Below are 144,179 nucleotides of genomic sequence, written 5' to 3' on the forward strand. Positions count from 1 at the left end.
TGGGACACGCTGTACAGCCCCAGTGAGGGGAGGGGGGGGGGGGGAGGGAGGGGGCTTATTTAGAATTTTGCTTCATTCAAGCTTGATTCAAATATGAGTGCTTGGTTTAACACTGGCCATAAAGTAAATTATCCTTCTCTTGCGTAGTATTCCTCCTGACATTATGTTTTAGATTAACAGGCTGTTACTTTTTGGCACACAACAAGCAAATATAACTTTGTAAAACATTTCAAAATAAAACATGGCACTCCTGCGGCATTGGTTATCTGGATAGCTTTTTAGAATATGTCACATACCTGAAACAAGTGTCTGTAAGATCATTTCATATTCTTTTGCCTTTTTCAGAATGTTCACCTGCAAGTAACCATCAGAAATATCCAGATTACTTGTATCCCTTCTTTGCACAATGACTGTCATCTACTATTCTGCAAACCATCATCAAATTCAATCTTTCCCAGAACAGGCCTATCCTTTCACCAGAGTCTGAAGATGACAGAAAATGATGAAATATTGCACAAAATCTTGGAAGCCATCAACTCTTCACAGTTCTAGGATGTATCTCCAGCACTTGGATCTCTTTTCTTCTCAACAGCTGTCACAGACACTTTGCCATCTTCTCTGAGGACCGCTTCAATTCCCAAGTCGGAGATAGCTTTGTTGCCAGCCACACCTTGATTCTCCATGGATGCGATGACGGCTTGGTTCTCCACATTGTTCTCACACAGATTACGAATGCACAGTACCGCCCACTCTCGGATGTCTGCAAAAAAGTGCTGTGTTAAGGAACCATGTGACCCGCTCATCAAAACTAACCTATACGAACCACATTGGGACAGGGTTTATGTGACTGCAGAACTTTTTCATTACATCCAGTGCCTATTATAAATGATAAATACCCCACATAAAAGATTGACAAGCATAAAATACCAGGTGATTAAAATAATTCAAATCACTTCATTTCTTATATCTGTCCAAATGGAGAAAATGTAAGATGGATAACACATGCATCGATATTCTACTACATGTACTTAGCTGTCTCGTACTGATAACATGACTAAATGTAATACCTCATGAGGAAGTCAGATGTAAAGTCTTTATGTGTGATTGGCCCTGTCAACATCACTTGAATGCATAGGTTACAGTCTACAAGCTTGGTTTGCCATGCCAGAATCCCACTTTTTCTGTCAGATTTGGCTGGCCAGTCGAGAAAATATTTATCTTACCAGGGCGCATACTAAGGAAGCCTTTAGCTTAATATTTGTTGACTGCTGCCTCCTTCCTCAAATTGGCAGTTTCCCATTTCACCCCAGTGCCCGACAGTGTTTTCTCTTCACTACATCTCATATCCTTCCTTGTAGCAAGTCACACAGAGTTCACACAAATAACCAGCTTCAATATTAAAGGGAGTAGTTACCAATTGCAAATCAATGTGGTGGAACTTTCAACTGTGCTCATTTGCAACCTGATATTTCTAAGGCAACTGTATCAGTAGGCATGCTCTTAAAGGGCAACACTCACCAAACTGCCCAGAGTACTACCACAGTTAAATAGCAAGTAAAATAGCAACAGTTGATTTTTAAGTACTAACATATATTATATACCTCATAAGTGAGATTCGTATCACTGATTGGTCAAAAGTATATCACGTGACAAGGTGTAGTCCCGTCTATCTTGCCTTAGGGTTTTCATGTAAGCGATAGAAAGGCAAAACCCTCGTGATAGAATTTGTAAACCCTCCGCGACTTTTGTACACATAACAAGTACACTAGACTTCGCGCGCGGTGTCCGCAACCCCTCCACCGTACCCAAGGACGTTCACTACGCGCATCGTATAAACACATGCAAAATCATCGCACTAGTAGCACACAGCAGGCATGTTTCAACGTGGCATGGTGATCGAGCGCTCCTCCGTGATTTGAAGCGAGCTGGATCAAAGATGGTACACTTTGCAATTAGAATTTCTTAGGATCCCGAAGCAGAGACAAATCTCAGCATGTTGGAAATATCGAATTAAAACACGAGCGACGGGAAACTGGATGTATACTGTAATCTTCTGCCAAGATTTTGTGCAGGAGCTCGCTGAAGGCCGTGTGAGTGAGTACAATGTACCGTGCGTACTGGGTAGTCTACGAAATGCACGAAAACCATGCAAGCAAGCGCAGGCTGTGGCTTGATTTTAGGGCTAACGTTTAGGTCTAACAGTTAGAATTTACTTCGTATTTGCCTAGCCCTAGATCTTGGTTAAGTCTTAAACGATGAGGTATATAAAACAAATATTAACTGCTCTGTATTCGGATGGTGGTGGAAATTATCACTCCCTCGGTGCTTTTCATACCGACCCTTCCATCACCCCTCGGCTAACGCCTCGGGGTGATAGAAGGGTCGGTATGAAAAGCACCTCGGGAATTATAATTTCCACCATCATCCTCATGAGCAGTCAATATTTGTATACTGTACATGGATATAATGAAGCATGGAATGATAATCACTCAGGAAAGTACCAATAATGTCGATACACACTATAATGACCACCTACACTTGCATAACACTTGTCAAAAACATGCATAACTGCAAATAAAACGTTTTTCTAAGCGCTCATAGAGATTTTTCCTGTCTTACACTGTTTCCTCCCACCTAACTGGACAGCTAACAATCTAATGTTAAATTGCTCCCAGAAATGGGAAAACTAAGAGACCCGGGGGTCTCGCGCTCACCTGAGTATCGCAAGTTCCCCTTCCATGCATCCTTGCATTTACCTGAGAACATTAGAAACTTGTGGTGGGGTAGCTTTGAGAGCTCGTGGCATGGTGTCCATTTGCATATTCCATCACACTGGTAAAAATACCTGCAAAGGTACACTGTACTTTATAGAATGTTGGACTATGCAGTTTTGAAAAAACAAACAAACTTGGAACTACAGTCATCAATGTACAAACTCAAAGTAACTTTGCTTTATTATCAAGTCTGGTTCTAGAGAAGAATTGTAAATATTGCTTAATGGTTTTTTTTTTTTGGTTTTTTTTTTTTTTTTTTTTTGGTTTTTCTTTTTTTTTTTTTGGGGGGGGGGGGGGGGAGGATTAGGCCCCATCAGGTCTCCAAAGGGGAAAATGGTGCCCTGTTGAACAAATTGAGATCTTAACCCCCTGGCATGCTACCTGTCAGGTTTGGTGAATATTCATCAAGGGGGTTTCAACGATTATGAACATGTACAATTTACATCCCCATTTGGACCCATTCCACCCACTCCCTTGGGTCCCAAGGGGGGGGGGGGGCACCCCTGATTCTGCCATGAACAAAATTGAAACAACAGCCATCAATATACTGACTCATTGTATTAACTTAGCCCAATCACTTCTGGTTCTAGAGAAAATCTTTAAAGATTCCTTACTGGGGGGGCCCAGGTGAAGCATGGTGCCCATTTGATGGAATTGAGATTCTATCCCCCTAGGAGTGCTACCTGCCAAGTTTGGTGAAAATTCATCATGGGGTTTTCAAGAAAAAGATGAAAATTTGCAATTTAGGCCCCAATTTAGGCCCCCTGGGTGCCCCCACCCCCACCCCAGGTGGGGCATGGTACCCATATGATGGGAATGAGATTCTATCCCCCTAGGGATGCTACTTGCCAAGTTTGGTGAAAATTCATTGCGGCATTTTCAAGAAAAAGATAAAAATTTACAATTTGGGCCCCATTAGGTCCATTAACAAACTTGAAACTACAGTCATTGATATACTAACTCATAGTATTAACATAGCTCTATCACTTCTGGTTCTAGAGAAGAAGATTTTTAAAGATTCCTTTATTTTGGGGGGGTTTGGGCCCCTCTAAGAGCCCCCAAGGTGCGGCATGGTGCCCATTTGAACAAATTGAGATCCTATCCCCCTAGGGATGCTACCTGCCAAGTTTGGTGAAAATCGGTCATGGGGTTCTCAAGAAGAAGATGAAAATGTAAAAAGTTTACGCGCGACACACGACGGACGACGGACGAAGAGCGATCGCAATAGCTCACTTGAGCCTTTGGCTCTGGTGAGCTAAAAACTAAAGCATGGTGCAATACCAAAACTGTAGTTCATGCCTTTATCAATCATCCTCATGTCCTAATAAATGGACTTCTCATAGGTTTACAAGCGCATGACATCCTATTTCATTTCTTTGTTATATTTCTATAAACTGAAAATGAGGTGAGCAAATAAAGCAATAGGACGCCACAAAAATAATGGAATTTGTTCATCACACACACACACACACACAAACAAACAAACAAAAGCCCGACCAAACAACTGCATTCCATTCATATATCAAATTTGGATTCAACAGGAGGAAACATGAATTTGAAATCAGGGGATTTTTGCATCTGGGCCCCTTTTCAGAAGCTGTGCCCAATTACAAATTTGATATCACTCATGTTGAAACACATTGGCTAACTGTGTACGTCATAATTAAAAACCTATTATCATTTGCAACTCTTTGTAACCTCTGGCTACAGTAACATCACTCCATCAGTGAAGTTGATTTTGACAAAAGGATACAAGGGTTTCTGGTATCTATGTTACATTGCTGAAGTATAAGTGGTATTCCATTCAGTTCCCTGACCTGGAAGAAAATAGAAATACATTACCGGTAATAATTTCTGAAAATGAAGGCTGCATCATGAAATTATGCACATACTGTACAGGCCACATATTTAGCAAGTCTAAATTTTTGGAATCAGGACTTTCAGATGATTTTGTGAGTAGTTAAATTTGCAATCGTGGGGTATAGTACTGAACAGAGAAATGTATACCTGCGCGTTACATTCACATTGGGATCAGAGTCAATATTTTCATGTGTCTTTAAATTCGCGAATAGCACCTGACTCCCAAAATTCGCAAATATAAAATCTTGTGAACCTTGCAAAATATTTGGCGTATACAGTATCTGTAATCTGAGTAACTGCACCATGTTGTACATCTTAGCTTTTGCCTTATTATCAAACTTCAATCATATTTTGCAAAAATGTCATAAATCAACTAGAAAAGCACTTTGGGAGCACAGACCTCCGCCAAGCAGGTTTTTTTCACCAACGATCTTGTTAGATTAGTGATTTCCACTCATATGCATGCTGAAAATAGCCCATCCTCCCAATCTTAAGCCTTTTGTCATGTCATCAACCCTCAGCTGCAGCGGGGCGTGCCTCGCCCTGGCAGAAACTAGAGCACGCACTTTAGTGTGTGCATGCAAACCTCAAATACAGGCTGTATGCGCAGCTTGAACTCCCAAGTTCATTGACCCTACTTGCCAAAATATTGAAAATCCTTCATAAATCCATACAAATTCCTGGATCACTACCAAAATATAACCATCTGTTCCTTGTATCATTCTCAACCTTTCCTGCAAGTTTCATCCAAACCCGTTCGCAACTTTTTGAGTTATTTTGCGCACGGACAAACAAACAAACAAACCAACGGTAATGAAAACATAGCCTCCTCCCTTGTATTGTCATATTGTCATACTATAGTACACCCATAGCATGTTTAGTATTCTTACAAACTTTTCAAGACAGTGTATATATTCATTTCTGTAAAATCATCACTTTGACAAAGACATACACTAGACAATAAAGTAATCATCTTCATGAATAATACAGTGTAACCAAGTTGTAATGAACAGTTTCTTTATACAAAACTCTTGCTTAAAGTGAGGTAGTCCTCACGAATTTTAAAAAAATATGTTGTTGTTGGTACCTCCAATGAATTACTTTCACCAAAAACAAACTTTCAAATCACCAAATAAGCTTGTAAATTTTGGTTGAAAAAGTGTGAATCTGCACGGTGAATATGCTAATGAGCAAGTCTTGGCGGAGAGTCAGACGTCACCGAGGCACAACTCTTCCCACCCGTGTTCTGCTCATTAGACGGAGTACTGTGTACATTAGTATGGTAAGAATTCGCGCGCGAGAGTGGTTTGTCCGCAAAGTAGTATGCAACACGGACGGAAGCTATAAAAAGACCGTGCCTATTTGATGTCAAGTACATGGTATATTTGATTTTAAAACATACATGAATTTATGTTTACAATATTAAAGGGTGTGTACAGTTCTGGTCGAGTTATAGATCTAGCTTTTAACATTTTGCGAGATATTCAGATACCACTCTATGAGCTGTCAAAGAGCATGCAGTTCTAAGGGGTATCAAAAGTTTATTCGATGAAAATCGGTTTTGAAATGGCTGAGATATCCAAAAACAAGGTGAAACAAAGAGATCCTAATAAAGTTGGGGCATGTCGCCTTTTATTATTAGCACTTTTTTTGATATCTCAGCCATTTAAAAAGCAATTTTCATCAAATAAACGTTGAATCCTTCTTAAAATTACATGCTCTTTCATATTTCGTAAGAGGCTTTTCATTATCTCACTTAGGAATGTTCAAAACATGAATCCCTACCTAAACCAGTACTGTACAGCCCCTTTAATGTACATGAATTATACATAACTAAGCTTGAAATTTTTTGTTTAAAATGATAAAATCACATACTTTCACATTTTATGATAAAATTACAACCGATCATTTTGAACACTTAAATTGGATTTTAGAGGCATGGTTGTCAACTTTGAGTAGGGCATGAATGACGTAGTATCTTTTTGCAGGCTCTTACACGATCGCTTGCACGAATTATTTTTCAAAAATCGCGTATGGAGACAGTTTTTAATTTCCACACGTATAAACTGGTGAAAGGTTATATTTTTTACTCTTCTTAATTATCGGTACAGTGAAAATCTCAGGACTGCCTCTCTTTAACAAAACTGAAAATTTAGATCCCAAAATTGTTGTTTATATTATCTTTATATATTTCGTCATTTTGCTATTTCAAAATCTTGATACAATGAAAAAAAAAAAAAAAAAAAAAACTACCAGTCTCAAACACATTGCTATAACAGGAGTCACCTGTAATTGCATTTAATACAGAATGGCCATTATTGCTCCTTCACAGTAAAATTGATAGAATTATGACAAATGATGCAGACAATGAATTCAAGATGAGCCATTGATACTCTTGTCAAACTTGCCAGCTGGAAATAGCCGGAACAATCCAAAGACATATATCATTTCATATATCACATTCAAATTTGAAAGTCCTTTTTACTTTACAAGTAAGTTTCATAGTGAGGCCTGTTGCTGCATTTAAAGGTGCATGGTCCCGGTGTTTTAGTCAAATGCGTACGAAGGCGCACGGCGCAAGTTTCCTATAGAGACCTACGCTATCGACTCCTCTTTAGCGCTTAAGCTTTGGCCCACTTCCCCGAGTCCGAAGAAGTCCGATTCACTGTAGTCAGTGGTCCGATCACAGTTCGGCTAATGATTCGGCTGAGGGGGATGACAGCTTTAGTGAACTTCTTTTGTGATGTTATGATAACAAGCACATATGCACGCACCCTGGCATTACTACAGACTGCGCGATGCGCAGAGAAGGCAACGAAGGCAACGTTACTTAGCAACACCTACGCACTTTACTCTTGATGACAGCTCACCTTCGGTAATCTTTGTATCAATGCTAACGGTTATAGGCAGTATCATCAACAGTGCCCTTTACACTACCGGGACTATTCACCTTTAACATATCAGAAGCTTGAAAATCCATTTATCTTGATATGAAAACACTATCATGCAAGATCTTTCTGATTTCCCAACTCTGGTTTGCTTGAAGTACCAACGGCACATGCCTCTTGGGTGAGAGGGCCTTTGTTCATGCATGACCATAGATTTGGGATGAACTAATCTTATGTGTTGATTTAAAGTTTGCATGGGGATGTAAATGAGGGAGAGAGGTTTGTTGTAGCACCATGAGTATGTAATCCTTGAAAGGACTGCTGCTTGGCAAAAGAAGAGCCTAGAGAGAGGACAGTGGATGAGGGAAGTGACATTACACAAATAGTGAATGGTCACGAGTGTGATGGTACAAGATTTTGCATGAGGTGAAAGATAGAGGCGCTCTATTTAACAAGGCAAAGCCGAGTTGAATAGTGCGCCTCATCTTTCATAGAGTGCGAATTTTTGTTCCATTGCACAAGTAAAGACCATACACTATTTGTTTTATACAACACCTCGGACGTCAACAGATGTGGTCCACACAGAATCTTGAATTTGGCACAGAAGTGGCTGGGAACTGGGAACAGGGACAGTTGTAAGGAAGGATAGAGTGAGAAACAGGTAAAGGATTCAGAAATTTGGTGGAGGGAGAAAGATGAACTAGAAAGGGGGAGGAGAAGGTTGGAGACTCATGGAGATAAGAGACAAGAGACCCGGGGGTCACACGCTCACCTGAGTATCGCAAGTTCACCTTCTATGCATTCTTGCAGACTCTTACCTGAGAACATTGGAAACTTGTGGTGGGGGCAGCTTTGAGAATAGGGGCATGGTGTCCATTCACATATTCCATCACACTGGTAACAAGAGACCCGCGGGTCTAGCGCTCACCTGAGTATCGCAAGTTCACCTTTCACGCAGTCACTAATCTAAATCATTCACAGCTCTACCAAAATTTGACCAGGCATTCTCAAGTAGAAGATGAAAATGTACAATATCAAGGGCCCATTTTTTAAAGATTCCTTAATTTGGGGGGATTGGGGCCCCCTGGGGCCCTCTGGGTGGGGCATGGTGCCCATTTTGATAAATTGAGATATTGACCCCTAGGGATGCTACCTGCCAAGTTTGACAAAAATCCATCATGAGGTTTTCAGGAAGAAGATGAAAATGTACAATTCAGGCCCCCATTTGGACCCTTCCAACCACCCCCCCCCCTCCCCCCTCCCCCCTCCCCCCCCCCCTACCCAAGAGGGGCACCCCTGGATCTCCTATGAACAAACTTGTAGTATTATCTCAGCTCTATAACTTTTGATTCTAGAGAAGATTTATAAAGATTCCTTCATTTGGGGGGTTTGGGACCCCTGGGGGCCCCCTGGGTGTGGCATGGTGCCCATTTTAACAAATTGAGATCCTAACCCCCTAGGGATGCTACCTGCCAAGTTTGGTGAAAATGGGTCATGGGGTTCTCAAGAAGAAGATAAAAATGTACAATTTAGGCCCCATTAGGACCCCTCCTCACCCCCTCCCCTGGGTCCCAAGGGGGCACCCCTGATTCTGCCATGAACAAACTTGAAACTACAGTCATCAATGTACTAACTCATAGTATTAACTTAGCTCTATCACTTCTGGTTCTAGAGAAGAAGATTTTTGCGGATTCCTTCATTTTGGGGGGTTTGGGCCCCCCTGGGGCCCCCTGGGTGGGGCATGGTGCCCATTTTAACAAATTGAGTTCTTAACCCCCTAGGGATGCTACCTGCCAAGTTTTGTGAAAATGGGTCATGGGGTTCTCAAGAAGAAGATGAAAATGTACAATTTAGGCCCCATTAGAACCCTTCCCCACCCCCCTCCCCTGGGTCCCAAAGGGGGGCACCCCTGATTCTGCCATGAACAAACTTGAAACTACAGTCATCAATGTACTAACTCATAGTATTAACTTAGCTCTATCACTTCTGGTTCTAGAGAAGAAGATTTTTGCGGATTCCTTCATTTTGGGGGGTTTGGGCCCCCCTGGGGCCCCCTGGGTGGGGCATGGTGCCCATTTTAACAAATTGAGTTCTTAACCCCCTAGGGATGCTACCTGCCAAGTTTTGTGAAAATGGGTCATGGGGTTCTCAAGAAGAAGATGAAAATGTACAATTTAGGCCCCATTAGAACCCTTCCCCACCCCCCTCCCCTGGGTCCCAAAGGGGGGCACCCCTGATTCTGCCATGAACAAACTTGAAACTAAAGTCATCAATGTACTAACTCATAGTATTAACTTAGCTCTATCACTTCTGGTTCTAGAGAAGAAGATTTTTACAGATTCCTTAATTTTGGGGGGTTTGGGCCCCCCTGGGGGCCCCCTGGGTGGGGCATGGTGCCCATTTAAACAAATTGAGTTCCTAACCCCCTAGGGATGCTACCTGCCAAGTTTGATGAAAATCGGTCCTGGGGTTTTCAAGAAGAAGATGAAAATGTAAAAAGTTTACGCACGACGCACGACGGACGCCGGACGACGGACGACGGACGACGCACGACGGACGCCGGACGAAGGGCGATCGCAATAGCTCACTTGAGCCTTTGGCTCAGGTGAGCTAAAAATACCTGCCAAGCACACTGTACTTTATAGAATGTTGGATTATGCAGCTTGGGAAAAAAAGACTTAAAGCCCTATCACTTTTGATTAGAACTAGAGAAAAATATTATTTAATATTCATTAATTTAGGAGGTTTTTTTTTTTGGGGGGGGGCACCCCTGATTCTCCCATGAACAAACTTGAAACAACAGTCATCAATACACTGACTCACTGTATTAACTTAGCTCAATCTATAGAGAAAATCTGTAAAGATTCCTTACAGGAGGGGGGAAGGGTGGGACCCCTGGGGCCCCCAGGTGGGGCATGGTGCCCATTTGATGGAATTGAGATTCTATCCCCCTAGGGATGCTGCCTGCCAAGTTTGGTAAAAATTGGTGATAGGGTTTTCAAGAAAAAGATGAAAATATACAATTTCGGTTCAAATTTAGGCCCCCTGGGGCCCCCCAGGTGGGGCATGGTGCCCATTTGATGGGAATGAGATTCTTTCCCCCTAGGATTGCTACCTGCCAACTTTGGTGAAAATTCATAATGGCATTACCAAGAAAGAGATGAAAATGTACAATTTGGGCCCCATTAGGACCCCTCCCCACCCCCTCCCCTGGGTCCCAAGGGGGGCACCCCTGATTCTGCCATGAACAAACTTGAAACTACAGTCATCAATGTACGAATTCATAGTATCAACTCAGCTCTATGACTTCTGGTTCTAGAGAAGAAGATTTTTTAAGATTCCTTAATTTTGGGGGGTTTGGGCCCCTCTGGGGGCCCCCCAGGAGGAGTATGGTGCCCACTTGAACAAATTGAGATCCTATCCCCCTAGGGATGCTACCTGCCAAGTCTGGTGAAAATCGGTCAAGGGGTTCTGAAGAAGAAGATGAAAATGTACAAGTTTACGCACGACGGACGACGGACGACGCACGACGGACGCCGGACGCCGGACGCCGGACGACGGACGCCGGACGCCGGACGCCGGACGCCGGACGCCGGAAGAAGGGCGATCGCAATAGCTCACTTGAGCCTTCGGCTCAGGTGAGCTAAAAAGGGAAAGGTGATGAAGACATGGATTTTGAACAATGTAGCATGAAATGAAGCGGGAGGAAACAAAGTTGGTAAGTGGACAAGAACGCAGAATCAAAAACTATGAAAAGTACAAAGGGGGATCCGAAGGAGGACTCCTGTGGGGAAAGTTATGTGAAAGAAAGACTGATTAACTAATCTTAGCCCATGGAGGAGGAGCTGATTTTGCCCTAACATGCCTTTCTCATAGACTCCTGCCTGAGTATACTTGGGACTAGCCTTCAATGGGTTACATGTTTCATACTTGCATTCTTGGTCAAGTGTGCTTGTGTGTAGATTCACTCTCTCACTGTCTGTCACACTTTTCTTTTATAGCTGTGTGTAGAGATGATTTCTCACTGAGCCTTGAGCATCTTTAATACTAGAAACTCACCCTGTCCTGAAAAGCACGACACTGGAAACACATGTTCCCTACCAGTTGAATCAGCTTCCCTTTGAAGCCATGTGCTGCTGATGGCTGTTCTGCGTCTGAAGCCGGCTCTTTAAATTCTTGGCTGCTGCTGAATGCATTCTCACTAGTCTGACCAACTCTCTCCAGTATATCTAGCAACTCTGACAGACATAATAACATAAAGAGGGGAAAAACAGATCATTTCCTCTGGCTTTCACCATTAGCTATACCCACTGGTAATAATATGCACATCACAAGGGTACTAATGTGCAGATGAAAGCAAGCTCCTGTCATATAGTGATGCAATCTTACTTTTAAAACATCATACAAGATTCTATCAGGCTTACAATACAGCGTACTCCCATTATAATGAACATGGTTACAACAAAATTCCTGCTACAAAGAAGTAACGAGACATGAAAACTCGTCACATTGAGGACGAGTTAGGTGATACGCTTGTGGTCATCAGATGACAGTCGTCTGTGATCGACAAAGAAAAGAATGTGATATAGGCACCTTGAAGTTATATTGAGCGTGCATGCGAAACCGTTTCTGTAACCACTCGGCCACGGGTCATCCACGGAAATGGTAAGACAAAAAAAAAACCAATGTATAGATATAACAGGGGGAAAGTGAATGCCCACTCAACCAACGTGGCCGTGTGAACATCTATTGCATTGCTAGACGGAAAAGCGGCCTTGTAACGACTGAGGTCGCTATGCCATTTCTGGCAACTTGGGAAAAATACGTCCCGCAGACATAAAACCTATAATCGGCTGGTTTTGATACCTTGCCTTTAATCACAATTTTCAGTGTAATGACGTCATCAAATTACAAAACAATGACATCGTCTTGAAAGACAATTGTTCAAAGTACAACACCTCAGTCGTCGTCATTACATACTATGATCGGTTTGACAAAGTCAACCTGCAAAATTTTGCTGCAGTCGAAGCAATGTGGTCTCCAACACACAAAAAAAGAGGGATATGGCGCGTGTGTGTGTGTCTGTGTGTGTGTATAGGTGCGTTTATATACGTACGTGATTTCTACATGGACGAATATGTAATACAAAATTGAAGAAAAAAAAGTAAAATAGCTAAGTATTTTGTTTCGTGATCTTGTGGGGTTCGAACCCGCAACCTTACGTCTCTGAGACGTCGCCTTTATCCACTCGGCCATACGTCTTGACGAGAAAATATGGGGAACGTAAACTTATGTATGTGAAAGATACATGAGGAATCGTTTTGTCCACATTCCATTTTCATTTTCAGTTTTAAACTGCAAAATTGTCAATCTGATGAGGAGATTTCAAAGAATAAAATGCATGATTACTGCAGCTTATTGTCTCAGCTACAACATACTAAAGTTTCAGAGGAAATGAAGCAAAATCAGCTGAGATAGAGGTGCTTAAACGTTGTCAAGTCAATGCATGGTTTTAAAAAAAAATCACCTCCCATAGACATAACACGTAAACTTGTCCGATTTTGTGTCTTTACTTTTATCACAATTTAAAGTATGATGACGTCATCAAACTAGAAAACATCGATATGGATTTGAAAGACACTTGTTTAATGTATAATATATTAATCGTACGTTGTCAGTTTGCTATTGACATGACGATCGATCATACGAATATGAGGCAGCTATTAGTACCTGTATGAAGTTATTATAGGCATGGTTATCAAATTCCCTTAAAATTTCCTTATTATTGCTTTATTTTTACACACAGTTAAGCTATCTCTTTAAACTCGTCACAGTTTAATGAGAATCATGAACATCATACATTAGTACCATATTCAGTTCCATAGCTGATCGCGTTTGCTAATTAATTAAGATTTATTGTCTAGAATGTGCCATATGGCCAACCTGTATACACACGTGGACACACAAACACAATGCTAAATGTATGTATCAAACCTCTGTAACACAACTTTGAACTAACTGTAGAAAGTATCGCTGCACTTATCATACATACTTTTTATCATTATCTGAAACTCCACAAAAACCACTAATTGACAAATAATCATCAATACAGAAGACTGACTTAAAGGAACAATTCAAATACCTTTTTTTACAATGTATAGCTTCTTACATGTATAAAATCAGCACAAAGTAACCACGACTACATTGTGTTACTGAATTGATATGAACAAATTTCATTTTGTTACAATATACCATGATCAGCTTGAAAAGCCCAGCCTGCAATATTTTGCAGCAGTCGAAGCAATGCAGTCTCCAACGATAAACAAAGGGATACTGTGTGAGTGTGTGCGTATAGGTGTGTTTACATGCGAACGTGACTTCTACATGGACGAAGGTGTAGTACTCCATTGAAGAAAAAAAGTTTTAAAAAAATTATTATTTTCTTTCGTGCTCTTGTGAGGTTCGAACCCGTACGTGTGCAACCTCACGTTTCTGTGACGACACCTCTAACCACTCGGCCATACGTCTCGACGAGAAAATTAGAGGAACGTAAACTTATGTACGTGAAAGATGAATCAGGAATCGTTTCGTCCGCATTCCATTCTCATTTTCAGTTTTAAATTGCAAAATTGTCAACCTGATGAGGAGATTTCAAAGAATAAAATGCATGATTACTGCAGCTTATTGTCACAGCTACAACATACTTAATTTGCAGAGGAAATGAAGGAAAATCATCTGAGATAAAGGTGCTTAAACGTTGTCAAGTCAATGTATGGTTTTTAAAAAAAATCACCTCCCATAGACATAACACGTAAACTTGTCCGATTTTGCGTCTTTACCTTTAATCACAATTTAAAGTATGATGACGTCATCAAATTTCAAAACCATGACATGGACTTGAAAGGCGTATGTTCAAAGTAAAACATATCTGAATTTGGGGTGATATTAAGCTTAAACAATAGAGATACGAGTAAATGAATGTCAGAAAGAGTACCTCAAAAAAATTAATTCCACTTTTTTGATTTCAGATGATGATATGATGACGTCATGAGTTTTCCTGGCAATATTGGTACTTGAAACGTTATTTCCAATTCATATGCTTTTGTAATATGCAATAGAAATATAGGGTCAATGGACGATTTAAAGAGCTATGGCGACATAAACAAAAACATGTTTTTTCACTATATTTGCAGAAAGACGCGCGCGCGGAATTTCAACTTTGACGCCAGTGCATTCCTTTGTTATAGGTCAAAATCGATCGGAACTCAATGGATATTGTTACTCAAAGTATCAGAAATCCAAATCAGTCAAAAAAATTGCATTTTCATGTTGGTTACGCCCTCTGCGCGCGAAATTGCGCGGACGGACGTGCACGCGAGAAAATGTTTGAAACGCTTAGAATTGTCTGAAACTTCGAGATTTCCCATTGGGAAGTCGTTTTGAGCCTTTTAAAATTTTGACGCGCGCAAACGCGCGCGTAATGATGACCTTGGTAACTAGCGTTAAAACGTAAGATAGAGCCTGACCTGAACTTTATGTCCACCGAAAATGATACAGAAATGATATCTAGTTATGAAGTTATGATCGATCATGTGACAAGGTCCGAAAATCACAAAATGGCGCCTAGATGACGTCATAGATATGTTACTGTCATGAAAACCTTATTGTGGCTAGATATTGTTATGAGACATGTTGACTGAAAATGTTATGTTATTCCGTAATGTCATTGTTGAGATATTGACGACACAAAATGTGGCAGAAAGAAAGAAGAATAAAAAAAAAGAGAAATTTTGACAATCACAATAGGTGATACGCTGATAGCGTATCACCTAACAAGGCAAGTGCCAAAATGTGTCTCGCCCATTCGCATAGAAGAAATTAATGTTTTTCTAACTCCCGGAAGTTCATTGACCCCGCCTATGAACTTTGACCTTGTGGTGACCTTCAACTCCCCAAGGGACATTCACCAGCCAAGTTTGGTCACAAACGGACATAGGGATCAAAAGTTATGAGCCATAATCGAAACACGCCGTAAAAACTTAACATTGGGCCCTAAAAGTTTGTTGACCCCTTTCTGTGACCTTTGACCATGTGATGACTTTCAACCCCCAAAGGCAGGCCTCGAATTAACCGACGGCCACCGACGGCCATGGCCGTCGGTGCCCCTCTCGTTGGCCGCAATGCCTTTTGTTTTTTGATCAGAGTTACGGCCCAAAAAAATGTGCCCTTTTTCTTGGGGCCGTGGTGCCCTTTTAGAATGAAAGTTATTATTTATGACGTATGATATGCCCTTTCTCAAAGTCTCTTTAATAAGCTTGAACAACTTTCCTGATCTCAAATATCATACCTTCAGTTCACTCGCGTCCCGATATATCTGATTCAAACTCAAAGTATCTTTCCGAAATACGAGACGACGTGTGTACGTACATGTACGCCCGACCGGCTTTTACCGTCCCGACTGCCTCCGCAGCGCAGCGGCCGCGAGTATGTACTAGCTAGGCAGCGCATATTCAGATAGAGTAGTAAAGAGTGAACTCCAAGTTCACCAAGAAAAAAGAAAAATCCCACGATGTGTGCCAGACTGGGGAATGGGGAGGGGTGGAGAGAGAGAGAGACCAATCAACAGAAGAAACCGCGCGTACTGGCGCATTCTTGGAGGTCATGAACTGTCTGTCACAGACTAATCATAGCAATCTACACGCGCACGCAAATTCCTTTGCCTTGTGGTTTTGCCAGCCAGCTGTCGGAATGTGCTTTGAAGTTTCGTGGCAGCCTGGCCTGGCTGGCCTGAAAGGGTGTCGAGTTTCAATCAATACCTATAACTGTTGTTTTATTCCTGTTTTAAAAAAATGTTGTTTCACCGGATAGAAACGCGGAGATCGGGAATGTGTTACAGCTGTAGGGAAGAGGTTTTTGTTGTGTGTTGCACTTTGTGTGTGTGTGTGTGTGTGTGTGTGTGTGTGTGTGTGTTTGTTTGTTTTTCTCGGTTTGTTTTTCTTCTTTCTTTTTTCATAAACACCAAACATGCCCTTTCCAATGTGGCCTTGGTGCCCCTCTGACTGACTTAAGTGCCCTGGCCTCTTGGAAAAAGTGCCCTTTTCTAAATGGCCTTGCCCCTCCAAAATCCTATTTCGAGGCCTGCCAAGGGATATCTACCATCCAAGTTTGGTCACAAACGGACATATGCATCAAAAGTTATGAGCCATAATCGAAACGCGCCATAAAAACTTAACATTGGGCCCTAAAGTTCATTGACCCCTGCCTGTGACCTTTGACCTTGAGGTGACCTTCATGTTTTAGGTAAAATGTGTAACTTTGTATAACCACTCTTCCCTCCAAGTTTGATTGAAATTGAAGTCCTCAGTAGAGAGTTTTTAAAGTTTTTGTAGTGTTACGGACGGACAACGGACAGACGACGGACGGACAGACGCCGCAGGCGATCCCTTAGTCTCCCCGCATCTCCGGTGGCCTCGACAAAAATTCAGGATGCAACATTATCTGTTTTATGCTTTTTATTGTTTATTGCTCGGTTATAACGAAATTTCAATATAATAAAAGAAAACTGCCAGTCCCACGGACTTTGTTACAATGGGAGTCCACTGTAATGCCACTCTTTGTACAGCATTTACTTTAATACTCACCAGGTTTTGTTATGATCACAATAATTCTTTGTATAGCATGGTATTAATCCTGATCCATTTCCTTACCAACACCTGCATCAAGCAGGAACTCCATCTGATTAAACGTATGACGGAAAGTGGAGTGAGCACTTGCTGAACACAATATCTCCAGGAGGTCACAAATGACTTGGGGTTTCTGAGCCAGAAAAGGAATAAAGAGCAAAATACATCACAAAAACTCTTGTTTTTGTAAGTCATGTAATCATGACCAGTAGGATGTTAACGATGGATTCAGTCCAAGGGGTAGCACACTTGTGGTTTCCATTGATGATGTGTTTTTTGTCTTAAAAATGTATGTCAGAGTGTTTCTCTTTTTGGGCACAAACAGATGTGCAAATCACAAAACAAATAATTTTCTTTCACATGACTGCAAATTTCATCCATTTAATCACTCATAACCTGTAACTGAGAGAAGCATTACTTTCACAGGGCAAAAACATGGAATAAGAAGATAAAGTGTAACAAGATCCTGGTTGTTGCTAGGAATACACAGCAATTTAAAAACAGAGGGACATTCAGCTGGTTTAGTGTTGCTTGAAGCACAAAAGTTTTCATTACCTTCAATACCCAGGAATGTGGGGATTCATGGGTGGCCCAATTCATTCACTGCACACGAAAGGTACACTAAAAAACCAGGGATATCAACAGTCAGCGAATATGGACATCAAAGCATACACTCATTGGTAACAGTCCACTCCAGTTGAGATTCTGAACAGCTGTGTGTGTACTTACACAGAGATCAGTGATAAGGCTACATACAATTTGTTATGGAGATTCTTGAATATATCCAAATCAGGCATCTCACTTCATGGTATCGTCACACTACCGGGTCTTTAAAGGCACATGCACACCCGGTGGTTTAGTCGAATGTGTACGCGGGCGCATTGCGCAAGTTTTCTACGGAGACCTGCGCTATCGACTCCTCTTTAGCGCTTACGCTTTGACCCATTTCCATGAGTCCGAAGAAGTCCGATACACTGTAGTCAGTGGTCCGATCACAGTTTGGCTCATGATTTGGCTGATGATGACAGCTTTTGCATACTTCTTTTGTGACGTCATACTAAGAAGCACGCACCCTGGCAACACTATACTGCGTGATGCGCAGAGAAGACAACGAAGGGAACTTTACCTAGCAACACCTACGCGCTTTACTCTTGATGACAGCTCAACTTCGGCAATCTTCGTATCAATGCTTGAACGGTGATCGGCACTATAATCCAACAGTGCCCCCGCAACTACCAGGTCTACGCACCTTTAAGACAGTATCTCAGAATATCAGTGTTTTGACTTTTCCCTCTCCACTCTTCCTTATCATTTCATTAGGAAACAGAAGTCCTTACCTTGCTATTTTCTGGATCATCTGCGGCTAAGGCCAGAATGTGATGAGCCATGCTCCTGAAGCTGTCTGCAAAACAGATTAATGTTGAATCTGAGATGCTAAAATGATGGCGGGTTCCATCTCTGTTTAGCTGCTGCTCGGAGTCTGCCTCTAGACAACTTTTGGCTATTTGGAGGAGGGTCAGTTGACATGATGGGTCCAGATGCTCAAAGACTTGTGCCATGATGTCTGGAAGTTGTAATGTCAACTGGACAAGGAGCAAACTAGATGACATAAAGAGACATACAACAACAATTAGTCTTGTTTGCCATATTGGGTGGTTTCACCACATAAGAATACAAAATGAATGCATATCATTTGTGCCCTTCATTTGTCACTTTTCAACATATAAATAGACATCATGTAAACAATACATAATCAATGTACAAACAAAAACAAATAGAAGTGCTTTACATCTAGCAGTGATGCCTGTAATATACTAAAAGGAGCAAGCCAAATCAACTCTTCATTCACCATAGTCTATCATACATTTTTCATTACTTACAAGTGGATTTCAGCATCAGTTTAGCATTGGTTGGCAATTGCCACAGAGTAACACCATGACAGTGAAAATTTATCATTTGTGACCAGCGACAACGGTTTCAGACAAAAGTCAGGAATTTTGAAAATTCATTTTTTTCACTGAATCACACTGCCCATTTCCTTAGCTTTGCATTGATATAAAACACTTGTATTCTCCGGCACCATAAGTGGGCATAGAAAGCGAAATATAATGCACTTTTTAAGTTGTTAGCCTGACAAAACTGCGAGAAAACGGGCTTTGAAGATTCACCTCTTTCTCAAAGACAATGTCAGAGCGGCGATGCAAGGTGAGAATCACCCATCCGTACGATGGTGCCAATCAATATTAAGCTCCGCCTCTAGCAACTACAGCACCTTCTGATTGGCTCATTGAGAGAGTCAAATTTGCCGGGCACCTTCCTCGGAACTCAGCGTATGGAGCCGAAAAACAATGCGTTTCGCTCGGGTTTGTTTACCAGTGCATCTTTCAACATGACGGATACGATCATTGCAAGCTTGATGGTGTAGGTGTGTATGGTGCACACATTACCCAATGGGATCCACACGCTATGCCCTTGTGTACACGCAACAGGAACGGGTGGCGAATCCGCATATTTACAAATCGCGTTTTCATTGTGGTTGATTTGTCTTTATATCATTGGGGACCCTATTGCAGGCAGAAAATTTCTAGAGCTGGCAAGGGTCACACTTCCTGTTTTGTTTTGTTTTTACAAGTCATGCATATGTCGCTTTGTGCGGTGGTATTTCTTATATAAAAACAAACAAACAAACAAACAAACACACAAACACGACTAGTTAGTTTGGCGCAATCTTGACGTGTAGTATTTGAATATTGGTCATATATGACCGCTCCTTTCCTCTCGTCTACTGTCCTTTAAGTAAACCTGCTGTCAGTATATTTACGAGTAGACATATTCGAGAATATTGTAAGTTTTCTTTTCACATGACTATGTCATACTGCAAGTGACAGGTGAGTTTCTGATCGCATGTTGCACGATTTGTGTAGTGATTTGCGACTCTGATAAGATCAAACCATGTTCCCCATGTATCTGTTTACACGTTGGAGGTTAGCGCTGTTGTTCACTTTTTGTTTTACTTCTGTTGTCAGACATTGCAGTAGAATAGCTCGAATAGAAAGCCAAACGAAATGCACACACTACAGAGCGAGCGTATCTATTGTCACAACAGCAATGGAGCATGTAATCGTGCACGTGTGGACAAAATAGACGTGTTTCTGAAAGCCGAACTATATTAATGTGTGCGACGCACCAGACAATTGCATGCGAGACCCCGCGCCGTAGCAACACTGAGCATATTGGTGCCGCATTCGAATAAAGCTTGAAACTGACAAGTGCGATCCAACATAGGGTGTTTAATATTCCATTTTCGATAGGAAAACTTAGTCTAATGCTATGAAATTTAGTGTAGATGTAGAAAACATATCAAAGATTCGATTTCTGCAAAAAAAAAACAAAATCGACAAATAAATGGTCAAAATCTTTGTACCCCGCCTTGGAGGGAATTTGCTCTTGCGACTTTTACCTGAAACCGTTGTTGCGGGTCACATTTCCAGTTTGACCGTGTGGCCTGGACATCACCCATTTCGTCATGAAACCACCTGCAATTAAATTGATGTGGGTAATGAGGAATGTAACGTAAGTCACCTTCGACACCTCACCTAAAATCATGATCATTTTCCTCACAGCACAGCAACAGCACGTCATTCATGAGGCACACGCTGCCAGGACTGTCCCGAAACAAGGCACAGCATGCAGGATTCTGTAGACATGTGTGCATGAGCATACAGCTGTACTCAGACGCTTTCTTATCCCGCATTCTCAGAATAGCTCTGCAAATTAAAGGGATGGAACAGTATTGGGGGAGATGAGAATTGGGCATTTAACTTTTTGTGAGATACCAAGAAAACAGTTATGAAATAGTACAGAGCATACTATTTTAAGAGGAATTCAAAGTTTATTTGATGAAAATCGGGTTTGGAATGATTGAAACATCCAAAAACAAAGTAAAATAAAGCGATTGTAATAAAAGGTGGGTCCCACACTTTATTAGAATCGCTCTGTTTAGGATATCTCAGCCATTTCAAAACCAATCTTCATCAAATAAACGTAGAATTCCTCATGGAATTACAATGTACATGCTCTTTCATATTTCATGAGAGGTTTCTCATTATCTCACCAAAAATGTTAGAAACCTGAAATTAGGTCTCAACCAAATCTATACGATCCCTTTAAAAGGAATGTCTCATGATGGCATTGCAGAAATCTCTCCTACCACAATCAAACTCTTCTCTGCTTTACCTAAACAGAACTTCACTAAAACAATTACTATAGTGGTTCACAAAACAAAACTAAAATTGTGAATTTGATCACCTTTAGATCAAGGATGTTTGTAAATTATGTAATGTGATTTTTGAATATTGTGTTTAAAGCTTGCTGACAAGACAATTACTGATCTGTGAAGTGTCCCAGGTAGAACATGGAAAAAACGGATCTACTTTTTACATTTGCCATGTTACAATTAATGCAAAATAAATTGCAGTTCAGACATTTTCATGAAATTTGCCCTGATATAGTGTGAAGAATCATAACATGTGAATATTTTAGGAAATATCAAGTTATGTGGAAATGTACTCTCATTGACAAAATTGTCAATGACCAAAGCTAACTGAAAGTGGGAACAGCGTGATGAATTACTCGGAGAAAGTTTCTAATGTAACATTATGAGAAGAAAGACACATCAAAGAGGGTAGAGTAGTGTGAATATGATACTGATCACTTACTGCAACATGGATGGGAAGAGTAACTTCCACACTTGCATCTGGGCTGCTTCATGACTGACAGTCAAGTTGTTGAGGAGTTGAATGGAGCACCTGAGAAGGACCAAGGCAGGTTCGTCTGCTTCAGGACATGATGTAAAAATTTTCAGCAGCCCCAGGACTGCCTGCATAGCACCAGAGGACCTGTGCATAAAACCATATAGGGTCTTTGCATCATTTTCACACAGCACACTTCATAGATGGATGAATTGCTCTGGATATATTACATAGATATTTATATGAAGCACTCAAACTTCATCCCTCTGCTTTGAGTAGTGATGATAGAAAATTAGTCTCGGACTCTTGATATTCAAGTCAAAATATTACCGTATTTACTTCAGAGCATAGAAATTATTGTCATGATATTTCACTTCATTTGATCCCTGTATATGAAGAAAGATATGGTCTTTACTGAGATAAAATAGTATGGAACTGACATAAATGTTTAGATCAGTGATCACTAATCCTTTTAACCTACAATAGTATTGATTGAATATTCATTTAAACTTGATTTGTTTCATAATGAAAGACATATATGTAAGAGATGATTCAATAATGTCTGCTGTGCAACTATCTCTCACATGTTTTACATCTCGCTCAAGCTCATTGTCACTTTGTCATTTCATTATTTATGTGGCACTGTCAGGGTTTACACCAGCGCAAATGATTTTATTTCAGATGGCAGTCTAGGAGATCCCAAAAATTTCAACATGAACAGTGACTACTATGGCAGGTTATGCCATTTGATAACACTTTGTTTTTTTCTCTAAGGTTTCTGTTATCCTTCACATCAAAACATGTCTTGCATTCATCCAAAATGTCATGACTTCATGAATGATGGCATTGACTTCAAATCGTACATTACAAGGGCACATGTTTGGAAAGTGAGTCGCTCCCTGTTCAAACTTGGAGCCAATGTACTCCTGCCTGCCCTGTCACAACTTTTAGTAATATCACTTTGATCAATACTTCCTATGGCCACTAACTTGATATGTCTCCCAAATTTTTACTCATTCTAAGGAGACGTACAGTATTTACACCATAAATATAAATTTCCTAGTTAAGATGTCTTCAAAAATGTGGTACATAAGTCACATTACCAACTGAGAAATAACGTATCCAAAGTTTCCCTCCCAAAGCCAAACACAAATTTCAAGAGAAACAGCACATTGTATGTAGCGTCAAAAGTTTATAACAGCCTCCCAATTAATCTCAGATGTGAAACCCAGTTGAATAGATTTGTGTCAAACATTAATTGTACCATTTTCCAAACTCCGTTTTGTCTTCAAAAATGTGGTACATAAAGTCACATTACCAACTGAGAAATAACATATCCAAAGTTTCCCTCCCAAAGCCAAACACAAATTTCAAGAGAAACAGCACATTGTATGTAGCGTCAAGTTTATAACAGCCTCCCGATTAATCTCAGATGTGAAACCCAGTTGAATAGATTTGTGTCAAACATTAATTGTACCATTTTCCAAACTCCGTTTTGTCTTCAAAAATGTGGTACATAAAGTCACATTACCAACTGAGAAATAACATATCCAAAGTTTCCCTCCCAAAGCCAAACACAAATTTCAAGAGAAACAGCGCATTGTATGTAGCGTCAAAAGTTTATAACAGCCTCCCAATTAATCTCAGATGTGAAACCCAGTTGAATAGATTTGTGTCAAACATTAATTGTACCATTTTCCAAACTCCGTTTTGTCTTCAAAAATGTGGTACATAAAGTCACATTACCAACTGAGAAATAACATATCCAAAGTTTCCCTCCCAAAGCCAAACACAAATTTCAAGAGAAACAGCACATTGTATGTAGCGTCAAGTTTATAACAGCCTCCCGATTAATCTCAGATGTGAAACCCAGTTGAATAGATTGGTGTCAAACATTAATTGTACCATTTTCAAAACTCCGTTTTAATATGGTAATTTTCAGATTTGTATTTTTTTTTTGTCTAGACTATTTTTTCCCTTTGTTTTTTGTATCTACATTTTTTTTTAACCCTTATCAAACTTTGTTACTGTATTTTTGTTTTGTCAATATGTTTCTTGTCGTGTTTGTGAATGCAATTTTTGTTTTGTATTTTACTTTTGTTGTTTTATACCATGTATGTTGATATATACGGACTCACTGAAAAACAGCCCTGAGGCTGATAGTGGGTTTTTTAAAACCGTATTGAAATAAATAAAACAAACAAACAAACAAGACACTTTTGAAGAAGGGTGTTAAAAGTTTGACATGCAGGAGTGCATCATGTGATGAGTTTTACTGAAGGCAAAACGAAAGTGTTGCCAACTTACAAAATGGCATCTTGATTGATTGCACTCTGTGCACAGGAATTACGGAAGATGCGAATACACTCCACACAAGGCTGCAGTGATGGCAATGATTTAAATCGCTGCTCGTCTTCATCATGTCCCTCAGTGACAGTCTCTGCATGTTGTATGAACAGGTTGGCTAGCTGCTGAATATTTTCCTTGGAAATGTGATTTCTGTAAAAGGAATAAAACATAGGCCAGGATGAGAATAACAGGCCTAATCATGAAATATGTCACCTCTCACCCCTTGGGTGTCTCTCTAGTGTGTACAAAGTTTATGAAGCTGCGGAGAGCAAGAAATGTCATGTTGGTAAGCTGCATGCACCGACAAAATGAATGGCAATTGCGGGAGCTTTACACCTTTAGAATTGAAATTTAATGATATGATGCACATTATTTAGTGGAAAATTTGGAAAATTGTCAATCCAAAGATGAGTCCATGATGAGTTACTAGATAATGTGACACTTGGTTTTCATCAGGTTTAAAGAAAATTTGTTTGACCTTATCCAATAAAGCAGTTTTTGTTTTTTTATAGTTCAGAATATAAGGTATCGATCAAAGTATGACAATCTGGATGCAAAAGAAAGCTTTTGAGTCTGCAGACAGTCAGTAGAAAAGATAAAATATTGGAAAAATATTTTTTATTATGTCATTAATGTAACGTTACATAAAGTAATAAATGAGAGAGGTCCCAGTAAACTGCCACGAGGAACACTGCAATTAACAGATTGCTTGCAAGAGTTCCGATCAAATAAAGAAACATATTGTTTGTGATTGGCAAGGCAGCTCCAAAACCATTCCAAGGCCTGTGCTGTGAGCACCAAAGCCCTTGGAACTTCTACCCCCCCCCCCCCCCCCCCCCGAGCAAATTTATGAAGCGCACTGCGCATACTTTAATTGTAAGTGCCTGTAGGACGTGGATCGGTGTATACTGGGTTTCGAAGTCCACACAAATTAGGGCCAAACTTGAAAATTTAACTGTCAGACAGGATTAACACTGTTTTCCCCTCTTTCCACCTTTTTCCTCATTCTTTCCACCTTTTTCCTCATTCTCTCCTTGCATTTCTCTCTGATTATAACAAATCTGTAGGCACTCTAGACCCCATATTTTCTGTGAAAAAAACATATATTATCTGAATAATTCTGATTATCATTTCAGAGTCTACTAAAGTAGAAATAAATACTGTCATGTAATATCACCATTACCGGTTTGCTACCTGTCTATTTTACATCTTAAATTCCTGTTCTCTGTTGACCACTGCCAGGTAAGGGCTGACATCAGCTTCATGCAGGTGCTCCACTTATTGACCAACTTCCCGAGTGATCCCATTACTATTCCGATTACCAAGTCCATGTGAATCCACCTGGCTGGATCCACCGCCATGGTGCATGGTGGTGCTACCCGCCACTACCAAGCCCACGTACGGGTAAGTACGAGACGTCCACCCCGCCTTGAGCTAGCCGTCGTGGCCCCCAGCGCGTGCCGCTGGTGACAGCTGCACGTGCATTCTCCAGTCCAACCTCCATGGCATGGGCCCCAGCCACCGCCGCGAGTATGACACACTCATGGCTCACCTGAATGACGGGTCTTTACTGCAAGTCACAAGTTGCTGCAATATGACCAGGACCGTGTCTTCCAGTGGTTCCCCAACAAGAGAAACGAACAAGCAACTCATGGCTTCCTTATCCATAACTGATAATACACACTAATTTGTATAACGGCTTTCAGCTCAAACCACAGCACGTCAAGGCTCTTGCCATCACACATACATGAATCATATCATATGCATGCACAACATAAAACATCACACATGTGTTTACGTTTATGCACAATCCGCAATCAACGTTGAGGGCAGCACACACAACCTTTTCACAGAGCCCTCCCAATTTCACAATGCCTTTTCAAAAATTACTGCTCTACACTCCAAATAATACACCATCCTAATGTATGTAATCAGCTTGATATATTAACCTAGTAAGGAAATCCTCTCCAAAATTGTATCGATTTCACAACAGAAAAAAAATTTCCTGCAGAAAAGTGCAAAAATTATCAAAATCGGATAAGAAATAGGCCTAAGGAAGTTATGATTTTTTGAAAAAAAAACACTTCTTGACCAATCGTTATGAAGTTGATATCATGCTCTCACAATTTATTAATTTCATGTACAGAAATAAAAAAAATTCATATTTCAGCTGTATACCGGTAAATGTAAAACTTGCCTAAAAACCACCCAAATTAATAAAAGAACAATGTTAACTCGGATATATTTTGGTATGGTAATATTCTTTTACCTGTATCACTAGTAGCTATAAAAATAACAATTCTTTTCCCGAATTTCATGTATAAAATACTTAAAAAACTGTCTGTCATGCTTCTTTTCTCCCCTTAATCATTGTCTTTCTGTCCTTTGCAACCTAATAACTGCATTTATTAGAACCTCATGCATTCATATGAGGAAAATCACTTCACGCCATTTTTATATCACATTTGTAATTGACGGCAAAAAAAAAAGAGAGAGTAGATAAATAGAAAATGCAGGAATGCCATACTTGTAAACAGTATTACAGTATTCTGAGGGCTGAAAAATGCATTTGTGTATTTGTATGTATGTGTGTGTGTGTGTGTGTGTGTAAAAATAGTGTTTTTACTTTTCCTGCAATAAATATGTTTAGTAATACAGTTTGAGGAAAACAGTAATTTTCCATGAAACCTACAGTATTTTTGGCAAAAAAACAAACAAGCAAACAAACAAACAACACATAACTGCAAATAACAGTTTTCTTCACTGCATATACATTCCCCAGTTACACAAACCAGACTACTATGACACAACAGATATGTGGAATAATGAAGAGTAAAATTGAATGTAAAAGATGATGTTTATTGTATGGTACACAAAGTCAACTCATACAGTAAGGTGAACTCTGAAATGATACTTCAGTATCAAGACTTGTTAGAGACAAACCAAAAGCACATTGACACGATCTACTTCAAAAAAAGATAGCCTTACCTTCAGTGTTTCCTACGTGAGCAAAATAAATAAAAATAATAATAGTCTTCTTGAGAGCATTGGTGGCGTACAAAATGAAAATGCCTTACAATTTCATTCCAAAATCCTCAAAATGTGTACAACAATATTATCCGTGTATACATCACAATACATCTATGCTTGACAGTAACAATTATGCACACTACAAGTGTTTCCTTCTCCTGACTTGCCTGAGAATTTCAGAGAAATTTCATAAATTATTTCTAAAAACTGCAAATGCAAATTTGTAGAAAACATCGCTTTCAATACAACTTTTGCAATTTTACTATTCATGAACAGAAAACAATGAAATGACATAGCATGTGGAGAGATGGATTTGCCATTTAGCCATTTGTTTTCATAGTAAGTACAATGTAGCTAGCAATGCCTCTTCCCACAGCACTCAAAGCTAAACATCTACATGGTCAACAGCAATGAAGCACTACTCAGATTCCTCAGCCAATAAAAAAGCTCATCCAGAACAAAAAAGCAAAACCTGTATTTTCTTTTGGTTTCTTTTATCTCTGCAATGAAGGACTTTCATATGAAGCATGGCAAAAAGCTAAAATAAATATTTTTGGTCACGTTTCACATGAAATATTTGATGGTATAGAGCCAATATGGGGGAAAATACAAGCTACATTGTGTTTGATTTGAGAATACAAAGCATGTCACTTACCAAAATAAAAAGTAGCAAAAAAAAATTGCAAGACATCATTTACATGTTCATGTGTACATGGTCAAGTACACACACTATGTACACTATTTTCTCTACTCTCCTACGGTACATGTTGTAAGTGCAACTTCACATATTGTAGTTGTAGCACTGCACAAGATCTGTATTTGCATGGTAGTGTATTGAAGTCATGCACCATCACTGTTGGATGTTTCAGCTGAAATGTGAAGGTAGGTAAACGCAGGCTAAAGCCGAACATAACACTCGAACAGCAAAGACAAAACAGACAACATAATACATGTATACTCGGACACTGCTGGCACATAAATGTACATTGTAGCTGGCTTTTCTTTTTTTAACAACTGTAACTAGGCAATACAGATTGTACCACAATTTTTAAATAAATTAGATTGGCATTAAATTGCTATTTCTTTTCTTTTTCTGACAGCATCTGTCTGGCTCATAAATACATACTTCCTGTTTCTGTTGCAAATACAACATTTCTTTGTCGTAACATCTATTTTAAGGCAAAAATAATCCACTACTGACAAGCTGGGCCAAGGCGATTGTTGCCAATTTGCTGATCCTTCTCTTGTGATTCCAGTAGCTAATCATAAGTTTTTAATTTGCAACACAGTAGTAGCTACACATATTTACAGCATTCTAAGATGTCAAATTAAGTTGCTAGCTCTGTGTTTACTGTACATTTACTGATTGTTAGCTTCATTCATCCAGATTTGAAGTCATAATTACCACAGATAGAGGGGAAATTATCATACAAATAACTATAGTAGCATATACAGTGTATATTGAGTTTTACATTTACAAAAAAAAAAAAAATGCATAGTGCATTAATGAAACTGAGAATGATTTACAAACATGTAGCACTTCCCATCCTGGGAATCAATTGCAAGAAAAATTCAAAGTAACTGAAACACTTCAATCTTATACTAGGCTACATATATTACGACAAACCTCCATCAGTTTATCCCACTTGGTTTTTCTGGCAACTACACACACATCTAAAACAGCCTCACCTTTTAACTTTTAGACCAAAAAAAAAAAAAAAAAAAAAAAAAAAATATATATATATATATATATATAATATATACGTACTTACTATGAAAAGTTGACCATCACAATCTACTTTCAGAATTATTCGGAAAGTTAGACCAAAAGGATGGTTCATTGAAACTGAAGAACAAGCCCTTCATTTCAATAAGGTATCTCATGAATTTATGGGGGCAACAAAAAAAGAAAAAAGGAAATAGCTTGGCATAGTACTTGCAACTACGAGCCTTCATTTCACACCAATGATAAGCACATGCAAAAGCAGACAAATATTTACAAAAGCTTAAATAACATTCTTGATGCATTTCTCATTCATCGCAATAAATGCACTGCCATCACATCACATTTTCTGCTGTAAATGTATATACAGGTGAGTACAGCTGTCTTCGTTTTTGTAGTGATGTCACACTCATGGGTGGGTATATTCGCTTCACAATTATTCAGGACTGTCTCTATTTACTCCCATCATTTCAGGCTAAAGGCAGCCTTACTACAAACGTAATGTACAGATTTTTTCAACTATTCAGAAAAGTCACCATGAAACAGATAGCTCCCTGGCGCGGCTTATGTTGCTAGTTCCCCTCCACCCCCCCCCCCCCCAAAAAAAAAAAAAAATAAAAATGATATTCTCTACATTAATAAAATTGCATAACTGTTGCTATCAAATTAGTACAATCTCTGCAAAATTACTTTGCCATAATAAATCCATGTCATACTACTTCCTTTTCTGTTGGTACCTTGGTCAATTGTAAAGAACAATAAAATCTGTGTCAGCAGGTATTGTGGATATACCTAATAATACCGAGGATTTATGTTTGATTAAAGTAAAAAGCTCCATAGAATTCAGAGAAAAAAAGAAATAAAGCCGATCTTCGAGGAATTTTGTCATTTTATGTGAGCAAAGAGGTTGAGATCTTCGCGTGCGTAGGTGAGGGGTTGTAATCAAATACCGGAGCGTGCGCACGGAGCTCTTGGGTTGTAATTACAGGGGGCGTGGAGGAGCGCGCATTGAGGGCATATTTGCGCGTGTAATCATCATTTTGGCTTCTAACAACGTGTCTGATTGGATGGAATAACAATTAGATGGGAGGGACCTAAGATAATTACAGGGGACTTAATCATACCTTAATTACGTCCTCAGAATACCGATTTTGCTCATGATTAAGGGCCTATTAACTTCACGACTTAATCACGAAGTTAATTACAGACTTAATTACGACCTCAGAATACCACCCCTGTATAAGATTCTCATATTATCTCTTTAACCCAATAGCCAACTGATTTGTTTTGACCCTACATCTATAAAAATTGAACATTGATAGATTTGAAATGTATGCTTTTGACAACCAAAAAATCCATGTTAAAATGATGAAATTTCATGTGGATTTGAATACATTTTCCTAGTAACTTCAGACATACAAAATCAATTTTCAGCTACAACAGAAATCAACTCTTAAACTCTTCTAGACTTCATTATTGTCACAAATCCCTGTTCTATTGGATAAATTAAGCCTTGAAATATCTTCTTTGTTTTCTTTTTCCTGTAGTTCATCATGACTTAAAACATGATAAAATGTAACAAGGACACAATAATTTTTCCCCCAAATATGGAGAAAATATACTTATACAAGAGAAAGTACATCCAGTTGCAAAACTTCATGAAAGAAGAAGGGTGAATGTAGTTGAAATGTATACACCATATTGTTCACAGCTAATAAGCATAACAGTGTTAATAACACTGATTTTGACATCCAGGGAATGCAAATGCAATAAAAATACAGAAGGCTCTAACCCATCCACTTTTATAAATGCACACAAATCTAATAATGGATAATCTCTGCAAAACATTTGGTGAACACAATTTACTTTGACCATAGAAATTATGCCTTCATACCGACAACCCTTCAACACTACTAACAAATGCATATGACTTCTTTCATTGCAGTCATGTACAGTTAAAAAAAAAAAAATAACAATGGCATGCTCTACTCATACTTGTAAACTCATTTAATGGCAACAAATTTACTCAATTTCATTATTCAAACAATGTTTTTTCATTAAATCACTAAAAAGAAAGTGTTGAAAATGTATCAAGAAAAGAAGGTGAACAAAGACATCTAAACCTAGCATGTATTTACACTACTAGTTAAGCTATCCTTGAGTTCATTTGTATTGCATTGGAAAGGATTCAAACACACGAAATGTGAACAACTCTGGGCGGCATAGTGAATTGGTTGATGGGTACCAGCATTCTGCTCGCAATGCTGGAATCAACACTACCACTCAGCAACACTAGATGAAACAGCTACAGTGTACTGTGCACTGTACTGTATGTCTACAAACTGTATGCCCTCTCCTCTCCATGTATCAAGTTTTTCACCACATATTCGATGGCTGTGGATGGGTAAAAAGCCCAATGGTTAAAAACAGTGATTTATGTAAAGTGCAACTATACCTAACCACATTGATTTCTGCCGATTTGTTTTTATGCAACAACTAAATTGTTTGAAAACATTTCTTCATTTGTCTTTCTTTGTTGTGGGGGGGGGGGGGGGGGGAGGAGGGGCACACTTTTCCTCTTTTATGGTAAGAAGCAGTATGAACTCTAGCTTGGGGGAAACACTACTAGTTTTTGTTGTACTGCCTGGCAGTCAGCTAGCTATTTTTGAAGATATGCATAAGTATGTCTTGAGTGCATATCTACATATGTGCATTGTGAAATTATACTTACACTGTATGCAATTTCTCTGACTGGTAGCACAACTTCATTTCAATGCTTAAAGTTAGCAAATTAAGTGGAATGTAGAATATTAAAACAAATGTCTACTGCATCTTTTCATGTCATAGCTACAGTGTAAAACTGCAATTTATCTGCCCTCTGCGATTTCTCAACACTGTTATGCTCTGAGATGTAGCTGAAGGGTATAGCACTGTTGAGAGATCACCTCGGGGTAAGATAGTTTTAACCGTGCCCCTCGAAGAAATAAATATTTGTATAATATAAGCTATGCACAAACATTTATGCTATCTCTATCCTTCAGTTGTTTCCTTCACTCATATCCCATCAAATCTAGTTCAGTGAACTTGTAAACAAGGAATAATGAGAGAGAGGGAGAAAAAGGTTTGAGTACATGTACCTTATAACATTGCTTTCTTTGGGTCTCCACCTTGTTATCCACATGTCTCAATTCACCTTCAGGAAAGTAATAATCCTGTTTGTAACATGCTCAAAATGTTCACTTCTGGGCATTTTTTTAGCAAAAAAAAAAAAAAAAAAAAAAAATTATAGACAAAATACAATGCATTTAACCAACATGTATTCAAGCATTCCTCAGAGGGATCTTCAGCAATCAATTGTTCAGTTTCATGACAAATGATCTTAACCCAACCTCTACCTTTTATTTTCTAGCAAGAAGGATTGCATCTCAACACCCATCTAGACATACAGGCTGCATAGACTTGCACCCACGGGTGTTCATGCTTGTCAAACTCTTTTCTAGCAATTCGCAACAGTGCAAAATTAACTGGAGCATCTCTCTGAAGTCAGAAGTGAAATAGGATGTCTTGGTACGCAAGGGCAGCTGCTTTAGATCACATACAAATCTACTAATTCATGAAAATACAGAGCAACTGTCTCCCATCAAACACACCTCAATACCAGGAAGACGAAAGTATGTTTTCATTCTAGCTTTTAGCAGCACAGACATCTGCTATTGCTCTAGCATGGATTGATTGGTATATCACAAGATCATTGTATTTCAAACATATACTGAAATTCTTTCATTAACTCTGGACATATGAAACTGTCTAAAAATAATTATAGAGATAGCATGACCTGACATGTATATTGATTATTACGTACAAGTAATTAGAGAGCATATATAAGTTAGAAGAAATTTCATAGCACAATAATGAAAATATCACCCTTTTTTTTTGACAGAATGCATACTGAAAGAATGAAAACTACTGTCATATCAAAACAGATTTCAGATGTGGCATCAATATATGGAACCAGGTTTGATTAGATCTTGTGCACTAGCATTCTAATTACAAGAGAAGAGCACAGACATACTCTCAAGAAATTCATGCCTCTTATAACAGGACTTAGATAATCATGGACGTCACATCTGCTACACAATATTCAACATCTGAGAGATATAGTTGTATTGCTGGGATGTTAATACAATACAGCTGTATCATCTTTTCTTTCCTACTCTTCATCCTATCATGTGTGATTTTCTTTTTCATCTTCCAAACATCTATTTGCCTTCAAGATAATAATGATTTCCGTCTGTTTAACATAGCATAAAATTATGCAGTGCACAATACTTTATACATGTACTCTTATCATACTTGTACACTAAGCTTGAATAGTAAATCTCAAAATATGCCAGAGACACAGAGAAAATACAGTTTGTAAACATGGACTTTTTTGAAGAATACAAATATCTGAGTAAGTGGGTATTCTCTGCCTTGAATTATGTCCTTAAATTGACTTTGATATCATACATGTATTACCAAGATACGCATTTGTCAATGGTCTTCACATGAGTGGTTCTTTGTCTACCACCATTAGAAAAGAATCACATTACACCCATCCCACATTCTTGGTCTCTTTTAACGCCTTTCTCAAATACAAAATTTCAAGACAAAAATAACATCACGATTACAAGAGCATCGAGTCTTTAACAGTTCTTTCTCTCACAACAGAAACCGATGTGACGATTGCTGAGGGGATGATGATTTGAATATTGAATATATATGGGTGAATCGCTCATGTACTCAGCTAAAGATAATTATTTTCCCTAAAATGTTTGATGAATCTCCTTGATGAATCTCACAAAAAACATAACATCATCACTTGCATTCACTTAAAACATAACATTGTTTTGTGACTACTCGCAAAAATAATGCTGAAAAAATAAAAGGGCAGCAACACACAGAGACAACATTTTGAGGAGCACTATCAAACAAACTAAGTTTTGGCAGGCATTTCATAAATGCCAGTATCTTTTGATAAATACCATGTCACTTCAAAGACTTCAAAAAACATGGTAAAATGGGAGGCATCGAATATTAGAAAACTGCTCTTCAACACGTGGGAGGGTTTTACAAATTGTTGATAAATAAAATTGCATTCAGAGTTGAATACCAATGGTCCTGCCATACCTGAGATACCTCAACGTGTACGTGAGCAAATAAATAATTGAATTATTAAAGGTACACACTACCTCTGCTACTGCACAACACCACCACTACCCTCCACTCTCCTGACCTGGTCTGGAGCAGAGTTTGAAGAGTCCATCGTGGAAGTCTCTGTAGTACCTTTCTTGGCATCAACCTCCATCTCAACAGCCTCTGAGTTTGGATCCACGTCCGGTTTCATCTCAACATCCTTCATCTCCTTCATTTCAACATCGGCCGGCTCACTCTCATCGGGCTGCATCTTTTCGCTTTCATCGGCACTCTCCGAGCCTTCCGTTGACTGGGTCGTAGGGTAGTAGTTCTTCAGTCTCACATGCCACGCGATGCTGATGCACGCTGAGATGGTCTTAAACTGGTGGACCACGTTGCGAGGAATGAAGTAGATGTCGTTGTCACGGAGACGGATGCGAGCATAGCGGATCCCTTGCCTTCTGAGCTGATTGAGCTTTGCATCTTCTACCCACTGAACGCACTGCAAAATTATTAACCAATATATTTTATACATATTTGAAGGACAAAAACCTTCCTATTCTGCATCCTAGTCATCATTTAATAAGTTTTCCTCACAACACAAATTCAAGAACACAAACACATTGTACAGCACATGATTATCATTACTTCATCTAATATCTTCTAATTATCTGTATTTTCTCTCTTTTTTTTTGCATTCATGAATGCAGTATTCACAAATAAAAGGGCCTCTAATATGGAGATGTGTAACAGTTATAAAATGTAAGTGTTACCTTGAATTCAACATTTATGTAGAGCACTGCAATGTACTAGTGATCTAAAAAATCAGCATGTAACAAGTTGCATTTCAATAGCACAGAAGTTTGGGGATGCGAAGATGTTTGTGAAACAATTTTTTCTGTCATCAGCCGGACATTGAAACAACAAAAATAATACAGATTCTTTCTTTTTGTGTGCATTTTTTAGGACTGTTAACAATCTTTTAAAATTCCCTACAAGAACTGGGACGACATTTGTCTTCAGCAAACACAAAGCATGACACAAGATTAGACATTCTATATGACTATCTTTAAAAAACTATAGTGTGCAAATCTTAAGCTTTTCTGCCATAATACAAGAATGGATCAGTCTATGAAATACTGGACTGATAGTGAAGTGTGGAGACAATCAAACCTGAGATACTGGTGGTTCATGTAGATCAAGCTGCATTGCTTCCACCACATCAATGAAGTTACCAGAATGAAAGGCAATGACATCCTTCACATCACGGTTTGGTCCCCTGAAAGATGTTTTAAGAATGTATTTTTTTATCATTATTATTATTATTATTATTATTATTATTATTATTATCATTATTATTATTATTGTCATTATTATTATTATTATCATTATCCTTATTATTATTATTATTATTATTATTATTATTATTGTTATTGTCATTATTATCATCATCATTATTATTACTATTAAAGGAAAGCATATACATTACACATAATTAATGCATGTTTCACGTGTACCTCTTACACTCAATGTCTAACTTTGCAATGTTGAGATGGTTAGCCTAAGCCTTGTTGATTGTTCGCAAAATCATAACACACACTAATTATCATTTCCTTTTACAGTATGTCTGCCTCTAAACAAGTTTATCAGTAAAATCTGTAATGAGGGCACTAAGACTGTTTCACTTTCAAGACTACTGTAAAACCCATTCATGGTCATACTTACTCTACTTTATACAAAAGGACAATGGCACAAACAAAATGATGAAAGTTTCATTACAACCTTACAAAAATAAGAAAGTTGTGTAAAGAATTTGATAGTGCAATACATTTATGAAGCAGGGACTTTAATAAATTAATAAACTCATATTACATAATGTGATCATGTACATTGTAACCTCCTCTAAACACTTCTACTGACATGCACACAAAATCTTCTTAAAATACCTCTTTCTTTAAAATGTATGAAATCAATCAATTTTGTCTTTTCTACAAAATTATTCAAGCAGTGTACAACAGCAGACTAGGCAATGACTTAAAAATGGGGCTAGATACAGTGGTTTAAGTTACTGACTAAAATTTATATCATCAGATTGTTTCAAATAAACACAATTGTAAGTTGATGTCATTACAGCTTCATCTTGATGTGATGGTGACAGACATCGCTGTTTCGTACAATATGAACAATTTTAGAATTCAATGACTGCTTTAGTTTCTTACCTAATTGTCAAAAAACTTTAACTTTTCTGTTTTACTTGAATATAGAGTGTAGTTTTGTTTTAAATCAGGAAACTACATGTAGGATCCCCTGAATCCCAAAGATAATGGCCATGCAATAAACAGACACACACAATTCAAATAATCCAAATTACATTTTTTCCCCTTGCTGTTCTAAAGTGACACCTTTCAAATCCCTGTCCAACATGGTCAGCATGGCATCTTGTCCGATCCTCCACCAGAATTTCACGGGGTTCTGACACACGGGGAAGATACTGCAAGTTCTTCAGCTCATTTACTCCAGTTCTAATCACAATGCAAAAAGAGTTACCAAACATTTATTTTCTTTACTTGTTTGTATAGAACAAAATATTAACCTAAAACAATAACATATTTCAACATGATGCCCAGCACAGTATGACACATGTATGCCCAAACTAGACAAAATTTGATAGAAACATTTACTATATTTTGTAACAGCAAGTGGAATGTTTAAACACAAGTTCAGATGCACACAGAATTCAATTTCTACACCTGTCTTGGCTAATACATGTACTCTTGCTCATCACACTTCATGCTAGAGGAAAAATTAATACAAATATGTCTTTAATGAGCAATATCTTGGTAAGGTTTCAAACTTCAAATAGATAATCAAGGCAGTACCTACTGACATACAGTACACATAGGTTGACTTTACAAACTGATTCTGAAACAAGGACTTTCCAAGTGTCCCATATTCATAATCTTCAACATTTCTATGCCAAATCAATTCCATCTGTTGGGAAGAATGTAAGCTTACACATTACTAAAGGCTGACTGCAACTGATCGACACTCATTTACAGTATAAGAATATTTTTCTTTGAACAAGACTAACCTCCTCTTCTTCATAGGGGACTTGGGCAAATCGGCTGGAGGAACAAGTTGCTCACCAGGGCGGACCCATAAGATGGGGCCGTCATTACTCTCACTCCGGGACTCCATTTTCACTGAGGAAAGAGGACCCCAGGGCATGGAATGCTTCAAGAACAGATTTTCCTCCAGTAAACGCAAGCAATCCTCAAATAGTCTCCCACTTCTTCATTGACTGTTCCAACTAAACTCATCTGCAACAGTGGGCCTGAACGGTATGTTCCGTTGCAGTAAGTCTTCTCCACTTCTGAGGCAAACTCGGGCATGGTAGTAGAAATGATGTCAGACTTGCCAAGCAGCTCCCTTTTCACCACCGTGTTTGGATGGTTTACACAGAAGTACTCGAGGAAGTCTGGTAAGTAAGTTGCAGAGTCGTGAACAATACCCATGACATGCTCACACACCCCTTCCGATGTCTCATTAAACACAAGTTGAAAGTACTTCTCAACAAATTGCTGCATGTGTTCAGCACTCAAATGAGCGATCTCCTGGCTGTACACATGAATGACAGAGGCACCGCCATTTGGTTGCCTTTCCACGTGAATGTACTTTGTAAAGTCAATATGCCTCGGTTCTGGCTCTTCTTGGCATGATTTTACCACAAAGTCTCTGTCAAAAAAGGGCTGCGCAGCATGGGAATCTCCTGGAATTTCAGGCTTTGCTGGTGAAGGCATTTCGGTACTGGATTTGGATTGCTTGTCAATGGGTGATGGCGAGGGAGATGGGGACTGGGAAGGTTGCGGCGAAGTGCCCACACGGCAACTGTCGGGTGGGTAGTCCTGCATGGATCGTTCCTCCCGCTGATGGTGCTGATGGTGGTGGTGACCATGGTGGTGCCGATGCTTGTGCTTCTTGGGTTTGCGGGCGACGATATCAGATTTTTTGATGTGAAGTTTCAGCTCACACAAGCCATCCTTCTTCACAATCCTTGCTGGTGATGGTGTGGCAGAAACCCCTGGGGATATCACTGGCTTCATTTCATCTGAAATATATCATGAAAAAAAGCTGGTTAAGTAAAAACAAAAACAAAAAAAAAGTCAAAGCCAATATGATTGGATGTACAACACAGACAATGATTTCCATCAATATGAACAAATGTACATCTTTAACATGCTGTGTAACCATCTTGCAGTAACATTTGGGTATTCCTACCAGTTTCTATTAAACTGAAGTCCCACTGATCAATTAGTAGTCCAAAAATTCCTTCAGCTCTTCTTTCCTTTTAAGTATCTTTCTGTACAATGTAGGGATTTATTTTGGCTTTTTGCAGAACTACAGTCCTCCCTCTCATCATACGTATCATGACTACATGTCAGACAGAGCATCAACCAGCTACTTGTAGTCCTTCCATTTAGATCATGTACATTTGGATCCAACAAGCTGAATGACAGTTGTCATGTTAAAAGTAACTGAAAATCATATTCAAATGTTACACCCATACAGAAAATGATGAACTTGGAACAAATACCCAAGCTCCATGTTGGAATTTCGGAGCTTGGGTATTTGTTCCAAGTTCATTGTGTCACTGCCAGCAACCAGGGATAGCCCAGTGGTAGTGTCGCTGCCTTGAAAGCAGTACATGTAGATGACAGGTTTGAGTCCCATGGTTCCTTGATTTCTGACATGTTTGTTAAATTACAGATTAGCAGTTGTGATCTTACAAATTTCATTTGTAGAGGGAGACAAATTGATGAAAATTCATACCTCATCCACTTTTACAGTGACACCCAATAGACTTACAGATGTGCTCTACATGTAGCTGTTCACACCACTATAATCATTCATACATGTACACTGTACTCATCCCCCCCCCCCTCCCCGAAATGAATGGCACTAGCACGAAAAAGATATTGTTGCTGTTAACACATACACAGTAGTATTCTGAAGAGTTACATGTACATTTCCCCAGCCTCCTCCCCCTTCCCCCTGAGGGAAGGGATATTACATTGTATGATTTAAAAATAAACCACAAAGAATTATTTTAGGCGACTCAAAATCAAGGTTGGGCACAGGTAAGACCTTACAATGACACTGATATCTTAGGTCACAGAATGGTAAGTACTGTCATATGTTGCAGCTTCTAAATTATGTCATTACACATCACCTTTGGCAATTAATGCAATCAATGACATTAAATACATGTACATGCATCACTGGACTGGACACATGCAGAAGTTGCATATTTCAAATTCACTAGTACTTTAGTTGCTCACTCCTCCTAACATATTCTAAGCTAGCCGTAATACACACGTTCTTCATAAATTAGCCAGCCACTGTGATGAATTGACATGTATGTTAACATTGATCTACGCTGGTGCCTTCTGTAAATGCTCCTGCACTATGAGACGAAAGCAGCGATTTCCTCTGAGTAGGCCCTCACTTGTTCTCTGTTTTCTCCTTCTTTTGCTTTTACTCAGTCAGAGCAACATTAGAGGGGGAAAGAGAGAGAAAAGACTTAAATAACAATCTGTCGAAGGGAAATTGCCTCCTTCATCCAAAAGTCCAGGAACATTACAGATGCCAGCATGCCCTGGACAGAGTCATCACATCAGTTGTCAGTATATTACAGGAGAATGTGCATGATGCGATGACAGACATAGATCTACATGTAAATTTACATGCATTCATTGCATATCCAGTCAGGTACACTGTGCACATAATCATCATCATCTCCATCGTCAGTATACTGAAGTAGTGGTCTTGTCCAGGCTTCGGTCATTCCTTCAAATCCTACAAGTGCATAAATTTAGTCAGAAGAGGATTAACTGTACTCATAGATCTACATTTTAGACTAGCGAGCAAACATTTAACAAGTACCATATTTGTAGGTTTTAAAACTCGGCCCCTTGTAATGGGGATGTGAGGGGCCAAGTCTACCCACAAATACGGTACATATTTTTTTATTAGTACGAACTACTGAGTACTGTATACACAGCCATGTCGCTGCACAGCAAGTTACACTTGTGTACAGCGACAGGGCTGTGTATAGTTATATTACGTATTAGTACATGCGTCCAGTACCGTACTACTACCGTAGTTATGTGGGTAAACACGGCCCCCAGCGCGCGCATTTTTTATAGATATAGTTGTAACGTGCGCGCTGGGGGGCCGAGTTTACTCGCTATGCCAAGCTTACCCATAAGACTGTAACTGTTATTCATTGCAATAAAGTAATTTCTAATTGCCAAAGTTTGATTGAAAAGACAGTACATGTATGAACACAAAATTATAGAAGCTGAAACATGGACACACAAATAAACTTAGTTAGCCCATATATATGTATGTCTGTGCTGAAGTTAAGCCGAAAAACAATTTAGTCCCCTAAAACTCAGGATTGCCTAATTCTGTTGAAGTAGGGCCTCAAGTCAGTAAATTTAAACTTTTACTGCCCTGCCCCTGGACCCGGTACCTTTTTACTCCCTTGGCCTTGGTACTTCATGACACTGGATAGTCTGTAGTCTGTAGTTCAACCTAATTGTGAGGATAAAATTGTGTGCCCCAGCTAATCTTCATACCCCTGGATTGCCCTGATGATTTACTTGAAATGTTGCTTGTTCCCCTTGTTGGTGATTGAAGGTCTCTCTCTTCCCCTCTGCTCGAGGACCTGCTGTTCCTCTGGCTATGTCGGCTTGGAGATGGAGAGAGCTCGGGGTCACTTGTGCTTGAGTAGCGCTGCCGATAGGGGTAGACATCCTCCGTGTATCCCGAGCTGGACAGCCTCCGATAGTCATGCTGCACTCGCCTTCTCTTACCCGACTCAGTGTTGATCACAGTTTGATCATTTGGTTGATTCTCTGACTTCACATCAACAAATACTGGCGTACCCGATGAGATATCCTCACAGGGTGCCTTGTTTTCGACGTCTGAAACAAAGCCTGTTTCAGTCAATTCAGTAGAATCGGCCATGTTGTAAGTTGTAAAACGACCATTAACGAGTCACTTCATCTCATTCGTAAGCGCACGTTCTATTTCCACGAAAATATGAAAAGCCAAAGTTCTATATAGTTTCTGTGATTTCTGTGTTTCGGCTCAAATACTTTGTAGGGTAATACCCTGATGGCTAGATTGGGAGAAAAATATAACACTACGTTGCGATGCGAGCATAAAAACATACCAGCCCGGCTCCGTTAGCTTGTTGCCACAATTTCACATGTGTGCGTTGTGCATGCGATGCATGCATAACATGCATGGGGTATATGTACGTGCACTACAAAGCGTACGCAAATTTCCTCACTTCTCTCAGTTCCTCGAATAAGTATGCATTGGGTGATTGAAGTGTGCATCGCGTCATCCATGCATCGCTCCGTACTAGTACTCCAGCAAATTCATCACGCCGCGTCATACGACGGTACTTAGTAGTACACGCGTACGCACAAAATATACTAGTACAATGTACAGTATATCGACTCTATGCGCGTACCAAATTTGTTTGTTTTTTTCGCATGTGTGATCTCCGCAAGACATTAGTTGTATACAATCATTGACATCCAACACCGATACTCTGTATAAGCCCAAGTGCTCTTTCAGCATGCTAGAAAATCGAAGCAAGTGTATAACTTGAATTATCTTTGTATTTTCTCAGTATAACGAGAAAATATCCATTAAACTGAATTTACCTCATCACAAAATCATCAGACAATTGTAAGTCATTTGGCAAGTTGATGTGATTGTAATATTGATTATTATGAATTTAATGTCTTCCGCTGTAAAATCAGTAAAATTTTCACCCACATTTACACAAGGTACAGCGGTCGTACTCACCGCAAGCTTCGTCCCAGTCACATTTCCATGGATACCGCATCTTCTGCACTCCCAAGGATACGATAACATGGTAAATGCACTGCTGGTGTATGTCCTATACTTCAAATTCGGTCGTAATTTTAAATTGTTCATTTTGGTTAGAAAAGAATGTAACTAGAAGGATTCTTTACTTTTACGTTTGCCTTAATAGAGTACGACATTATTTCCTCTGACTTTCGTTGTCCGTTCAGTACCCGGTATCATCAAAGTACAATTAATGGTTTGAGGTGGGAGCTCATTTTATCTTAGATCCGCCATTTGTATCATATTTTCAATCTATTTATTTCTTCTTCTTCTTCTACTTCTGTACCACTAAGCCACATTTCAATTGGAGAGTCGATAGGCCTATATTCGCTCAGTCAGACTGCCGAGCACATTTATAAGCCTATGATGTACTATAGTATTATTATACCCGCTCAGTTATACATGTGCATTGAGTCTGAGGAGAAGGGGAAGGGGGGGGGGGGGGAGGGGGAGAGGGTTACTTGACTTTGACACCCCCGCCCCTCCATGGTGGCAGTATACCCATCCTCATCCCCATGCACCCTATTTGAAAAAAAAAAAATCATTAAAAAAAAAAACAACTACCACACAAACACACAAGAAACAAATAATCCGTTCCGCGCCCCCTATCTGTTGATTATAACATTGGTTCATTGCATTTTTGGTATCAATAGAGAAACGAAGCACAGAACTTGAATTGATTTCTTTAGTTTTGTATCAATATATGTCATTTACACAGTCATGTTAATTTTAGAATCGACAGCCAAGTCTTCAAGCTTTTTTTATACAAATTAATCTGAAGCAAAATATTGAAAAGAAAATTGCTGAAAAGAAAGTAAAGTGAGTAGCCATCTAAAGAAGTGGGCCATATAAATTGGATCTCATTGATGAGGTTATAATATTATAATCATATCAATTCTCATTTTGTGGCCGGGTCTTCTATTCCATGGTTTCAGCATGGACCTTTGAGGAAGTGTGCACTTTTTTCATTTGTGTCTCTCATCATCTGTTTCCCGATTATAGTCAGCGCGCATTGGTGTTCTCTAGACAAGATTCTGTCCGAAATGTCATTATTTTGTTTGGTAGTGTAATAACTTTGTTTGGTAGTGTAATAACTTTGCCACTGGGCAGAAATCACATTGCGTTAATGCCCCGGTTGCGGACATCGCAATGCTCTGTTTTAATTTTTTTTGCATGATTGCCTTTATCGATATGTACTTTTGATGCCCAATGAATGTCATGACATATTTTACTTGCTGACCCATTGTGTTTTTTACTAGTACACCGTGTCCAGTACTGCTGGCTCTTGCCCGATAAAAAAGAGAATACTAGTAGCTTACGCTCTTTGATTACAAGCTTGAAAAAAGAAAAAAAGAAGAAGGAGGAGGAGGAAAAAGGAATCGCGCCATCTATTGACGGGCAGCAAAAACACGCATGCAAGCCCACGCCACTGATCGAAGAGTTCAGTACGTGCATGCATGCGCCAGACACGTCGAGTACGAGTCACAACAACCTACCTGGGCGCTGCGCGGCGCCGGGCTACTGAGAGCGGCTAGGCTGCTGGCCGCGCCTGCGCCTGTGGTGCAGGTACGTGCGGTGCATTCAGCTAGCTAGTTATAGCATTTATGCTGTGACGACGACAGTGACGATCTCGAAGACGACGGCCGCCTAACCCTAGGCAGGACGATAAGTTGTAGATCTAGTAGTCTAGCAGTTAAACCTACTTATCTTCGCCGGGCAGACACGGAGACTGCTTTGACGCAATGGCTACAATTCGAGGTGTAAAGGTATGTACGATGTAGACCACTTCCAGGGGTAGTAAATTTACTGTCACTGCACTGGTTCACTCACTGGGTTTAGGCAGAAGACACGGTCGGTCCCACCCTCCCAAGTTTGTGTCGGTCAGTCACATAATTGAACAATTGCAGGAAAATGAACTTACAGTACAAGAATATCCAGTTATTTTCGTCATGCACCTTTTAGTTTTATACACCCCCCCAAAAAAAAACAACAAACAAGCACTTGAACAATATTAGTGTAAAACTTTTTTAATTATTTTACTAATGTAACCAACCTTGTCAAGATTAACTTTAAAATTAGATCTACATGAATCACACTTTTTCAGACACAGATAGAATTTTACAAACATAAATTTACAAGACCGGAGTCTATGCCTAGTTGGACCTACTAGGCCTACTCATTGACCACTTTTTGATTAAATACCTTGTAGTTTATCTTCGAAAATATTTCTCAGTTTCACCTTAAATTCATTCACTATCTATGGCAGAAAATACAAGAAATTTGTGTCACGGCAGGCTCAGATTGTTGACTCGTATCGGAACTGCAGAATTCTCAAGGGACAAACGCAAGTAACATAAATTTACAGTACCGAGCGCTGGTGCAAGTTCTTCATTTTAACCCACCGCTTGTTCTCCATCAATGATAAAGCATGGTGTCTATATCTAGTCAATGGCTAAGACGTGTTAACAGTACAGTACAGTGTCACTGACAGTGCATTGTTAGTGTATAAACTAATATTTAATAAGGATTTCAGTGTCATGTATAAACTAATGAAATATTTAATAAGGTCATTAAGGATTCCAATTCTTTTTCCTCCTGTTTCCTCAGGTTATTTGACTGTACCCATCCATTTCTCTTGATTTGTATAAATGTTTGAATATTCCTGGGTATTGTGCCCCGTCCCATACATACTTTTGATTTTATGCACAAGAAAGCCATTGCGTGGCAGAAGTACAAAAAGTACAATGATGTGACGTGACAAAAAGATCATACAAGTAAGAAGTGGAGATCTATGTCATACTCAGAGTCATAGTCCTCTTAGTCGGATAAAGATCAACCAATGAGATCATCGACCACAGGCTAAAAAGAATCCCACACAGTTTTACACATTAAATGTACAACATGGGTGGATCCAAGAATTCCAGAAAATCCCAAAAATACTTTTTTATTTTTATTTCTTTTATTTAAACTGCACAGTCGGGGGTGGGTGGGAGGGGGGGGGGGCTACCCCCCCCCCCCACCCACCCCCGACTGTGCAGTTTATGGGGGTACAAAAGAAAGAAATTCTGCCTCTTATTATCCATCTGTGTCCAGTCTCCACGCCAATGTATCAAAATTTAGTTTGTCTTGCCTCACTGTTGAACCAGGTTAGCAGAACAAATTTACGCTCTATAATTGATAACTAATTTGGAAAATATGTCAAATGTTCCTGTGAAAGGGTCTTGTGGGGCTAGTTACTGGTGGGGCCTCTGGTCTTGGAAGAGCCACTGCAGAGAGATTAGTAAGAAGTGGAGCTCGAGTCGTCATTGCAGATCTGCCAAATTCCCCTGGGGAAGATGTTGCCAAGAGCCTTGGAGCAGATTGCAAATTTTCAGCGACAGATGTGAGTACCGGTACATGTTCATAACGTATATGATTAAGAGCAAGCTAGCACTCTCTATGTTGCACACTGGAGTGATATTTTTGTCCATTTTGTTGCTCACAACAATCTTTTGGGGTCACATTGCATTTGGATCTAATGCCAAGTGTCTGGATTAATTGTAAGAGAAGTGACATACACTGTAGAGTATGTATAAACTCAAATTTAATATAATCCACATGAATTTCATTTAAATTAAAGTTATTTGATCTGACATGTACTAAATTGTCTCCTGACTGAAATGAAGGATGGATAGGAAAATATATAAATTCAAAGGTCACTCCATTTTTTGAGATTTGCAGTATCCTCTGAATCCTCAAGATTATTTATTAACCTAGGTCTAGAGATCATATTTACACTTACAGGCCTGTGACTAGGATAATTTACAGACAGGAATTAAGGCTGTTCAATGAAATACAGAATGTGTTGAAGGGCAAAGAATTAGCATAACTCTTCCCTTTCCTCATACATTGTGTGTATTCTTAACTAATTTGTGTTCAAATAATAGGCTATGATTGGATGTTGTCACTACATTTATAGTCAAAAATTTGCTGTGGGATAATTACAGAAACCTATGGCAGGAATTAGATTCTTTGTGTGGAATTATTGCAAAGCAAGTAGACATTATAACACTTCATAATATAACTTTTCGAATGTTCAAGTCTCTGCACTGCTTCAGATTATTTCAATGTAGAACCTGCTTACATTTTTATTCAGTCTGTAGTTGTGTAAACAGAACAAATTGTACACATTGAAGAGAGCTCCCTTTATGATACTTTACCAGTGGAACTGAAAGGAGAACATGGAATCCACTGGTAATTTACATGGTATTCAGGACATTTTGCCCTGATAGAATTTATCTGTATGTTTCTTTTAATTTGACCCATTCAGGTGGAGATTTCGGTTCTATTCAATGTATCACCAACCCTTTGAGTACTTTAATATTCGTATCTCATTTAATTGAAAGCTCAAGGATATTCTTCTATACTTCTATAGTTTGATCTATATCAAATATATGTACTCAGGTAATAAAATAAGAGAGCTGCTAATTCCCCAAACAATTTGGAATACAATTTATAGTATGAGCAGTGAGGTCAGATGTTCTTACTGGTATTATTAAAATTTCCTTGATAGGTGACTTCAGTTGATGATGTTACAGCAGCCATCAACACAGCCAAGGAAGCCTTTGGGAAACTGGATGTGGCTGTGAATTGTGCAGGAATTGGTATAGCTGTGAAAACGTACAACTTCAACAAGGACAGAGCGCACCCACTTGATGAGTTCCAGAGGGTGCTTATGATCAACACCGCCGGCACTTTCAATGTGATTCGTCTGGCAGCTGGGGCTATGGGCCAGAATGAACCCAATGAGGACGGCGAGAGGGGAGTCATCGTCAATACTGCCAGCGTGGCAGCCTACGACGGCCAGATGGGTCAAGCAGCATACTCGGCGTCCAAGGGAGCCATTGTGGGCATGACTCTTCCGATCGCACGAGACTTGTCTTCTCAAGGCATTCGGGTGTGCACAGTAGCACCAGGTATGTACAGTGCACTCCCGTTATAACGAAATGCTCGGGACCGGCCGTTTTCTTTCGTTATAACGAAATTTCGTTATAACCGAACAAATACAATATATAACAAAAAGAAGGTAACCACGCATATGTCATATAATGTTTGTTGAATACTCATCATACACTGGAAAGCTATGTGAAATGGGATGGTACCATGGCTTTTTAATTTTGTTTGGATATTACATTTAAAAGAGAGCATAAAGTTGTTTTTGTCACACAATAAGTCGTAGACGATAGAAAATAATAGTTTAGGATTCTGTTACAGTTCGCTATTCCAAAGATTCGTTTCTTACTAAAGTTCGTTACTCCGAAAGACTCTTTGTTCCGAAGTTTCGAAGGACTCTTTGTTCCGAAGTTTCGCCATTCCCGGGAATCCAAAGGTTTGTTCATCATTTTGAAGCTTCGCTCTTCCGACGATTCGTTATTCCGAAAGTTCATGATTTAGATATAAATATGTTATTCTTCGTTTTCCGAAGGCTCGTTGATCGGAAAATGAAATGAGTTTCGTCATTTCGAAGGTTTGTAAATGAAAAAATGAGAATGGTTCACTGTTCCGAAGATTTTTTAATCCGACAATGAAATAAAGTTTGTTATTCCGAAGAAGGTTTGTGAATTAAAAAAAAAAGAAATGCGAGAGGTTAGTTATTTCGTAGGTTCGGTTATCTTAAGACGATTATAAAGTTTGCGATTCCCAAGTTTTGTTAGTGGACACACCTTTTTTCACCTTTGGATTACCGAAACTTTTTAAAATAATGTTCCGCTTAACGAAAGTTTAGAATTCCTATCGTTTCCTGACTAACGAACCGTCGTAATAAGAACCATATTTCATTGTTGGTTTAACGAACTTTAGTAATAACGAACTGTTTGAATAACGCCTAAATGTTCGTAATAACAAACCCTATTTCATTTCCGAACCAACGGACATTTAGGTGTATAAGAATTTGTGTGTTTTGTAATAAAGTACCTTCGGAACAATAAAACGAACCTTCTTTAATTTCAGATTGTAATTGCATTACAATAATGCAAGTCCCCCTCGGAAACTGTGCAGGAGACAAGGAGCGAACACGTACACAGTGATGTGAAGCGTTCGCCCCTGCAGAGACGCCATAATACTTTATATTCCACTACGTATTTTCGCAAGCGATTCGCATTTCGTTATAACGGAGCATATTTCTTTTGTTTTTCTTTGTCAGTGGTGCTCAGAAAATATTTCGTTATAACGGAAATTTCGTTATAACCGTGTTCGTTATAAGCGAATTTTGTACCACAGACTTCAATGGCGATAATTTTGGGACCAGAAGTTTTACTTCGTTATAACGAAATTTCGTTATAACCGTGTTCGTTATAACGGGAGTGCACTGTATACATATTCAGACAGGAGATAGAGTGTGTACATACTCTCAAGTCTTATTGTTCATTTTTTACCCATTTTCTGTCATCAAAACATTTGGCCGTGCTAGAATTTCTGTTTCTTTCTCTCTCCCTCTGTCCCATTTACATTAAAGCACAATTAATTGGGATTGTTAACAATTGCTCAGTATGCTGTTGTACTCCTACTTTAAACGTCTTGTAGGAAATCAACTTTGCTTTCACCGCACATAGCTTCCACAGAAATGCTCTTGCTAGGGCAGTCAAACCTGCCTTAGCGGCCACCTGTCTATAGCGGCCACTGAAATATCCCCCCGAGAGAAAAACCCTGTTAAAGACCCTGTGTATAGCGGCCACCTGTCTGACGCGGCCAGCGGCCACAAATTTTGTTTCCCGCGGTAGATTTTAACCTGTCTATAGCGCCCAAAGAGCCAATAATTAAGCGTGTTTTCTGCTTTGTAGCCGTGCCAGTCATTCATGGGCAACGTTCAGTAATCGCCACTGCTGTATTCATCACTCCTTCAGTCATAATAATGCACTAGTGTTAAGCTTTCTTCACGACTGTACACATGCTTATATGTACTGTGCAACAATTTCATAAACACCGGCATGGTTCAGTGCATGAAACACACGTGTGCATATGCACACACATACATGGATACCTATAGATGTATACAACGATGACACGTAGGCAATGTACACAAAGTTGGATAACCTGTCTATAGCGGCCACCTGTCTATAGCGGCCACTTTTGCTGTCTCCCTTGGGTGGCCGCTATAGACAGGTTTGACTGTACATTGTGCATGGAAACAGACAAAACTATGTCTTAGTCATAAAAATCTATCATGGGAAACACATTTTGCCTCATCTTGCCTTACTTAAGGAATGGTTCAATAAGAAATATTGCCATGGTCAGCAATGTTTCAGATGTTTTAAAGTTTATTAACGTACAATGACAATTATGAAATTGCTCATTGAAAAATGAAAATTCTATTCATGAAAGAAAAAAGAAAACCTGAAACATTTGCTCATGGGTTCCTGGATACTTCAGCCAAAATGTAACATGAATAATACTGTTTTTTCTTTCTTTCTTTCTTTTGGCAACCCAATGGTTGTAATCACTTTTGTTAAATTCTATCCTTTGTTTCAATGTCATTTCATATCACATTTTTCAACAACATCATGTCACCATGGGTCATTTTGTCAATATTAGGAGAACCCATTTATAACATGGGAATTGCTTCAATCTCGCACTTTTGTCTGGTTTTCCATGTTTGAAACTTCTACAGTGGGAACTACTATAGGAAATTATGGCTGCTATATGCTTTTTGCTGACATAAAACAAATAAAGTCTTTGCCTAACTTGTTGGAGCGAATACATGTAATAATAGTACACAGCAAATCACTTTTAATATTTAACACTTGTAAATTTATCTATCATTATTTTTGCAGGTCTTTTCGACACACCTCTCTTGGCCTCTTTACCAGAGAAAGTTAGGGCCTTCCTCGCCCGCACCGTTCCTTTTCCCAGCAGACTTGGGGCTCCCGATGAGTATGCTCATATAGTTCTATCAATCATCCAAAACCCGATGATGAATGGAGAGGTCATTCGCATTGATGGAGCCCTCCGAATGCAGCCATGAAAAGCCTTGACCATTGCAACCTGACCATCAGGTGGCTTAGTGCTTTTTATAATATCAATTTTGACATCAATGACATGAACTGAAATTTTGTTGCACAATCAGACCTCATTTCAGACATGGCTGTATAATGCACTGTGGTTGATGAGTTCTATAAAATCATGTGGCATTGATAAGTATTCAAGTGTAATCTATTTTTAAAGAAAATCATAGCCTGTGATTGTACTTCTCCGTGAGAGTTCATTACCTCCGCCAGGGAGTTGTTCTGTCTGTGTATTGTCTGTTTCCAAAATAACTGGATGAAATTTTCAGGAAAAGGTGATGACACAAAGACCAGATGATTAAATTATGGTGGTTTTACCATTATGTATTTTTAAACATTTTTTTTTTTTCAAAGGCCTTTTTATCATTGGGAAATGGGCCAACATTTGAGGGAATTCAAGCTATGCCATATTTGAGATGTGCATACATGCACTGAGCGTGTGCTCGAGGTGCAGCAAGAAGCTAAGGTAGAGACACTAGAAAGGATTCTTCATCATTGGGAAATTGGGCCATATTCAGCAAAATTTTTATATATCATGTGCATGTGGGTGGAAATGAGCTGCTTGGTGGAGGTCTGCTCTCGCTGAGTGTTTTCCTAGTTATTATGGTGTGTTTTAACAGAATTTCATCCCACTGCATAAAAATGTAATGTTTGTGTGGTATGCAACTTATTTCGGAAGTCTCAATAGAGACTACAGTACAATGTATTTGAGTAATAATATGAGAGATGCCCCTCATGTAATCCAGCAAATGCATTCTCATTCATTCCAGCTTCTGTAGTAACTCTACAAGGTCCCAGGATTGTTTTCTTGGATTACATGTAATTTCTTTTTCTCTCGGGTACTGTCCTTTCTTGGAATTCTTGCATATTTTTGGGTAAGCATGATTTCTTGGTATGGACTGGATGTTTTCTTTATATTCCCTGTCATATTCCGCACACAATTGATAGAATAACCCTGCGGAAAATCCCTGCAATGATAGATAAATTGTATGTTGGTAAGATGAAGTCTCATGTTTGCATCTTTGTGTGCATTCTCTGCTAATTTGTGGACATGGAGGGAAATGAATGTCTAATTATGTATTTAAAAAAATCAGCTATAAATAAAACAACAAAAACCCCTGAGAGGGTATTTGTCCCCATATTGGAAATGTTTGCTTTATTTGTGTATGTACAGTCAACCTTGCCAACCTTGCCAACCTTGCCTAAGTCAAATCTGTTTGGACTGAAGAAATGGCTTCGACTTAGGAAAATTTTACTTATGAGGGATAAATCACCAGAATACAAAGAGGACTGGGAAAAAACCTTCAGCAAGGTCGACTGTATCTGTTATGTTTTCAAAAACACACAAATCATCACATTTTTATCTTCAGACATGCACACACTCACTATAATATGTTGTATATCAGACTTCTGCTACTCCATTCATTTTGAAGAATGACATAGACCATTTGTGCTGAATTTCCCTGATTTTTAGTAATCGGTAGAACTGTGTACATTCAGTATCTGAGTGCCACTTCTCTATGATGGTTACTGTTACTAATATAAATTGTGTTCAAGAAAAAGAACACAAACACTCACACACAACATAGTGCAGTACAAACACATTCGGGTTGTTTAGTTTTATCATTTATTTTGATTGACTGTGATAATCATATGAATTATTGTGGGGTCATAATAGTCTCTATACATCTCCACAGTATCATTTCAAAATATGTTTAAAAAAAAAAAAGCTTACATATATGCAAATATGCGTAAGCCCTTTTAACTCGATATTTAATTGTTGTTAAGAGGATCAAAATGGCTGATATAAAAATGTGTGGGATTGAAGGTTGAATATGTTCCCACATTGTCTGTTATACAACAGAGTTTTTTTTTCAGCTAGTTATGGTAGTATAATACAATATGATATAAAAATAGACATCTCTCAATCAGTTTATCTCAAACTCAGTGATGGTATGGTTTTACGGTTACTGACTTGGGGATAACAAATCGTACAAACATTATGTGCAGTACTTACAGTGAATATATAATACAACTTATCATGCTCAACACAATCTTACAGTCGGAGGTGTAAAAGGTTAGTGAGAATATGGCAAGTTAAGGCCTACAATCTCGTCATTGCATTCAAAGAGCACACTTACGGTGATAACACACATCATACACAATGTAGTATCAGTAAGAACTATTCCATCAATCAATGTACATGCACTGCACAGACAATTCAGGGGTTACATCAGCAATACAATGAACAGGGGAACCTTACTATAACATGCTCCTTTGGACCACTGAATTTCTTTGTTATATCAGGGATAAAAATTAAACAATATTAATAAAATTACCTTGTACGATTTGTACCGGGTAACCCAGCATATCTAGCATTGTTAAAGAAAGGTTCCACTGTACATATATTATCTAATTAACCTTGAGGAGCTCCTGTTCGTGGCCTGGCGGATAAGAAAATAGACTTGATCTGAGGTACATGATTCAAGTCCCCTAGCTGTGGTTGGTGTGCCTCTAAACGAAGAACTTTATCCTTAATATTGTCTGGTCAATCAAAGGGGACTCAAAGCTTTCAGTCACATGGTAGCTGCTCTACAAGCCTTCAACTCAGCAGCCAAGTCTCACAAATCATGATACAAATTCTTTGTTCATGAAGTTTGAGTAATTCATGATAAAGACTGGATCTAGAACAGCATGATCATACACTGTCTAAGAACATTCCAAGCACTACAAGAGCTACCACTGGTGGTATACAATATAGAGATTCTGATTTAGAATTTAGGTATTTACGCATATCTCCTACACACGGACATAAAATCTTAGTTCTGATGATGCATACTAGGTCAACTGCTCACAGATCAAAATTTTCCTAACATGGAGCAGGAGATATAAATTAAACAACAAATGGCAATAAAAATCATGCAGTCCACGTATAACATCCAAATAATTACCTCCTCAAAGTCAAAGCAATGAAACGGCATCTGGAGGAAATAACCTTGATTATTCAACACCCTACACTGAGCAAAGTAAGTTGCCCTGCACACCCATCTCCCCCCATAATCCAAGGTGCCCAATTATTTTAGTTCCATTCCAATTTATCAGGTGTGTGAGGATCAGCTGGCAAGAATTTTCTGTAAGAAAATATCAATCAGTTTTGATTCAACAGTACTGCACATGTATGTGTATGGAAAGTTACCACGCATAAGTAAATTCTGTGGGACCAGTACAGCAATTACATTTACACAGATTTTCCCTACAACACTTTCACTCCAGTGCACTCCCATTAAAACGTACATGGTTATTACAAAATTCTCATTACGATGAAATCAAAATTCAGGTCCCAAAGTTATGATCTATATATTATGCTTATACATACACTATACTGTTCAGTTATAATGAAATTTCGATATAACGAAACAAAACGGCCATGCCCAAGGACTTTGTTATAACGGAAGTACACTGTATAAGAATAAGCAGTTATGTTGGTAACCCAAATTTCTCAGGATAATCAATTTCTCCTGTGGCTTGCTATGAAAGAGATAGATTATATCTCCTGTTTGTACATGTATGTACTGCATGCACAATGCAATCATCTTGGAGCATGGAGCTGTCTACAGTCACTTCATCAGCACTTTTAACCCTTCCTATGCCAGTGACTTTGGGCAGTGTACAGTGCTGTTTCGGTTTTTTTCTGCCAGTCAGCACTAAATGCAAACAAAGGGTAGGGTAACACCCCCAGTATTCGGTCATTTGAGCTTTTTTGCAATATTTTTCTAACTAAAATAATACATACATACATCATATCTACAGCAATGTTTGTGAAATATATCAAATTTCTTTAATCTCAATTTTCATTTTGTAAAATATCACACAGAATTTCACAAAATCCCAAAATATATCACCTTGAAAATTCCCCAGAATACGGTCACCGCGACCAGTATTCAGTCACGCAATATGCGCGTTCAAAGTCAATGCGTGTTCAAGGCAGCTCCAAAAAAGCACCGCGCGCTACCTTGCATTGGCGACATTGCAGCACCCGTTGGTGACCAAATACTGGGGAATCGGTGCTTGCATTCAACCCTTGTACATTGAGACATTGTATCGGCACGTACAGAATTTTTAAAAAAATTTTGCGTCTTTGAGGATACCATCACACTCCAAGCTTGTGATAAGCAAAAAATCCCGCGAGAGAATGGCGTATTTCTTGATTTTTAGCGCTTTTTCGGCGACCCATACTCTTAAAACTGGGCTCAATCTGCGTGCGCTTTTAGAAAGTAGTGCCAATTCTGCACTAAAATTTGGGATTTGGATGGATTTTTAGAGGGGGCTAAGGGAGTTTTCTGTTGTGATTGAGTGTGCAAGTATGTGAATTGATGTGATTTGTGTGTGTTGTGACAGTAGAACTTCCTGGCTGGTGACTAGTGATAAGTGAGCGAATACCGGTAGGTGACCGAATACTGGTACTCTTACCCTAAAGCAGTTTATTCTGCACAACACAGTAGTGTTAATCATTACATTTATCTTTCTGAATGTAACAATGAAAGCTGGAGTATATTTGCCAACTGTTTGCATAGAAGCAATATATGTAAACACTGGTGACATATATAGACATTTGGAGGTTTAAATCCACAGTAGATGTGACATAAAGTATTGTAAACACTGCATTTATGCTGCCAACGTTTGCCCTGCTATTCAGTAAGTGTATGGACCAACATTTATGTGAATCAGGAGATATGATGACGAAGATTTCACTGGTTGCCAGTTACTAAATGCGCTCCTGGTCTCCGTGACGATCTCAAGATAGAGAATTGTCTCATAAGGCCCGGTAATAGGACTCTGCAGAGACAGATAACCTGTATCAAATAAAAAAAAAAAAGAACAATGTCAAGATGTAATCATCTGCCTTGTCTTTCACATTTTTTTACACACTGATACAATACATTTAATTTAAAAACTGTACAAGACAAACTTGTGTGAATAAGGCATAAAATGTAAAGATGACAATACTAAATCAGCCTGATGCTTACCTAATACAGTGAGAATAAAGAAAAGACCACCAACAGATCATATTATAGTGGGCTAGTACTAGAAGTGCAATGACTAAATGCTGTAAAAGCTATTATTTTTGCGAGGGTCTAATTTTTTGTGAATCACTGTTGGACTGTGAATTTAGCAATACAAGAAATATCGCAAATGAACAGGCATTTAATAGTGACCTCCTCATTCGCAAAAATATCTGTAGGCAAAAAACAGCTTTTACAGGACGCCAATAGGGTCAAATGAAAGGCAATGAAACAATTCAATTTTTTGTGTTACATATAGACAGGAAAAAAACTATGATGCAGAGTCTCTATTAAGAGATATGTATAACTGTCTGTCTGCCAATAATTAAATTTTGTTGACAGGCCACTGTAAATTAATATCTCCCCTGTTTTTACCTGTTGGTTGTCCTCGAGGAAACAGCCGAGTAATGCTGAAATGATTGTCTTCATTTCCAGAAACAAGGTTGAAGTATGTCTGAGAAGTGCCCGCATACGAAGGCCGATAGTTAGGAAGCTGGAAGGTGGAGGATACAAAAGAAAAACTTTCACAGAAGTTACCCAAAGTGTGCTTGTCACTAAAAACTAATGTATTTTATGTCATGATCAGAATATTATAACTGCCATTCTTCTTCTTCTTATCATCATCAACATCATCATCATCATCATCATCATCATCATCATGAACCTACCCCAATGGTAAGGAGTCTGATTGGGTTCCGCAGGACCGTGATGCTGGGTAAGGCAACAAAGGTGTGGCTGATGGTGTTGTTGAGATTGGACAGAGAACAGTCTGCTGCATTGAGGGGACAGCTCTTCACACACTGGAATTCCTCACTGAAAGAAGGAATAAAACAAATGGGGTTGTGATCAAGACAGACTAAAAGTCTATAATGATGAATAACTTAATTGGCCTGTTGAAGACGAGAACACTCAGGCAGGTGTCTATGGGAAATGTATAGCAAAATCAGTCTAACCTCAACAGGTTGAACAGACAAAAAAGAGACCCATGCAGAAAGGAAAAGGAGATGAATGTGTGAGTGTATAAAACAGTATACAGTACCAAATTATGTCAATGCAACAAAATGTCACACACACTGCTGGTATTCTAAGTTTAGTTTAATGAGTTTATATTCTCCCAACTTAAACAATATCACTGTGACAGAAAATGGTCATGAGAGTAAAATGTAGATCTCTTGTCTTTATTTTGTTCAACTGTGCAGCTGCTCTCAAAGGATAGCACACATTTGTGAAATCATCAAGGAAAATAAAATAATTTAAAAAACTGATACTGAGAAAAATTGGCCTCTCACATTTGTACATTCACTATTGCTTACATTCTGAATCAGAAATGTTTAACATTTATTAAGCTAAATTTGTGTAACAATTAAATGTTGTGCTTGTGACCGCTAATATCGATTCTTCACAAGCTGATCTAAGTGACTAAATGTATCAAGAAAAGGCCAGGAAAATTTTTTAAAAAGTGAGGAAAGGAAGAAACTGAACCTACAGAATGCGACAAGCAGTGACCCCCCCCCCAAAAAAAAAAAAAAACAAAAAAAAAACAAAACAAAACAAAACAAAACAAAACAACAAAACAACAAACAAACAAACAGAAAGATCAAATGTCTGAAAGGGAGGTTAACTCTGAAAAAGGTCACAGAGAATGCAACTGACAGAATGATGAAGAAAAAATGTATAAAAGTTAACATTTTTTTGATTGATTGATTAACTGATTAGTTTATTGTCCACAAAGGAAATTCTTTGTTCATTGGATATTACAACAAATTAAACATAAATACATTACAAGTACATCAGAGACATATCGCAGAATGCAAATGAATCTAACTCTAACTCTAACAATATCGCATACATCATAACAACATGATACATTAACCCAACGTTTACAACTATGAAACAAAAACTATCAAACCATATTACTTTCATACAATTATTGAACTCATAAATGTATTCATTAATATCCTTTTTCTGCATCATCACTATTCATCATCCACATTATATAACAATCAGAAACTGGCCTGTTTCAAAAATTGAATTGTCGTAACTCTGGATTGATAACATCATATCTTCTGACATTTTTCAAAATCCAGACCTCTGTGGTGTCAGAATTGTATATAAAACATCACTTGACAAAAAAAAAGGTAAATTGGCACACACTTCTCCATTACACTGTGACATGTAGGCATGACAATAACATTACAGTTATATGAACTACACAGTTATACTGAACTACAGTCATATAACTTAATTCCATCAGCATTTAATACACACGGAAGACTTTGTAGTTATTTCTCAGATGTCTGCAAAAACAATCAGTTAATGGAGGATTATATTTTAACAACTATTGTCACCCTCCATAAATACAAAGGTAACATCATGTGTCATTCTGTACAGATACAATATTACAATCACTTTTCGTTGGACAAGAATTGAGACATACTGGTTTGACTTAAAAAAAAATACAATATGCATGGTGTTCATTAAGAGTTTAGTGACTCTTAATTGTGTTTTAAGTTGTAATTCTGAAAACACATCTACAGTGTATCTCTTAATCTATCTCTTTCTTGATATATTCCATCTGTCTATAGTGAATATATCAAAGCTGTTGAAATATCTTAAGCTTTGCAGCCAACATTTGATACAATTTCATACATTTGATATAAATTACCTAAAGTCACACTATCACAGATATTACTCTCAAAACTGAGGGAACTTTATGCCAGTATCAGGGTGCAAGCAAATATCCACTTGATTCAAAAACATACATGTAGTTTGATAATGCGGATTGGCAAATATGCCATATTTGTTTCATAAAGACTTTACAAAATTCTAATAGGATCATTCTGAAATGAACAGAAACATAGGGAACTTTCAGTACCTGACCTGTAGATAGTGTGACATAAAACAATGAAATACACATACTACAATATCTTTCACCAAAAGTATTTACAGAGTATGCTCTCTATGATAGAGCATAGTTGATATCAGTACATACACATCATAGAAACACAATCCACACAAGTTGTTATCAGCATGATACACAGTCATATAGAATTTCAGTACACAAAGCAGAAAAGCTCTTGCTCTGTGAAATGCTCTGATTGGCTGATGACAATCGGCCAATCAGAGCATTTCCTCATCTCTTGGTAGGCATATCCTGGACCAGATAAAAGATAGCTATACTGATTTTAAAAGTATCAAGTTATATTACTTCCGTGGCATTTTATCTTTTGACCTTTAACAAAAGATAACAACTGAGATAGAATAGTTTTCAGGATACGTGTATTATCTTAATCTGACAAAAGTAAACATCACTTCTGGGTAACTAATCCACTTGAGCAGAATAAAATACAGTGTAGTGCAAGCTACGCCAGAAAATAATTATAAATTAACCAACATTCAGGCATTCTGAACCTACTAATTCATCACCGAAATGCTAATGATAGCTGATGACTACTTATCATTATAACCTGGTCTTAAAAAAAAAAGAGTTGGTGTGCTTACTTTGTGGCTAAACAATGCAAAACATTGTGCATCAGTTTAGCAATGACAATATTACATAAGTTTTCATCTGGTCTCAGGTGAGCAATTAGTGGCTGGAATGATATGCACACAATAGCCAGACAAGAAAATAAATAATCCTGCATTTGGTATTGTTATGTTAATATCTACACTTAAAATGTACATTTAGTAGCTCATTGGAACTATGTTCATAGCTCTGAATCATTCATCAAGTGTGCTTCATAGCATACACTTAGAAGTTTAATTCATACGGTTGGTACTATGCATGACACTTTCTATAATAAAGAAAACAATCAAAATTAATGTTCCTCTAATAAAGGCATCCCATTGATTCTGACTGTTGTGCATTAGAAATCGAGCACTTCTTTTATGAAATCTCTATTCATAATATTCTCATCACTTTTGCAGTTTGGCATAATATCTATTAAAGGACCATGAACAGCAGCCATGTATCAGAAGGTTGGAAACATGAGAAGATTTGATTGAATCTATTGTAATACTATAGAATATACATGACTAGGGTACAAAACTTCAAAGAGATCATTTCCAATATACATCAAGACATTAATTGGTACACAGACTCAAGCACATATTGCTTTACGTGATCTTTCAACCTGGAATGAATAATGTATAAGTATACGACCAATGGTAAGTAGCTCCTCAAGCAAAGTCTACTACTGACAAACTGAATTCTCATGTCCAAATGCATGCATGCATCACTCTATTCCACATGTCCACCAAGTACAAGAATGCTCAGATTCTTCTGAATGTGACCTCTTATTCATCCTTCAGGGCAGATCGTGGCTTGCACAGAATTTCAAGTCCACATACACTCTCACTGATCATACACAACCTAAAGTCCACTTCTATCATAGTGCTCATCTTCGATAATTCATATTGTGATGAAAATTGTCCAGTTATTGTCAAATACGTAGCTCCCTTAATCAGCATTATGAGATCTCAACCATTACTGTTCCCTTTGAGTAGGAGTCACTCCCTAATCCCTCGACTCTGACCTGTAGATAGGTCCAGAAGAAAATGAACTCAAATGTCCAGACAGACCTTCTGTCTCTCAGCTACTGAAAGGGAAATGTATGAGGGGATATATCCACAAATAACTTGGTCATGTATTCCCCAACGAGTGTGGACGTTCCTTTCAGATAGACCTCCATGTACACAAAGATCTCAAACTCCAGAGGACCAACCATGGAGCGCACCACCCTGACGCTCGCTTTGGAGCCCTGCTGCTCCAGCTTGAACGCTTTGCTGCGATTGCCTCGAGGCATGCGGTAGAAGTAGTCGTACTTGGGGTTGTCCTTCGTCTGTATCCGGTATATGACGGTGTCTGCTGGGAAGGCCCCTGGAAGGTCAATGAACTTGTGGCTGATGGAGACTGGCTGAAACAGGCAGTACGTGTTCCCATGTTCACACGGCTCACGGATACAAATATTGGCTCTGCAAGAACAAAACGACCTACCATTAGCTTTCAAGTCTGGATGAATATTTCACTCAAATATACTCATAAAAACTTACATCTAGAATAATGCTTTACACATACTTTGCCAACTACAATGGGTAGATACATGTGGGGTGTATACTAAATGCTCAATATCATCACATTTCCTATTAATAAATACAATTTAAAGCACCAACACATTTCCTTCCACCTTTGATATATATGCATAGGACAAAACAGATTGTCTTGCTTATGTCTATAGTGCTATTTGTTTGTTTGATAAAGAAAGTTATTTCTATTACCCCTTTTTACCATTATCAGTTTTTAACAATATAGTTAAAATTCAAATATGAAATATCCCAAATGTCTGTTTATATCTGTTAACATTTGATTAGTAGTGCAAATAAATATTGTTAGCATCATCCAAACATTAGGAAACAAGTTTTACCAAAGTTATTTGGAAAATGACATATAAATATGAATATGTATATTGCCATATGACTACCATAAGTATAAATGCTCTAACAAAGTTTGAATCGATGAAAGCATAAAGCAGTGAGTCTCCATTTGTATGTAGGTATAATTTAGTGAATATACATATATACATTTTATATATGTATGTATGTATATATATATATATATATATATATATATATATATATATATATATACGAATATACATATATACATTTTATATATGTATGTATGTATATATATATATATATATATATATATATATATATGATTCATATACCTCACACCATTTGAGTTGCTTTAGGAAGCTGTACTGAAATATTTCTCTATATCATTATCTCAACTGGAAGCAGTATAGCAAGAAATCAGCATGAAATCTAATTATCATTGTGCAATTGAGATGTACTCATATTTGTCAGGTGGTGGTACCACTGACTGGAATTAGGTTCCAATCAACATTTGCGATTCTTGACTGTAATGAAATGTCTTTAACTTTATACTAGCAACATAATGTTTATCATCTTCTCATTTTCATGAGATTCAAACACAATAATTTGATTTCATCACATTCTAAACCACTAAACCAACAGCATAATAAGGATTTGTCATTTTGCTCTGTACTAACAATCCAATACTTGCATCTATCAAATAAAAATGCACATAAACCTTGCCAAACATACCTTTTCTAAAGTTTCCTAAAAGCATCCAATTGATTCTACCAAACCTCTGCCAATTGGTGTTATGCTGACACAAATTACACTAATACAAAAAGATACACACAACACAATATGTGGACAGGTATGTTACAATAGACAAGTGCAAGCCACATCAAAAACAGGTGGATTCAAAGACATTGAACATTTGGGAGTCATCATGATGAAATCTTAATGCAATGTGACTCTCAAAATCTGAAGTGCCAAAGACCTAGTATGGATATAGGACAACACCATTGCTCGTACCATCTTCAGACAATCTTAAACTTATTGTTTATGAATAGGGACCAGATAACCCTAAACTCCTTTTTGTATAATTACCTTACATTGTTCCACCTGAGTAGGTAGTCTAACTTACATCGTGGTCATGTTTTGGATGAATGAACAAATCACTTCAATATGAAATAGCTTGGCAGAAGTGCACAAGCAGATAAATGCTCAAATTATAGGTTACCTGCAGTCCTACAGAAGAAAAAAAGTGAAAACAAGACTGAAAACCCCAACCTAAAACCCCCCAACAAATACACATTTGGCAATATGAAAACCCCAGAAATAAAAAGGCTGTAGCCTTAGAAACAGAATCATTTGTATTTTGTTACATGACTTGAATCCACCTGAGGTTAAATGCATAGAATTCTAAAAGAAGCAGACTTACCAACAAAGTGACGAAGCTCTTCTGTTATGCCATTCATGATTAGTTGAGAGGAAAAGCTGCGTCGCCGAAGCAAAAACGACCGCAATGCTGGCACACAAAATTTGCACATGACACTTGCACAAGTACAAACATGGTCTTAGTAAGTAGTTATCATTTCTGTATAGCATATGAATACAATTCACTTTCAAAAGACATCCTATATAGTTTCTATATAGTTTAATAGCAACACATGACTCCACTTCCATGTACAGAGCATACGAAGTGAAATTATGAATTATTACCATGAAAACAACATGTTATTGGTCAGAAACACTGTAATAAGATAGCATGCAAAATGTATACATTCACTCATAAATGCATATATATATTTTTTACAAGTATGCTTGTTCCACAATCCAAATTTAGTGTAAAGAAAGATTTTTTTTCTTCTGTTTGTCTGATATGTAAGAAGCTGTAATTTTCCTGTCAACAGTAATAATATGACTTGATGGTGGCATATTATTTTACACAAAACTGCTGTATGCTTATAAAGGGAACCCAAACCCAAAGAGCACTGTCGATTGAGTGAAAGCAGTAACATTAGTACAACACATCAGTAACATCGGACAATCGATGCAAAAGTTATGAATTTTTAAAGTTTTGTGTTGGAACCGCTGGATGAGGAGACTACTAGATGTTATGATGTATGTGTGGACAGCAATATAAAGAAAATATAAAGAAAATTCCACAAAAATTCCCTTTTCTAGCATAATGAAAGAGCACTTGACTAACCACTTTCAGAAAACAGGGGGAATAATTGCTACCCTTAACATATGTCAGTATCAAATTGATGGAATATGTCATTTTCATGAAAAATTAATTTTTGTGGAATTCCCTTTATATTTTCTTTATATTGTTGTCCACTCATACGTCATAACCTCTTGTAGTCTCCTCATCCAGCGGTTCCAACACCAAAACTTTAAATATTCATAAATTTTGCATCGATTGTCCGATATTCCTCAAACTTTCACTGATGTGTTCTACTAATGTTGCTGCTTTCACTCAGTCCACATTGCTCTTTTGGCTTGGGTTCCCTTGAAGTTCTACACTTGTTCTACATTGGATATTTCTCAGTGTTAGCATGGTTGATAAAACAGCTGTTGAGAAAACAGCTATGCACTGACAGCCAATGTATAGTCCTGGTGGCCAGAAAGGTATTGTGTGAAATACTTTACTTTTACTGTGTTATTTTTTTTTAACAAAGCTTGCATGTGAATCTTGGTATGTTGAAAAGATGTTTTGGTTATCTAAAATGAACTAAAAATCTGTATGCTTTAGGTTCTTACAATCAAATAATAATAAAAGACCATGTTCTAAAACCTGAGGCCTTGAAGAGTTTTCCCGCTGGACTCACTGCTGCAGTCTGCCCTTACACTATTAACCCAAAAAGGGCGAGGGTTTAAACAACACCCCCCCCCCCCTCGACATTTTCCGTGACTATTCTGCCGCATGAATTTTTTTGACTGGGCCGCTCACTAACTTATCACTTTCAAGTCTCGCAATTCTTTTAACACCATTTTCGCGAAAATTGGATATACCGTTACGACGCTGCACGACCTTTTATACATGCTTGTCAGACCGAAGATGGCTCAAAAACATGATTTTGTGTACAAAGTCTATCCAAATAGAGTTTTCTCATCTTTTTCAAAAAGATATGATTTATTTTAACTTTCAGTGGCTGATATCAATTAATTTTAGCATAATTATGCTTAAAATAGGTTCTGTCATAAATTTGTGGAAAAAAACGAAAAAAACAAAAGGTTGAAAAACGAAGAAATACATAAGAAATTCATAAAATAGAATACATAAGAAATTAACATTGATAACAGATTTTTTTTTCAAGTACATTGTTAGAAATGCTACAAAGAATAATGTCACCAAAAATTAGGATGCCATTAGCTTTATTTTCTGAATTAGAACAAAATCTATTATTTCACGCATATTAATTAATATGAAATATGAAAAATGAGAAATTCAATTTTTTCTTTTATAGTTTGGTAGATTACGCGACAAGTAATGTATGTGCCAATTTTCAGGGCGATTGCGCGAACGACGGCCGAGATCTTGGGGGGGGGGGGGTTTGAATCAACCCTCCCCCGGCCACAGAACAGGCCAAAAAGCCTGCCCCGGTTAGGGTTGAAAAATATATTTTTTTATACAACGTCCAAGTAGATCCTTGTAATTTGATTGGAGGATTGTTGGTGACGTGATATTCAATAAGTACTCCATTCAACGCGCCGTGCAATTTTGGTTCTATTTTTGCGTGCAACTTGGTTTGATTCTTTCGTTCTATTCCACGGTTCGAGAAATTGTACGGTACTGCATGTACTGTGTGTTGCATATTGAGGATCGCATCCAGCTAGCGCAGTGTACGTGTGCGGTACATGCATGCGCGTATGTAGGCGTACGTAGTGCTAGTGTACCAGTAGGCCTACATGTATGAGCGCTAGCTGTGACTGATTGCACAAGCCAGAAAGAGAATTGCAGTGGATCCACATGTAAGTATGGCTATATTTTTCATACACATATAGACTTCTGGGCCTACTTAGACCTACCCAACAATCCTCCAACCAAATAACAAAGATCTACTTGGACGTTGTATAAAACAAATAGTGTATGGTCTTTACTTGTGCAATGGAACGAGATTTCGCACTCGGTGAAAGATGAGGTGCACTATTCAACTCGGCTTCGCCTAGTTGAATAGAGCACCTCTATCTTTCATCTCGTGCGAAATCTCGTACCATTGCACTCGTGACCATTCACTATTTGTATACTATTATATGCTCTGTAAAGATATTGTGCTGTTTTGATACGAATGGATTTCTAGTGAAGTTAATCGAGCAAGTACGTAGTCCTGTGCAAAGTCTTCAGATGTTTGTGAATGATCCCCCTCCTAAAAAAAGGTGGAATGACATACATAATAACCTTTCATATCTTCATTCACACTCACAAGAAATTTCATGCAAAATTATGATCACCCATGGATACTATGTCCACTCTCAAATAATTCACAGCACAGCCCACAGTAAATCACAAGAATTAAGCAATGCATCAATGTTATACTGACATCAATTGAGAAGCATAAGGGCATAAGTTTATACATAATTATATACATATAATGTGGCATTAAAACCCCTATGCCACCCAGAGGACATGAATTATCATGTATACTTGTTCCAAAAATAATGACACTTTCATGAAAAAAACAAAACATCTATTTTTGTCGATACTTCATCTAAAAAGGGTAAGCAGCATAACATTCGGGTCTCTGCATCCTGTGATCTTTGTATATAGCTTTTGGGAACCAAGGCCCATGTTCCTTTTCCACTGACCTCAACCCCCCCCCCCCCCTCCCCCCGCCTGAAATAACATTGCCCCTATTTGTTTGATGTAAATTTAAAAAAAATGACTTAACCTCAACATGACCACATGTCAAAAGCCAATATTCATGGACGTGACAATAAATGTCCACTGCACTATCTACATGACATCATCTTTAACTTCCACTGCAAAGATTATTCTGCCCCTAAGACATTTAAGATTGACAGGGCAAACTCGCCACCTTGAATTTTTACTTTTCAAATACAAATATGACATATACATAACACATTTTTCAGCTGACGAAACGTTAAAGTCAGAGAAGTGTTACAGATCATGCTTCTTTGTGTTGATTTGATGTTAAGAATGTTCAATAACTCATTGCATTCTTCCTGAATTATGATTTAAATCTGTACATTTCATCACAACATCCAATACAAAAAAAAAAGATGGTGCTCTTGAGATCAGAATCTTGTGTTTGGTTCACACGTCAAGAATTGTGGAATTGCATAAACCACCATATAAAATTCATGTAACCCACCTCCCTAACCCTTCATTGCCTATCTTACCTTGTATTCAAGGACTATTAATACTTGACTTGAATACAGAGGTAGGCAAAAACAAATCTTGTAAATGACTTGCATGAACATACCTTGTTTGGAGTCGATAATAGGGCGGACACTGAATTCTCTCACACTTGAAGGCTCCTCTCGTGTTGAAGCAGTATTCGTCTTGTAAGCAGTTATCTCTTCCAGTTTCACATTCATCAATATCTGTGATGTATATGATGAATATCATTTAATTTGAGAAATGTTCCCCTCTGTTGCTATTGTAACAACATCAAGAAGTCATAAAAAAGAAAGAAAGGACAAGAAATTCTGTACAGGGAAGGGACTGGGAGCCCCCCTCTTTCAGCTCTTTTGAGGTTAAGGATACAAACAAAAGTTACACAATAATCATACGGGAAAAATCATATGGGAAATTAACATCACCATCTCAATAAGACTACAAATGGAATTTTCAATATCACCTCTCATTTTATAAGGCAAATGGCCACTGCTTGATTCTCCTACTTACTCTACTGCCAACAGTGAAACCAAATGATAAAATCAAACCCTTTAACATCAAGATCTCCTCCATGAATTTTTTCTTCTTTTTTAAAGCCTGAAAGTTTTTTGGCTTGATTCACCAATTAAGACAACCACACAAACAGAGAAAACAGGAGAGAAAAACCACAAAGTTTTACCTTTACAGGTGACCTTGTTCTCCATCAGAGAGTAGCCAGAGGGGCAGGTGCACACGTAGGAGCCAGGTAAGTTCTGACATGTGCCACGACACAAACCCAGTCGACATTCATCAATATCTATGAAAGAGACAAGAAATAAATGTTTGCTCCTGTACAACCGGTCTGGATACACAGGACTCCCCTACATCTACACTGGCTGGTTTCAATGATAAATCCAGTTTTCTCTATCCTATAACAATGTTTCGTGTCTTTCACTCCTGGCTTTTCCAGTGATGCTCTGGTATGGTTAGCAGTTTGTACCATCATATTTATGCAGTTTATATGCTGTGAGGATACAAAAGCAGATGTGATAATTCAAGGAAATGGTGCTACACTATACAGATGTTGATTGGTCTAGGAGGGAACATTCTGCATGTTCCCAACTAAAATGTCATCTTCTGTTAGATTATATGCATTAGTCAAAGTACATTTTGATGCAATTAAATATTTGATATCATCAACATGCCAGTAGCAAGCACTTTGCAGCTTTCCAGCAATTCCTTCTCAGATGGTGCAATGACTGATTGATGTTAATACTCTTGAGACAGAACATCCTGGGAACATATAAAACTGGGTAGATCAGCCCAGTATGAGTCCACAAATTAATTTCCCCTCAACTTCCCACAGAGGAAAACATCCCTGAAACCAATGTGCATACTTTCAAGGGAGCTCTTTCCTCATTTTGCATCATCCACTTCCATGGTTCCTCTCATTTCTTCATTTTCTCTTTGCAATGATCATTATGAACTACATCTGGGGACCGTTTCATGAAACTTTTTGTCGGTGATTTACACCGACAACTGTTAAAAGCTACTGAAATCCTTGCGTCTGATTGGCTGAGAGCAAATTTGTCGGTGAAAACCTCCGACGAACTTGTTGATGAAATGCCCCCTGAACATCAAACACCATAAAAAAGAACATATCAAACTTTTATAACAAGTAAAAAGAGTTGCCTCATTTCATGTAAATTTTACCAGCATAAAAGTACAAATGCGGATAAATTCTACTTTGAAGAAACGTGGTTAAAGGAACCTTTGTCATGTGTTGCATAAATATTTGAGTGACTGACCATCACAAGTCCCCTGTTCCCTGTTAGCTTGGTGACCTGCTGGACACTGACAGACGTAACCTCCTTCTTGGTTGATGCACTGCTGGTTGTCTTGACAACGGTGGGTTCCTTCTGCACACTCATTGATATCTAAATCACACAGGGAATATATGAAACAAAGCACTCTTATGCATGTCTACCATTGGTATCTACAGCACACATTAAACATACAAAATATATTACTTCATGCACATTAACCATTAATATCTAAAAGCACATAATAGAATATATATGTGTATACATATATATCTCCTTCATGCTTATCTGTCATAAAAATTGGTGTAATATTTACATGGGAAAGCACAAATTGAGAAAGATGTTGTTGAAACTACATTATTGGAGCATTATATACCTGTGACATCTGGTATGTAAAGTTTTACTTTATCATTAAGTTTAATATGGGTATATTCAAAAAGATATCTGCATTGTGAATGTATAATATCGGAGTATAATAGACTTCATTTTACATTCCTTTCTGTAAAAATATGCTTGATGCATCATCCTAAAATTACACCGACATGCTCAATCTGTGAAATAGGCCTATAAACATTTTTACAGATGTTTGATAAATGCACCCAGCATAGCAGCTTGATTTATGCAATTTTCTCTTTTAGATAATTTCATGGGTAATTCTGTTACACAGCTTCAAATGAATAGAAGTCAAACATGGGAACAGAATATGGAGGAATGTTCCAAAAACTACGATAGCAAATGGCTTTCAACCTAAAACACTTTGAAACACTAAGGCAAAATAAGGCATTCTTTGTCTTCAGTAATTAATTGTCACACACTTACCCTCACAATAGTTTCTGACAGGAAGGAACCTATATCCATTTCTGCACATATTTCTGCACTGGTACTGGCCCTGTAGGTTGTAACACCTCTGGTTGGGAAGACATTCGCTCTGCCCCTCAGCGCATTCGTTAATGTCTGATTAAGAACAAAAATTGATAAAAATGATTGAATTTTTACATGTCACTCTTTTGCTTTATAAATGGCCACAGAATGACCCATCAGTGTCTTATTACATGCAGCCACAATTTCCTCTTGCATATAAATTCACACTTTCTCTTCAATTCATCTAGGCTTTACCTTAAACTTTCATTCTTTCATTCACATTTCATAAATAGATGCCTATATATAATCCACGCTTCCTAAATGTGTTCCTCATAATACTGTAAAACAATGAATGTTCGCGTGCATTTTAATTTCGCGAATTTCGCGAGCGCCAAGATTTGCGATATTAAAATGCACGCGAAATTTCTTATCTATGCTATATGCTTTGAACGCCAGTGGCAATTTGTGAAAATTTCATGCCACGAAAAAGGCTGTCGGCTCCAATTCGCGAAAATTTCGTGCCGCGAATATATCATGTTTTACAGTAATTGATTAATTGCCTTGTTGCAGTCTGCTCGTGTCAATTTTCAATCATTTCCCAGCTAAAGTCAATTCATCTGGTAAAGAGTGTGCTTCCAACAAAATTATATAGGCCCTTTCCCCTGATATTTTTTACTCTAGCCAAATAACGGTTTATTGAAAATCTCTCAATGGCATGAAATCTCGGGAAAATAAAGGTTCTTAGGTAATGGAAAATATTCTTATAAAACTTGTAAGTTGATAGTAAATTTTGATCAGACTTTGTAATGACTCCAGTTTATTAATGACTTTGAATATTTCATCTTTACATTCATGCAAGTTTCTGATAAAATGTCTTGAAGAAAACGATACACATGCCCAGCAAACTTGTGATTTTTATTTATGAACTGTCCAGTGATATCTGCTCAGATAGACACTGAACTGGAAACAAATGTTAGCACCCCTCTTGACGAAAATAAAAAAGAAAAGAAAAAAAAAAGATGAGAGTTAGCCATCCTCAGGGACTGGTTTTCACTGAACCATGAAAGAAAGATAATCAGTACTCACCAACACACTGTCCATAGCCATTGGGTCTGAAGCCTCTTCTGCACCCACAGCTGAAACTGCCGTTCAGGTTCTGACATACTTCATAGATGGCGCAATTGGCTTGTCCACGACGACACTCATCAATATCTGATGGCCAAGACAAAACAAAAATGACATAAAAAAAGGAAGACAAATCACAATTTCGGGTGGCATATCATCACCCTGAAAGTAATTGAAACCTAGAATAAACAACAATACACTTCCATATAAAGTTTTAATGAACTCTACTGTGAAACAACCAAAATATTGTATTCATGAGCATTGTTACAACTGTTAATCTGGTCAGGGTGACTTCAGACCCTGGGAAAGATAAATCAATGAGGGCAGCAGCACCGAAAAAAAAAATGGGTGCATTCTCCTATCTATAGTTAACATCTCTGTAAAGTTCAAGAAAAGCAATCTAATAATGTAGCTTGTCCAGAGCATATTTGCCTACAAAAGTTGAATACTTAGGGCTCTTTTTCAATAAATCATAGTTTTTTTTTCTAAAAACAAGCAGCATGTCTAAAAGCTTGTCTATTAAGTAGGCCTCTTTTTTCCAATAACACAATAACTTTGAATATTCTATAGTTTCATATAGGTAATGCACTTGCTCATTTTCTCTTCCACTTTCAAACATATGATTATGCATTTTGTGTGACATTGATTTCTTGTAATTGTCATTTCTGAGAGAATTTTTGATACTGGAAATGAAATTTGAATTGAATTGAATTAAACTGAATTGTATGCCTTGATAAAATATCTGCACAATCCTGTAGTAGTGTACTGTTCATGGCCATATGACAGTCTCAAACTTCTGCAGTTCTTGTATGTTACGTCATAATAGGCTTTACAATAACATCAAACAAACAAGCAAGCTTACCCATGCAAGCGCGTAAAGCTCTGTTGTACTCAAACCCTTGCATACACACTGATGCACACTCGTATGCCCCATGAGTGTTTTGACACCGAGTTCCCTCACCACATCGGTCATTTCCTTCCTGGCATTCATCAACATCTTTGACAAAAACAAAATTAAATCAAATCAGAACATTATAAGCATATATATATATATATATATATGTATATATATATATATATATGCTTTATCAAGAAATGTAGATAGCAATTGGATCAAAACAAATAGTCATACAAAATAGATTCTCAACTACAGGAAATTTATCAGGGAATGAGTATAAGCTCCAGTCAGTCTAGATGCAAAGGATGTCACTGCATTTTATGCATTAAGTTTTTCTAATTTTTGTTTGTGATATTAAATAATCAATGCCATAATCTAGAACAAGTTACTACTTCTACACTATGGTCTTCATCCCTTACACAGTGCACAACATTAAATTAACTTTACCACAATTAATTGGTCACACTGTCAGAACCTACACAGTGAGAATACAGCTTGGATTACACAAGCTCACTACAACTCAATAAAATGTTAGACACGTGAAAGTGTGTGAAGTAATAACTGAACATTTACATCATCTCACGCCATTGCAAACTTGTCACTAGGCACCTTGCCAGTTTCTTTCCCCCTACATCATTAGGGAAGTTAGGCGAATGCACATGAGGAATGTCAAGACTGATCTTTTAACACCATTAAAAGTCACATTACACACCCCCTAATAAAAAACCTGGCTATGGGCACAGGGGTGGATCCAGGAAATCCATAAAGGCGAGGCGCCTTTACAAAATCAAACGAGGAGCGCACGCCCCCCCCCCCCATTTTTTCTTTTTATTTCTTTTGTTTTCACAAAAAAATGAAGAGGGAGTGCGCGCCTGGTGCATCCCCCTCTAGATCCGCCATTGGGGCATAATATGTCAAGGACCATAAATAAACATTAATAGTATTGTGGTGTGCTGGGGGGGGGGGGGGGAGTGGAGGAGGAGGGGGATCCATCCATCATCATCACCACAATACTGCCACCATCACTGGAAAAGGGGACAGGAATCTAGGAAAGTTCAGTGGATTTTGTGGAATTTCTACCTCTGTCTTTTAGATGATTATGGTTTGTTTGTTTGTTTGTTTGTTTGTTTGTTTTGTGTGTGTGTGTTGGTGGAGGCAAGGGATGGAGAGCCTCCTCCCCCCCTCCTCCCCCCCCCCCCCCCCTCCATTCCACAATCCATGTAGTATGTAACATACTCCTACCTCTTGTGCACCTGTTATTCTCATCAACCTGGAAGCCAAGGGGGCAGGGTTCACAGTCAAAGCTCCCTCTTCTATTCACACAGCGCTCTTTAGCTTGACAATTGTGATTTCTCTGGCTACACTCATCAACATCTACATTGAAATGGGAAAAGTCAACAAAATACTTACATCAGAGTATTGCATATTGCATAATATTTGCTTGGTGTAAGACACAAAGTATTAGTGGTGACAAGACACATTTTAGCATCCATACTGCGTAGATGGTGAACATTTACAAATAACTCATACTCCATTCTTTTCAGAGTTCTTACGGTAACATTCATGGGCATTTTCAATACACTGACAATATCACACGAGCATTATTCAAGCCATAAACATTAATCAGTATTCATCATATCTAAGATTTCAAAACCAACACACAAATTTCTACTGATTTCTGCCATTCTCTAGAACAAAAGTTTGGTTTAAAGGTGGTTTACGGGACTGTGAAGTCTGGAACACATTAGAACACTCACCCTCACACTGCTGGCTGTCTCCATTAATGACATACCCTGTCCCACATGGAACGGTACGCACACAGGTGAAGCCGCCCTCCACATTGTCGCAGCGGAAACCGTCCGGGCAGTCATGTGTCCCACGGGTGCACTCATCAATATCTAGTCAGAAATATCACAGGATGACTTCAATGATGAATTGCTTTCATATGCCGGAACACATAATGAAAATATTTTTTTTTTCTCTCATAGGAAACTATCTTTTGATTTTTAAATAAACTATTATAACATTGTTACTATGGCATACAAGCAGTTATTAAGGAAACATATGATTTATATAATAAGCATGGAAATTGATGTTAATATGACTTGGTATCCTTTCAGTCTTTTGACGATCTTACTCTAATTATTTTTATCTTTATTTTCTTTTTTTGGTGCAGGTTTGTTTATTTCCCATCTAATATCTTTTTATGCATAGGTCATTGTCTCCAAAAATACATTCTCACGGTTTCAAAAACAAACAAATAACACATGTTAATGCCTCGATATGCTATGAATTTATCATCTTGTAAAAAGAGTTGCAGAATTTCACATCATTCCTTTCAGATAACTTGCTTCCCCTCAGCGAACGTGATCATTCAAGAGTGGGAGAGAGAATGGTCTCGAATGTTTGACATGCATAAATTCTCTCTTTCTCCTTGATATAACAATATATTTCATCAGTAGTGCTTGAAAAAAAAAATTAGTGTATCTCTTAGTATGGCTTGTCTCACAGATAAATAATTCTAAAGGTTGATGCTATCCTGTAGGTATACTAGTTTCTTTTTCACACATAACTCATGGAGATCAATGCTCTCTGAAATAAAGGAATACAACTATATGTTTCATTATCAATACAACAAGAATATCTCATCCATCTAGATACTCTATGTAAATGATGTGTTTCTTGTGTTTTGATAGAGTGTGTTATGCTGAGTATATTTGTCACCTTCGCATCGGCGACTCTGCCAGTTGAAGTAGTAATTCTGAGGACAGCGAACAGACTGGCACTCAAAGCTACCATAGGTGTTCTGACAGAGACTCGGATCGCCGCAGTTGTGTAAGCGCTCCGCACACTCGTCAACATCTATGACAATGATAAACATTAAAGACGGAACGGTTTGATGGTAAACGCACTTGATATTCATATCAAACTAGGAATAGCAGACATCTGAAGACATGTTACAATGTCAATCAAATCAAAAACTACAACTCTCTAGAAATAGATCTATTAGATTCTCTAGTCTTGGCAAATTGCATATTTACTACAGCTTTAAACTTCTTCGCAGGTTCAAAATGGCTGATTACTTGATCTACAGAGAGACTTGGGTTTCATATCATAAATGGAAACCTTATAATAAAAGGACAAATGATACAATGACAGCATTCAAACACGCACCTCTACACAGTTCCACTTGTCACATGTCCTTATCGACTGATAAAAAGTAGGACTCAAGGCATACAAGGTCAACACAGATTTAAAAAGACACAGGCTCATCTTTATTTGAGCTGCAACACTCCAAATTTACAGTATTACAGGCATCTTGAACGTGAAAGCTTTCTATAAGTCTCTACTAATTAAAGGAATAGAGAGAGAGAAAGAGGAGAGACAGACAGATATGTATGGATTTTCTTTTTTTGTTTCAGTCTGGTACAGATGTTAATACTACAAGTGTACTGCTATTTAAAGAAAAGATGATCAAATTTGAACCTTTGCACCTATGGAGTCTCACACATGTGATCAGAAGTCAAAACTCACCTACACATCGCTGGCTATTTCCATCATAACGAAGACCGCTTCGGCACACAACGTCATTGACACAGCTGAAGGAGCCAATGTTGTTGAGACATCTCTCTGCATAATTGCACACGGGCGTTCTGGAGGCACACTCATCAATGTCTGAAAGTTGTGGAATAATGACAGAATATTTCAAATGCTTCAATGCCTTTACCTCAATTCTTAACAAATCTCTGCCAAAATCAACCATTTGTTCACAAGCACTGGAAAATTTACAGCCTGATCACAATGAGTATAGCTTCATCTTTCTTAAGTTTTGCTACCAAAAAAAAAAAAAAAAGAACTAAGGTGGTGACACAATAAAACATATGAAAATTTTGACCCATGGCATGTCACAATAATATTCTTTGAAACATATTCTTTCATGAACACACACCACTTGCAATGAGAAGTAAAAAATGCTGTTCTTTATCTTTTTGTTTTTGTCTTTCAACCAACAGCTGCACAAAGCATGCTGAAACCAGCTCACAACATGAAGAAGTCATTAATGGATGTGTGGTTTTGACCAAGACAACATTCTCAGGCTGGTTGTACACAGTTCTTGTCATTTCCTGGATCTAATGTGAGCCAGACGGAAGGAAGTTCCCATCAACATACCAGTGGGAAAGAGGTAGGGTCCACCTGTCTAAATATTTTCATTGGCTATATAGGGAGCAAAATACCTTGTTTTCTTTCACGCATCAAATTTGAGTATGGTACATTATCAATTCACAATACTATAGGTAGGCGTCTACGTGAATATCTACTGGTATCTCTTCATATTGGACATTTTCTGATGAAGAAGAAGCATTCATGACTGTGTTTGAATACTACTCACGAAGAGTGAAGAAGCAGTACACGATGTCTGGAACATATCTGAAAAAAGCTAACCATTACACTCTAGAGGGCTCCCTCCCTTTAGACATCTCCTTTTAATGGTTTACAATTACAATGACTATTTTAGGCCCTTTTTATCATTGCCAATAAATAAAACAGTTAAAGAGACAATTTTAAAAAGAAATGTAATCCACTTCCTTGATAAGTTTTCCCTATAAATAAACATACCTTGGATTGCAATGTCTTGCCAGTTGAAAGATGAAATAAAGACACAACAAATAGAATGTGTTTAGCCAGGCTTGTTAGACAACACATATTTTGCTACTGCAATAAACCTGTGATAAGTTTGTCCACTTCTCTCCAACTACAATGAAATATCCATACTCTCTATGACCACATTTTAATTTCAGTTTGGCATGACTGTCCAGTTGTTTGTTTTGTTGTTGCTACTATGTTTTCATAACCACTGTAAAACATGGTATTTTCGCGGCATGAAATTTTCGCGAATTGGAGCCGACGGCCTTTTTTGCGGCATAAAATTTTCACGAATTGCCTCTAACATTCAATGCGTATAGTGTAGACAAGAACTTTCATGCGCATTTTAATTTTGCGAATCTTGTCTCTCGCGGAATTGAAATGCACGCGAACATTCCGTATTTTGCAGATAGTGGAAACTAAAAGACTGTAAGAAAAAAATCAAAGATACACTGTCATTTTATAAACATAACCTCCCACTGAATGTAAGATGACTCTCACCTGTACATGAGTATCCATCTGACATCAGCTCATATCCCGTCAGGCAGGAACACTCATATTCCCTGCCTATCTGTCGACAGTTGTGTTGGCACGGGGCTCTGTCGCATGTCAGGTACCTGGGAGGAGGTGGCCTCAATGTGGGCTCACCTGTATCGCCACCTGCAGGCAGCAAGCAAAGAGTGAAGGTGAGCCAAGAAGGACTGACAGTGATTGGCTGATTTCTACAAACTAAATAAAAAACCCTGATGTGAAGTATGATGTCAACAGGAAACTATCGAGAAGTTGTAATTGAGATATCTGGACAGTCTCTCCAAGCTGAAGTTTAATATGTTGCTTTCCAATGGGTCCACTAAGGGAAGTATGAGCTGCAAAAAAAAATTGTGTAATTCAGGCTTGCAGATATTTGTGACATAATATGTAAACCAGTTAGCATGTATCTGTCTGTTTTGTGACTATAGGCTACTGGACTTTTATCAGATGTAGGAGATGAGTTTTGCCATGATTCTACAGTTAATCAGAGAGATGATGAAAAGGGCACTAATTGATTGAGATGTGTGACAAAATTTCAATTCTTTAGTTCTTGACTCATGACGCCTGGTTGATACCATTTGCCAACTATTGCTAGTCCCCTGGGGTTAACCATGAGGTGTCGACATCATTTGCCCATTTTCTGATGTGACTAAGTGGTGTGGACCACTTCACCAGGTTAAAAGCAACCTGCTCTTTGTGACAGAGTGAAGTGGAATCTTTATGTGCAGGGCACTAATTGATTGAGATGTGTGATAAAATTTCAATTTTTTGGTTTACGAAACAAGATGCCTGGTTGGTTTTTGCCTCTCAGTAGCTGGGTTGTCATGATCACATACAACATTGCTCAGCTATAAGCATACTCAATGGGACTCAAGGCTAGTTCATTTGACTGCAAGGTACATGTGCCACTGACTGAGCCACTTAACTGCCCTAACTCTTTGGTACAATGTACATCCTGACAAAAGGGAGATCCCTCTTTGATCCAAAAGACTTGATGTTCATAGATTAATGCATTCAGCACTCATGAAAACACTTCTCAGCACACATGCCCATAGTTAGTCAACTAATTGACAGATGATGAATACACTATCTGTACTATACTCTCTCTGTGATTATATAGTAGCATTCCAATAGATTTCGTGCTGCAAGCACCCTAGCTTTAATGTAACACTGCAAGCCACAGCAAGGAATCAATTAGATTTTCATGAGATCAAAACCAAAAGAAATTAACTAAAAACCTGAAGATTATTAAAGGACAAGTTCACCTTCATAGACATATGGGTTGAGTGAATGCAGCAATATTAGTAGAACACATGAGTGAGAGTTGGAGGAAAATCCAACAATCCGTTCAAAAGTTATGAATTTTTAAAGTTTCTACTCAGTCATGGCTGGATGAGAAGACTACTATAGCTTGTGATGTCACATGAGTACAACGGTATAAGAAAGTATAAAGAAAATTCACCTTTTTTTCACTTTTCTCGCATAACAAAAGAACACTCGACTTCTCTCTTTCAGACGGCAAGGGGAATAATATTATCCTTAACATACATCAGTAACAAGTCCAAGAAATGTGCACTTTATTAAAAAATAAAATTTTGTGAAATTCTCTTTTTATTTTTATTATATCATTGTACGCATGTGACATCACACACTGTAGTAGTCTTCTCATCCAGCAGTAATTGCGCAGATACTTAAAAAATTCATAACTTTTGAACGGATTGTCAGATTTTCCTAAAACTTTCACTGATGTGTTCTACTAATATTGTTGCATTCACTCAATCCACATGTACATGAAGGTGAACTTGTCCTTTAAGCTGAGGGTAAATATAGCAGGTGTGAGTTTTCTTCAATTTAGTACGCCCTCTGCACAAATGAAATTTGTACAAAGGGCAGACAAAATTGAAGATAACTCATACCTCACTAAAAACCTTGTTGAGCAGAAAAACAAAAATCATTTGCAATATAGTATTACTAACCAGCAACACATGTGATGTTATCCTCAAGCAAGCGATTTCCTGGGTTGCACTCACACACGTGGGACCCAATCAGGTTGATACAGCGCTCAGTGCAAAGTAAGTGGCTGGCATAGTTATTACACTCATCCTCTGCAAAAGAAATTAAAGTAGATCATGAAAAAAAACTGTTTAATGACTAATCAACAAATATGTCGTTCTATCATAAAACAACAACAATTTCCGGTCAGCTGACTGTGAAAAGTCATGGCCTTAAACATCAGTCAACCACAAAGAAGAGAATCACAACAAATATCATAAAAATGATAATCAATGCATGAGAAAATTATGGCAACTTTTTGCTGATACTGAAAGGGCAAAAAGTGACAAATGGCAAGACACTATAAAGGATCTGTACATTCATGCTTGTTTGAGGTCCACTCTTTCAAAGGGAATCAGAAATAAGTGGCCTTCAAAAACATGCAGTCTTCAAAAAGTTACATTATACTGTAGTTTCAACTGCATGTACGTCAGGTACTCTTTATTCCAAACATTCATTAATTAAAAAAAAATGAAAAAGGTTTTATTATTCTGAAGGTTATATTTTGAAACATGTGAAATTCATATTCCAAGGTTTTTTTTCTTTTAATTCAAAAATGAAATGAGGTTTTTTTTTATTCTGGAGGTTCATTAATCTGAAAATGAAATAAGGTTCAATATTCCAAAGGTGCGATAGTCTGAAAATGAAATGAGGTACATTCGTTAATCTGAAGATGAAAAAAAGGTGAATACTCACAAACTTTTGAAATAGCAAATCTTATTCCATTTTTCAATTAAGAACACTTGGAATAACAAACCTTATTTCACTTACAGATTAATGAACTTTCAGAATAATGAACTGTCACCTGTCAAGCATGGTCTACATATTTAGGTACAAAAATGAAAATGAGTGCACATGGTAGCACAGTGCCAAGAAGGGAAAAAATATTGGTGAACCACTTTAATTCTGAGGCTGAAGAAGTCGAGAAGCCTAGAGAACTTTTACCATCAAATCTTAAGCGGGCAGAGTCACAGCACTGCTGAAACGCCTGATCACATGACGTGCCAGTCATCATGGAGTTACAGGGAATTCCGTCATTGTACGCCTTGATACCCAGCTCACAACACTCACAGCATTCCTGGACACGGAAATAGAATGCACATTTCAAGAGGTTACAGTGTGCGACCGTAAAATTCGTGAAATTACTTTAAAAATGACTTATTCTACAACTTTGACATATCTTCCCATATCATATTTAGGGAAACACATAAATCACAATTTCTTTGTAATTCTAGTTTCATACTGTAATACTCAAGTAATCATGTTGTTATGCATCCCCTTAATAATATTATCTTTATATGGTTACCCTTCCATGACATGACTGCACATGCAACCAAGACTTTACAAAAAAATAAATTTTCAATGGACTGTCTAATTTTCCTCAAACTTTACTAATATATACTTCTTAAATATTTCTGTACATTATATTTACTGAATCCACATTTCATTCCAGGGGTGAAAAGACTTCATATCTCACAAATCATAAATTTTTAACCCGTTGAGGACGGACTGAGTTCGCTACAACACGCATTACCCATTGACCCTTGCCCGAGTATACTCAGGATTCATCCTCAACGGGTTAAGATAGCAAAATACCTTTTCATTTTTGCAATATTTTCACAAAATATCAATGTTGATGTCAAATACTGTAAAAGAGGAAATTTTCACGGTGTTGAAATTTTTGCGCATTTCATGCATTCAGAAACTAGCGCGAAAATAAAAGCATGCGAATATTTGTGCTTGCTATATGTTCCCGTAGTTGATGTCTTGATTCCACGGAATTATAAACACGCGAAACTCTTCTTACCGGGCCGAATGTGAAAAATTAGTCGCGCGAAAATATCCACTTTTACAGTATGTAGAAACGTTGTCTTGCATACAACAGTAAAACTGCAATTTTTTGAAACTCGCATCAGTACTTCTAATATTCAAAATTGAGTTAGGAGGTGTTTGAGTACGTGCCAATTGAGATCCGAGGTCTTGTCACCCCCAGGAACGATATATATTTGAGGTAAATTCCCCTTTAATTCCATCATTAAGTGTGATTGGCTAACCCACCATTCCAGCTGATAAACAGGTGTCATTCCTCAGGGTCTGGCAGCTGCCAACAAACATGCGATGCTCCACGGCCCGCTCGCAGAGCACCGGGCGCAGCCGATTGGAGCAACAGGATATCATGATGGTCATGCAGGCCTCCCGGTCTGCGGCGCTGATGTCGGGAGTGGTCTCCAAATCCTGGCAGGTGCGCCCCAAGTCGGCGAAGTCCGTCCCTCGTCTGCAGCAGTCCGAGATGATATCCAGCAGAGCCCCTGATGATCAAATCGCATCCAAAGGAGAGAAGGATTCGGGTAAACAAACTAATATCCACTTCGTCTCACTCCAATTCAATAATTTCCGCTTCCTTTCAGCAGGGAAGCTCATACTGTTCTTTCATGGGGCATTGCACAAAATACCAGTAATAACATCATTCCAAAACTTAATGCTGCCAAAACTACAGTGTTGGACTGGTACAGTGTACCAGCATGCCTTCAAGTGCACTAAAAACATTTCTTCCCCTCATAAAGAAATGAATTTGAACAACTTAAAAAGCTTTGGCTGATTGTTGATATGATATAGTAGGATATAAAAATGCAAGATGTGACCAAAAACCAAAAATTAATTTGCAGAAAAATATTCACAATAGCATGATATCCACAAAATGCAGCAAAATATGAAGATGGAAATTCATAAAATGGACATTTAAAGTTGAATATAAAGTGAAAGATAAATGTCTTGGAAGTGGTAATGAAATGTATCACTTATTCACACCTGAGTAGATGAAGATCCTCATTATCCCATTAATATTGTGCATGAGATCCATCCTCCCAAAGACATCCTACCAAGGAACAGTTGAACCCAGCATCTCACTACTACCCAATGGCCCGAATTCACGAAGGTGGTACAAATGAAACCATGGTTTAAACCATGGACAAAAACCGTGGAGCGCCAAGTGTCGCACGGAATATTTCGTTACGAAATCAGCAGTTTTCGTCGATGAAATGCTAATCATTTTCTAATGAAATGGCAACATTTTGTAACTAAATGAACATTTCATCCACGAAATGATAATTTTGTTAACGAAATGGTCATATGGCGACGAAATGACCAATTTCGTAACAAAATATTCCGTGCGACACTTGGCGCTCCATGGTTTTTGTCCATGGTTTAAACCACGGTTTCATTTGTACCACCTTCGTGAATTCAGGCCATTGAGTGTTGAAGGTCACACACATTGTCTTCTCCTTTCAGAGCTACAACAAGGCAAAAGTGACATCTTTCATACCACAGGAAGAATGATCCTCAATTTATAGTGTAAAGTTCTACAAGATGCATGTTATAATCATATCCTTTGAACCTATAGCCTGAAAATAGCTCACTTTTCACAAAATTTCTGTAGTTATCAGTCACAAGATTCTAGCATTCCTCCAAAACATGCATACGATGGTACCTACCAATGAGCAGATATCAAGATGTCTGCCACAATTTATAATCAGGCGAATATTACCATATCAAATCTTGCTGTATAGGTACATGTACCTGTACAGCTGTAACTAAAATTACAAAAACTGGGAGAGAAAACACACGCACACACACACACACAAATTATTTGAATAGTGTACAATCCAAATAGCTCAAAATTACCCCAAATTTTACAAAAGTTTGCAAAATATATCATGATCAAATACTATAATTCAAATGAAAGTATGAGTTGAAGCACTATCTTACATGTTTAAGCAACTAAAAAGAAATGCATCAACACATGATATGTCTTAACTCCGATACTTGCATTACATTTCACTGATATGATTTTTTAATTTAATCTTATTTCATATTTGAAAATGAAAGATGAAAGTATTTCAAAGAAGCATCAGCATGTTTGAGTCTTGTCTTAACATGCATTCTCAACTTTGAAATCTACCCTAACCTTGATTATCACTTGAATCAAATGAATAATACCAGTAGACACTCTGCAAGTTCCAAGAAGGATTCACTTGACAATACAATGTACTGTAGGTTACTTGCTTATCATAGAAAAATCATATTTCTTGGAGATCAAAAATGGCTCATGGTAACGACATGGTTTGGTCAAGTCATTGAATGTGCTCAAAATGAGTGCTCTATTGATATGTTCTACAGACAGGGCTCCATAATATCTACATGTACCTGAGACACTTATCTCTCTCCTATCCATAGCTAGGTTGTCACAGAGCTGGCTTAACTTCAAGTTAATCGATTGCTAATTTTGCTAATTAGGCTACTTTTGATGAAAGCAGAGCCAAAAGGGGAATGAACTTTAAGTTTTAAAGAGACACTGTGACTGTCGTGATTATTTTTTAAGGTTCTTATTCATGTTCATAAACCACAAGATTTCTTGCAGGTGCAGGAAGGCATGAATAACTTGATGATAAAAGCATCCACAGGGGAGTGTCGTACATGTAGTGGCAGGCCCATGTGAACACAGCTACAAGTATCAAAATGCTGGAATCCTGCTGGACATTGCATTATTCCGTAAATGAACATCTCCAATTGTTTGCCAACGATTACCTAATGAATCGTGTGCAGTAAGTACTGTGCTCTAGGTCTGCTATATGAACACAGCAAGTACTGTATCACCACAGGTATGTATTACCTGTAGGCCTTCTTTGTTTTTACAACAAATAACAAATGATCACAGTGCAAAGGTGTCATTGTATGCACTAAACCTCCATATTTAATCATCAAGGGGTGTTTGATTGAAACTACAGGGCATATGATCATTGATGACAAGCACCATGTGAACGAGTTCGGAGTTAAGGGCCGATTTCTTTTGCAATCAAAGTTGGCAATCATGGATGTCATATATAAGGAAATCATGTAAACATAAGTCGTGCTATTTAAATGTGTATGCTACCAGAGCTTTTCTAACGAGTCTGAGAGTTAGATGAGCTTTACATCCCATCCAGTGACTGGTAAAAATGGTGTCCCACTAGCAATCATCTCTCATATCTTGGAGGAAATTGTAATCTGACAAGAAACGTGGATCAGAGCTGAAGGAAATCCTGTTTGATCACTAAAACAACACAGGAGCACAGCACTGGGCTGATTATCATGGTTAATGGCATGGGTTTGGGGAAAGACAGACCAAATGTATGTGGTTGGCTGTTCTTGCAAGCTGGTGGATAATTAGCTGTGTGCAGATCTATGCCATTTGATTGCTGGAAACAAAATCATCACTCGCTCTGCTGTAGTTCAACAATGTTATATCATTTGCAAACATACATTTTCATCATTCCCTACCCAGTCTGAGTGATCTATAGCACGTACGTGCCACGCAAAAAGGGCTTGATGTATGGTATTGTGATGACCACACTCAATGCTGCACTGAATGGCTACACTTTTGTGGAATGTCATTGACTTTCTGACGGAAATTACCACCAACATATCTAAAAATACATTCAGTCAATGTATATGCACTCGTTTTGCTGACAAATTGCACCTCGGGTCACAATAATCAAAGGTAACATGTTACTATGAGAACAAGGCAAACAAAACTAAAATGTGGAGTCATCAGGTATGACGTGATACATAAGTTTATTTAATACAAACCTGAAAAGAACAATATCTTAATAATTACAGCTGTATGAACAAATAACAAGATATATCTTGCAAACATATATAATATGTTTGCATTTCAGTGCATTTCCTGCAATTACTGTACATCACAATTTACTTTTTAAAGATCTAAATGTATATTCACATCATGAACAGTTTATCCATCTATATCACTACTGATTTTTCCCCTCAATTCTGACTTGCCATGATACAATCATTATAGTATATTCATCTCCAAGAAAACAAAATAAGTAAAAACTTTTTAATTTTTGACATGTTGGCCTCCTTTTCGCTTTCTCTTGATCTCAACTGTGATAGAGTCCCCGCAGATACCAACTCACTGCTTGTCACTATGCACACTACTGGGCTTCCTTATTTTCATTCAGATGACCTACCAGCCATTAGCATCTATGAGACATAGAAGAAAAATCTCTTCTTTGCTAGCTGTCAAGCTACTACTAGAGTTATGACGAAGGACAAATGTAAATTCATTAGCAGTCCTGAAATAAATGAAAGATGTTATCACTTAGGTAATTCTCACTTTATATATCCAAGGCTGCACACTGGAACTTGTCTGACAGTCCCTGACCAGTAAAAATCACTGTCGGACAGGAAGGGACCAGTAAAACATGGAAAAACTGCATATCTACTGGTCCGACAGACAGGTCGGACCAGTAGAAAAAATGGGTTAGTGTGCAGCCCTGATATCACCATCAACTGTTGTTTGCCTTCACTGAGTGCAATAATGTCCCTTCACATTCCTAGGGACTCCAATGATTAAAGTAAAATAAAATAAATGAAGTTTGAAATTTCTTCAAAACTTGAAGAAAAAAAAAGTTATGGGATTTCAAATTTTCACTTATTCCCCCCCCCCCAAAAAAAAAAAAATATATATATATAAGTGTACATATTGGTTGCATCCACTCGCATTCAAATGATACAAGGGAATGTCATCACCATATTTTTCATCTGTTCCATTGAAAATGAAATTTAGTTATAAGTAAAGACCTGCATGCACATCAAAAGGAAAAATTGTGCAGTAATGACATATAATCACCTAATTCCAAATGCATGTGAGATTACAACTAAGTTTATTGTTTCATGAAAGCATATAAAACTTTAAGGTACAGTGCCTATATCTTCCACCCGATTAAAAAAAACAACAACACCAAAAACTTCTTCATTCTGTTGATTTCATCCTATCTATTCTAAAGTCACCTTGAAGAAGGAATTTCTTTGGCAGGTTTTCTGAAAGTCAAGGTATAAACAATTTCCAATCAATCATCATCCATCTGCCATGACTCATAACAAATATTTGGTGTAGACTTACAAACACTTGACAATTCCATAAGTAATATTTAAGAAGATGAAAGAGTCAATTTTATTCCACAGATTGCATACTACCTTGACTGATAAGCCTGAATGGAGCTGGGGAGATGAAATATTATGTATTTAGTTCGATAAAGATTTTGCAGGATGCAATTCTCACTTTTGTATCACCTCTCCCTGAGCTTCCCATCCAAATATGACTCAGAGCTGAGTTTTGTGTACATCTACATGTGTGGCTAAAATACAAAATCACTTTTGAATCTCACTTTGTCCAAAAGTAATTTGTAAAAAATATTCATCTTTTATGTAAATTACTATTCCTTTCACTTGTGACTGCATATCTTGAGGGTTTTATTGTTCCCCCTGCCTGCTGCAAGAGGTATGTCAAGTGTTATTTCATTATGGTAGAAAAAGGAAAATATATGTCTAATTCCCTTCATAATATCTTTATGCGAAATATCACTGTCCTACATGTACTGTATCGTGACCGCATGAATTATTGTGATCTTCTTATCCAGTGAGAGCGGTACTCCCAACTTTTAAAAATCGTAACTTAATTTCTGGTCTCATGTGATGCAACCAATGCCTAATTTATCAATGCACATCAAAAGATAAAGCTGAGCCCTACAAAAAGACAAGTAACTATTTCTGCTACATCTCATGATAGATTTTCTCGTATCTATACCAATAACAAAAAATCACACACATATTTCTTTCAATGTACTTTACGTTTAGTAAGAGCAAACACATCCATCATCTACAGTGTACAGTTGTACACCTACTGTACCTCAACATTCGATGTAAGACATTTATGAATAAAATGAGAATAATGTCAATCAAATACGTTTTTGCTACTCAAGCTGTTTACAGTGACACTCCGAGGTATATTATAGATTCTTAAAACAGTGATTAAATGTTTCTGCTCCAACCACTAGTTAAGTGTTGTTTACTGTGACCTCACCAAACTGATGTATGTTTGATGTCATAACATCAAAATATTCTACTTTTACTGCACTGCATGGGAATGAAAAATGTTTACTCAAGCTTTACACACACACACGCACACACACACTTTTTTTTTGTTTCTGTCAATCTTTCATTTTTCTTTCTTTTTCGTATAAATAATATACAAATTTAAAGGACAAGTTCACTTTCATAGACATGTGGGTTGAGTGAATGCAGCAATATTAGTAGAACACATCGGTGAGAGTTTGAGGAAAATCGTACAATCCATTTAAAAGTTATGAATTTTTGAAGTTTCTGCTCAGGCACGGCTGGATGAAAAGACTACCATAGCTTGTGATGTCACATGTGGGCAACGATTAAGAATAAAGAAAATTCAACATAATTTCATTTTTCTCGTATAACAAAACAACACTTGACTTCTCTCTTTCAGAAGGCAGGGGGAATATTAAATATTACCCTTAAACCCTTAACATAGGCCTACGTCTCAGTAGCAAGTCGAAGAAATGTGCACTTTATTCAAAAAGTAAAGTTTTGTGAAATTCTCTTTTTATTTTCCTTTATCGTTGTATGCAAGTGACATCATACACATACTGTAGTAGTCTTCTCATCCAGGAGTGACTGCGCAGATACTAAAAAATTTCATAACTTTTGAACGGATTGTCTGATTTGATTTCCCTTAAACTTTCACTGATGTGTTCTACTAATATCGCTGCATTCTCTCAGTCCTTATGTATACAAGAAGGTGACAAATTCATTACAAAATAATACAATACATACACTCACACAGTCTGCAAATTGCCCAATAACTTTTTCAAACAATTGTTCATACTGCCAGTGGATTACTGCATTGGGGTGGAAATGACATGGATGAGTTCACGTGATTATACACGTGGTATGGTATGTTGTAAAAACCCTAGGAAGATGGATCCCCCCCCCCCCCCCCCAGTCATTATCATTTGTAAATAGAGTCGAATAGTAGGCCTATGTAATGGACAGTGCGTTATAATATGACCGTAATATATTTCTTATCTCTGTATAATGCTTAGAACTCCACACAAATGCACTCGAAATTGATCGTGCAACCTCAGCGGACAATCACGCAGGGCTTTCATAATCAGAAGAGTCCGAGATTTCGCACACGTTCGGAAAGGTAACTTACCATGGCAACAACTCCACGTGATGCAAATCAAAAGTGACAGAATCCTCATTTTGAACACAATCTTGAGCAGCAAAGCGAGAAATGGGCGACACAAACTAGTCTCTCAACTTTGCTCTTTCTTGTTTGATATAAATCCTGCTAGTTGCCCAGTTAGGACCCAATATGAGGAAGGTGAGAATCCGCCACTCTACACACCATCTCAACGTCAAATGTGTTTGAAGCTCCTTGCACTGAGCCAGCAAAGTTACGAACAGCTTTTTGTCCGACTACTGAATATCCGTCGCTGATAAACAATGGATGAGCTCAAACGAAACACGATCGCTCAGATCTTTCTCTGTCCGCAAACAAAAACCGGATTTACACCAGCCAGAGACCGAGAGTGGGGATAGTATACTCCAACTCTGATAACATACTATCTCAAAAGCTAGGTGACAACAGTTATTGTGAAATCCCGAAAGAGGAGGATGTTGGTCCTAGCAGATAAAATGAGGCCACATCGCATTGTAGATTTCCTCGCAACTAATGGTCTCACAAACTTCCACTCGCGTGAGGTTTCCGCGCGCGTGGGCAAGGTGAGGAGGCTAGAGACACCATTGGTCGTTTTCTTTGCCAAGGATGGCGATTCGAGGAAATTGCTTCCGTCAACCTGCTTCCAGCTTGAGTGGAGGCGGTGACATTGGGGCTCGTCCCAAACCCTGGAACGCTCGTAATGTAAACTAAAATATCACCGCGGTGAACCTAGACCTTGATAGACGGGTGTGAATGATGGTATGTCATCGGATGGCTGTTGTCATATCACGTTTAGCGAGCGTCAACTTGAAAATGTAACAAAAATCGTTTTACTCTCTATTTATCCTCACAGTAACTCAGTGATGGCCCCTAAATCCTAGGATTGCTACTCATTGAGTGTATATAATGTACATCAAGGACTCGAGGAGGAGGGAGACGGGGGCGTGGTGGAAGGGAAACTTGAGAAGAAAACGGAGCCGAGATGATAGAAGCGATAAAAAGCTTTGCGACTTATATCCTGACTCGTAGGGTGACACAACCTTTATTATAGCACAACATTTTTATCCACAGAATTTCCTATTCTTTCAGACGCGCCGCTTCCCCTCCCGCCTTTACATCTCAGCTATCATTACAAGAAACGATCATTTCATTTGGCAGGTAACGGTAAACAAAAGCGGAGATTCAATTCTCCCATGAGGGTTTCTTGGATCACTGCCCATAACTTCAAGGTGATTATATGACGTTTGAAGAGAAAAGAGCAAGACTATATACATAGAAAGACCCAGGGAAGGGGTAAGCCTTAGCACTGCAAGCAGATTTCTTCATCTTCTCAAGACACTAATCGAGACAATTGACGTTGTTAATGGTTGTATCATGACGTTGTTTATATTTGTTAACTTAGTGAAGAAATCCCCACATTAATGAAATTAACGTTGAGCTGTGAAAACTTAGAAATATCGACGGTGCATGTGCGCAAGGAATATTTTATATGGATATATCTCATGACACTTTTCTGTGGTGTAATTAACGGAAATCAACAATTAAAGAATTGGGACCTTAGTAGAAGATCTACACTGTATCATGAAATCAAGAAATCAAGAAGTATGATACTTTATTGATCATTCCATTTCAGTTTCAGGAAAGCTGAAATGTATCAATCATTAAGCTTCTACATACGAAACCCTGAACACTGCAAACGCATTGCAAGATGTATAGTCTTTCCCCATCCTTTATGAGGGGAATGGAACCCAAATTATGTATGTGGATTGAATGCATAATTATTATATGACATGCAGAATATTGGTAGAGCACATCATTGAGGTCAGTGTGGAAAAGTTGAAAATTCCGTTTGAAACGTTTGAATTTTTACAGTTTTCGTATCGCCATCGCTAGATAAGAATGCTACAACAATTTGTGATGTATTAGACAATGATATGTATGAAGAAAATGATAGGGCCTATAAAGAGAATTGAACATATTCAAAAATTTCCAGCATAATGAAACAGCACTGGCTTATAGCCTACCTCTTTCAGAAGGCAGGGGAAATAATGTTACCCTCAACATTATTATGTCAGTAACAAGTGGAAGGAACGTGCCCTTTTCATTAAAAAGCAAAAAAGAAATGGGGGAGGGAGGATTCTCTTTCTATCTTCTTTACATCGTTGTCCTATTGTGACATCACATGTTGAAGTCGTCTTATTGCGCAATGGCGGTATAATACCGAAACTTTAAACGTAAACGAATAGTCCGATTTTCCTCAAACTTCACTGATGAGCATTCACTCAATCCACACATATATTTGGATGTGATTCCCCTTTAAGTGACGGCGGCATATGGGAAAAAGTTAGAATACAGTCTTGACATTCCCATGAAATTCTGTCCCTATAAAATGTCATCAGATTCTGTTTAGCACTTCTGACTATCTCGACAAAAGTACTTTTCAATACTACATAGATCACCCGAGTTTGGCTATATAGTGTGTTTCTTCCCACTGAATTATCGGTTGACATTCTTGTGCAGATATGTAATTTCAGCTATGTGATCCTGCGGGAGTATGTCCAGTAATGAAAAATCAATCAGAGAATTTCGGCTGAAGCCCCCCCCCCCCCCCCCCCCCACACACACACACACACACTTTAATGTTCCGGAAGAGCGGGTTACCGTCAGGCTTGTTGCGGAAATAATTTCAGTCCACATTACCCGTCAAACAAATTGTGTTGGATTCTATCTTCCATTTCAGCAGTCTTATTTCAGGTCATTTACTTTTTATTTCTTTTACATATACTGTAATGATTACTTGTTACTAATACTATCAGAAACGTAACAGCTTCCTAGTTTCTAATGTTTCGCTATGACTTTACTTCAATGGTATGTCAATAAGTTAATTATGTACTACATATACATGTAGTTCTTTTCATATTCGAAACATTATGTCTATTTTCATGATAGACCAGGATAATATGATTTCGGGCTTACCTTATATACTCAATTCAAATACTATTACAAGAAATACGACTTACTAGTATTACGAAATTAAAAAACAACAACAAAAAGACCAAAACACAGAGTCAACAGGCGGCGTAACACAGTGAAAAATAGGATGATTCCAAAACGATCTAACTTCACTCCATTATTCAGTGTCATACCATATTTTCTACTGTGTCTATTGGCAAAACTTCTTTGAAAGAGAAAGGATATGTTTAGTTCACCGGCAGAACCAGTCGATGCTCTAGTACGCTGAAAATGAGAATGTCAGACTTCCACATTAATTGTGGCTGTTTAAATCATTACCTGACGTGACGTATATATCCATCTGTTTCACCTCGCTTGTTTCTTGGTCTGGCTAGCGGGACCACTCCATTCAATTCCGTCGCATTTCCGAAACCTTTCATCTGTTCATTTCACTGTGGTAAATGGGATGGCAATCGGATCACATTTCAAATGCCCTTGGCCATGAAAAACGGAATTATTCGAATTTATTCGTTTGCCTGTTTATATTCATTGAGCGAGTGAAGGCGTTGTCAAGGTAAAACATTGAATTTCTTGGGCGGGTACATTCGAGTGGCCATGAATCAAATACAGGTGTTAAAGGGGAATTCGGAACAAGTTCATAAGTTAGTTGGCATGCAAACAAAGAGTTAAATTTTGCAAGCACAGCAATAAAAATTTACGACATCAAGCATGCGACATCAATCATAAATAATACATAATTATAGAACACCGACAAGAATCAAAATCCTTGTCATGTATTTTTAAACAAAAACGCACAAGCACACGCAAGCACACACACACACACACACACACACACACACACACACACACACAAACAAACAAACAAACAAACAAACAAACAAACAAACAAGTATAATATATTCTCGTGCAGCTCGATGGACGTTTGCTTCTTGATTCCTTTATATGCATTACTTCAAACATGCTTGAGAAAACGCATAAAGCAATAGCCCTATATATTTCAGGACATCCATCTCGGCAGCTCGGTCCATTTACTATACACAAGTTTTTCAGACGAGGAAGTGTATAACGCACGTAAAGTCCGTCAGTGGTTTCCTTTTTGTCTACCTCAATACCACAGTCTGCACATAGTATTTCCAGAATAAACACAATCCAGACGTTAATTGGTTTTTATTGCAGGACGTGGGACAGGAACATATCAGTCTTGGCAATTTAACTCTCCTCTTCCCAGAACATTCCGAGAACTACTAGTACTTTGAGCATTTCTCTGTCCTGCTGATGTATCACGGATTGTAAGGGAGTGTGACGGTGCAGTTTGTAATTGTAGAACCAAACATTTCATGTCATGGAGACCTCGTAAGTGGTATTTCCTCTTTTCACCGTTCTCCCGACCTTTTATTCGTGAAAGCAGCGCACTCCCGTTAGAACGAACGCAGTTATAACGAAATTCCGGTTACAAGGAAAACTTCAGGCGCAAACATCGTTCTATCTATATATATTTTTTTGATTTGTTCGCTTATAATGAAATTTCGATATAACGAAAGAAAACTGCCTACTGGTATCTCGTGGACTTCGATAACGGGAGTCAATTGTATAATTCTGCAAAGCACAAATAAACTTTGCGTGAACCTTTTGTTAAAGCTACTCTTAATTTCCTCGAAAGCCGATGTTTTTCGAATTTACCAAAAAGCTGATATATATTTTCCTGTCGCGAACAGTATAAATAAAACATCGCTTAACGTTTACATTAACTTTTTCAGCTGGATAAAATCAACAGAAGATCAGAAATTTCTTTGAAAATCAGACATGAAAATATAAACGTTGCCACTTGTTCCGTTTTCCTGTCTTCAGCGGTCAAAATTACACACCACTAGGTACTACACGTTTATCTTAATTTTGATAACTGGGTAAAATCAACAAAAGATCAGAAGTTTCTTTGAAATCAGACATGAAATACGAACGTTGCCATTTGTTTCACTAAACAGTGACATTAGTCGCAGAAAACTTTAAAGTTAGAGGAGGTGATGTCATCGATTTACGGCTCTATTACCGGGCGGTTAAAAACGAACAACGGCAACAAAAATCAAAATCATGTCGTTGATCCTCCAAACCCAATGGAGTAATCATTAGTAATTTAGTACACGATAACATGATGAGATGAAAATAATTCATTGGTAACTTAGTACAAGGTTTTGTGTGGTATTGTGCTGTGATGCACATGATTCACTATTTAAAAAAGAAAAAAAAAAAAGAAAAGAAAAGGGAGACGTTATGAAGACTTTTGTGCTGTTCAGGTCATTGTATATTTTCTACGCTAGACCTTCATGATCCCGACTGTGGAGCTGTGACAATCGGCTTTCACAAAACAAATGAAGTACTAGTATTGAATTTTCAAAATATTCTACACTTGTATTGTCATTGTGTGTGATTTAACAAAACTGCTACCATATTAGGTGGGTTATACTCCATTATCAAAATTGGAGTTAACTTTGATATGGAGTGACATTTCTCACTGCCTTTTGAAATATTTATTCAACTAAATAGTGCAGTTTCCCCGACTTATGTTTACATTTCAAGTCACACATTCATCTCCAGATCTTAACAATATGACATAATCTTCAATGTATTGCCTTGTCTATCGTCGTAATATAACACCTGACAGTCCCTTTAACTTATATTTTCCCCTAAAGACAATATTTTCTTTTAACGCTGCACGCTTCGGGAAAATATAAGCTCTTTGGGGAAATATAACTCCCACGGGGATGTAACGCGTTATATTATACCCATACCTGATTATACCTCTAAAAACGCAATATCTGTATAATATAGTATGTATACACACAAACACACACACAGACTAACACACACAGACACATCCTTTAGGGCCAAGAGTGCCCAGAAACATCTAGCTCAAGGAAAAAACTGCATGTATTTCTTCTTACTCCGTGCCTGAAAGCATGTGTCAATACAGTATAGATAGATAGATAGATAGATAGAGATATGGATTTGATTTTATAAAGATATAGAAATAGTCAATAATTTAACACGGTTGCACTTTAATCTTAAACATATTGATACATGAACTATGGCAGTTGTGAGACGATTCTTTATGCTTCTTGTGCAATTGTGGTGTCCATTTTGTAAAATCTGCAGATTTACACATCTTATAAGTGCCATCACAGACCAGGAAACAGTTGGAAGAAAAAAAAATGTTTGTTTGCATTATGCAACTACAATGTTGTAGCATATTTGGTTTATCTATCAGTTGTCCTCATCAAAGGCTTGCAACATTGAACAGGGGCAGTTTGGCAGGTGAATCTGAGAAGCAAAAGGGAAAGTATAACAGGTATAATCATTAGGTATAACACTTCAGGATTGAGGAAGCTAATTAGAATGGGAGTCATTTACATGTACTTCCATGTTTTTCCTATGGCTCTCTCATTGATCTTCCTATTTAGATGTAGGAAGAGAAAATGTAATACACTGCTGAGGTTTTTTTTTTTTGGTTTTTTACATTACAGCACTCACTTCTCTACAGAACATAACAAAAAAGAAACACAATGCAATGAATGCAAGTGGCAATTCACCAAAGTTTCACACCACGATGTTTCTGGTTCTACAGTATCTGTCAAGTTTTATCCTGCTTGCACTGTGTTTCATTCACAAGGAAAGAAAACAAAGTAGTTCAGTGATTGAAAACACTTTTTGATTTGTGGATGTTAATGATAAAGCTGTTGATGAAGGTCAGAGAATACAACAATAAGGACATGAGTAAAATACAAAAATGCACTTGGGGTTGAAATAGAAAGGCCAAGCTTTTCAATTTATTGAACAAATAGGATTCAATTCAGTTAACATGCAACATGAACGAGTCACAGATCACCAAAACACACACGGCTGCACTGAAATTTGAGTGATATTTCACTAGTTTACTTGTAATGAAAGCTAACAACATTCATTTCATATCAGTTTGTGGTACTCCAATTTGCTTTAAATCCGTTTTGTGCTTGAGGAACACATCCAATGCCCCTTTCCCCGAGTAATTTCTGTTTCTAAAAGTGCAACATAGCTCTTTCGATAACATGAAAGCAAATAACTTGCCGAACACTCACTATACCATACATGTACACAAATTTGTACTGGAAACAGGAATGGTAACCAGGCTTTGTACAGCAGCATGCAAATTTTACCATTGATGTTTAATCTGTGTCTCGAAAGCAATTTACAATTAAGAAATGGGCAAATTTCTTCAAAACAAGCACCTTTTCTCTACAGTTCTACACAATCACTTTTATACAACCCAACTGGTAATCAGTATGCATGTAAATTATCAATTACACAATCTTCCTTTTGAAAAAGAAAAAAAGTTACTAATTTTGATATGAAATCCAGTATTTTGTAACTTTACAAACAGACCAAAAAAACAAAGTACATGATCATGATATAATACAATTATGAACCAAAATGAAGTTTTGTCCCACTCCAGTGAATTCTACCATGTAAGTTCTGTCCAAGATTAGACCTTAAATATTGTAAAAATAGCACTGATACAAAATCTGTGTCGTCACTTGCTACTGTATGATCATGACAGCACTTTCCAAACACATCAAAGAAGAAACATGAAGATGTGTTTTTGAATTAACATAATTCCATGTGTGGGTCATGGAGTATATATGAATTTAATTTCATTTTCTACAACAGACCAAGGGAGGTCGTGGGTTCAAACCCCGGCCGCGTCATACCAAAAGACATTAAAAGATGGGAGTTGCTGCTGCCTTGTTTGCCGTTCAACAGTTGAAAAGGTTAGAGCAACGTCGATCTGGCGCTGCTCAGTGGCTGCCGGGCCCACGATCAATTGGGCAAAATGAATTTCCATTCTTGGACAATAAAATTTGGAGTTTATATCCAAAAACAATTATTAAAAAGAAAAAAAAAGATTTCTAAAAATTGCTTGAATTTTTGCTCCTTGATATTCTATCAGGGGGAAAAAAGCCTTATTTTTTAATCAACAGATATGCATCATATCTGTACTGAAAGCCATGAAGTTACTGTCCATAAAGTCATCTATCATGAAACACAAAACAAACTATGCACATTACAACAGAAGGAAACAGGAATTAAAATACATATGCTGACAATATTGGTACAAAATCACTGATTCTACACACTTACGTCTACAGTTTAGTCTGTACAAATCACAAACTATACAGGGAGCATAGAGCTGCAGTAGGCCAAAGAATTGTATCGAATTCTTAATCCACCCTTCCCTCACTAAGCACAGAATAAATACAAGCAGAGTGGAAAACACATTTGATATCGCAAACATCATGGCACACACAGAGACGCTACATTACTTGTCTGTCATCCCCGCTGTTTGTTTTTCTCTCAACGTGACCTAAATCTCATCACCTGACCCAGATATCAGAGGCAATCTCTTGGTCCTTCGACCCACGGAGTAAGGAATTCACCGGAGTGGGACAAAACTCTGCTGCTGCTCTGCTTGAGAAGACATGGCTCCCCTCACACCCAAGGTTCTCGCTTGACTTGGGCTGCTCTTGAAGAGGGATTATCGGACACCAACCATGGGGTTGGAGCTCGGAATGTCGGGATACTCTGTCAGGTCAAGGGTCAGTACTCTGCTGATGATGCATTCTCCTTGCTGTGGAGTTAAAAATAAAGAAGAAAAGTCATAATATTTAGTAATCTTGAACTAACCTAATGCCAAGGACTACTGTATTGACAAAGCAAACGCATTAAACTGTGGAGAATGAGCTCTGTTGCGTTGGAATTTTTCTACTCAAGGTTACGGCCTTTATTTGTTTCTTGTTTTGTTTGTTTGAGAAAAAGGGATCTTCCTCACCATGACTGTCTACAAAATTTCAAATGACCTGCCTCAAAGAACTTTCAAAGACTATGAGCCAAAAACTATCAACAAGGACACAAAGAGGCTTGAGGTTTCCATGATTCCATCTTAGCTATGTAAAGCCAACTGATTCAAAACTTATTTTTGAACATATTCTGTGTAATACGTGCATTTGCATTGATGGTGAAGTACCACAGCACGTCGCGCAGTATTTTGTAGTTAATGTAAATGTGGAAAATTGAGCAAAGAAAATGGGATTCCATCGGGATTCGAACCCGAGACCTCCGGATGCTAGCCCGGTGCTCTACCGACTGAGCAATAGAAAGCCCTAGTTCAGTGTTCCTCCCAGAAACCCTAAATTCTCAATGCTCAAATGGTCAGAAGCTATAGCAGTGTGTTTGTGTGTGACACACACCTACACACTTGAACCTGGCATAAACCCGAAGGATAATTCAACTTGGGGTTAAGTGCGAGGGATCACCGAAGTGATGCAGCTTTTTGAGTATGTAACAAACGTAAACAGAAAAAATGTAAATGTGAATACAATGCAAAATACATTGCGTAATAACGCAGTATTAAAGGTGGTACAGTCAAACCTGTCTTAGCAACCAAGTGCTGTACACGACCACTGTAAACAATTCCCTCCGAGAGAAAAATCATGTTAAAGGACCTGTCTACAGTAGCCATCTGTCTATAACGGCCACCTTTTTGTCTCCCTTGGGTGACAGCTATAGACAAGTTTGACTATAATTTCAACTTTTCATGAAATAACCATGCGAGATTTAAGTGTGAATTGTGTCACAAAATACCACTAATCGTACAGCAGTGTAGAGCATGTACAAATGCGGACTCTGCTACAGGTAGACACAAATGAATCACGATATAGTAATAGACTGATTGTCCTATCAAAAGAATCCTGACAAATCATAACAGAACCAACACCACATGGAACACTGTGGGTTGTACAGACTACAACAAAATTATTGCACGATATCACACTTCATGTGCACCAAAAAAAAAAAAAAAAAAATGCAGCTGTAAGAAATCAAACCTCGTGATTATGTTGATTGAATGAAATTCTTTCGTATATCTAAAATAACATTTGCAATGTGCTTTCATGTTCAAAAATATCGCAATATAGCTTCTGATCACAATGTCATCACCTGTCTAGCAGGAGGGCCCTAAGGTTTTTCTGCTATAAAAAAAAAAAAAAAAAAAATTACACACAAGGTCACACACACAAAAATGATGACTAAATCATATGAAAGAGCTTTTAAAACTTTGTTGACTTATGTCACAATCCTATACTTGATTCTGGGGTCAAAATGTCATGCTAGGGTCCTTCTGCAGGACAGGCGAAGAATTGTGTTCTTTTCTTTGATGAATCCCATTCAAATCAAATCAGAAACTCGTCAAAGCAAATATGATTGGATGCCAGGAGGACACATACCTCAGGGTAGATACCGATGAGGGCGTCGGCATGGTTGTAAAACTCCTCCTTGAGGGAGATGACGAGACATTGGAACTGATTCTCAGACTGCTCCTTGATGTACTCTGCCACCTTGCTGATGTTGGTGTTATCCAGGGCAGCATCAATCTCATCCAGCACAAAGAAAGGGGCTGGATGGTAGCTGAGAATGACAAATATCCAACCAAGATAGCATGGCATCTTTTTCAAAATATGAACACACAGTCAAAGACTCAGAAGTCAAATATCTATCTACTGAGACCAAAGAACAGGTATTTTCACTCACTGTAAGTTGAATATATGGAAATGAGAGAGGAAAAAGTGACAAAAATGATTTTTCACTTTATAGAACCTAAACCAACACCCTTTTAAGCTTTGACATGGTTCATTTGACTCATGGGAAGTTTACTAAACAAAGCAAAGTTGACTGCATCACATCATCTCATACACTCAGCACATGGTTTTGTAAAATCTGATATCGCTGCACTGACATTGCAATCTATGCTCTAATAATATTGTCTTGGGTGTCACCGTGTAGCAAGTTGCAAATCCATGGCACCAGAGAAATGCTTAGCATATGTGATGAAAAACAGGATAACTTCCGAAAAAAATCTCTAATTGTTAATTGCCACACCATGGTGCAGTTTGAGTGACAATTTGACACATGCAATGCAGATGTTGCCTGGTCACTAATGTGGACTGAGAATGAGAGGCCAGAAATGAGCAACAAACTTTATAGAATTAACCTTAATGCTTCTTAATGGAATTAATACCTTATGACCTAATGACAACAAACAATCTTTCAAGAAATTGTGCACTTTTGCATAACTTTAGGGTAGACTTCCTTCTAAGATAGCCTTGCAAAAAGTGTGTGCATCCATGCATTCGTGCTTAAGCTTAGTAACAAGGGTAGGGTAGGGTGATACAGCATAATCAGTGGGGGTGGCTGTCCCGTAAGGAAGTCTTTTAGACTTTTTTTTTCACAGGAAGTATACAAAGATGTGTAATGTAAAAGGTAAACAGATACATAAACACATACCGCAAACCTCTCTTCCTCATGCAAACTTTCAAACACATTTAAAACATACTACAGTCATAACTCACAGCTAATAATGATACTGCCGGTATCCCCCTGTGTATGGCAGAGTGATTCTGACTGAAGCTTCATGACTCCACAGGTAATCATGTACTCACACAGACATTGATAATCAGGTCATGTTTTCCTCTCAACTACGTCAAGCAGAGAGCTGATCTATTGGAAACTTGCAGAGGGTCAGAACTCCAACAGCAATCATACACACACACAGTCAATGATGATCAATTCATGTTCCTATCTAAACTGCTTATTATGTCAAAGGGATATTCAAAAGGACACTCGCAAAGGGTTATAAATCCAATGGCAATCACGCACTCACTCACTTGCTCTTACTCATGTGATGTTCTGCTCTCACTCAATGATTGACAAAGAGTCAAATGGGAATTCATAAAGGGTCATATAGTCAATTATAGCAATCATGCTCTCAGTCACTTGCTCTAAATCACGTGATGAATTCCTCTCCTCTCACCTGTAAGTGGCAGAGAGCTATTCCAATTGAAACTTGTAAAGGGTCATACAATCAATGGCAATCATACACTCACTCATTTAATCTCAATCATAAGATGTCCTCCTCTCACCTGTGTATGTTAAAGAGCTATTTCAATGGAAACTTGCAGAGTCATAATGTAAACAATCGCAATCAAACACTCACACGCTTGCTCTCAGTCACACAATGTCCACCTCTCGCCTGTGAATGACAAAGAACTGTTCCAATGCAACTCGCAAAAGGTCATATAATCAATGGCAATCATATACATACTCATTTGCTCTCAATGAGATGCATTCCCCTCACCTGTGAATGGCAAAGAGCTATTCCAATGCAACTCGCAAAAGGTCATATAATCACTGGCAATCATATATGCACTCATTAGTTCTCAATCATGTGATGTCCTCCTCTTACCTGTCAATGGCAAAGAGCTATTCCAATAGAAACTTGCACAGGGTAATATAATCACTCGCAATCATTTATTCACTCATTAGCTCTCAATCATGTGATGTCTTCCTCTCACCTGTTAATTACAAACCAAAATCTATTCCAATGGAAACTTGCAAAGGGTCGTATAGCCAATGACAATCATACACTCACTCATTTGCTCTCAATCATATGATGTCCCCCTCTCACCTGTGAATGGCAAAGAGTAGAGCCAGGGCAGCAACTGTCTTCTCCCCGCCGGACAAGTTGTCCATGGGCCGGAAACGCTTGCCCGGGGCCACACAGTTGTAGTTGATGCCATCTAGGTAGGGTTCTTCAGGGTTCTCTGGCCCAAGGAAGGCCTGGGCACTGTGATTGCGTGACAATGCCTGGAGCAAAAACATTCAGTGGTAAGGAGAGAGAAAGATGGTAAGAAGATGGTAATCATAGCCAAGTTTATTCCAAGTAAAATTACTGCATGTGAATTGCAGCTAGGATTATGTCACGTCTTGACTATTTCTTCCAGAAATAGTGATATCACAATGTCATTTGCAAAAGAAAGAAGAAAGAAAGAAATATGAAATGGGAATAGAATGCTGCTGAGATGTGATAACTATAAACACACTGATATATCTCCCATGAAACAATAACCAAGATGAACATTTTTTTCCAGTGTCCAAAGTAGTTGGGCAGTATGGCATAAAAACATAGTAATCATATTGTTTAGGTCTCAAATTGATGAGTCTGCCTTAAAAGGCTACATCCCAGTCAAGAAATGAGACAAAACAATGCAGAGAATTTTTGTTGTTGATACCTTATTATCAGGGTTAAGTTACGGTAGTTCTTTTTGTTTCAACAGATGCTAAATAGCTCAAGGTATAGAACGTCTTAGAAGTTATTCATATTGTTGATGTTTCCAATATAAAAATGCATTTGAAAACCAGACATACATAGGGAGGAAGAAATACAAAATTGTAGAAAATAAAGAAAAATCACATGTAAAAAAAAATGTTATCACAGAGTGTGATGGGTAATGAAGAAAGGGAGGAGTTCTTTATATGAATGCTTACCCCACATAATATAATAAGAAATACCAACACACACAAAGATTTGTTATGGATGAAGAAATTGTTTTACTCCACTATACTCCTCATTGTATGACTTTGACCCTGAGAGCATGAACTTGATGCACAGGACGCACTAAGAACAGCTTCCCTCCTAGCCATGTGTTTTCATGTGGAGTGCTCTGGGCTGAACGCACACCACCACTGCCCTCGCTGCTCATGGCTTTACATGCATCACCACCGCCCTATGCTAGCTGCTTGAGGCGTCTCCCTGGCTCACACCACGCTGGGAGATGAGCACAAACAAACAATTTTCCCATTTTAAAGCTTCAACGCCCCGTGCAACAAGGTCAACACGCCACCCTATTTATGATAACTAAGACAACCACCATGTCAATCTACACATTAAGTTTATAATGACTTCTTTAAGGAAAGTTCGGGCTATTTACTGATCACAGGTGGGTACAACATGGTGTGCAGCGGAGTTGTTAAACTTGAAAAGAGTGTGGCGCGCACACACACATGCACACACACACACACACACACACACACACACACATGATCAGCACTGGTCTTAAACTGAAAATTTCATGGCATGGATTCCACAAAGCATTTGGTCTCTCTTTAATTTCACAGCTTTGTGATACAAACTGACTTCTGGTAATAGAATACACCTGCTTGAGCAAACTTTCCAACACAGGTCATTGACAGCATAAGCCTCACTAAGTCGCACCCACACTGAGTCAAGGTGTTGATAATCTTTGCGCTTCCTGATGTTATGGTATACTAGCACAAAACTGCTTCCACACAATGTAACTTTAATGGCACACTCCCGCAGAAGAATGCTTAAACTTGGAATATGAGGGCATGGGAGGGTCAATTTCATGATCTTGAAATAGTCTGCATACCTGGGCGAAATTGTCTGCATCACGCGTAATAGGCTCTTGGTGTGAGGAGCTGAGAACCTCACACTCGCCTGCCAAGAAAACATCCCCTGCGGCTCGCCACAAATGTGGCTGGCACATGCCCCGTTTATTCACCCTCAGGACCTGTTGAATGCTAACTTCATCACCGCCAGCTACAGCAGGGAACTGAGTGAGCTTCTAACTTGGGGGATTGTTCGTTTTTGGCGTAGTTGTTGCATTTCCCCCTCATTTTTTTGGCTTTAATTGCAAGTTGGAAAACACTACAAAGGAGTCAATAAAGTGCACTTGTTACCAGGAAAACTCTATTAGTGATCCTAATATAATATATGTAATGTCACTTGTGCAACCTGTCCAGGTGCTTACAGAATACGAGTCGTAACTGCCAGTAAATATCAAATCATGCACAATCAATGGGAACTGGTATACACTGGTGATCCAGTCTTGCATGAAGTATACATGAATCTTGAAAACATCTCTTTGAACAGCAGCAGACTTGTGACACCCTGCTGTGTCAAGGCTCTTGCTGACACAGCACATAAAAACAAACATACAAACAAATGAACAACCTTTTCATATAAACAGAATAAAAAGATCTTGTGAACTTGCAGGTACTACAAAGACAGATAGACAAACATCAAAACACCATGAAAAAAAAAATCATCTCAACAGGAGATCAGGGTGAGCCTACTTTTGGAATACTGCTACTTTGACAATGAACTACACAATGATGACAACAAGAGATGCATGCTTTTAACCAAAACTCCTTACTACAAATTATTTTGACCTGTGGAAAGCAATTCCCTTTGCCTATCTAAACATGTATACTGTAAGAGTGGAAATTTTCTTGCATTTTGTGTAACGTGAAACTAATGCAGAAATAAAAGTGCACATTTTTCTTTTAATTTGCTACATGTACAGCTGTAATACTATTCTATATTTTGATTCCATGGAATCACAGATACGTTGTATGTGAAATTCATCTTATATTCAGCCAAACAAAAAAAATCACTGGCACACAAATTACCACTTTTACAGTATTGACAATCAAATAAATGCATTCAAGTATCTGCAAATTATTGAATTCATTTCAGCAATCTGAGGGAGAAAGAATATTGAATTCAGTTTTTAAAGTTAGATACTCTCACTTGCAAAAAAAAATCATTAAGGTCCAAACCTGAAGTAAACAGATATTATTTTGTTAAATGTAATATTCTCTTCTCTTCAGCAGGCTTAAAGACATCAAAAGCATTTAAAGAAAAATAGGAAATCCTATGAATATGTACATGTAGCACATGTTTGACCAAAAACAGTGTCATCTTTGAGACCCTGCCCCTGATTATCTGAACAAATCAAGATTTGCCTGAACAGTGAAGGATACTTTGCTATGCTGGGATAAATAGAAAATGGATGCATTTAAAGAAGATTATAAGGGGTGAAATGTTTCTTTGTATTTTCGATATTAAAATCTTAGAATTCAAAAGCTTTTTCTTCTTTTAAAATGCAGGGTGACTGCTCCTAGGCCCTACTAGAAACCGTTTATGAAGACAGTATGATTTTGTTTTTTCAGCCCTAGACACTGACATGCTGTGTATAATTCCCTCTACTCACTTTTAGAGCTAAGGAATTAGATCTAGGACTCATTCTTTGACCCACTTCACACACACATGAAAGAAAAGGAGGGAAACTGTCGCTTTCCAATTCTAATTGCTGAACAGAGTAAACTAAAACAAGCAAATAAACCTGTAAGTACACTGCAGAACAAAATGCCAATATCTGCAAGTGGAAATGATCAGTAGTAATGCTGCTGATTTAGAAGTCTCTTAATTCCTAAACTTTCAAGCCTCTGCCAGTAACAAAGTATACATGTACCAAGTTGTAGGGCCATCGTGAGAACACACAAAACACAGCCCTGGCTGCACACTGACCCAATTCTTCTACCGGTCTAACCTGTCTGTCGGACCACTAGGTACCCAGTTTTTCCATTTTTTACTCATAAATTTCTGAAAAAGTTACTGGTCCGACAGTGATTTTTACTAGTCAGGAACCGTTGGACCAGTGCCAGTGTGCAGCATTGCATAACATGACACTTGTTTGGTCCACTTGAAATTTCATTCTCTGGAGTATGAATATTGCCAATTTAGATCAAATCTGTTGCAAACTACATTTTTCACCAAGATACACCCCCCCCCCCCCCCCCGAAACACTCTGATTACAGCTACCAGACAATGGATGTAGTGCTCAATGGCTCACTTGAGTCTGTGGCTCACATGAAATAGCAAGATAAATCAAGACAAAGTCCCTCAGAATACTAATGATAGTTTGGCCACATGCTAAGATGCCGTGCAATGCTGCTGATACTCTGACCATAAGAGGAAGTTTTTACACTTGCTGCCAAGAGAGAAACTATGCATCATTGTTCAAGGCTTCATCTTGCAAACTTGCCAAAACTACAGCATGCTCAATATTCTGCCGCTCAAGTCCTCGGTGGAATGTCTCACTTTTCCAATACTACCCCAGTTCTTTAAAGTCTTCACTGGCTATTAGTGTTTTACAGAAAAGAGTTTACAATCATGCTCCACACATGGAAAGCAGTACATCCACTGGATCCACAATACCTGCAAAATCTTGTCTCAGAGTATGGTCCTGGCAGAAATATCAACTCTAGTAATTTTTAAACAATCAACAGTACCACAAAAAAAAAACCCTCTTTGAGAAAAGACTTTTATTTCGGCAGCCCATCTCTCTGGAATGCTCTTGCACTCAGGATCCCGTTGGCAGAATCCATAGAAAAATTCAAAATGAATCTGAGGTCATATACATGAATGTTCACATTCTAATTGGTTAAATATTTTTCAGACAGTTCTATAATTCCCCTTTTCTTATCACTTTAGTCTGTATTGAGTGTACGTAATTCAATCTTATTTTTTATTATTATTATGTCCCTTTGCACCTCAGAATAGGTCAATAGATTGATGGCGCATTACGAATGTTGTATTCATATTCATCATTATCAAACTGTCTTCAAAATGACAATGCTCAAATCACAGTGACTGTAAACATGGCATTTTGCATGGTTCTGAGACATCGTTTGGCAAGTTTTGTCATCTCCTGATCTGCCTTTTCCTCTTCTTCTTTCATTAAAAAAAAATGATATACTTCAATCAAGCTGGAAGACTCTTGCACACCTCCACTATCATCTAATGTAACAATATCTCCCAGAGTACTTCCACTTCACACTTAATTTGCTAAATTAAATGGCTAAATGAATGAAAATGCTCCTGATTTCCTTGGTGGGAAGATGCTAAAGAATGCAGTGATTTTTTTTTTCCCCCTGACCATCTTCAGGAGAATAAAACCTTCACAACATATATATCACCTTTCATTTTGTTGATGTCACGATCATATTAGTTTTGTCATATACCACCTATGTGATGTATCATATCAATTTCACTTGTGGGTGGACCTGTCATAAACCTGCCTTTATGTGTCAGGCTCCATTACTCTCAGCGTCAACCCTGTCTTCAGCAAGCACTCGGGACATCAAAACTTATTAAATCAAATTCTTTCCTTTGTCTAACCTTTTCCATGAATCTCACAGCAATGACATAAACCTCAGACATCCACTGGGATTTTGGTGTCTTGTACAAACCAGTTATCATCAATTTTGAAAGGACTAAAGGAAAGAAAAGTCTCTCTGAACAGTGCATCAGAGTGCCTTGTGGATATTGACTTATACCATGAACAACCATATCATATGACACTGACCTCACGGACAACAGAACTTAACATACCAGTATTACTTGTCATGACTAAGACATCTTTAATTGCATTGTTTGATGGGATTCTGAACCCGAGATGAATAAATAAGGCTGATGTTTTTCATTAACCCATTCAGACCAACATCATGAAAAATGGCATGGAATGCAACCAACCAGCTGAACCTTATGTTTCCTATTAAGCCTTTATAAATAAAAAAAACACACAAAAAACTCCTTTTAACTGTTTTAAAGAACTGCACTAATTAGGAAAAGGCTCAAATCTACTAACAAAGCCATCAAGATCCAAGTACAGACAAGTTCGATACTGCTATGCACCAAAGTCTAACAAAGTGCGAGTGAATTTATAACAGAAATTACAAAACACTTTCTTCTGTTATAGCAAGATGTTTCCTTTAAAAAAGGCCAGACTCTTAGTTGTTTGTTGAAGTCTCAACAGGAGATTTTCAAGGAAAGTAACATAAACATCCTGATCAGCAAGTATTTCAAAACTACCATGCTCCTTGTTAAAATTGGTAAAATAACCTCTCCTTGTGATTCTCTGACTGTGGTGTATGATTAGAATTGCATCCTACAGCCAAATCTACAGATTTCAGCATGTGGCTGAGCCACAGGACTAGTGTTCCATTGTATTGGGTACTTCCTGAGAAAGGCACAAATAAGTTTATTGACACTTTCAAAAAGCTGGAAGATGTATTCCAGCACAAGATTATTTATAACATGCCTTTCTCATCAAACAGTGGAATGAAAAGTGCTTTTGAGTTTGAAAACACTTAGTTCCACTTTTGGAACAAGCATTATATGTGCATTTCTATGACAATGGAAGAAAAAGGACATTATGTACAACAACCTTTCCATGCAACGAGTGGAAATATGTCATCTGTGGAATACATCAGTTAAAATCAAATGCCAAGTTGGGCCTGTGAAGCACTACGGGCAACAGAGATCAAAGTTGCATGTACATATTCAAGTAACACGTCCGTAATGTTACAGGAAGTGTCAAAATTTGCAGTTACTGCTGAACCTCCCTGGCTGAACATATAGATATGTAAGCTACAAAAAAACACTGTAATGAAAACACCATTTTGTTTTCACATACAATGGAATATTTCTTTAAAAACATATGCTGATGAAAAGCAATAAAATACAATGAAATATTGTGCAGTAACTGCATCTCCAAGTAATGGCCAATCTATCAGCAAAAACAACAACAAAATGTGGGTACACTTAACATGTGACTCCCATAACTATGTCTGAAGGTCTCACTTATTACATTTGAAGTTGGTTCAGTGCTAGTTGAGTGTTAATCATACTGGCCATGAGAGAGTGTGGCACACAGTGGCCAGGAATTCAGTGAGAATTTGAAAGCGACTTGCCATTCTAAGCTCCTAAAATCTCGAATTATCCTGTTATATACCACCTACATACTTCATCAGAATAATGCTTAAGGGTACTGCACTTCTGCAAACAAAATGTACTGCTAGGTTGATCTCCTGCAGACACACACTGTTTTTGTGAGAACAAATTTTACTGTTACTATGTACATTGAGAGTCTTCCAGTAAGAAGGAAAAAAAGGGGGGTTGTTAAAACATTTGTGATATATGGTGCATGAAATGAAAGATACATGTACACTGACACATGTACATTTCTAGTTCATAAAGCAGGAAATGACAGGTGACTGTTAACTTTTCACACTGCTTTGCTTTTCCATGCCAAAGGAGTAAGAAAAAAAAAATGGACATTGAAAAATCACAATGTTGCTTTTAGAATATCTCCAGACCTTACACATTGATTCTGCTTTTGTTGGATTCTGCTTCATAATACTTTTTTTTATTGTTATTACACTGAAGCATAATGCTGAATGTGCTTCACATTCTGCTTTGTTTTTGCCTAGCTGGGGGAAAAAAAAGAGGTAGATGTTCCATCACACAATCCTAATTCAAAAACACTAGATCAGTTACAAGCATTTATATTTCTGGAAAATTCATACAATATTGTACTATTCAAAGTCCTATGGGAATCAATGGCCATTTAAGCTGTATTCTACATTTACTAGAAATGGCTTTGTAACAATGAGAAGAACACAAACAAGCTACAACTTGCTTTAAAACAACAAGAATTTCATGTTCCTAATGTATGTTTCACACGCACACTAGTTACCTACTCCAAGACATCAGGAGTGAGTGGGGAAAGGTTCCCAAAATGTGCTGTTTTGCCATCCTCGTTTCACAAATTAAATGTCTGTTTCACTTTAAGTGCAACATCGCAGCTTTGTCACCGCACATACCTTGAATAGTTTGTTTATGTACTTGCTGACGAAAGCTGAAACTTTTCAATTATTTGCCTTGTCATATCCAATGACATGTCAGTTCAATCAATTAACATTTTTTGAGAGCCAACACAATGTCCACAAAAAAAGGTATGACTATGTAGAGAATGTTCCAACCAATTTTGTTTTTGAAAAAATTAGTCTAACAACATGAAAGAATGTGGCTGAAACTTTCATACAAATTTCTTTTCTCTCCAACATCCTGAGCTGCAAACTAATTCTTGATTCATCATCAGCAACTGCGAACAAACAGCAGAAATTTTATACTATGGTGGGGAAGATATTGCCTCCCTAATAATTTGCCATCCATTCTGTTAACTTGGTTCCGTGATAGAAAATATTTCAAATTATATTTACTGCTCATAACACCAACAAACCATCTCATTTTCACCTTTGAGTAAATTTACAATGAACACTTTTCTAATAACAGGGCCATGAAATAAGAAGTATCCATTTCTATGTTTTAATTCCTCTCTATTCTGTTTGAATTCAAATCACAAACATTAGTCATTGCTATGTCAGGTAAGCCTCCTTGTCACTGTCATGCAAGGTTTGGAGCTACAATACAACAAGATAATTCTCGTGAAAGAAAGATGTACATAAACTGAATGTATTTAGTAAAGTAGTTGTTTCTGCTTTAAAAAGGGTTGGCACATAGACTACAATGATCTCTGACCTTTTATCCTTGAATGAGGTAAACAAAGCTCCATCTGATGGCATTATCAGTCACATAGCAACTTAACATCTTTGCATTTTTGACATATTGCACACAAACACACAGACTGATAGACAGACAGACAGACAGGCACAGACAGACACAGACACAGACACACACATATGCACACTGTTTCATATTACACCAACATCGGATGAAGGAGGGTACTCTCCATTTGTGGCCAAACACTTGATACAAGTTCTAATCTGGGTGGGGTTACTCCATTACCATGTAGAAAAAAAAAGTAAATATAAAGTTGCTCATATTTGTTTTCATGTTGATGGCGTAAATTGGAGCAATACAGTAAAAGATTCATATAACTGCACAAAAGATCGGTAGAAAGTGACATAGCTTTCATGAAACTGGGATAGCAGCCACAATCACGTATGTGACCTTGCTTTACGAAACCCACACAAAGGTCACCACATATTTTGTTGTTTTTGTTGTATGTTTGTTAAGTGTCAAAATATGGAAGAAGAGATTCAAAGAAAAAAAAAATGATATACAACTCATTCAAACTGGATGTTCCTATTACACAAAAATATGTAATAGAACCCACAGGAATGTTACTTTTGTGAAAAAAGGGGGCTTTGAAACATGGCATCTATTGAAGTACACTGACTCACTCCTTAGCGTATAGAAAAAGGAAGCTTAGAAATCCAAAGTAACCAATATATAACGACATTGCAAGATGAAATCTAAATTTTGCCTAGTGACTCTATAAGCACATTCCATTAATTCTATTTTAAAATATCGGCCCAACAGATGATTGCTTTTTAACTTTTTGTAATGATTTCATGACCACTTTCCCCAACCTGCTGATTGAAAATGGAAAAAACTAACTTCAAAGGGGAAAAAAGGTAGAAGTCTGTAATAATTTTTTTTTTTTTTTGGTAACTTTGTGTACACCAGATTTCATGGTTCCAAATTTCATATTTTTGACAGCAAATTGTTCCTCTGACAGAAAATACCAACAATCCCTAATCAGCCTACTTGACTCAACACACATTTTCTGGCCTTCTGGAAATACAAATCTGAGCAACTCTCAGTAGGTTTTGTGATACATGGTCACTAGATGTTCAAGATGATGTTACTGCCCTCTTTTTGAAAATGTCATTGCCCATTCTACATCTGAGACCCTCTTTGACACAGGAGTAGCTATACAGTAGACTCCCGTTTTAAATAATGAAGTCCTCGGGACCGGCAGTCTTCTTTCATTATATTGAAATTTCCTTATAATCGAACAAATAAACAATTTATATACATAGAGTGGATAACGTTGCAGCCTCGATTTTTACTTTGTTGTGACCGGAAATTTGTTATTCAACCATGTTCGTTATGACGGGAGTGCACACTGTACTTTATTAGGCAATTTTGGATACAAATAATTTGTATGTAATGTTGCATGCACCAGCCATAGGAGAAGTTGTGTGACAATGACATTACCATTACATCTGATATATATATGCATTCAGTGTATGAGATTGTAACTATTACTGTTTTAACAAATGCAAGCAAAATATGGCACTCTATTATCTTTCAGATTTTCCCATTGAAATGAATTTTCATTGTGTTTGCCTGTCACGACTTTGTTTAGCAAAGTCACAGCGAAATAGGAGTGGATTTTCTTTATAAGTAGTGCACTGCTAGCATTGTTTAGTACCTCATGTGTTTTAATGAGCTCAGAGTTTCTGAACTCCAATATGATTTAAAGTACCATTACTACCTGGCCTGTAGGGTGCCATTGTGTGATAAAGCAGTACTAATGGGAGAGGGAAGAACTCTGTACACTAGCATTGAGAGGGGCTTTAATACATTACTATGCCTGGCTGAAATTGCAGTCCCCTTCCCCCTCCCCCCCCCCCCCCAAAAAAAAAATCCTAATGTAGTCCATCCTAAGTTTATGCGTATGAGATAGGCATTTCACTTTAAGAACAGGAGAGGGAGCCATGGCAAAAACAATACAAAGAGATGAAGCCCACTGCAGTCAGTGTGAATGGCCAAGAACACTGGACATTTTCCAATTAGTCATATCCTTTTCAATAGTACTGGGAAACTCGTATTGAGGACCTCAAAACCATCACAATTACTATGTTATATCAGGTTTCTCACTATGTAATGGTACAAAAAAAGAAAAGAAAAAAAGAATTGAGACACTACAAAAACAAAGAGTTGGGCTCTGCAAAATCACCTTGTTATAAGAGAGTAATATTGTTACATCCAACCTTTTTATAAAGAGGTTTCCTTGTATTGCAGATTGACATATCATTAAAAAAAAAAAAAAAAAAATTATATTGCAAACTAATTGAAAACAGCCGTCTACTATGTCATTACCCTGAATGAAATTAAAATCAATGATGATGATGATGATGATGCACCTGCAATGTATACACTCCCTTTTCCTTTTCCTTCAGCATTGTGTCCATGCAATACTGTATTTGATTCAAACTACTGTCAACACATAAAGCATCTCCTGTCTCATCAATTGATATGACATTTAAGCCACATTTATTCAAATGCCATTCTTCCTTTTCCCCCCACATTTTTTCAATGTGTCACTGTATTGTACCTGGAGTTTGTGTAGCCATGCTCTTACTATATTTTGTGGCAATTGAAAACTGACCCTTTTCATACAAAATGCTGATGATGGCAGCATGTCTATGATAGAATTATACACACATACATATACACACAACACATGGTCATGTCTATCTTGTGATACAGATCTATACAAAGACATTATTGACCACTGATATTCATACACTTGTACCACAAAAATTGATTTTTTTTCTCTCCTAAACCCTCCCCCCCCCCCCTTTGATGTGCTATAACTTCTGTTCCCTGTTGCTGAATTCAAGCTGAATTGTAAACTGATGGGAACAAAACTTCAGCATTGTGTGAAATTTTGACTTTGAGATTAAAGTATATCTAAGTTGGTGTTTGTGATATTGGTAGAGTAATATTAATTATGATAATAATACACATTTGGGTAATTCCATGAAGTTGGGGCACAAAGTGTTACATTTTAGCATAACTCAATACTAATTATGCTATACATTTATTGTTTATAGGCTTTACACTTGTATTGAGACCATACATTTTCCTGGAAATTTTGTGCCATTCAGACTCAATTTTGATGAAGTTATCTTTAAAAAATGTAGTGGTGTCCTGTAGCATCGTGATGTGTCCATGTAGCATCGTGATAGTTCAACTCTGGTCCTAAAAGACAAATTAATGCAATTAGCTTGACCAAAATTTGATATAATATGCATAATTACTAGATTAGTCAGATAGCTAAATATCTTAACTTTCATATCCACAGTTTTACTTTTACAAGAAAATTACACAATTTGTCACTATGCTACGCGGTGTCCACCAAATGTAACAAAAAAGGACACCGCGTAGCATCGTGATACATTTTGTAATTTTCTTTTAAAATTAAAACTGTGTACAGGAAATTTGAGATATTTTGCTATCTGACTAATCTAGTAAATATGCATATTGCATCAAATTTTGGTCAAGCTAATTGCCATAATTTGTCTCTTAGGACCAAATTTTAAAATATCACGATGCTACATGGACACGTCCCGATGCTACAGGACACCGTTACATATTGTTTACTAACTTCATCATAATTGAGTCTGAATGGCACAAAATTTCCAGGAAAATGTGTGGCCTCAATGCAAATGTAAAGCCTACAAACAATAAATGTATAGCATCATTAATATTGAGTTATGCTTAAATGTATTTTTCAAATATCACGATGCTACATGGACACTGCCCCAACTTCATGGAATTACCCATTTACAACTTGCCATCTACCTAGTAAACCAGCTCGAAGATGCACTGTGAAACAGAAGGATAAGAAATATAAGGAGAAGTAGCCACATGTGTGCTCAGTTTACAACAAATGAGCTACCATTAGGAAAAGTTGTGTGTATGGGTGCATTCGAGCACTCTCCTTAAGCGAAGCGAACCGTACTGTACCCACCCCAGAGGAGCGCTCGAACACTCCTAAGTGTACCGTACCGTACTGTACTGAGCCAAAAGTGGACCACTTCCTAATGTTCTCCAAAAGCATACCAAAACCTTACCAAAAGTTTGCATGTGAAGAACACACGTACACACGCATACGTCACAATGCAAAGAGTTCATTCTCTTTGTTCGGGGCATCTTTAAGTAGCTTAAGCGCGCCAGGTGAATGACCCTGTTGCTGCAAAATGCGTGACCCCCTCTAAAAAGAACTTATGACGTACGCTTTCTCCACAGAGTGCTCGACTGCTCCAAATCTGGCATAGTATGGTACAGTTCGCTTTGGTTCACTTTTGAGTGCTTGAACACACTCCAAATTTGGGTTTCTAGTCCACAAGTACAATGGTGAGCATCAAAATAACCTCATGCTATTCACAAAAGCTAACTTGGATGAGAGCACCTTGTGTTGCTTACTAGATTACTAAGTTTATAAGCTCTATTATGTTGAAAGTAAGATACACCTTATTTTCTAACTCATACATGTGGCAAAAGTGCATCTTGCTTCACACAATCAAGAGGCTTCTTTATAGCTGTACTACTTCAATATCAATATACCACCAGAGCTTGCTTGAGGGGTAAAATGGTCAACAGCTTGTGACAACACAGAAGTTCATACATATTTCTCACTATGTATACAAAATACTTTTTATGGTTGAAACGTTATTATTATGGGTGTTCAGTCCTCCACCAAGGGAGGAAGTTGTGTTTTCATTGCCGTTGGTTCGTTTATTTGTCCGTGTGCAAAATAACTCAAAAAGTTGTGGATGGATTTGGATGAAACTTGCAAGAAAAGTTGATAATGACACAAGGAACAGATGATTAGATTTTGGTAGTGATCTGGGAATTGTCATGGATATTTGAAGGATTTTTTTTATCTTTTTGCAGATAGGGTCAATGAACTTGGGAGTTCAAGCTGCACGTATTTGAGGTTTGCATGTGCTCTTCTCGGGTGAGGCGCCGCGCAGCTAGAAGCTGATGACATAAACAACTAGATATATCACTAAGGCGACTGATATGCCTCCGCCATAATGCATGGTTCTCCTAATAGGTCTATAGTACAATGTCTTGACAATGTGTGATGACAGTTTCACACAACTGGCAAAATATCAAAATGACAGGTTTGCCACAAATGTGCTGAATGTTCACTTTCCTAGAACTAGGTTCAATTGGATGAATGATTAAAATGTCAGAGTGCAGGTATTTGGGGAACTGATGATTTTTACTTGACTATTGACCCTTTTACAAGTTTATGCATTGAGTAATTTTCAAGGTAATGAGAAAAAGTATAATTTCAGTATCAAATGGGAAAATAGCATTATCTAAACCTGGCCTTTGACCTTTGACCTCACAGTTCCAAAGAGAATCACTGTTAGGTTGAACATGCATAAATATGTAAGTTTCATGATGATACCTTGAGTTACTTTTGAGATATGGAGGAAAAAGTGCAATTCAACACTTTCACTTGACCTTTTGACCTTTGACCTTTTGGCAAGAAACTTCCCACAGAATATATATCGGGTAATACATGCATACATCAAGTTAAAAAAAAAAAAACCCTTCAGGCATTGCATAAATATAAGGAAAGTAGTGATATTTTGAGGAGTTGACCTTGACCTTTGACCCCTGACCTTTGAACCGTGACCCCCAACTTCCCTAGATAATTACTGCCAATTGGAACAAGCATATATACTAAGTTCCATGAAGATACCTTGAACCATTTGCGAGATATGGAGAAAAACATGAACTTTCAACCTTTTTTTTCACAAAATAACCTGTGACCTTTGACCTTTGACCCTGTGACCCTAAAATCAAAACAAAGTATTATCCCCCCAGGATATACCCTCATACCAAGTTTGATGTAAAACCACCACACGGTTCTTGAGATATCGACAAAAACAAAACGGGACGGACGTACGTACGGACGGACAGACGGACACCACCACACGGTTCTTGAGATATCGACAAAAACAAAACGGGACGGACGTACGTACGTACGGACGGACGGACGGACGACCCGAAAACATAATGCCTCCAGCTACTTCGTTGGCGGAGGCATAAAAAGCTTCTATAGTGGGAAATTAGATGATTTTCAGCATGTGTGTATTGGGTGGAAACTAGCTGCTTGGCAGAGGTTTGTACTCTTAGAGTGTTTTCCTTGTTACAAATGTGATGACAGAAAAACGTAACACAAAACATTAAAAGAAACAAACTATTTGATTGAATCAATCTGAAAAAAACAAAACAAAACTGAAACAAAATATTTGCATCCAAATACATACTCCTACAAATCCATTAACATTAGCCATCTTTCAACACACACACCAAATCGTGTCACAACCAAACTATCACATTTTGTATATTGTATATGCCACACAAAAATGGGACCTATAAATTGAAATGGTATAGAACCTGAAGGAAACAACCACTGACTTGATCTAGATTGACAGGACAATGAACACAAATGCCCCATATATACAGTGCATACAGAAGGCCTTTGCCAAAGGAAACACTCTGAAATTATGATTCACTTTCTCAAGAAAACATGCAGGCTGGAAGACAGGGTGCACAAAATCACTTCTGAGTACATTCTTTCAAAAATATCTCTGTGCAAGATACAAGGCAATCAAAATGTGACAATGCTCATGTGCTGAGAAAAATATGTTAGTATACAGTTAATGAATGGTCATGAGTGTGATGGAACAAAATTTTACACAATGTGAAAGATAGAGGCGCTTGAAGCCGAGTTGAAAAAAGCACCTCATCTTTCACCAAGTATGAAATCTTGTTCCACTGGATGAGTAAAGACTATACACTATTTGTTTTAAACACCTCAGATGGCAACAGATGTAGTCCACACATGATTCTTGAATTTAGCACAGAAATGGCAACCATTTTTGTGATGATGGCAATGAGTAGCAGCAGTCAGAGTAAGCCTTCAAGTGTATGTATGTTCGTACATACGTGAAACTGATCTGTTGAAGTTGTTTACAAAAAGAGTGACAAAAGTATACGCTTGTAAGCACGCTTGTAATTGTTGAGCGTGCACGGCAAATGTTTGTTCAGTGTGATATCAGAGCCGTGCAATGGCAAACATGCGTCATCCAATTTTGCTCAAACAAAATTCCACAGCTGACAGCCACAGCCTGCGATGGTACTTTTAACTGAATGTCATGTGATGGGCAATCGACCAATCGGATAGTTACATTCTGTTTAGGTGTTGTATAATGTAATGGGTAAGGTATTGTATCTTACAGCAAGCCTGATTTAAGCACACATTCCACCATCTATAGCTATGACAGGAGTTCAGTATCTCACCTTGTAGATGTCATCAATGCGGTTTGAGATGTGCTCAAAGCAGGTGTTGAAGCGTTCGTAGCGCTGCTTGCGGATGATTTCAAACTGCTGCTTGGCCTTCTTGGCTCGCTTCCTGGCGGCCTCAAAATCCTCTGTGGTGGACTGGAATCGTTCCTTCACACCATCCAATCTTGAAGGTAAGAAAATGGCAATGATAACTTTATTTGTGAGCCTTGGACATGATTACCTCATCTAATGTACATACGAGCTTGTGATTAATTTCACTGTTTCATTAAACGAGAAGATACTTCCATAACTTTCTTCTGCTATATCTGATATTTATGAAAGTTCCACCATTCTGTTCGACTGATTTTCAATTATTTATCCAACCCCACTAAGTCTGGATTCTGGACTCTTTTTCTGATTTATTTTACTTGCTGCAGCAGCTGCTATCTCACTGTACATGTCAAGTCCACTGATGGTGGGATCCCAAGAATGAAAAAAAAAGTCCAGGCTGATTGCTCTCAGCTGATAACCGAGGCCCAAAGTTCATGCACTTGTAATTCGCACATTCACTCCCTCAATATTCGGAGGCAAAATTGAAAGCTGAGGAGCACTTGGTCTGGGGTCTCTTTTTCTCTGGGCTGACAGGTACTTAGTATTCCACCATCATTTGACTTGATGTGTACATTTAGGTTTAGCAGCTTGAATACAAATATCATAAAAAGAGTCCGGAATCTGGACTAACCCCACCTAAACATGGAGTGGGCATGCAAGTTACTGAGAGGTGACAAATGGCTGTCTACCATCAACAACAGGATGACGTCACACTGGATAAACATGACTTTACTTCAACATTACTCAAACTTTGACATGGGGGTAATTTTCTCAAAGTCAAAGTAAATTGTCTATTAAATCTATCCTTATACAATTTGGACTTCACTCAAAGCATGCAGTGAAAGTAGTTCTCACTTTTCCATGGCCTTCATGTTTGGTGCTGCGATTCGCTGCAGGGTGGCCTCCATGCTTGAAATCCCAGAGGCAAGCTTGTCTCCTTCTTCCTTGATCTCACTTCCCTCAAGCTAGGAAGAGAAAACATAAAAGCATGTGCTTTCAACATCAATCATGCTTTAATACCCAGCAAGTAATCAACTCATCACATGTAACGCAAACCAAACAATAAGAAAATGCTTCTTCAAAAAATGTTGTTATGTAAACAGCATTGTATCCAAAAATATACTATACAGTATATTAGGATCTACTAAAGAACAAGTCTGATAGAATATTCTGGATATTTAACAATACAGAAAATTGAACAGTTTACATCTTAAACAGCTTAGAGAGCCATTTCTTTTTACCAGTCAATCTAATGCGGTCAATCACACACTGATCAAAACTGCTCCCACCTGTTGAACACTGCACGACACTCAATACAAGATGTACTTTACCAGATATTTCAAGTATGATCCCTTCTTGGCTTTGAATGTTTTTGCTTTATCATTTAAAAAAAAAATCTAAATCTTGGTCACTTGACTTATTCTTTTCACACTTTGATGGCACATCTGCTGTCACGTAATTGTGAGATCACAAGGAGTTAAGATTTCCCAATTTCCACCTCCTGATTGCAAAAATATATCAAAGCACTTTGAACACCTGGGGACTGCTGCATAAATCTTTTTACCCAAGGAAAATCTCTGGTATGAACTGAAACCCAGGTTAGTATGATTCTGCTATTGACTCTTAACACATGAAAAGTTCTGTTCAAAAGTGATACGACTTTTCTCAGGTAAAAAGTTTTATGCAACAGGCCCCTGAAGTTTGCGACTGAAGCAGGGGAGTTGAATGTTTGTGAGATCTTACCTCTCTGAGGCTGTGGCTGAGTCGTCGGTAATTGATGATGATGTTGGCCTCCCGGGCGTAGATGGACTTAGCTCCTTGGCTACTCATGCTGTCCATACCGGTCATCCCCGTACTCTCAACATCCTCCGAGTCTCGCTGGCTGCTGGACGGCTGAAACAACACAAACCACAGAGTATGATGTCACCTTTACGCAATGCCACTGTGCAAACACAACAACTTCACTCAGAGGGATGGTGATACATCAATCAACCGAACATTCATCATTACACTAGCTATTTACAGGCTTGCCAAAAACAGTTCGGGATATACTTGTATGTTATGCACATCTAAATAGGTGGAAAAAATCCAAATGATGAAGGCTTTTAGATTCTGTTAACCAGACTGAAAGAGATATTCCAAGTTTCAGGGAGACTCCTGAAGAATCAGGGAGAAGTGGCAGCTCTGAAATAAGTATGGCAAAGTCATTGGCTAGAGGAGATGGCTTCTTTTGTGGATCATTCTTGTCTTGCACAAAAGAAGAAGAATTATAAACTCCTGTCAGATTTTTTCTTTTTTCCCAAGCAAAACCATTTCTTCAGTACATACAGCAAACGAAGCATCAAACTTTTTTACATAATGCAAGCAATACATTACTCATTCCTAAAACTATCTAAAGACCACTATATACTAGTTGCAATTAGTTCTTGTTGTTCGGTTTCTGGTGTCGTTGAACTCAGCGTCATACCTCGGCTTCTTCTGAAATATCGTCCATATTTCCCCTCTTCATGGGTAGTTTGATGTCCTCCATCTTACAGGCTTTGAGGTGGCTGTGACGATCCGCCTTTTTCTGTTCCAGCTTCGTCTCGGTCGCTGTCATCTGCTTCTGCACGGCTGCATTCATCGAATCAAACACACAACAGAACCATTAGGACATGGTTATCTTCACGGATTGTCACTAGTGATATCAAAACACGCTTCCACTATGTTCATTCATAGGGCGCAAACCTACAGATCCCAGTCATGTTAATATCTTCTGATTTTTTTTCCAAAGATATTCCCAGGTTTTTAGTTTAGAATACAGATATATCACTTACTGCACATATAGGCTCTTCTGTCAAAGAGTACTGTAAAAATTGATATTTTCGCGCGACTAATTTTTCGCGCTTGGCCGGGTAAGAGGAGTTTCGCTTGTTTTTAATTACGCGGAATCAAGACATCAACGAATGGAACATATGGCACGCAAAAAAATGGTTGCGCGAAATGTGCGAAAATCTCAACATCGCGAAAATTTCCACTTTTACAGTAAACAGATTGAAGCAACTCTTTTTGTTGCTGTTTTTATTGTGAGAGAACAGCATGAAGTTAGAACATTTTAGCTGAGACATGCCATCAATCATTCTGAATCTCAACCCTTGAAAACATGTTATGTTTGAGTCTGCTAGATGCCTTTGTGCATTCAGTCATTAAATCTGCAATCTTTTGCACATGACAAAGCCCCTCACGCAAGAAGGAGATTAACACATCAATGCAAGACACAGGGACCCTCGGAATGTGTAACACAGAAAAGACCCTGCCTCAATAGCAATTTCATAAATCTATTAGACAGATACTTGATATCAAATTTTGAGCTGTTTCATTATCAAAAATGGACTATTCACAGCAATTCAGATGTCCAAACAGAGTTTAGGAAATATACAAAGAAACAGAAGATCTTGTAGTTAACCAATTTTGAAATCACCACTCACATAGAGCTACAAAATATATATTTTCTTATGAGTAGACTGTGAATGGCAATACCTGTGATTTCTTTGTTGCAAGAGATGAGCTGTTTCCGAATCTCCTCCACCTCGGCATTCTTGTCATCGATTTGCGATTTCTTTGTTGTCTTGGAAAACTTCAGCTTTGTCATTGACTCTGTCTCTTCGTCAATGATCTGATGAGAAGAGATTTGAATCCACAAACAAGCCGATGAATAGAAAAAAGGTGAAATACAAGGACAAAATTGTCAACAAAGACAACTCAAGACAGAATCCTTTCAGTGAATTTCAATCCTTTCAATGAACAAAGTAAGGTACTTGTGAATACAAATCAATTACATGATACAAGGGTTATGAAGTGCAATTTGTTTTTGTCTTAGTTATCTCTAACATGGTTGCCATGGTGACAACTTTCAGCCAATGAGTGTTCCCATCAGTTTGTGAGGTCTGCAAAATTTATTCACACACCTATTACTGACATTCATGAACAGTGTGGACAAGGAAAAACATGCGACACTTTTTGCTAAAACTAAAGACAAGGTATTTACAGAGTGGTGGAAATCACTGTCTCAGCCCCTATATCTCATAAAAACCCTAACTGATTGCACGTGGTGCTTCATTCCCTCCTTGGGATGGGTCTCTCAAAAAACTCACCTTCATCTGCTTATTTTCCTCCTTCTTGAGTTTTTCCAGATCCTTCTCATCGCGAGCCACCTCCTTGGTCCACTTGGTTACGTTGGCTGTAGGTTTTAATTAAAGTAAAGTGTTAGGGAGACACAAGTGATTTCAGGAAGAGGGCATGTTACACTTCCAGGTTCATCAGAGTGTATGTCTGTGCTGCTACTGCAAATCATCATGTACCAACGAAGATTGTGCCTATCTTAATTTTCCAGATATATGCATGACCTAGGCCTGGGCCCCCATTTCATAAAACTTGTCATCAAAAACAAGTTGCGATAGTTGTTATAAGCTACTAAAATTCTTGCATCTGATTGGCTGAGAGTACATTTGTCATAGAAATGTGGCAGTTGTTACTGTTAATAAGTTTTATGAAATGTGACCCAGATCATACTTCAGTACAATGTTCACGACTTTCATCCAAGATGAACAATACCAAGTGTTCCAGAAATTTCCTTGGACATGATAACTATCTGACCGAATGGCAAGCTACAACATGCAGGTTTCAAACTCACTATTTCTAACATGGTAGCATCTACCATATCAAACACAGTACTCTGAACATTTTGCACAGACAGTAATGACAATGTGACAAGTGGTTCAGTACAGGTTCCCTAGAGCAGTGCTTATCAACCGGTGGGCTCCATTGTGGGCCAAAAATGAAATAATAAAGTTGGTATTCAATCTAACTGAGTCTGAAAAAAAAACAAAACAGAAAAACTGCAGGAGCCAAGCCGCCTCAGGTTAAAAAAGGGTAGAGAAGCTCGGCCTTAGAGGACTCTTAGATGTCAACCAATGGTCACCCAGTGTCCGGAGTGAGTCTGCCTCACCTTCCGTGTCCCTGGACCTCTCGTACTCCAGCTGGTTGACCAGACGAGACTTCTGGTTCTCAAACTCCAGCCGTTTCTTGGCTCTCTCCTGCTGCTGCCGCAGCTCCTTCTCCTCATACTGCCGGATGTTGGCCACGCCTATCTGGGCGCAGAAGTTGGAAAAGACCTCATCCTCCACCCTGTTCATGGAGACCGTCTTGGCCTTGATGAGCTCGGCTCGCTGGGCAATCTGCTCCTCTATGGCACTCATTCGAGGCTACATATGAAGAAACAAGCAAATTAGTGTCTGGTGTTGATTAAAGATCATCTTGCATTTTGAAAAGGGTACAAAGTCAAGTATAGAGTGTAGTATATGAATCAAAGTCTATATCAGACAACTATGTCAATGTCATGGAAATTGGTATCATCAATAAGATGCAAGTATTGAAATCCCGGTCAATACTATGCTTACAGTGGTTGCCAAGGTAGTATATGACTGAAAGGGACAGATAAGGCACATGCAATCCTATTTCCTACAATGAAATTTGGTCATCTTTTATTTTGCTTTTTTTTAAAATTATGGTACTCATGGAGATATTTAAAATGAGTTTATAGGTTTAACATGATGTGCCTCCAGAAATAGTGTACATCATTCACATTGCAAAGAGATTATATACCATTTTCTTTTCTTAAATCTGAACTGTATGAAGCACTTCACAACAAAGTCTTGCAAACTGAAAAAACAAAACAAAACAACAACAGAGTACTGAAAAAAAAAAATCATCTTTTACTAAAAAGGTTTTGTGTCACATTATATGACTGTGTTCATGTATGCTGATGCACAGTCATACACTCTAAATAAGATAATGCTACACAACAGCCACTGAAGCAAAACTGAGAAGGACTTCAAATCAGCCAGACATAATGCATTAAAAACATGCAAAAGACATCCAGGTCATGATCGTCTCTCGCTTGGTTTTCTGCAGCTCCTTCAAGTCTGTCGTCAGCTCCTGCTTCCTTTGCTTCAGACTGTTCAGAGATTTCTCGTCCCAGCGACGGGCTTTCGCCTTCAGGTCACTGGTGACAGAAAAAAACAACTTACATCAAATCCTTCCAAGTCCTGCATCAGTTTCTGGATGGCTTTGTCATTGTTGGCAAGGATCTTCTTTTCCTGCAAGATGAAAAATCGAAACCATCATAAACATCATATACAAATCCTGGAAGCTGAGGAGGGAAAGAACAAAATAACATCAGTTTCAAAACAAAATAAACTTTCACAGCTATACCTAGCCAGGCTTGAATTACATACATAATATACAAGCGGTGGGGGATCACACACGATTACAATTCTTTTGACTGGCTTTTTCTGCAGATTGTGGTGAAACAAGGAGTAAAACTAAGCTACATACATATTTAAGGGGAAAAAGTGGAAGAAATTCAAGAGACATTACCTACTAGGACTGAACTTGTACCATTGTATTTTTAACACAAAAAATATGCAGTCCTGTTACACACCCTAACATCAGATTTTGATAAACTGATTTCTTTGTCATTTTGAATTTCAATTCTTATAGCATAAATGTCACTTGTATCCAGAGAACGCAACATTTGACCCCCCCCCCATCACAACTTGCTGCATTAAAATCACAAAATATATCAGGATTTCTGATGTTTAAAGACGTAAGTACACACACACACAAAAAAATGCAACATGTACACACACACATTACAGTAAACCTACAGATTAGATTGAAGTAATATCCATGACTGAATAGCAAATTACTAACATCTTTAAATTGATTTACTGAAAGTTCTTCATTTAAGCTAAAACAATCATAAGCTCTGGTAAACCTACAGGCCACTTAAAAGCAAAATCTTTGATTGATTGAGAACTACCCTGATGTTTTCTTGTCCCGTACATGCTCTTGCCACCATTACTTTGCTTCATTCATGTCAACACGTGACTACGCATTTTCCTCTATCCTCTATAGCTCCTAGCCTAGGGAACTCCCTCCTGTCTTTTCTCTGTGAAATTGACAAACTGGAACTTTTTCACAAGGCATTCAACTGCTAACTCTCTTGGAGGAGTCTGTGCCTTTGAATGTTTCTTAAACAGATATATATGGCACTATACAATGCTGTTGATCATCATCATAATCATTATCATCATCATCATCATCATTATCATCATCACCATCAATACAAGCAGCTGACTTACAGTGTTGTCTCGGTCATTGATGGAGTACTTGAGTCTGGTCTCCAAGCCACTGATCTGGGAGCGGATGTTGTTGAGCTCGGACTCCTTTCGCTTGGTTTTCTGCAGCTCCTTCAAGTCTGTCGTCAGCTCCTGCTTCCTTTGCTTCAGACTGTTCAGAGATTTCTCGTCCCAGCGACGGGCTTTCGCCTTCAGGTCACTGGTGACAGAAAAAAACACAACATTAGGCAAACTTTATAAAGCCCTTTTAAAGGCAGACTTTTAAATGAACACTAAATTCCCGCCCCCCTCCTCAACATAAGTTGGAGATGGTAGAGAACACACAAGAATTGCTGAATGAAGTGTACACATAGGTATATATGCTGAAATCACTGTAATTCTATATAATAATTTTAACAGCAATATGGTATGAAATATCATAAAATAAAACATTGGACATTCATCAAGTAAGGCATGATTTATACTCAAAGGCTAACATCACTATCCAGACTCTATGTCAAACAAACCACACATCAATATCTGCTTGTTTACAATATGACGTAAGTAGATTGAAGATTGATTTCACTTTCACCGTACAGGTGTTTTCCAAAGAGGTGTGAGAGAAAACTTGTTGAAGTTTTACCTTGCACCTCCAGATATGATTCCAGATTTCTGGAACATGGTTCCATCTAGAGCTACAGCCTTGTGTCTCTCATGGCGGCCAAAGGCGATGGTGCGAGCATCTTCAACCGTCTCGCAAACGAGAGCATTGCCACAAGCATACATCAGGGCTTTCTTGACATTGGGCGGCTCATAGCGGATCACATCTATCACAAGCTTCACCCCTCGAGGGTCGCGGATGTCTCTGTGTACATGGAATAAATCAACAAGAATTCAATTAATTCACGCGACTTTAACCCTAATCAGGGTTATCGCAGCGCGATAAGCTCCCGCCGCGATGTTTCATGACTTTTTTCTTTGAAGTATCGCGCAACTTTTGAGACCAAAATTGTTGCGCCCGCGCGTACCGTTTTGATGTGACGCCCGTTCGAAAAAAATTTGTCAACCCCAAAATTGCTCCAAAACATGATTTTGTGTACAAATCCAATGCAAATTGTGTTTTTTCAATTAATTCACATAAAAATTCATATCTTGACTTAGAATGGACGAAATTAATTTATTTTAGCATAATAAAGCTTCGAAACATGTCTGTGACAAATTTTGGCCAAAAAACAAACAAAAACAAAAGGTCGAAAAACAAAGAAATACATAAGAAATTTAAAAAAAATCAAATACATAAGAAATTAATTTCGATACAGATTTTTTTTTATCCTATGTCTCAGGAAAATGATACAAGAAACATTTTTACAAAGAAATTAGCTTAATTAGAGCATTAATAAGTGATTTAGAGCCCCAAACTGATTTCATGCATAAATCACAATAATTAATTAATATAAAATATAAGAAAAATTTTTCAGAGAAAGCAACCATACATTTTGATAGTATACGTCGCGGGCGTCGCGTGTGCCGATTTTCGGCGCAATCACGCGTTCCATACGCGAGATCTGAAGGGGGGGCGGAATCTGCCCCCCCCCAGATATAGCATAGCCAAAAAAGCCCAGCCTGATTAGGGTTAATCTCATGAATTCATGTGTCTACAGGATAATGGCAATGTGTTTCAAAGTGGACAACTTGAAGTAATAGCACAAATAAACATATACGCAAATATCACCTAATTCAAATGTATCATTAAAGTTGATATGAACTTACGTCACTGACCAACAGTTAATAACGTAATTATGTGCATATGGCTGCTGTATTTCAATTCTTTAAACTTGGTATCTTTTTCTGTAAAATGCCCCTATAATAATTCAACCTGATTTTTTTCTCTTTTCATTATGTTTCTTAACTGACCCATTGTCTCACACATAGCTGACTATATTTACTGTCAAGCTTAGATTTTAATCTTCTTAATTCAAGCAAACCTGTGCCTACCCAACATAAATAAGCAAAGAACATACCAATGTGACTCTTGGCCATAGATTCTTGTTAAATGACTTCAAGTCAGCGAAATCAGACTTTCTGCTAAACATCTTAATTTTTTCAAAATCAAGCTTCATTTTAAACAAGCTTCACGTCGGAAAAATCCAGCTACACTTTGTAGGTATTTATTGACTTACAAATTGCTTTTTTTCCCTGTTTTTTTCAAATACACTTAACTTTTCATTCCATGCCGATATGTGCCTACACGCAACGCTTAACACTGGCACCAATCCAATGTTCCCAGACCGGTAAAAATCACTGTTGGACCAGTAATTTTTCAGGAATTGCCAAATTTACTGATCCGACATGACTGGTAAAAAATAAATAAAAAATGAAAAATAAATAAAACTGTGTGGGCCAGTTGAAAAAAAAAGTACAGGACCAGTGAATTTAAGGTTCCGACCAGTGAATTTAAGGTTCCGACCAGTGAATTTAAGGTTCCGACCAGTAAAAAAAAAAATGGAAAAACTGGGTATCTATTGGTCCAACAGAGACAGGTTGGACCAGTAGGCAACAGTGGGTTAGTGTGCAGCCCTGCTATATGACATGATATTAAGCTGCATAGAACATGAGATTTGAATCACACACCTCAGCTTCTCATTAATGGGCTTCACTTCAATGAAATCCAGGGGGAGAAATGTCTCAGGATCAGATCGCTGCTCCTTCATGTACTGGATACAGTCTCTGGCCGTCTTCTCTGAATCCACAATGATGGCGTCCATGTTCTTACCCAGCACCTTGGTGACTGCTATCTGGTATTTCTTCTGGCTTGGTTCACAGAGGTCAATCAGACGCCCATACTGCATAGGATGTCAAGGAGGCCCAATGGTGTGCATTTTTTTTTCACAGCTAAACACAGAAATATTGTATACAGTCAACCTTGCCTACGTCGAATCTATTTGGACTGGAGAAATAGCTTCAACTAAGAGAAAATTCAACTTATGAGGGACTAAAATCTATAGAATATAAATAGAAGATGACTTCAAAAGACCTTTGACTTAGGCATTTATTCGACTTGTGCGGTATCGACTTAATACTTACATTTCTTCCAGCACATGAAAAAGAAAATGAACTCCTCAAACAAAGCAGGATAATATGTATTAACAACAAAAGGCTAATTGCATATCATTTTCTTTGTAACTGGGGAAAATGCACTGGTTAAACATTATCCCACAAATGCATACCAAAATTGGTAGATCTTGATATGATCTTCAGGAAGTTCAGGAAGCTCTTGTTTAGTTTCAGTTGGGCAACATCATCAGTATGCCTAGGGATGTTCACATACATATATTGAAAACCACGTCTGGATGTTAATATCTCATTTCTGTCCCATTTACATGCAGATCTGGACCACTTCTGTCGAGGACCCAGACTTCTTTGCCCTCTAACTTCATAAAATTTTGCCTCTGATTTCAATCATTTCTACCTTTAAGTATGCAATGATGCATCAACTGAGACTCTTTCTGTATCCTTCATTGACATGTCTTATATCACAATCAGCGATGCACCTTCATCACGCACAAAGCACAAAACATCATGCTGTATAACTGTCTCTACTGCCTTGGAAAGATAAAGTTTCCATCTGAAAGGGCTAGACCATCAACTTGGAGACTAGTTCCTCACCACGCCATTGAAGAGCCTCTTGAGGTTGTCGATAAGTTCTGCCTTCTTGTGATGGCGAGCACTCTCGTGTTTGTCCACTTTGGCTTCTCCAAGCTGCTCCACGATGGACGTCATCTCTGACTCAATCTCCTGCATCCTCTGGGACGCTCCCATCACCTCCTCCTCCAGACTCTCCCGCAGCCGCGTCTGCTCCGTGATGTTGGTCTCACTGGTCCTGGAATGTTGAGTAAAGTATTCAAGGTTTTAACATCTCTGGAAGTGATACTCTTTCATTGAATATTGGTACACATCATCTAATTCCTTCCAAGTTAGCAATATAAATACCACATGGCACAACTTGCCTGTTTTATCTTGTTACTCTCTTAGGTACAGAACATGCTGTATTTTCTGCCAGCTTATCAAGAAACATGTTAGCCTAGCTGTCTAATGAAATAAAGTGTTAAGTACTATAAAGCACACACCAGCTGCATCATCAACTACAAAACACAACTTGAATGAAATCGTCCCCTACATCCCCCCTCAGCAAGGCAAACATCAAATGAAATGCACCATCTTCATTAAACCTGCCTTCATTCTTGCCTAAAAAGAAGCTCTCCATTATTAACTAAATTAAGTTGCGATAAATTTGTTTAACACTGAGTGGGATGAACCTTGCTGGATACCTGCTGTCATCTACCTGCTTAAGAGTTCTGTTTTGAATAAAATTTGTCTAAACAGAAATTACATTGAGTTGAAGAGTATTGCATTCATTTCTGGCACAAATTAGGCAGAGTAAAAGAACACGTACCCATAACTCCGTGCTACTCATGAAATTTTGTTTCATCATACATACAACATTAAAGCAATACTGCCTTTACTCATTAAAATAAATTTTATGGGACACTTGAAACCATTTGCACACTTGAAATAATTGGTACAAATCCAATCACTCCATACATCTATCATTCCCTCATGTCTTACCTGATATACTCATTCAGCTTTTCCACACGTCTCTGGTTCTCTTCCCTAGAAGAATGAGTGAAGAAGTGAAGAATGAATTATATATACAAGTTGATGGCCGATCTATGTACATACAGAATAAGCATGAAAGTTATCTCTTACTTTTTATTTCAAGTTATTTCTGTCAGTTTGACTTTATCTTGACTTGCTATAACTTTACCATGCCTTGCATATTTACAAGTTTTTGAAGTATCAACATGTCACCAACAAAAATGATGAATCTCTGTGACATCTAGCCTTTGCATTATTACAAAGAAAACAAGGCCATTTTTCAGGAACTATTTACTAATACAGTGTATCTAATCACTGATCTGCCCTAGCATATATCCCCTTTACACCACTCTTAATGTAACTGATCAATGTTTTATTAGTTATTACATGACCAGAAACTCTCCACAGAGACAAGTGGACCACCCCTCCCCCCCCCCCCCCCCCAAAAAAAAGAAGAAACTATCATCTCTTTAATATATCTATTTAATATAAGATTAATTCACTCATTGGCTTTCCTTTAGATCCACATACTAGAATATCACACAGATTTCACTCCACAATACATCACCTCTCATGCTCCTTCTGTTTGATCTTGGCTTGGATCTCAGACTTCCGTGTCCGCTCACTTTCCAGCCGGTCCTGGTCAGACTTTTGGTCCCGGTTGAGTTTCTCCAACTCCTGCAGTAGCTGGGCTGCCCTCATGCCAGCCTCTTTTTTCAGGGAGTGGTACTCCTCAACCTACGGATTAGGAGCAAAAAATGGAGAGAGAAATTTGAAGGCTAAAACTGTGATATTGTCAGAATTTCACTAATCTTTCTGCATTTTCTTAATCCATATACATAGAGGAAACTTCTTCCTTTCATTGGAAGTCAATAACATGGTGCACCAAGTTTTAGCTTTTGAAGTGCATGGGCATACAATATTAAAAAATTACTGTAGATGCAAAAATATTCATTTTCAAGAATTTTCAAGAATTTTGCGCTATTGGCGAGTGCAAATTCCATATATCCTGCAAAAATATCTTCACAATTTTCTATGCACAACAGAACATGTTGAATCAGGAGCTTATCAGCTTATAAAAAATACTACTGTAGTACAACATGTATATGTATGTGAATTCATTTGAATGAGTGTGTGTACTCTAGTAGCTTTCAGTGCAGGCTGTAAATTGGAATGGACTGCCATGTGTACTGCATTCAAATACATGTATTTGTGTGATAGATAATGTACAGCCCTTATTGTCTACAGTAAGGCATGCTGTATGAACATTGTGCTTTGTAGTATTGAGATGGTTTGGTGTGGTTTGAAACTCTGATTCCATCTTTTTTGTGCATTGGATGAAACAACTGTGCAACATGAATCAAAGAACCAACGAATATGCTTTTGAGCCACTTAGCGAGAAAATGTAGACGCGGCAAAATAAACGTGTTCACAGTACTGAGTAAGCCTTTCCATCCTGTCAGGCGGTGAATTAACTCAGTCGGTAGCACGTCTGCCTCACAATCCAAAGGACCCTGGTTCGATTCCTGGGTCCCACAGATCAATGTTGTGTGTGCCCATACTATCTCCTCTAGTAAGAGTCAAAACATTCTGTCCCTTGGAAATGGAGGTCCCGCGTGTGAGAGAGTCACAACTCATGCACGTAAAAGATCCCACTTCATCTATTCATCGCAAAGAGCAGGGTGTTACACCCAGTGATGTGGTCCTGCCTCACATCCAACTGGACCCCATGGAAGACCAGCTATTGCAGCTGAATATGGGCTATCCAGCCATCTTCTCAGATGGAGATGAAACGAACAAAAATCCTACCTGAGATTTCTCCAGAGTCATGTCTTTGCCCTGGCTCTGACTCTCCTCCTCCAATCTCTCCTCATACTCCTGCCTCTTTCTCTCCACAGCATCCAACTCCTCCTCCAGCTCCTGGATGTCCGCCATGTGCTTCTCATGCGCCTTCTTGGCCGACTTGAGAGATTTTCTGTAAGAATGATGATGATGATGATGATAATAATAATAATAATAAAAAAAAAATAAATAAATAATAATAATAATAAAAATAATAATAATAACAACAACAACAACAGCAACAACAGCAATAATAATAATAATAATAACAACACAGACATTTATATCACGCGACATATCCACTTGTAAGTGCTCAAGGCGCTCACAACTAATGTTTATAACAAAATACACAATCTGACGACATGGGAGAAGACTAGGACGAGTATATATCTTGCTTTGAATTCACACACTCATTTGAAAAGGAACATCCCATAACAAGGCCTCTTCAGAGTATATCTTAGCCTTTAGCAGGTAAACAGCATGGAGGAACATCTCAGACAGATTTGGGTTCTTATGTACTAGAGATACTCCCAGACTAATCTCTGTCCTAATGGTACATGATTAGACAGTAATGTGTTTCAGCCATGATGTCTCTCTCAACATACATACATGTACAATTGGATGCCTGGCAATGCTGTGGTAACAATAATGGAAGGGCCCTTTAATAGTGAGAGCAAAGCAGAAAGTCACGAAGCTACCCTTCTTACAAAATTGATCAATTCTAAACTGCAGTGCACAAAGAGAGCCATTGACATATCATTGTTCATTTCATTCACATCAATTTGATAATCAGCTATCATTTATTACACACACAAGCAAATGGTTGACTGTATTAACCAGCACATCCATACTGGCATGTTTACATGATTAACCAATGATAATGTATTGTAATATACAGTTGTACTGCAAAGAATCAAAAACTCATGCACGCATGCACCAGGAAGCATGTCACACTGGAAATGGTCTTTGGTCAAATGCTCTGTACACAAATAAAAGCAATTCTTATAGAAACACCTATCTGTCAAACTTGAGCCATCTTGCACAACAAGAATGTGAACATTATACTTTCACAAAAACAGATGCTGTAATGTTTGCAGTCTTACACACAAATCTACATTACAGATTTGAATATTTTCTGTGTAAGTTATTACCTCACATGTAATACATATCAATTTTTTATACTATGGAGTTTATCAACGAACCATAACCTATCCATGCTATGGATTGACTTAAGAAAGCCTGAAAAGGAAGGCCCTACACAGATTAACTTTCACGGTAAATAACATTCCAACATTTCACACAGACAATAAGCAAAAGCAAAAGCAAAACACACAAGTTATATCTTATAGAGTAAACATATTCTCTTACTTAGCAGTTTCTAGCTTCTTGTTCATGTGACTTGTATTCTCCTTGGCCTTGATGAATTGAGGCTTCTTTTTATTCAGCTCAACTTCCTGTTGTACAAACAAACAATAATGCAAACGAGAAGAGCTTCACCAGTCAGCATTGTCACGAAGTAAAAGCCTTCCACATACTCTAACAGGACAATGTGAACTTCCATTGGTCAGCTAATTATTCACATAAACTTCTTCAACATACAATTAGGTGGCATCACTGCAAAGAATACACAATACAAATCTCTAACAGCCCAGTCCTTGTGCAAGTCTAGTGAGTTCATCCTATGCTGTAGTTTTAAAAAAAAAAGAAGAAGAATAGACAGATGGCTGTTGAGGGCAAAAATTAGATAGAAGGGGATGATGCTCCGAGTCTCAATGGCAATATGCATGCTTTCATCAAGACTTCATACAGTACATGGTTAATACTCTGGCATAACAATCATACGATTCAATGTGTACTAGACAAATTTACCTTGTTTCCAGAAAGTTTGTTCATTCAATAAATGCTGCATGTACACTAAGTCACTGTTTCCCTGAGCATCTACAGAATGAATTATGAATGCTTCAGCAGGTGCTTCCTTTAGGATGGAATATAAGGTATGGCTTGGAACAAAAAACAACAGTCTGGTAATAGTCATATTGCAAATGTGCAAGGCTGAGATAAAGGTGAAAATGAAAGAAAGAGAGACATATGGCAGAGAGAGATTATGAGGGATTAATTTCTTTATTTTTTAAAATCAATGATCTTTGAAAGTCATGACAAACCTTTTCTCTCATGTCCTTCTCGATGGCTGCCAGTTCCCTGGTCAGCTGACCCAGCTCCTTCTTCTTCCCCCTGATACGCTCCTCCACCCCTTCCCTCTTCTCCACCGCTCTCTTCAGTTCCTCGTTCCTGCCGCCGAGTTCGTCCGTCAGCCGCTTGATGTCGTTTTCATTGTGGTAGAGTTTGAACAACTGGAACTCCAGTTGTTTGTCGGCCTATTGTAAGCAAGTCATTGAAAGCAGATATTGGCATGTGCACACCCCACACACAGAAAATGAACTCTTAGATTCAGAACTAGCTACTGCAGACTTGGCAAGTGAAACAACACCTATTTTTGAATAATTTTTGAACAATTTTGATTTTTTTTTTCTGATTTCAGATTTCATCACACAAAAACAAGAGGTCTGATATAAAACAACTTTCATAACATATAACAAAGGGCTGCACACTAACCCATTTTCCCTACTGGTTCGAATCTTAAATTTAGTGGTCCTGTACTTTTTTTTCCAACTGGCCCCGACAATGTTATTTTTGTTATTTTACCTGCCATGTCGGACCAGTAAATTTGGCAATCCCTGAAAAGTTGCTGGTCTGACAGTAATTTTTTACCGATCTGGGACCTTCGGACCAGTGTCATTGCTCAGCATTGTATAACAATGCCATATATTTCTTTAAAAGCATATACAACATTTGGAAATATGACAGGGAAATAGGTTTTCCACAGTAAGTGAAGTTGTTAATTTGGTAATTTTCAACAACCTACTAGAGTAGAATTCTAAAGATTTGAACAATTGTCAAAATGCTTGTTGAGGGCATGTATTCCCTACAATTCATTCTGCAGTAATTCCTGTATTTTTCTCGGTATGTTGAAGAAAAAACAACAGATGATTTTGATGAATTATTGCATATTTCAGTTCACTTATCATTTTCTATCCCCAGGAAAATGAAAACTGAAATCTACTACAATATCATCTCTGACAGTTTGCTCACTCTATAATTCTTTTTTCTATGGCTTCTCACAAAAACCTGATTCATTACTTCATTTTAGAGTGGAAGTAAGCTTGAATCTGACATGAAGAGGTCAATCCGCTGAATAAGGTTACTGGCAGCTGCACTCAGCACCTGCAATGTGCATATTGTGAATGACTAATATAAATTTTCTGTATCAAGGGGGAATCATAATTTACCAATTCTTCCTTGAGTTTCTGGTATCGTTCTGCTTCTTCTTTCTCCAGTTTGGCTTCCTTGCGCTCAGCAGCAATGCCTTTCTTTTTGTGGTAGTTGAACTGGGTATCTTCTTCAGCCTTGATCATGCTGGCTTTGCGCTGCTCATACTCCTCCTTCATTTCACCAGATCGACTTATTTCCTCAAAGAGAGTCGTACGCTCCTTGGGGTTCTTCATAGCGATGGACTCAACAGCACCCTGTCATGAATATTCACATCAATATACAGAAAACAGCTTTGAGTATGCACTAAAGATGTGACAATGAACACAATGTTGCTTAGCACTCCAGTCATCTTTAACCAAAAACCTCAATTAAACACTATCTCTTTGTGATCCTCAACATTGAGTAAATAAAAAGTTACATTACTTTTCAGAATGTTAGTTAGGAGAATTGAGTTTTACATAACTTAATAGCATGAAAAACATGATGCAGACTCAGTGCCACACTATTTCAATGTGACCAATATGCCATACATATCATTATGTGAGACTGGAAAAAGGAATTACATCAATCATGAAATATTCATAAAAGCAAGTCAAATTCACACATTTTCAACAACCAAAACTAAATTATTTAGTTTTGGTAGTTGTTGGAGGGAACACACTAACATGAAATGAAAAGGTTATTAGTTATTAACAAATACATAATTTTTATTACATACCACCCTACATGTACAATAGCTCACCTGGAACACCAGGAAATTTCTGGCTTTCACAAGGATGCCAATTTTCTCCAGTGCTTCTGCATACTGCTGAGCACTGACAACCTTGTTGTCAATTCTGTACTCTGATGATGCTCCCATAATTCTGCACACAAAAAAAAATCAGTTGGAAAACATCACTAAGGGCAGGTATCCTGGACCAGATGAAACGAGTTACTCAAATTTCTGACAAAGGAACACAACACTGAGAAGACTCCATGAATACATGTGCCTAGTGCACAGTCCTATGAAAGTGTCATTTCCTTTAGTATGAAGCTCTCACAACAAACTTATAATTTTCATTTTTGTTTTACTCATCAGAAGGCTGTTCAGCAAAATCAGCGAGTTGCTGATGTACTTGTTGTTTGGGCTACACAGCAGAACAATTCAGGTCATTTCAGTTCCTTTGTTTATTCAAATTATAAAAGCTAATCATGCAAAACTGAATGGCACACACACAGTAAGTCAAACATAATTTGATACCTTTTATAAAGAGGCATGATGAAATGGTAGACTTAGAAATAAAAAGTCTCGTTAATGATAGTTCCTAAGTGTGCATCATTAATACAATTTGTCTGATAAGTACAATGCTGCCCAATGAGTATGAGCAGACTGCCTCAGGAAATCTGCATCGGTCAGGTATCTATTTTTCTAACCAATTACCTGGAAGGGGCAGAAGACAGAGCTTGTCTATAATATTCTACAAGAAAGCAATTTATAAAAAAGTACTCTTGGAAATATGTGGTATATATGTCTATGTTTGACAGTGAAACTAATTATGGAGATGTTCAAATACATACAACCACAAACACCTACAGTAACACTGTAAACATGTGCTAATTGAAATAAGAAAATCTAGTTGGAAGGTAAAGACAATGATAAACTAGAGAGGGGCCGTCAAAGGCGGCAGACCCACGCCTAAGTACAAAGTCGGGGTAAACATAATGTGCATTCGGTCATCTACCAGAATTCGGCCACTTAATTGCCAGTGTGCTTTATCACCAGCCAGTGAGTTCTACAAAAGATCGTACACTGAAGTGTACGATCTTTGGTTCTACAGTCACATCACACGCAAATCACATCATTACACATACGGTATTAACACTCATTCACGTACAGGAAAGTCCTTAAGTCTCCTCCAAAAATCCATCGAAAATCCCAAATTCCACCGTCAAAAGTGCAGAATCGGAACTTTTCCAAGCGCGCGCGAATTAAGTCCAGTTTTAAGAGTATTGTCTACACGACGGGTCGCGGAAAAAGCGCTAAAAATCGAGAAATACGCCGTTTTCTTACGGGATATTTTGATTATAGCAAGCCGAGAGTGTGATGATATCAAAGGTCGTATGAGTGTACGATCTTTGATGGTATCCACAAAAGCAAAAAAGAAAAACAAAATTTACGTACCCCCTAGGCAATTACCCCTATGATTAGTGTCTACGGGAATTATTCAATGCAAGGGTTGAATGCAAATGTCTACTGCACCAGTATTCGGCCACCAACGAGCGCCGCAACGTCCCCGGTGCAATTTTGCACCAACAGTGTAGAGCGCGATGCATTTTCAGCGGCCTTGCACACGCATTGACATTGAGCACGCATATCGTGCAGTGTGACTGCGACCGAGCAAAATGCTCCTCTAACGAAAAAAACAATCAATGTTAATTTGAAAAATCATCAAATATCAAAGGTCGTATGAGTGTACGATCTTTGATGGTATCCACAAAAGCAAAAAAGAAAAACAAAATTTACGTACCCCCTAGGCAATTACCCCTATGAAATAGTGTCTACGGGAATTATTCAATGCAAGGGTTGAATGCAAATGTCTACTGCACCAGTATTCGGCCACCAACGAGCGCCGCAACGTCCCCGGTGCAATTTTGCACCAACAGTGTAGAGCGCGATGCATTTTCAGCGGCCTTGCACACGCATTGACATTGAGCACGCATATCGTGCAGTGTGACTGCGACCGAGCAAAATGCTCCTCCAACGAAAAAAACAATCAATGTTAATTTGAAAAATCATCAAATATCAAAGGTCGTATGAGTGTACGATCTTTGATGGTATCCACAAAAGCAAAAAAGAAAAACAAAATTTACGTACCCCCTAGGCAATTACCCCTATGATTAGTGTCTACGGGAATTATTCAATGCAAGGGTTGAATGCAAATGTCTACTGCACCAGTATTCGGCTACCAACGAGCGCCGCAACGTCCCCGGTGCAATTTTGCACCAACAGTGTAGAGCGCGATGCATTTTCAGCGGCCTTGCACACGCATTGACATTGAGCACGCATATCGTGCAGTGTGACTGCGACCGAGCAAAATGCTCCTCTAACGAAAAAAACAATCAATGTTAATTTGAAAAATCATCAAAATACGGGCCAGTTTGTGATGACGGAGAACGAACTTTCATAAATCTAGAAGGACATAGTCCCTCAAATAGGCCTAAACGTAAATTTCGGAATTCTTACGAACATTTGAGCAGCGAAGTCGGATCGTTGGGGAGTTTATGTGTTCGTATGGTAGCGGAAAATCGCAAAGTGAGAAACGGGAAATTTTCGGAATGGTCACTATACCATGGGGTCAAAACTTCAAGGTCACACAGAATTTGCAAGGGTCAACCGATTATCACCAAAATCTAATCGATTCTTTCCTGTCATTATCCAAACATTCCCTGAACATTTCGTGCAAATCCGTTTACCCGTTCTCTTGTTATCTTGTACACAAACAAACAAACAAACAAACAAACAAACAAACAAACATACAAACAAACAAACAAACAAACAAACAAACAAACAAAAAAAAACAAAAAAAAAACAAACAAACAAACAAACAAACAAACAAACATACGGAACCCTTTACATAACCCCCTGCCGATTTTCATCGGCGTGGGTAATTATATTGTAGCAATGAGTAAACAAAGTATTGGGACATCATAGCAGAATATCAAGCAATAGCCTGCACATGTTGCAATCACATTGTTATTCCAAATATTGACTAGCTGACTGGCTTAAAGGGCTCGTATAGTTTTGGTTGAGACCTAACTTTAGATTTCTAACATTTTGGGGTGAGATAATGAGAAACCTCTTATGAAATATGAAAGAGCATGTAATTCCAAGAGGAATTCAACGTATATTTGATGAAAATTAGTTATGAAATGGCTGAGGTACCAAAAACAGAGCAATACTAATAAAATGTGGGACCCACATCTTATTACTATCGCTTTGTTTTACTTTGTTTTTGGATGTCTCAGCCATTCCAAAACTGATTTTCATCAAATAAACTTTGAAAACCTCTTAGAATGGCATACTCTGTACCATTTCATAAGAGGTTTTTTGGTATCTTGCAAATAGTTAAAGGGAAGATAAACCCCAAGAGCAATGTGGATTGAGTGAAAGCAGCAACATTAGTAGAACACATCAGTGAAAGTTTGAGGAAAATCGGACAATTGATGCAAAAGTTATGAATGTTTAAAGTTTTGGTGTTGGAACCGCTGGATGAGGAGACTACTAGAGGTTATGACGTATGAGTGGACAAAAATACCAAGAAAATATAAAGAAAATACTACAAAAAAAAAATTTTCATGAAAATTACAAATTCCATCAACTTGATATTGACATATGTTAAGGGTAGCAATTATTCCCCCTGCTTTCTGAAAGCGGTTGGTCCATTGCACTTTCATAATTCTAGAAAAGTGAATTTTTGTTGAATTTCCTTTATATTTTCTTCGTATTGTTGTCCACTCATACGTCATATCCTCAAGTAGTCTCCTCATCCAGCGGTTCCAACACCAAAACTTTAAAAATTCATTACTTTTGCATCGATTGTCCGATTTTCCTCAAACTTTCACTGATGTGTTCTACTAATGTTGCTGCTTTCACTCAATCCACATTGCTCTTTGGGTTTACCTTCCCTTTAAAAGCCAAATCCTCGGCTCCACCAAAACTGTATCATCCCTTTAAGGTCAGGGGGCTGTAATTTTTAATTGTGAATTGTACAATTTCCTCTCCTATATTCCAATTATACACATAGGGTCTAAAGGGCCATGGATCATTCACGGTAGCAATGTTCTCGTAGAACCCCCCCCCCCCCCAAAAAAAAAAAAAAATAAATAAATAAATAAATAAATAAATAAAACTCTTACCAAGTTTTAGATGACACTGCTAATCTTGACTTTAAACAAATAAACCCTCATAAGTAATTATCTTATTCAATCTATTTCATTTCATTTCCATTCCTCTGCCTAACCAGACTTACATGCGGGTAAACTGAGTCTCCGATCCATCTTCTTCAGCATAAATGGCAGAGACCGTGGCTCTGTTGGATGCTGGCTTGCCAATGGGGGCGCCATGAATCAGCTCTGACAATCTTTTCACACGGAGATTGGAAGTCTTCTCACCCAGCACAAAGCTGATGGCATCCATCAAATTGGACTTGCCTGTCATTGATAATGAATGAGACGTAGAAAGTCAACGATATATTTAACATATAAATTGGCGAATTTATTGCATGATTTACAGGCCTCAAATTTCATCAAATTTGGGTCAAGGCCACTTTCTTGAGGGGGCACAAATCCACTCTAAGGGGCACAAGTGAGTAACAAAATACCGTGGCTGCGGTCGTCAATAGTTTGATTTTGGGGGCTTTCTGTCCCGTGGGAGGGGCATGGAGGCAAATTGCTGACGGCTGGTGGGCACTTTGAACAATGAATTAGTCCAGCATCATGCTGTCGCACAAACAGACAAAATCTTAGAACCCCTAACATCAATCACCGTATAGTCGCCACTTCTGTGTATTTCCTATGCACTTCTGGGTTGGCGAACTAATGATAGGCGATGAATTTGTTCACCGCCCATAACGCGCCACGTGTTATTAGCGCATGTGATATACACATACTTCAATGTAGGATGCATTGTGCATCATCGCGTTTGAAATACTGTGTTAATCTGCCACCTGAAACCCATTCTAAATATAAAAAAATTCTCACATTAAAAATGGTTTTGTCACCAGTTACATATGGTAAAATACAATTGGATTACAATTATTTGTGTTTTTATGGAGGAAAAAGGTGAATTAGGAATGTATTTTGAGAGCGATGAAAATCCATCGCCCCAGCTGATCTCCGATCGCGGCGCACGCTACATGCGATGTGAATGTCTGGCGACTTTACATGTAGGTAGTGGTGACTTGGGCTAATGGTACATTGACGTTAGACCCACAGACTGTTATCTGTAACGGGTTAGATAGGGTGACTGGCTGGAGCAAAAGTCAAACCTGCAAGGCAGGCCCAAGAGTTTGATTATGCAGAATGGTTTCTGCGCTGCCTGGTAAATTAAACCAGGATATTCGGTTAATCACTGTAAATTTACTTCGTTGCTCTGTATAAAAAAAAACAACAACAACAACAAAAAACCATCATTTGTGGTAGATTCAAGCACTGTGCACTGACTGCTACTGCACTGCCACTTTGTTTACAAGTGTGAACTTGCACTAGCCAGAGCAGAGGTCTATACCATACCCGTACTGCACTGCCACTGGTAGCGATGCCAAACCGGCCGTGCGTTTTTCGATGTATACTCTGTTTACGTGTTAAACATGGTTGCAAATTTCGTTAATTTTTGTTATCAATTTACCTTCAATCTCACTTGAAACTTCATATATTCACACTCTGATGTTTGTAAATGGTCAAAATATATGTTGCGATAATATTGAACAACAAATTGTTTACGGATTTTGCACTTGAAATGCGCCGTGAAAATGGTGCGATCGAGTCACGGAGGCCGCCATTTTGAATCGCGTCACTGCAAATGTGAGCTGGGCATCACATTAGAAAGTATCGTGATACACGAGATTTCGGTACCTGTACGTGAGCACACTTGCGTGAATCGATCAGTGAACACTGCTGCTACGAATCTATGAAAAAAACCCGAATAATTTTGAGTATGTGTATCAAATTTAACAGGATTTCTTCGATCTTACCTGAATTGGGTGTTGAAAAAGCAACTTTGAAGGCTGTTTTCATACCCCTAGACTAGAGTTTTCAGCAGTTTTCATACATATTCTGACCGAGTGAAATGTCAGCTTTACAATGATACCAAACTTGCTGCCTACCATCGTATCGCAAAAAACCGCCGACGGGAAATCTCGGGGCATGTCCACTGCCTGAACCGGCGATATGGGAGGAAAGTGTGCATTATTCAATGGGAAATCTGGTTGTGTGATGGTCGCGAGAGTGTGTGAACTGATTGGAGAGGGGTGCTGTTTATCTTTTCCTGGTTTATTTAGTTCTTGAAATGCAATAATAAATCATCCATCATTTAGATTTTTAAACTACATGTTGTAGATTTTAAATTATTTATGAATTAATTTTTTTTTAAAGGAATACATATGTCATTTTGGTTCCTGCGGTAGCTGTAGTAACGTTAGGTGTAGAGTAGGATTAACTTTATCTAGATTTAAGTGAACAATTCAACTGATACAAAATTGTTTATAAAATAATTGCAAACCTACTGAACTGTTTATATTTTCCCTGACGTTTTAGGGAAATTGTAGGTAAGGTTTGAAGAAGGGGGAGAAGTTGAGTGTGCCCCAGATTGGATTGCATAATGTTTAGAAAAAAAAAATAGAAATGGGACAAAAGTGGCATAACTATGGGGGGGGGGGGGATGTGCCCCCAATCAGATCACTAAGAAATACAAAGTTTGCTACTTGTGATGCTTAATATTTATATCAACATGACAAAGTTACTCGTATGTTGACATCATATTCATATCTCAATGCTATGTCGTAAACTTTCATTGTACAAAATGTATGTCACGAGTCTTCATGGTATGTATACAAGTTGTGTTTCCTGTAATATGTAAATTAAGTTGAGTAATAATGCATTGCCATAATTGTTACATAACATTGTCAAACAATGTTTATTTGCAAGACCAGCAATACAATTTATATTGTACATGTACACAAGTTTTGCACTTCAAATCCCACGAACCATTCCATCACAGAATATAGGCAGATTATCTTATACTCTATAGCAGCGCAAGCATGTCAAGTGAAGCTTGATGATGTGCTCATTTGCATAATTATGTATGCATACATACTCCTGTATATGTTACATATCATTTTATTATCAGACATGTACATAATGATATCAAAGTGAAGTAGACACTACACTTCAGTTCGGGAAACCCACTCACAAGGGGGGCCCCTCCTTATAAGTAACCCGTCCCCCTTATAAGTAACCCCGTCCCCCTTATAAGTAACCCCCGGGGCACCCCTTATAAGGAGTCTCCACGCTTTTTTGCAATGCAACGCGAAAATGGAAGGACTGCGGCAATTCGCTTGATTATGTCCATAAAGCTTCACAAGTTTCCTAGTACATGTACCTAGTCGCCACGTCTGCACTCAAGCATTGCCGCGCCGCCGCGCCTGGCGACACTCACGCCAGTAGTCGCTCGCATTTCAGCATTCGCATGGGTCGTTTGACATCGCATTTAAATCCATGATTTTAGATATGATGCCTCAAACCGATTTTGCTCAAATTTCGTGAGTAACTAGGAAACTTGTGAAGCTTTATGGACATAATCAAGCGAATTGCCGCAGTCCTTTCATTTTCGCGTTGCATTGCAAAAAAGCGTGGAGACTCCTTATAAGGGGTGCCCCGGGGGTTACTTATAAGGGGGACGGGGTTACTTATAAGGGGGACGGGTTACTTATAAGGAGGGGCCCCCCTTGTGAGTGGGTTTCCCGAACTGACTTGTGTCATTATCAAAGGTTTACATGTAGTCGGGTATTCAAGATGCCTAAAAAAAATACATAACAATTGCGGCAAATGTGATGCATTGTAAATACATTGCAATCTCATTTGCATATTAGTATAATTACACTAAATTTACCCCTGAGTATTAAAAAAAACTTCTGAGTACATAAGATATTGAGATATTCATTGTAAATCTTTCCATGCTAATTTATTATTTTTATTTCAATTATACTATCTCAAATGCCTGTCATACTTGAACAGCCAGGAGGAGCCGGCAGACACTTTCACAAACATGCATGCATAATAATAGATGAGCTCATTTGCATACTTGCCACTAATTCACAAAACTATGTTGACTGACATTATAGAGCATGTCATAAGCTTCAAATTGAATGGTCACTCAATATACTTCACATGAATTTGAAAAATTCCTTTGGCATCGCTACCACTGGCTGGCCCCCGGCCCTGCTGCTCGAGGTCCACTGCACTGTTCATTGTCTAACGTAACGTTATGCCTCTCCAGTATTACTAAAATTCTAAATGTTTGTACAGTAATTTACAGAACAGAGTTTGTCCACCACCATATATAGATCTAAAGTCAACTAGCCACATAACATTTCATTGTGCATTCAATCACTTACCAGCGCCATTTGGACCGATGATGGCAGTAAACGGCTTGAATGGACCAATGGTTTGTTTGCCTTGATAGGACTTGAAATTCTCGAGCATCAAGAATTTCAGGAACCCCATAGTGAGTCCAAATTTCGTCTCTTTTCCAGCTCAATAGAAGACCGAGGACCTATACTAGACTGACGGCGATGAGGACGAGGAGATACTACTGACGTCCATTTGTGTGTATACAGACAGAGCACCAGGCCAGAAGTTAGTCCCGTCCCGCAAAACCTACGACTAGATGGTACCGGCTGACTTCTTCAATCTTTGCGTTTGGATCCGATTCAATACCGCGGGAAAACGTATGCGATCGCGTACATGCTCGCTCTACATGAACGTAAAGCTAGGGGATGAGCGTCAGTGCAGTGTAGCTCAGCCAAGCGCCTCAGCTGCATGCACACAGAGAGAAGCCCAGCTAAATTGATGGGCATGCGCATTAACATTTTTGTAGGAACGACCTCTTTTCCGGGAGTTTTTGCGCGACGCACTGTTTGCTGGATTGAGGTCTGCCTTGATGTGCATCAATAAGTGATACCGGTACTCCACCATTTTTTTTTTTGATAAAGATATGGAAAACATCAATTTCAATTTTATTTTAATTCAAGTCAATTTCAATCTATTTTCACAAACCATTCACATGTAATACAAACATCTTGTGGAGACACGTACATTGTTTTGTATAATTGCAAAAATTGAACCAGGTTGATTAATACATGGAATGTTGTGAGGGACCAGTGCCAAAAAACAATTACATGCAGAGATGAGTGGAAATGATATACAATGTATTGCAAAATAAATGAAGGGCTGAGGTGAGAAACAAAAACAAGAGGAAGGTAGGGAAGGAAGAGAAGAGAAGAAATAAACACGAAGAGAGTAGTGAGTATATACGGTACAAGTATGCATATATATACACACATTGGTCATAGATGAAAGGTCATAAAGATCATCATTATCATCAATCAACGCAAGATGCAAGGAGGTGCTGTTTTTTATCTTTGCTCAAAATAAATGACTTGAAAACATTTCGTTTAAGAGCCAAGAATTTGTCAAACATTATGAAATTCAACCGGTTCTAAGGTCCAAATAGGACTAGCAAGCATTCACCAACTACTCTTGTGACCATGCAGACTATTTATGGGCCATATTCCACCATTGAAATATACGGAAAACATCCACAAAAAGGAAAATGATTGAACTGGCACGCAATTGTTCATTTGTTATCTTTTTTTTAACACCATCTCAAATCATTCATCGTAATTGCGCTAAGGAAATGTTGCGCAAAAGAAAGCTTGTTTTTGTGTTGTGATAAGGCATCCGCCAAAGCTACATTATTATGTACAAGCGGGTAAACTGGGTAAACTATATTTTGATAAGTTTTCTTCCCTCATTGCGGTATTCTGTATTGTTGCAAATTATCATATTTCATTTATTTTGCTATCTGCATCATTAAATAACAAAATAACACTTCTGCGTGAGAATCCAGAGTTTTATAGGCAGGGGTCATTTAATTAATAGTATAAATAAGAAGGAAACAAACAAACAAACAAACAAACCACAACAACAACAACTTTTGGACCACAACAACAACAACAACAGGCCTAACCCCTGGAGAATTCTATTTTCACTTAATCTTGTACATTAACATTCAATATGTTGGAGCCAAAATCTGGAATAGCCTCTGTGATAGTTTAAAAGCGACCCCAAGATTTTGTTCAAAATGAATGTATATAAAGAACTTTTTTTTTGGTAGATATTTGTACTGACAAAAAAAAAATTATCTGATTTTTCATTAGCAGATGTGATGTTTTATGTATCTTATTTATTTTAAAAAATCTAAAAAAAGGACAAATCTGCGAATTTGTCAATGATTCCAAAAGAGCCAAAACATCAAAATTAGATTTTCCTTGAACATTAAGCATATTATGAAAATAGTCATAGCTAAGTGGCTCTGTTCATCACTTTTGCATGTCTTCGCCATCAAACATTTTTTTTTTTCACGCCACTATCAACTTTTCTTCTAAGTTCTCTCTATTCCTTTTCTTTTGATCTTCTTCTTCTCCTTCTTCTGAGTCTTTCTCTTTTCATGACAGCGACTTAATTAATAAGTGTTGGGATTTGTCTTTGTTTAGGGCTATAGGCCCTAGTTAGGTTTGTATTGTTAGAGTTAGATAGTTCTTGTAATTCGAGCTGAAATTGGACACTTTGAGAAGGAACAAGGGGAAAATGGAAAAATCAAAGAACGAAGAAGGGAAGTTAGGCTGTTATAGCAGAGATAAAATGCAATGAAGGAAGAAGAGGACTACTGAGAGGGGTAGAGGAAGAGGAGGAGGAGGAGGAGGAGGAGGAGGGCAGGATCAGGGAAGGAGAGGATTACCATTAAGAGGTCGAGGAGGAGTTCCGAGGAGGATCAG

The 144,179-nt window shown here is 38.1% G+C and overlaps 5 protein-coding genes and 1 pseudogene across 5 annotated transcripts; 1 reads left to right on the forward strand and 5 right to left on the reverse strand.

Annotated features, from left to right (window-relative positions):
* Positions 1 to 548: 548 nt before the first annotated feature.
* On the reverse strand, positions 549 to 26,112 carry LOC139744555 (ataxin-10-like). Its single transcript, XM_071654989.1, has 9 exons — positions 25,858 to 26,112; positions 24,264 to 24,455; positions 21,924 to 22,103; positions 20,802 to 20,972; positions 18,543 to 18,804; positions 17,230 to 17,338; positions 11,582 to 11,760; positions 4,528 to 4,591; positions 549 to 760 (listed from the first exon to the last, which is right to left on the reverse strand). The coding sequence occupies exons 1-9, from the start codon at positions 25,971 to 25,973 to the stop codon at positions 549 to 551; spliced, it is 1,485 nt and encodes a 494-aa protein (XP_071511090.1). The 5' UTR covers positions 25,974 to 26,112.
* Positions 26,113 to 34,098: 7,986 nt separating this feature from the next.
* On the reverse strand, positions 34,099 to 41,431 carry LOC139744556 (lysine-specific demethylase RSBN1L-like; annotated as a pseudogene).
* A 2,374-nt stretch (positions 41,432 to 43,805) lies between these two features.
* LOC139744582 (3-hydroxyacyl-CoA dehydrogenase type-2-like) lies at positions 43,806 to 51,333 on the forward strand. The gene is made up of 4 exons (XM_071655016.1): positions 43,806 to 43,949; positions 45,401 to 45,565; positions 46,736 to 47,138; positions 49,992 to 51,333. Exons 1-4 carry the CDS (start codon positions 43,926 to 43,928, stop codon positions 50,180 to 50,182), a joined length of 783 nt encoding a protein of 260 aa, XP_071511117.1. The 5' UTR covers positions 43,806 to 43,925; the 3' UTR covers positions 50,183 to 51,333.
* A 566-nt stretch (positions 51,334 to 51,899) lies between these two features.
* LOC139744583 (uncharacterized) lies at positions 51,900 to 87,526 on the reverse strand. The gene is made up of 18 exons (XM_071655017.1): positions 87,025 to 87,526; positions 79,998 to 80,248; positions 78,885 to 79,017; positions 77,864 to 77,992; positions 75,858 to 76,016; positions 74,247 to 74,387; positions 73,437 to 73,574; positions 72,470 to 72,610; positions 71,955 to 72,086; positions 70,677 to 70,811; positions 69,776 to 69,901; positions 68,648 to 68,782; positions 67,814 to 67,942; positions 66,706 to 66,822; positions 66,112 to 66,232; positions 55,954 to 56,098; positions 55,661 to 55,778; positions 51,900 to 55,075 (listed from the first exon to the last, which is right to left on the reverse strand). The coding sequence occupies exons 1-18, from the start codon at positions 87,071 to 87,073 to the stop codon at positions 54,915 to 54,917; spliced, it is 2,460 nt and encodes an 819-aa protein (XP_071511118.1). The 5' UTR covers positions 87,074 to 87,526; the 3' UTR covers positions 51,900 to 54,914.
* LOC139744574 (uncharacterized) lies at positions 59,585 to 61,816 on the reverse strand. Its single transcript, XM_071655007.1, has 2 exons — positions 61,806 to 61,816; positions 59,585 to 60,259 (listed from the first exon to the last, which is right to left on the reverse strand). The coding sequence occupies exons 1-2, from the start codon at positions 61,814 to 61,816 to the stop codon at positions 59,881 to 59,883; spliced, it is 390 nt and encodes a 129-aa protein (XP_071511108.1). The 3' UTR covers positions 59,585 to 59,880.
* A 6,293-nt stretch (positions 87,527 to 93,819) lies between the features above and the next one.
* Positions 93,820 to 142,038, reverse strand: LOC139744584 (structural maintenance of chromosomes protein 1A-like). Its single transcript, XM_071655018.1, has 24 exons — positions 141,738 to 142,038; positions 137,595 to 137,775; positions 133,328 to 133,448; positions 132,603 to 132,839; positions 131,418 to 131,630; positions 130,624 to 130,709; positions 129,223 to 129,388; positions 127,982 to 128,151; positions 127,384 to 127,428; positions 126,424 to 126,637; positions 125,389 to 125,600; positions 123,401 to 123,622; positions 122,782 to 122,977; positions 121,666 to 121,734; positions 120,585 to 120,840; positions 119,731 to 119,816; positions 119,117 to 119,252; positions 118,065 to 118,210; positions 117,341 to 117,490; positions 116,453 to 116,562; positions 115,502 to 115,670; positions 99,554 to 99,732; positions 97,317 to 97,497; positions 93,820 to 95,662 (listed from the first exon to the last, which is right to left on the reverse strand). Exons 1-24 carry the CDS (start codon positions 141,844 to 141,846, stop codon positions 95,570 to 95,572), a joined length of 3,747 nt encoding a protein of 1,248 aa, XP_071511119.1. The 5' UTR covers positions 141,847 to 142,038; the 3' UTR covers positions 93,820 to 95,569.
* Positions 142,039 to 144,179: the final 2,141 nt, after the last annotated feature.

The sequence above is a fragment of the Diadema antillarum genome, unplaced genomic scaffold (genome assembly GCF_040938485.1).
Source record: "Diadema antillarum isolate AM-2024a unplaced genomic scaffold, OU_Dant_1.0 seq00001189_RagTag, whole genome shotgun sequence".
NCBI classification, from domain to species: domain Eukaryota; kingdom Metazoa; phylum Echinodermata; class Echinoidea; order Diadematoida; family Diadematidae; genus Diadema; species Diadema antillarum.

Excerpts from the sequence above, each read along its gene's own strand:
- LOC139744555 (XM_071654989.1), bottom strand. The coding sequence starts at position 25,973 with ATGGATAAGGAAGCCATGAGTTGCTTGTTCGTTTCTCTTGTTGGGGAA. Across the intron at positions 22,104-24,263 it reads ATCAATCAAGATGCCATTTT|GTCCTCTGGTGCTATGCAGG; the intron begins GTAAGTTGGCAA and ends TTTTATGCACAG. Across the intron at positions 4,592-11,581 it reads GTCGTGCTTTTCAGGACAGG|GTCAGGGAACTGAATGGAAT; the intron begins GTGAGTTTCTAG and ends ATTTTCTTCCAG.
- LOC139744582 (XM_071655016.1), top strand. The coding sequence starts at position 43,926 with ATGGCTACAATTCGAGGTGTAAAG. Across the intron at positions 43,950-45,400 it reads CTACAATTCGAGGTGTAAAG|GGTCTTGTGGGGCTAGTTAC; the intron begins GTATGTACGATG and ends TTCCTGTGAAAG. Across the intron at positions 47,139-49,991 it reads GGTGTGCACAGTAGCACCAG|GTCTTTTCGACACACCTCTC; the intron begins GTATGTACAGTG and ends TTATTTTTGCAG.
- LOC139744583 (XM_071655017.1), bottom strand. The coding sequence starts at position 87,073 with ATGAGGATTCTGTCACTTTTGATTTGCATCACGTGGAGTTGTTGCCAT. Across the intron at positions 66,823-67,813 it reads GGAACAGGGGACTTGTGATG|ATATTGATGAATGTCGACTG; the intron begins GTCAGTCACTCA and ends TCTCTTTCATAG. Across the intron at positions 55,076-55,660 it reads TCCTCGAGGACAACCAACAG|GTTATCTGTCTCTGCAGAGT; the intron begins GTAAAAACAGGG and ends TATTTGATACAG.
- LOC139744584 (XM_071655018.1), bottom strand. The coding sequence starts at position 141,846 with ATGGGGTTCCTGAAATTCTTGATGCTCGAGAATTTCAAGTCCTATCAA. Across the intron at positions 137,776-141,737 it reads CATCGGTCCAAATGGCGCTG|GCAAGTCCAATTTGATGGAT; the intron begins GTAAGTGATTGA and ends TATCAATGACAG. Across the intron at positions 115,671-116,452 it reads AACATGAAGGCCATGGAAAA|ATTGGATGGTGTGAAGGAAC; the intron begins GTGAGAACTACT and ends CTTACCTTCAAG.